The following is a 134,642-nucleotide window of genomic DNA, read 5'->3' as shown; positions in this document are numbered from 1 at the left end:
CGGCGCCAGCGCCAGCGGAGGGGAGAGGGACGGGGCTGGGGGGCAGGTGGGGGCCGCAGCGCTCACAGCCCTGTGTGCGTGGAGCAGATCTCTGCTTGTCCCTGCTGTGCCAGGGCTGTGGGGCTGCCCCATTGCACAGCCCCCTGGTGCCGGGGGCTCCTCTGCCCAGCCCCCTGCAGGGGGGCAGCGCTGGGGCTGGTGCGAGCCCCACGGAGCCGCGTCCCCGCTGCCCGCACGGTGCCCTTGGTGCCCCCACCACCACAGGGGGTGGTTTTGGCCATGGTGCTCTGTGGGGGCACTCGGGCACCGGGTGTGCTGAGATGCAGGAGCCCTGCTCCTTGCAGGGGCACGGCACGGGCTGGGGGAGGCTCTGTGCTGCCGTGGCCATGCTGTGCCATCCTCTCCCTGCCACCAGCTCCACCGTGACGGCCCCGTCACTGCTCGCCTTGGAGGGTCCCCAAGCTGTTCATCACTTCCATAGGCCATTGAGAAGCGCAGGAGCCAGCTGCCAATTCACTGCCTGATCAGAAGGTAACGCCATCATAGCCCTAATTAAGGCGATTCTTTATTCTACCTCTGCCGGCAGCTGGGTCCGATGCTCCTGCCCTTGTCCTCGGGTGTGCTGCCAGCCCCGTGCTGGGCGGTGGGAGGTCGGGCAGCGATGGCAGGGGGGAGATGGGGTCTGGTGGTGGCTGAGACGGGGCTGGGAGCCCACCAGGGCGCTGTGCAGCCCAGCACAGCACCTTCCTTAGCAAGCCCTGGCTGAGCGCAGCTGACCCAATGATGAGGCTCAAAAACCTCCAGAGCAGTGGATCCGAGGAGATGCCTGATCCCAAGCAGGGCTGCGACCTGCTGGCCTGAGCCCCCAGCGCTGCCTCTGCTCCCTGGGGTGTCCCTGGAGATGGGAGACCCCCGGGGGCTCTGCCTGCTTCATGGAGCTTTGCTGTGGCACTGCAGGGGGGCATGAGGGGCTGGGACGTGCGGGGAGGTGTCCTCGCCTCCCCTCGTGCTGTCAGACATTATTTGTGTCCTGCTTCTGCTCCCGCTGCTGTCGCTGGGTGCTTTGTGAGCTGTGTGCTGCGAGCCCCCAGCTGCTGCTCATGGGGTGCACGGGGTGGGGTAGGGGGAAGGCTTCATCCCCCAGCTGGTGCTCGTCCTGCTCGTGGACCAGGGACATCCCTGCAGGACCCAGGGGACCCCCGGCACTCGGTGAGGATGGGGCCATGCTCGTGGTCCCAAACCCACGCCAGTCTGTTCTGCTCTGTGGGTTTTTAGGGTTAGGGCAGAGACGCGGGGCTGGCCGAGGGGTGCAGCCAGCCTGCCCGCTGCATGGGGCCTTTGTGGCCTCGTGGGGCCACATCCTGAGCAGTGCTGAGGTTACTCCAAGCCTCTCTGCTGGAGCCCGGCTCTGCCCTGGCAAAGCAGGGCCCCGGCCCCTCCTGGTGGCAGCGGGAGGGGTCCTGGGGCAGGGGCTGGAGCAATGGGGAGGGGGCAAACACCTCGGGCAGGGGGCCCTGGCAGCGCCCGCCTGGGTGTGGATGCGCTTCGGGGAGGCCGAGCCCTGAAGTTAATTAATACGTAGCTTCCCAATTAAAATCTGAAAGAAAGAAGGTGCATGATTCCATCAAGCCTTTTCTCCGCTCGCTGCCAAATTCCCGTCCGTGGGAGCTGATTTTAATTGTGTTCCGAGTAATTCAGCCGTGGGCTGCAGACCTGGGGCCGCCCAGCACAAAGCCAGCCCCTCAGACTGCAATTAACGCCCTGCAGGCTGCCTCCATGAGCAGCCGGGGAGATGCAGCGGGGGGGAGGAGGGCGCACGGTGCCTGTTGGGGCTGCCGCGGGGGTCAGGGGGTGTCTGCGGGACCCCGGCGCTGGGGAGGGGGCTGGGGGTCAGGCGGATGCAGCACCTGTGGGGTCAGCTCCTTGCTGTGCCATGCAGTGTTTAAATAAAGCCATAGCTGGGGCTCAGGGAAAGCCTCTGCCACCGCCGTGCAGGGACGATGTGACCACGGGGTGACCACGGCACAACCATGGGGTGACCATGGGGTGACCATGGGGTGACCATGGGTGACCACGGCACAGCCACATCTGGCGGTGGGGCCTGGCCCAGGGGAGGGGTCCCATGAGGGGCTCTGGTCCCGGTGGGCTCTGGTCCGAGGCGGGTTCCTTGCCTCGTGCCGGCCGTGCCACGTGTCCCTCTGCAGCCAGCGCCGGGCCCTCGTGCTCTGTGTGCGGCCCCAGACCGCGGGGCCGTGTCCCCAGCCGCCGCTTCCTCCTGCAGGCTCTCCTGCACGGCGCCCGTGTGTCTCCTGGGACCAGGTCCTGTGCGAGCGGGGGCAGCGGGAGTGGTGCGGGGAATTCATCTGGGAGAGCGGGACGCTCGTTAAGCCCCTTACGCTGTGTATTTTCCTCCGTTCCCCCGCTAAGATGGATTAAAGGAAAGCGATAAGTGTAAGGGATTTCCATGCGTCCAGGGGGACAGAGAGATATTAAAGGTATTAACTTTTCTGTCTAGGCTGATAATAATTCGTTTTCAGGCGGGATCGGGACTCGGTGAGAAGCCCTGGGGAGCTGTGCGCCGCTCCCCGAGGGGTGGGTGCCCTCTGGGCGCACCCAAGGGACCCGTGCGGCAGCTGGGAGCTGGCAGCACCGGCAGCACGTGGCACGGGGAGGGACAGATCCTGCTCGGGGCTGGGCGGGTGGGGGCACGGTGCTGCCCCCTCCACGTGCACTTGCTCATGAGGATCCTGGGGATGTGGGCGCCTGCATCCTCCTTGCATCCAGCCCCACTCCGGAGCCGTTTCCAGCGGGACCGGGGCCACCCCAGGGCAGCGGGGGGGGGGGGGGATGCTGTCAGCCCCGGGTCCGGCTGTGCCAGCTCTGGGGGCTCAGCCCCCATCCCCACGCCGTGCCGGGGAGAAGACGCCGTGAGAGGCGCCGCAGATTGTGACAATAACATTTCCTAGTGACCTGCACGCTGGGGCCGCCTTTACAGAGGAACAATAATCTCTCCAGAGAAGATGAAAAGAATTCTAATTACATCTCCGAACAATATTTGTTTTGAGAGAGGAAAGCAAACCATATGGCATGTGGGAGACTGTTTGGGGGCCGCATTAAACAAGGATTTGTTTTTCATTTATGCTCTGATTTAAGCGGAGATGCGATCACGCTGTATTTATTTACTACCTCCTGGAGGCGCGTGGGGTCCCGCGCCCGCTCCAGGGCAGGAGGGCACCGCGGGCATGGGGTCACCCGGGGGGGCTCCCGCTGCCCTGGGCTGCCCTGGGCTGCTTCGTGCGGTGCAGTGGGGCTGGCTTGCTCGTGAGGGGGTAGACGGGGAAGGCAGCGGCCACCCCTGCATGGCAGGGACGGGTCCAGCGAGGAGCTTGGTGGGGCCGTCCCCTCGCCACTCGGTGGCACCGTGCCCACAGGCACCCACACCCCCGCTGTGCCCCCTGCAGCCCTGTTCACCGAGACCCCGCACGACATGACGGCCCAGGCCGGCGAGGACGTGGAGATGGCGTGCTCCTTCCGAGGCAGCGGCTCCCCGTCCTACTCCCTTGAGATCCAGTGGTGGTACGTCCGCAACCACAAGGACTGGACAGACAAACAGACGTGGGCTTCCAGCCAGGTAACCGTGCGTCCTGCCTCTCCCTCCCGCTGCGCACCACAGCCCTTCCCCACCCTGTCCGCAGGGGTTGCCCAGTGTCCTGTACTGGTGTCCCCAGTGCCTCCCCAGTCTGCAGAGCACCGGGGCACCTCCTGCAGCGGGTGCGCAGCCCCCGGCCGTGCCGAGGGTGCTCCGCAGTGGGAGCGGGGCAGGGCTGTCCTGGTGTCCTGCCCCAGCAGCCGTGGGGCCAGATGGCACGTCCCCGGGGATCTGACACGGGGTGGGGGGTAGAGGGGTGGTCTTTGTGCTTCTGCCTTCGCCCATCTCATCACAAACTTGTTCTGTCGGATCCATCCCTGCATCATCCCCCACCCTCCTTGTTTTCCCCCATTTCCGTGTATATCGGTCTTGGCAAACAGCTGTCTCTTTATTTCTCTTTCTGTTCACACAGAGATAAGGGCCAAATAATGGAAAGGCAGCTTTAGGTATTTTAATGAGCCTTTATTATTGTGTCTTTGGCAGAGCTGCTGCCGGCATTACCATAAATCGAGAGGCACGGGGCAGGGGCAGCAGGCGCAGGGCGGGGGGGGCAGCGTGGTGGGACCCCGACTCCTGCACCCTCCTCGCTGCTGCCAGCTTGGGGCTCCCCTGGGAGCGCTCATGGCGATCGGGGCATTTTGGGGAGAGGCCCCCCTGCAGTGGTGATGCTGCAGCAGGCAGGGCTCCGGCCCCGGCCTCGGGTGGGCTCGTGGCCACTGCTGGAGCTGGGCTGTGGTGGGGGCGAGCAGCCCGGCCTCCCCGTGCCCCCTGCACCCCTGCCCTCCCTGGTTGCCCCATGCTGCCCGGGTTCTGCCCAGTCACCCCTCGCCCTCCTCCTCCTCGCTCGGGGCTGTGCAGCCGCCGCTCGCCCACCTCGGCCCCTTCCTGGCCCAGCCTTTGAAGCTGGGCTCCTGGCGGAGGTGGGAATTGCTCTGATGGCTTTTCTCCCTCCTTCCAGCTCAACTAATGCTTTTTCTCCCCCTCTCCGGTCTCCCTCCCCCATCCCTCTCTTCCCAGCAGCTAAAAGCATCGCAGCAGGAGGAGGCTGGGAAGGACGCGACAAAAATAAGCGTGAGTTTTGATAATGATTCTTGCAAGGACTTTAATCGAGGGCACAGCTGTAACTTTTCCCCAGAATGCTGGTGCTCAGAATTGCACAGACCTGCTGGGGGTGGGGGGGCCAGGGGCTGGTTTCTTTGGGGGCTTTTGTCTCTCTCTTTGCAAGGGCCAAGCTGCCAGAACACGTGTGCTGGGGGCACTGGAACAGCCTGGGGCATCCTTCAGATGCGATTCCTGTAGGCATCCGAGGAGCAGGTTTACACTCAGGAGAAAATAATCTGATTTACTCCCCGGATTAGCATTCCAAAGCCATTTAGGCTCATGTGAACAGAATGAGAAGACACTAATTAGTTAAATAAAATAAATGCTCTCGGCCCCTTTGCTGTCGCACATGCGCCCTCGCCAGCCGCGGCTGCCCTGGCCGGGTGGCGCGGTGCCGTCCTCGCCACGGGGCAGGGGCAGGGACAGGGACAGAGTGCGTGGCCAGCGTCCTGCTGTTTCCCCTCTGTCCCTGCCCCATGGGTGAGGAGGGGTGGCTGTGGCAGGCACCCCACGGCCAGCATCAGCCCCTCTGCCCCGGTGCTCGTCCCAGGGCAAGGACAGAAAGTGCCAGGGCAAGTAGAATGCCAAAAAGCTTCGTGATTTAGGGCATTGCCTCTCATTTCTCATCTGTGGGGATTAGCACATGTAAATTCTATTGCCGGTAATGAATTCCCCAGGGAGACAATATCCCCTTTGATCTATTTTCTTCATTGCTTCCCGAGGTTTGAGCCCCCATTTGTCACTTTTCTCATGATGGGCAATGTAACGCTCCCAGAATTAATGTCTAAAGCCCAGCAGGTGCCTTCAAAATCCCTCCCTGGGATTCTCTGGCTTGCTCTCGTGCGCAGCTGAGTGCTGATTGCAACCAGGAGTTCTGCCCCTTTTTGAAATGGAGATCTTCCAGCCGGACCCGAGGTGGCCGCCCAGCTCCTGGGCCGGATCTGGCCCCACCATGGAGCTGCGCACACCGACCCCTTGTGCCGTGGGGAGCTGGGGTGCCAGGGCTGCCTTCTGCCCCGAGTGTCCACAGCAGCTCGGGTGCCTCCAGCAGGTGTTGGGAGCAGAAAGCTTTGCTAAAAACGTCTGCACCACATGGGAGAGCAGCTCTTGGTCCTCCTGCACGTGCTGCCCTGCTCCCATGTGGGTCCTTCTGCTCCTCCGGGTGGGGATTTCGGGCCGCCCCGTAGCTTGGCCACCCCACACGTCCTGGGCAGAGCAGCCGTGGGCAGAATGACCTGTCCGGGCACGGGAGGGGAACAGGGCCAGGGCTCCTGCTCAACTCTGCCGTCGCATTTTTTCAGCATAATTAGGCAGTTAATTACATGCGGGAATGTAATCAATGCATGTGCGTGTGCAGCTATGATTTATTTCGAAGCACAATGGGTGTGATGCTTCTGCTGTTTCCTTCCAGATCAAGCCACCAGGGAGAGGCTTGAGATTTAAACCATTCTTTTGGTTATTTTAAAAGTCCTTGATTATTAAATGTTTACAGAATAAGGAAGATAAATGAACAAAGGCAAGACAACACCACAACCGGTTCTGATAAAATGCGCACGACAGACAAAGAGGCAATTGACTGAAAACAAACAGCAGCTTAGTAAAACAATACAAAACAATGTAGATCCCATGCAGAAACCATCACACTAGGCACCCCTTGGCCATCTTTTACCCACCAAAACATAGCAAGGTATCAGACAGCCCGTTACCGGCTCACCTCGCAGTATCAGGGATGGGACAGCACGTACTGCCCTGCAGGACGGTGCCGTGGGACATCCCCGCAGGGTTTGAAGCAAGCCCACCCTGCCATGGAGCTGCATTTCCAGAGCCCGAGGTTCTGCTGCCCCAGTGGCATTTTGAGGGGCTGGAGCAGCCGTTTGCTGCGCGGTAGCAAACACGCAGTCCTGGCTTTATCATTTTTCTCCCTTTCAGTCCTTTACAGAACAGCCTGATGTTTTGCCAGTCGTTCACTGGTCCCCTGGGGGCTGCAGGGAGCGGCTGTGTGTCCGTCCTGGCCCTGCTGTGGAGCACGGGTCGTGTTGCTCTGCTCACAGCCGGTGGAGCTGGGAACATTACAAGCAGCCATAAAATTATCCAGCCCGTTATAATTCAGCCACAGGACGAGGCTCGCTGACCTGCCAGGGCAGTGGTTGCGCCGGCCGACTGCAGTGCCAGCAAATGGGGGGGGCTCTTTTATTAGTTCCAGGTTTCCCAGCCATTAACTTCTAAGTGACTCCTTGTTCTACTAACACAAAGGTTTTTCTTGAAGGTCCTCTCGCACTACGTCCTTGGTTCTCTCGCATGCTCTGTACCACGGCCTTGTCACCCTGGTGCCCTCGTGGGGCCGGTGCTGCTGCTCCTGCCCCGGTGCTCCCCCCTCTGCCTCCTCAGCCAGGAGTTTGTGACTCTTTGGTTGTGTCTCCCAGCCCAATTTCTAAACACCATAAAATCTTCAGCTAACAAATGCGGTGGCAAGTAGAAAAATGGCCTTTGCCATCCAGTGTGATTATAGGGAACAGAGCCAGGGGCCTCAGGGCGGGTTATAAATCTGATTTATTGACCTAACCCAATAGCAGCCGCAGCTCTGGCTAGTGAGTAAGTCTTAAATTTCATTGGGTGATAAATACTGAGAGCGAATCAATTTGGTAGAAAAGCTAATTAGCCGGCGTGGTTCCACATCGATCTTCGAGCCCCGCTCACCCGGGCGCACGCTGGGGATTTCATCCTATTGTGACCCAGGGCTGGGGCTGGGGTGGCCCCTTCGGCCGTCTGTGCTCACCCGGAGGGACCCAGCACACGGCGTCACGGCACGGGTGGGGGCTGGCACCGCGGGGCCGGGGGCACCCAGGGGCACAGGGGCTGCCTGACCCCCGTCTGCTCCGCCGCAGGTGGTGAAGGTGGTCGGCAGCAACATCTCCCACAAGCTGCGGCTGTCCCGGGTGAAGCCGGCGGACGAGGGGACGTACGAGTGCCGGGTGATCGACTCCAGCGATGGCAAGGCGCGGCACCACAAGGTGAAGGCGTACCTGCGGGTGGAGGAGGCAGGGGGCCTGGGGCACCCCCAGGACACCCAGCTGCGGGGCGCCCCGCTCCCGGACCCCGCCGTGCCAGGCTCGGCCCACGCGCACCACCACCACCACCACCACAAAGCCGGGAAGGAGCTGAAGAAACGCTCGGTGGACGCCTCCTGCGTGCTGTAGGCAGGCGGTGCCGGGGGGGACGCCGGAGCCCCCCAGCCCCTGGACTCAGCGGAGCCGTCGAGGGTCCTGTGCTGCTACCAGAGACTGGCCCCACTGCCCCGCATCGCCCGCCGCCCCCCGGGCCCCCTCCTCCCATCGCCACCGCGGTTTCTTCCCCCACCCCGTGGCGTGGCGGTGCCGGGGCTGGAGCACGGGAGCAGGACGGGCACACTGGGGCCCCCAGCTCACCACCGGGGCTGGGACCAGTGCCAGGGCCATGCACCCACGCGTGGTGGCCCCTGTCCCCGCCGGCCCCACGCGGGGCAGCCCCCCCGCTGCTTGCTGCCACCCGCTGCACTGCGCGCCCCGGCTTTCTGTCCCTGCCCGCAGGAATCCTCCACTCACCCCCTTGTGCTTTGCAGAGCGAACCCCATCCTTTCCCCCGTAGGAGGCCCAGTTTAGTTGCTCTTTTCCAGCCCCACAGCACATCTATAAGTTAGGCCATCCATTCTTAAGGACTGTATATAGCGCCTCTCCCTCCCCTGCCTGTCCCAAAGCTGCCCCAGCACGTCGAGGCCTGAGCTCAGCGGAGGAAGGACGGCACGGCACGCTCCCGGCACGCTCCCGGCATGCTCAGCCGTTGGCCGTGGGGCTCGGGGAGTCCCGGGGCTGGAGCTGGCCCACCCCCGTGCATTGCTGCCCCCTGCCCTCCGCATTTCCTGGGGGAAACGGGGGCTCACAGCCAGCCCTGGCTGCCGCTGCTCCATCCCCGGGGCTGCTGCTGCCTGTGCCCCCATTCCTGTCCATGCTCCCCTCCCGCCGCACTGCCCTGTGCCCCTCGCCCGGCTCTGGGGCAGGTGGCAGAGTCCGGCCCCCATGGGCAAGTTCTGCCACTGGGGAGGGGGCCGTGGAGGGGAGAGGGCTGGGGGCTCCCTGCTGCCCTCGCCCCCAGCCTGCACCCCCAGCTCCCTGCAGCTAATAAAGCTCCTTAACAAACCCTGCCTGGGTCTCTGTCCTTTGGGGTGGTGGTTCTGGCACTGTCTTGGGGAAAGAAAAGGGGCCCAGCTGGGGCTGCCCTCGCGCTGCGCCCAGGTGGAGACGAGCATCAGGCACGCAGCTGGGGCTTGGTGTTAAAGGGAGGCTGAGCTGCAGCAGGGCGGTGCTGGGCTGCGTGCGGGATGTGGCTCTGGTGAGTGGGGGCTGTGCTGCACCACGGGTGCTCGGGGTGGGTGCAGTGGGGCCAGGCTCTGCCCCATCAATTGGAGAGGAGCTCCCGGGGCTTCGGCAGCGCCCAGCTCAGCCCTGCTACCCACCGGGCGAGCACCTGCGCCGTGCCGAACCCCGGCTCCTCTGGTTTATGGAGCTGTGGAGCTCCATTGCGTTCGCTTCTCGGTGTGCTGATATTAAGCAATTTGTCATGCATTAGAGTAACAAAAGCAAAAGCTGCTGGCCTGGTGTCAGCCAGTGCCGGAGGCAGAGGAAGGGCACGGCCGGGAGCGGCCACGAGAGCTGCTCTTGCCTTCGCCGCCTGCTGCGGGTTTCATTTGCAGGAGCCATGATCACACGGGAGGAAACTGCACAGGAGCCTATAAATACACCGGATACTTTGTCAGGAGAGAAATATTAACCGGCTCCAGGGAAAGGGGGCTTTTGTTGGAAATTCTGCTTTGCCACAAGCAATAACAGTGGCGGCTCTGTAGATCTCTCCCTGACGGAGCTGCTCGTGCTTGTGTTGCACTCTGATGCTTCTTGTCAGGGAAATGTATCTCTGGGGTGGGAGGAGAAGGGATGGGAGGAATCAGCTACCACCGCAATAAAAACAGTCTACAGGGGAGGAAAAGGAAGAGCTGGAGCCGCTTTGAGGAGGGTGAAAGGCTGCAAATCACCTCAAATGGCGAGCAAACAAATTGCTGTTTGGTGTAGTAATTTGCAAAACCTAGAGGCAAGCTTTTAAAAATAACAGGTTTTATTGGAAGAGATTCATTTTGCTGAGTTTATGGGAGATGTTGGGAGCAGGAGCGGAACGGGCCCCCGGGGGGCTGCGTGCCTGCCCGGGGCTGTGCCCCCCCCCTCCACCAACCCTGGGGTGCGGAGCTGCTCCCAGTCAGCTGCTCCCAGTGGAGGTGGCTGGGACGGAGCTGGCCCTGTCCCCCCCCACCCATGGGTGCTGTGGTGCCCCCTCTGGCCCTGCTGGAGCCGGGCAGCCCTCGGTCCGACAGGGCCAGGCGAGCGGGCTGAGCTTAGTATGCAAGTCACTGCCGGGGAGGAGCCGAGCCTGGTGGAAATGCCATCTCCACACAGGCACTCTTCTGACCATTATCCTGCTTCAGACAAAAGCAATTTACTCTGCCTGTAATAAAGCAGGGGTGATAACGAAGCTGGGAAGAGCTGTGACAGGCGGCCGTGTGGCGGAGCGGGCCGGCCCCTCTCCCTGCCGGCCTGCAGGATGGCCGGGATGCCTGGGGATGGCAGCGCCGGGGGTCTCAGCACCGTCACTTGTGCCAGAGGCTGGCTGGCAGGATGGGACATGGCTGGGGCGTGGCCGGGCACCATGGCACACAGTGTGGTGACCCAGCACCCCGACCCGCTCAACAGCATGGAGCCCAGGCCCCACCGCGTGCCCCCTGCCTCTGGGGGTGACCCCCTGTGTCTGGCCATGGGGTTGGGGGGCAGCAGCGGTGAGCCCAGCCCGGCCCCCCCAGCTCGGTGGGCTCTCTGTGTGCGTACCCAGCCCAGGAACCGGGCGGCTGCTTTGCTGGACCAGCAGGAAGCCCAGGCTGAAATGACAGCCCGAGGGCCCCTTCCTGATTGATGCAGCCGCTTCCAGTTGTTCCCCTGCCACCAGCTCTGCCACATGGGGAAGTTTGTAATTAGAACTTCGCTCGTTCCTCTCCCGTTGCTGCAGCCCTCCTGCCGGTTGTGCCATCCTGCCGAGAAAAGGCAGCCGCTGCCTCCCTCACCCAGCCCACGGTCGGGGAGGGATGTCGGGGTGGTGGCACCCCGGGATCGGGGGCTGGTGGCCCGGTCCCTCTGGTAGCCTTGAGCAGTGGTTCCCCACCGGGCGAGGAGCTCGGGGATGGCTGCAGGGCCGGGGCCTGCCTTGGGGGGGGGCTCAGAGCACCACAGGAGGTGTGGTGGCTTCCCGAGGAGCAGGAACACCTCCTGGGACGCTGTGTGTAGAAGCTGTGGTGCCACTGCCCCTGTGCTCCTGCAGTCATCTGTGCTGGGTTCTGAGCAGCAGCGGTGCTGTGGGACTGTTCCCTGCATCAGCCCTCCCCTGGCGTCCCCTCCATGGGTGCTTGTCCCTTAGCCGGGTCCCTCCAGCACCTCGCGGTGGGCCTGGTGGGGAGCCTCGGCGATGCTCCAGGTCACTCATGTGAGGGAAACGGCAGGATCCGAAGGTGCAGATATCCAGGAATGGGAACTAGCATGCTTGTGGCCGCAGGGGAATGCGGAGCAGCTGGTGTGAGGCCCGGGCTTTTATGCTACAAAAAAGCTAGAAGAAAGGGTACTGGTTTTTCTTTTCAGCTTGCCTTGTGTCTCAGCTGAGGTGACTCCAGCAAGGCTGGGGTACTTCTGCTTCCCAGAGGTGACAAATCCAAATGTGGCCGAGCATGTGCTGATGGATCATTCATCTGCAGCCTGAGACGAGCTGGTGAAGGCCGGTAATGGGCAGGGTGCTCCTCACCGGGCTGGCTGGGGGCTGCTATCAGGCTGCAGAATGGCACGGGTTTCCCACAGCAATGTTTAACTTGTACCTCTCTGGCAAGAGGCACAGCCCGTGACAAGCCCGTGACAGCCCCATACTGCTGGCTACAGCGAGGGCAGGGAGAAGCAGTGGGTGGAGAGACCGAACAGATGGCTCGGGCAGGAGCAGCGAGTGCCATCGCTGTGCTGCTGATTCGTCTGATGCCGGTCTGATGCAACGCCTGCACCTGACAGAGGAATTTTATAAAGTGCTACAACGATCTAGAAATTTCTGCAGCAACCCCGGGAGTGCTTCGGAGACCAAAGGTAATATTTCACCTGCCTGCTTCTCCCATCTTCCCGTCAGATCAGCTCTGAGTGGCTCCTACAAAATGCAGCCCAATGTTAAGCGCTGAATATCCATTTTAAAAAGCATAAGGGGTGAAAGCTGAACCGCAGCCTTGTCCTACTTGGAACGAAGCCACCAGGCTGTCTTCCTGGGAAAAAAAACCAGGAATAAAGCCTAAGTAACAGGAAGATGAGGGGAAGCCATCTCCAATGAGGGGTGTGCACAGGCATCAGCAGCAGTCCCCTCGCTCCCAAGAGCTGAGATGCCTTCTGGATGCTCACCTGGGATGCCCAACAGAAACACACAAAGCCTGTTCCCTTTAACAATCAGTTTATTGCACTGTTTTTATTCAATTTAATTTCTTTTTATATTTCTCAGCTTGCTTCCAAATTCATTGTAAAGATCTGTCCTTTCACTTCACTAGCATAAAACTTCCACAAGCATCTGTCTGAAAGGAGCCAGTTGTCCCCGGGTGAGGCTGACGAATCCAGCGCACGGCGTGGTCTGAGAGCAAACAAAGCACTTGCAGACAGCCTCGTGGGAAGGAGCCCCAAGGACGTGGGGCTGGGGGGTGCCCCAGTGCAGCTTCCAGGTGAGCGAGCGGTGAGGCTGTGCTGTGGTTCTGAAGTCTTGGCAGGGGCAAAGCAGGACTTGCAGATTCATCTGCTCCCCCACTGGCTGCACAGCACCAAGGTGCTCACACCAAGTGTCGCCATCTGACCTGGTAGGCACCCGCCAGGGAAGCTGTCCTGGGGCAGGGGCAGACACTTCATCTAGTCCTTGGGGCGGGTGTTAAAAATCTGGCAGGTCTGAGAAACAGCCTGCACAGAATAGCTGCAATCTGGGCTTATTCCCAGATTCTTAAATCACTTAAATAACTAAACCAAGGCTGGCTGTTTTCTTAAAAACACTCTCACAGCTCAACAGTGAGAATGAAGTGGCACAATCCATTTGGCCAGTTTTTGCAAACTGTAAGGGAAGAGCCTTGGTATTTCTATGGGGATATGGGGATGCCATTCTTGCCAGCAATACTGGTGAGGAATTACTGGAAATGCATTTAACTCTTGTTTTTAGCATCAGTTAGTATCAGACAAAGATTTCTGATGTACCCAAAACTAATGCCTCTCCTGGAAGGTTAAGGCCAGAGAAGAACTTTCATTTCAGGCTGGGAGATGACTTTCCAGGTGTGAACTGGACAGAGCACTGCAGTTGTGTGGGGAGTCACAAGTGTGCGTGTCAGGTGCTGAAAGGGCATCACCCAACAAGCAAGTGCTGGGAAGGAATTTCTGGAAAAACGCTTTGTATGGAAGAAACAAATGTGCTGTGACCCTTGGATTTCCTCCAACACCATGTGCAGAGAAGTACAAGCCTGAAGGAACCAGGGTAAGGGTAAGGTACCCACCTCATTTTCATACACTTAAAAAACAAACAAACAAAAAAAAACAAAAAACAAAAAACTTTTGCCCATGGGCAAGGTGTCTCAGCCAGTACCCCAGCCCATGCGATGTTTTTCCCTGGAATTAATCAGGGCCTAGGTGTCAGGATTTCTGTAAGTGAGAACTATCCTGGTGGTTCTCTTTCCTCTGCCAGCTGCTGTGCGGGTCTGTCAAGCAGGAGATGCCTCTTGTGTGCCAGCCTGCAGCACTCTGCTCTCCTGTTGCTGCAGCTTCTCCAGCAGGAGCAGGACATTGTCAGTGAACTCATTCCGCGGCCTCCCCATCCCACGAAGCTTCACAGGCTGCAAGCTGGCGTGGGGAGGCTCGTACAGCTGAGGGCAGCAGACCTCGTTCAGGAGGAGCCAGGTGCTGTCAGGGTCCACGTGCATTAAGTGGAGGAAAACACTTCAGAAAACAAGGGGAAGAAAGGAAAGAGTAAGGAGAAGGCCTTTTGATTTGCGCCCAAGAGGGTCATTATAGGCAGCTACGGAAAGCTTTGGCATTGTCTGCAGCCTCTGACAATTGATAGATTTGGAGGCTCATTAGACAGAGTCATTAAGATGGTTCCTGTGCCCAAGAGACAGCTCAGTGGTTTCAATCCACCACTGAGTGACAGGAAATAGTTCTTATGCTGCACAGCACATTATTGGCCTCAGTACAAAGCTGGTGAATAACTGACCCGGGCTTTGGTCTCAGCATCACATGAGGGGGTGCTAAACTCAGAGGGTCACATCTTCTGTGGGTGAAACTTGTGCTTGCAGAGCCTGCCTGTCATTTCCAGAGGAATACAACCTGAACGTGCTCCAACGTGATCGCTGTGTTTGGCAACAGCACAAAATGCCTTCTTTGTGGTGCACAGCCAGGCCCAGGTGAGCTGAAGGGTCTCTCTATTCCCCTAGCTCTCTGATACTGCACCTACGCTGCCTGGGCAGGGGGAACAGGTCTGCCCCAAGTGCCAGCCTCCCAGGGCTGCCAGGCTGAGCAGGAGCATGGGCAGCCTTGCCAGGGCAGGCTCTGGAGCTGCCACCTTCTGAGAGCCCTGTGCTGCTCTCCAAGCCTCGGCAGCTGCCAGCACTCTCCTGGTGCTCATTTGGCCGTGGAAGTGGGAGCAGCAGGTCCCTGGTGGTGTCCCCTGGCTTGTGATGGGCACAGGGCTCAGCCTCGCTCCTTATGGCTGGGGATAGTCCTGGGCAAGACAGATGAATGGGAAGTGAATGGGGAATGGCATTCAGCTGGCGTTGGCTTTTCCAGCACATACACAGCTTTAACTCTTACGTTCACAGCGGAAACGCCCTGGTCTTCAGCCTCGTCTCAGTCTGGAGAGAGCAACCCTCGCGAGGTTAGCTGGTCCCTGGAGAACCCCACGGCCCCTCGTGCCCGTAACGGCCTGAGGTGTGTGATTATCTCCCGCTAACCCGGAGAGCTATGCAGCTTAAAGAGCAACTTGACTTTAACATTTCCAAACTAACTCTTGGACAGTTCCTAAGCAACCTGTTTCCATGGCAAAGAAACCTGGGGTTAATCCAGGTTTGTTTTCTGTTTTGGCTTTTTTTTTTTTTTTTTTTTACTTAAATATAATTTTATTGAGTTTTGCCTTGTGCAGGTGGCTGTTTTAGTGTACCTCAGCCCAGCTTGCAAATGACAGCTGTCAATAAGTATCCAATAAGCTACACAGTCAAACCAAAAGAGGTCTAATGCTGTGTAATCAAATTTGGTATCTAAAAAGATCCCAAAATAGCTCATATTTGTTCCAGTTGTGCTAAACAACTTGTTCTACTGGCACAAAGCAGAGTTAGGCTATTCTGGTGCCTTGTATTTTCCCAAGCTCTAAGTAAAGCCACGGCACAGTGTGAACAGGCTGGCAAAAGGACAACTCTTTCTGGCTTTTGCAGCTATGTTGGATATTTAACTAAATACAGCTCACCACAGACTTCAGTAAGAAGCGGAGAAATTATTTCTGCATCCTAGAAAAAAACATTCCTATCCAGAACGCTGACTGAAAGGTCAAATGGTAAACTTCACAGACTGTAAACATTTATTGAAAAGGAGTGTAAATTTCAAAACAGTCACTTCAAACTGGAAAAAACGTAGAGCTATTTGTAAAGTGTTGACATAGGCCAATGACAATTTCTTAATCTCTTTTCCTTCAAAGTTTTTTTTTCTTCCCCCAAAGTGAGAAGCTTGTCAGAGATGTTGCCACTTAATAAATTGATCAGAAGCTCAGTTTTACACAATGTGACTTCCAGTTAACACCATTTCTGTAACTTTGTTCCCAGGCTGTGTCCCTACAACACAGCCCCTTAGCTGCTCAAGTGTTTCTGGTCACTTTACCCAGGGGTATATTGGTTTATTTTCAATAAAAGCAAAGATGTATTTAGTGTTCCCTGGCATTCCCAAACTCCTCATTTTTATTTTTATTTTTTAAATTTAAACAATATTTTGGTAATATTTCTCTTCTGGAATACTACCAGCAGTCACAGTAAAGCCTACTGTCCCATCCCATTTTCTCTTTCTCAGAGATGCTGGGGTTCATTTTTTTTCCCAGCATCTATTTTTGCCTCTTGAGTATTGCACAAAGCTGCATTTACCAAATTCACTTATTCCCACTGCTTCATCTAATAAAACTACAGGATCCCATAAATGGGATTAAATAGCCTCCCTGGAGCACGAGAACATTCCTGGAAGACAGACAACCCCCCCACACCCTGTGCTTTTTTTTTTTTGTGACACAAGCACCTTGGCCCAAAATTCCTGCTCGGTCCTTTGCATACCTCCACTTTAAAATCAAAGTCAATGCAGGGAGTTACTGCAGCTATAACTGACTTTGTAAGAGCCAACCTTCCTCCTGGCAGGTCACAACTCGTGAGTTGTGTAAGAATCCAAAAAGGTGAGCAAAGGCCACTCAGTATAAATCAATATGGCAAGCTGATTCCAAGCATCCTTTTACTTTGTGTGATTTCTGTAGTGATAAAGCTGAGTTATGTGATGTACGTTGGCACTCAGGCTGTGGCTAAGATTAGTTCTGTTCTATCTGCTTTTAGAAGCATTTAAAATGCAGAAAATTTCATGTAGCAGGCTGATAATTTGCCCTTGTCTCAATGCAAAGGGCCCTACATGTGACAGTTGAAGTCAGTTTGCAGGATTACTTTCAGACACATGGAGAGCAAAGAAAAGGACTGGAGCTCACAGGAACCTGGAGGTTAAGCAGCCTAAGAAAGGAAGCCGAAGCATGGCTGAGAAGTGATTCTTATCCTGCTGCTAGTTGACTGTTACAGTGCAAACTAATTTTGACTTTTCCAAACTGAAACCTCCTATCAGTCATGCACACTGTAGGTAAAAGTGACTGCAACATGTTTAATGCTGATCCAGCCTGGCTCCAAGACCAGGGGTTAGATAGGACTAAAAAAATAACAAATAATAATAAAAAAGGGTGTCAAGGACTGCAGGGAAATTGTAAAAACTGCAATTGTTACCATATGCATGGTTAATATCAGGCCAGACATGATGCATGCATGTGTCTGGCCAACAAAGATAATTAATCACACAAGACCCTGTTCCATTCAGTAAAATATGTCATGTATGGTGCATCAAAGGCATGGGGGGGAGCAATGTAACATGGCATTTTTCTCTTAAAAACATATATATATATATCAGAAACCTGTCTTTGCTGACAGCTTTGCTCCCCTTTCTCCAACAGCAGTGAGCTTGCTTCATAACACTCCTTCTAACAACCCTACTGCATCGCAGGGCCAATTCCGTATTCACTCCCCACCCCTGTCGTGTGGGGGGTGGAAATTACACAGCTCTTCAGCCTGCTTTGTTAATGATTTAAAAGCTTAAGTTTCCAAATAGATAAATCCCGGTGTTCTGTTTCCCACGCCAGCATTGCTTACACAGATGCACGTTATATTCTATCAAGGGTATGCAAGCCTACAGCAAAGAACCCCTTTGCAGAACAAACGCTGCTGAAGCCTGCAGCGATGCAATAAAAGCCACTAAGGTAAAAATAAACCGACTCTCACCAACTCAGGAATACAAACAAAGGTACAGCTACAGCTTCTGAGAGCTCCCTCTGTCTAAGCTGCTGCCCAGCCACACAAAAGCTCCTCACACCTCGCACACCCCTGGGAGGCCTGCACTCAGGTGAAAAGGAGCTGACAGCTTTTCTCTTTTTAACATTCTGCCCTCTGAAATCCGCAGTGCCTGCTGAACCTGCTCACAGCTGGCTGCCTCTCCCATTAGAGAGGGACAGTGGGCCACAGAGAGAGAGTGGCTCTTCCTTGTCCTTCAGCAGAAACGGAGATGCGTGGCTTTCCTGTTCATTTTCTGCATTCTGTAACTGGACTCATTTTGTCTGGTGAAATGTCTGCCCTTGTTTCCAGGTGACAACGTATGGCAGCAGCGATCTCTTATCCTGACAGCAGGAACATGTTGAGCAGGATTTCGAACACCAACTAGTCAAGTATGTCTGTCAACACCTCACAGGGCAAACGCATGCTCACCTGAACTGTTTATGCTCTTTTAACCTCTCGCAGCCTTCTCAGAGCAAGGGCTAACCTCTATGAGAGACCCTGTTCTACAGGACACAGATGTGCTGGAGGAAGGAATGAGAAAGGGGCAAAAGGAAAGGGGTTATCTTTCTCCCCCTCTTCCCACAGTACTTGTACACCAGATAGACCTGCATTTAAAAGACATTACCTCTGGGCAGCTTCTTGCAGCTTCATGGGTTGCTTGGCGCTGAGGTAAATCAGGCAAGCATCTGCCACTTTATTCAGGTCGCTCTCACCTGCAGACGGAACAGAAAAGAAGGGTAGGAGGTAACCTACTCAGCTGCTGCCACCTAATTGAATCTGCTCTAAATTGGCAGCAAGTGGCTTCTGAGCCTTTGAACTGCCTGACCCAGAGCTCTACTGATCTCCCCTCTGGAAAACCTTGCAGTAGAGCTAGGAAAGCAATCAAGGGCCTTGAGACAGGAAAACAGCAACTAGCCAGCAAACCCTCTTCCTCATCAAAGTCAGCTCCAGAAATTTAACCTAGAAGAATTTCAGAGAGTTTCATTCCATAGAAGAGCAGGACGTGCTGCATGTAAAAGGTCATCCAGAGAGATGCTCCAGCATGGAACCAGGCAGCTTAGCCAGCAGTCTCATCTGGTTTCCAGTTCTTTCATTAATTACGAACAAAGCATGACCCAACGGGTCTGGCTGCAGCAACTCGAGCACTCGACTTTGTACCCACTTCTCATGCACAAATGAGATGAGCAGTCAGGTTCTGCACGGTACTGGGAAGCTCTCTCCCTCTTTGTGTCTTGGGGAGTAAGGAGTGAGTTGCCTCTCTTTACCGAGCTCTGAGAGAGGACAGATTAAGGCTGAGCAGGGCCTGAGTGGGATGAGGCTGGAGATCTGGAAACCAGTCCCATGGGGCAGCAGCAGGATGAGAAAGCAGGACAGGCCTGGTCAGCCAAGATGAAGAGAGAAGTCACGTTGGGCAGAGATCTCGTACAGCCTGCACTTCCCCTGGTACTCACCCATGTCCAGCTTCTCGCACAGAGACCCCAGTCCCTGCAACACAGCCAGCTGTAACTTGAAGGCAAGCGTGTGGCTGTACACAGGCCCGGCTCTGGCACTTGCTGGGGCCTGGCTGAGGAGGGAACTGGTCAGCTTAGGCAGGACGTCTTTGGAGAATCTCTGTCTCAAGAAGTCCCCACACTTTTGAGCCAGGGTACACAGCACCTGGGGGAGAAACATCAGTTACTGGAGGATGTGTGCCTACAGGTCTGTGAGCAGGCTCCTCGAGAATATTGTTCTCAGCAACACCGGGGGATAAAGCAGCTCCTTTGATAATTTCTTACAGTTGAAAGCAATGTGATCTCACTGCCTCCACTTCCCACAGGAAGCAGAAGGCAAATGCTTGATGGCGAGGCTGACCGAGCTGCTCCTTGCTCTTCTGTTTCACGTTGTTAACCCCCTGGGACTGCCTTTCTTTCCTCAGCATGGTAAAAGTCCGACTGACTCGTGAAGGCCTATTTAGAACTGCTGAAGGAGCCTGATGGAAGATGCTATTAACATATAAATCACCTGTGTGGTGGCAACAGCCCATCAGTACCATGCCGTGTAACAGGAAGGCCAATACACTGCAGCATGGGGCACCCAGCACTATTGGTGTGCACCCAGGATAAAATCCAAACAGGCCTAGAGAATGGCCTTAAACGGGTATGAAAATGAAGGGGGGAATCTACAGGGCTCACCCAAGTGGCCAGAACATGGCTCTCCCTTGGAATTTCACTGAAGTTCCACTACGTGGTCTTAGTGGGCTGGACTGAGCACTGGTTATGTTGTGTTTGGCTTACACTGACACTAAATTTACTGTCCTCAGATGTAGAAAGGTAACACTCACATGGGACTTCTCACAACAAAACCCAAATGCAATGTTAACTGTAATTATCCTTTGAACTTTCCAGTACTTAGTTTTTAATGCAGTGATCTCGTCCTTTTTAGAGCAGGCACACTGAAATTCTAGTGCCTGGCTTCTTGAATTTGGGGAATCAAAACTTTCCTTTTATTCACACTGAAGGATTTGAAAATGAATTTCATTCTGCACAGCACAGGAAGCCCTGTGAAACTCTGGGGCTGTCAACCTTGGGCATCACGTTTTATTGGTTAACTTGTGATTCAGGACGAGAATGCTGTCAGAAGACATGGCCAGGAACTCTTTTAAAGTGCTATTATGAGGCTAAGTCTTTGCTTAACCTCTCCCCTCTCCTGCCAATGCCTCAATTGCTAAATGTTCCCCTCTCTTCAGTCTAAGCCTTCCAAAGGGGGTTACTGAGACTGCAGCTCCAGCAAGGGCAAGCTGTACTACGCACTGCCGCTGACAGTCAGCTGCTTAGGTGGCAAAAGAACCACTTTGCTCTTCCCTGCAGTAACTACGAACACTGCTGTTTCCCCCAGGAACAGTGTCAAGGTTTTATCTGTGGACACGCTGTGGCTAAGAGCGGTACAAGCCCACCCAGTGCAGGGTGGCGACCCTGTGATCCGAACAACACACACACAAAAAAAAAAAAAAACACTCCCCAAACTCAGCGCTCCTCTCACTGGCCACCGCAGTGCCTGAGCTGCTTGCCTTCGAAGCAGCAGCTTGAAGGCTGCTGGCAAAGACTCACTGCTGTACCTTGAAGGCTCTCAGCACTGCCAGAGGGTCGTCGCTGATCAGCCGGGTGACGAGAGCTGGCCAGACACGATGAGCCATGGGAAGCAGATGGTTTCTGTGAGGATGCAGCACGGTTACACAGAGCTCCAGCACGTCCAGGACCTGCGTACGAGGGGCAGAGGACAGACTTTCAGAGTGCTGCAGTGCCAGCAGCAGGCGTTCATGTGGGGGCCCAGCATCACAGCAGGGAGCAAGGAAAAAGAAGGGATCTGATCCAAGAGGGTCCAGTTTCACCTCAGCATGAGCCGGGATAACTGAACAGAGCACGGAGCTCTGAAAGCACCGAGCAGCCCAGGGACATAACTCGGCTGTGCTATGGGGCCAGGCAGGAACCAGGACACAATTTCCAGGCAGGCTCTGCAGGCTGGGCTGTGCACTAGGACCCTACTGTTCCTGTTGCACAGCAGCAAGATCACCTTGTAGGACTGGGGCTGCTGCACTGAGAATCTGGGTTATGCCTCACTGCTGCATTTTCTGTCTTGCTTTGCAGTTTAAAAGGAGGACACCTTCAAAAGATTTTCATAATTTGAAAAAAAAAAAAAAAAAAAAAAAAAAAAAGAGACAGGCTTTTAGCCATGCTTATCATAACCCCAGCACTTCTCAAACGTTCGTTAGTCTGTGCACTACAGTCTGAGTGAGGAAGGAGGACGGGAGGAAGATGCCTCTCCTTCCTTCACCTCAGGCTGAGGCACGAGACCCGATGGTTGTGTGTGCCAAGGAAAGGTGCCCGCCGTGAAGCCACCCTCAGGATCAGCCTGGCTGCCGTTCCTGACGCTGCCTGCAGGAAGCTGCCTCCCTTCTTCCTGCCAACACTTGGCGGGGCTGTCCTGGTCAGGCATATGGCAGCACTGCCCTCGCTGCAGCAGGAGGCCCGACGCGCACCATGTACACGTTGAGGAGCCACCAGCCCCCCCCACGGGCACCACCTGTCCCCTCAAAGCCGGCGGTTACTCACCTTCAGCCGCACACGGAGGCTCCTGTCAGACAGCAAGTGGATGCACCTTCCCATCACGTCTTTGGCCAGCTGAGCGTGGCTGGGCAGAGGAGTTTCTCCTTCTGTGTCAGAGTTGCTTGGCTCAAGTTTAGCAACAGGGGGAACCTCATCTGGAAGACAAAACTGTTACTGAAGCCATGAAAAGGACTTGGAGATTCTGGGAGATCACAACACGCACACAAAACAGCCCTGCAAATTCCCAGTTGAGACCTTTGGCATTTTTGAGCATGCTTAGATATAAATAGATATGCCTGAGCTCTGTGAGTTCAGTGGCAGATTCAGATTGTGGGACTGAGGAAGTTTTGCTTTCTTTACTGGACAATGCAATTGGTGTGACATTTGCAGTCTCTCTTCACCCCAGAGTTCTTTATCTCCCATTGATTTTTACTGAAAATGAAAAGCCAGGATATTTAGAGATGAGGTATTTAAAGGTCAGGATTTCGGCACAGCCCAGTAAAGGCTAAAAAGTTCCCTGTATGAATGCCTGCAGGGCCTTTCAAGGCAAGGTGGGAAGGAAGCAGCAGTGTTATTAGCCAGGAGAAAATGGTACAGAGATTCCCAAGAGAGGCTGGGGAAGATGCAGTAGGAGTCTGGAAAGAGGCAAGTTTGGGTCCTGAACCCCACGTGCCTCTTGAGGGAGAAAATACCCAATGGTTTTGTGTCTTAGAGCTAGACCAAGCCTCAATCTGCAAACATTTTACTTTTTTTTTTTTTCCTTCTTTTTTTCTTTTTTTTTTTGCCCCCAAGCACAGAACAAAGCAAGACCACCAAGCAGCACCTCACATGAGCTACAGTCAGCTCAAAGCAGATCTGAGACTAGTGTGAGCATGTCAGTCTTTCAACCCGGTTCTCCCCCAGCATCCGCCACAAGGAAGCCTCCCAGGTCACCGTCCTCTAAGCTGCAGACAGTCAGTCAGTCACGCACAGTACTGACCTGCCTCCTCATCACCAGAGTCAGAAAGGTTGCCCTCTGCAACCTGCTTCTGTCTGACATAGTCGAGGAAGAATTGCTCCACTTCTTGCCCTGTTATCGCCGCCTGCACCTGGCCCAAAGTCCCGCTCTGCCTCTCAGCAGCCTGCCTCCGCTGGGGCTCCTCGCTGCGGGACGGCCCGAACCACTTGACTGCAAAAGAGGAACTGAGATGTCACCGAGCATTCGCGGGCCCTTCCTGCAGGTCAGCAAGCTACCACGGGTTCCTTGGGAGAAGAACAACTGTTGAGCCTCGTGGCATTGAGCTACAGAGCAGGCACCAGCCGGCACATCACCGTGCCCTCCCTGATGGTGCACGCCTCGGACAGCCCTGAAGGATGCAGCCACACGCCCCGAGTGCTTCTACGGGGTGTTTCTGGGAGGAGCACACCCGTCCTGTCTGAGCCTACAGGCCACGTCCCTGCAGCTCTGCAGGCCACACAGAGACTGGCTGCGGAGAGCTGATGCTACTGGCAAGCTTTGCTTAAGCACTGGCCACAAGCAAGGCCAAGCTGTCATCCTGCTGTACCCTCTGCCACACCGACACTGAACGGTGCAAAGCAAGCATCGCTCGGGTACCTAGAGCTGCCACGAGTGAGTGGAGGACCCCGAGGAAGGTGGAAGCCTGGTGATTGTATGACTGATCTAGCGTCGACAGGACGTCTTGGATGACGTCTTCTACCAGCGGCAGCAAGCTGGCATCCGAGTGCCTCAGCATGGTGTCCAGCACCTGGGACGCGTGCGGCCGATGTGCCACGTGGCGCAAATTCAGGGAAATCCCGTTCACCAGGTAGTCAGAGTTCTCGTTAATCAAACACTGCACGGAGTCGTAACTGCAGGCCTCGCAGATGTCCACCAGCGTTCCCATCGCCGTCTCACTGATGAGCAGAGTTTTGTCTCCGGCCTTTTCCAGCACTGGGTAGAGAGCTGACAGCAGAAGCAACCGGAATTCTTTCCTGAGGACTGTGGCGAAGCAGCCGACCCCTTCCAGCTGGATGCAGATCTGCCAGATGTTGCTGTTCATGGTGCGGGTCGTTACACACGGGTCTGGGGGTGGCAGAACGCTGCCACACGCAGCCCCCGGGAGGGCAGCAAGTCCTGAGTGATTCACGGAGAGCTCCTGGCTGGCTTCTTCCGCATCAATGCTGGTGACTAAGTACCAGTTTGCCTGGTCTGTGTACTCATCAAGAACGGACGTTATGGCCCCTTTGATATCATCCACATCCAGTGGAACTTCCCTTTGCTGAAGTACATCCACCCCTACGCCAGCAGCTCCTGCAATCAGCTCGTTGAGGACCATTGCAGCCTGCTTTCGGTACAGGGCAGACTCGCTGTACAGCCCCAGGAAATGATCCACCAGCAAGTAGAGGTTTCCATAGTAGCCAAGAACACGGCAAACTTGTTGAAGGAGCTGGAAAACTTTTTCCTCTGTGAAGAAGCGGAAATATTTCTTCTGGCACCCGCCCTTCTGCACACCATGCTGCAAGGAGCCCTCGTACCCGCTGCCAGAGCCCCAGCGCCTGTCTTCCACTATCTTCACATCCGTCACGTCCAGCTCCAGAACTTGCATCAGTGCTTTGGACAGCCGGTGGAGGTGGGATGCGGAGTTGAGGACGATGTTAACCTTGGGGCCCAGCAGCTTCAGGTAGCCAAGCAATAAGCTCAGAGTGGCAAACTTGCCCGTGTCGTCCTGAGAGTTCATCAGGCGAGGCAGAGCTGTGGCGAGGGAATGGAGGTTCTCCGAGAGAACATCAGCAAGAGCCCTGTTGTGTGCTACCAGCTGCTGCTCCGCAATGTGCTGCAGAACCTCGTTACATCTGCTCTGGACTTCGCTGTTTTCGTCGTTAACCAGCCCAACCACGGCCTTTAGAAGATGAGTGAACGAGTCCACCAGCGACTGCCTGCAGTTCCTCACTAAGTGGTGGACGAGTTCCACCAGCTCCAGTCTCACTTTCCAGTGCGAGTGAACTGAAGAACGTTCAACAATTTTATGCAAGAGGAGAGAGAGTTTTTCTGCGGTATTTTTACTCCAGTCAGGTCCTCTATGGACCACCAGTTTTGATACTCCACTTTGTTCCCCTGACGGCTTCTCTTTATTCTCTGGGATCCTGGCTAGCTGCTCATCAGCCATGACCAAACCAACAACATGGTAGAACACTCTGAGGGCAGCCACGGTGGTTGCGTGCCCTTGTTTGATGTCTGCAGTAATAACTCGGGACAGCGCCAGAGACACGCCAGGCAGAAACGAAGCGAACATATCCCCACATTGCTGCTCCTCATCCTCACGGAGCCGCCTGTGCTGCTGACACTCGCACCGCAGGACGAGGGCCTGCAGGCACTTCAGCGCAGAGATCTTCAGCTGCCTCGCTCTCTCCCGCTCCGCCAGGCCCAGCAGCAGCGACACGGCGAAGCCCAGGAGGTGCAGGGCCTGCGGCCGGTACAGCGACAGGATAACGTCCCCGTCGGCCGAATGGATCAGGGCGTGCAGCGCCTCCACCACGGCCAGCTTCAGCTCCTCCGAGGCGGGTCCCGGTGCCGGTGCCGGTCCCGGTGCGGGTCCCGGTGCCGGGGGGGTGCCGAGGCAGGCGCAGAGCTCGGCCAGCAGCTCCCGCAGCAGCTCGGGGCCCCGCAGCCGGGTGGCTCCCAGCACGGCGGCCAGGCCCCGCGCCGCGCTCTGCACCAGCCGCTCCCGGCGGGGCCCCGGCGAGGCGAGGGCGAGGCGCAGCGGGTACAGGACGTACTCCTGCAGCTCCTGCAGCGCCGCCGCGCCCACCGCCGCCAGCCGGGCCCGCAGCAGCGCCACGTTCTCGGCCGTCTGAGCCTGGGTCAGCCGCACGCAGGCGGGCCGCAGGGCGCCGAAGGCCTCGCGGGGGGTGTCGAACACGGCCATGGCGGGGCCGGGAGCGGGGCCAGGCCCCGGGTCCAGGCCCAGGCCCAGGCCCAGGCCCGCGGGTGCCGCCGCCGCAGCCGCCCCGGGCCCCGCCGGGCGCCTCCCCGCTGCCGGAAGTGACGCGGGGCGGCCCCGGGCCCGCAGCGCCACAAAGCGCCCGAAGGGGCCTTGCGGGGCCATGGCCGCCAGAAAAGTCGCGGCCGCTCGCACTGCGCATGCGCTGCCTGTCACAGCGGGACGGAGGGGCCAGCCAGAGAGGCCGCGCATGCGCTGTGCTTCTCCCCCCCTTCCCTCGCGGCGCGCCGTAGCCCCGCGCCCTCCGACCCGCCGGGGAGGGGCCGCGCCGCCATCTTGTGGCGGCGCTGAGGGGCTCGGTGAGGCCGCGTCGCGCCCCCCGGGCCCAGCAGCCCCGCGCGGGGCCGGCCGCCACCGCCACCACCACCATCACCATCATCATCATCATCATCATCATCATGTCGTCCTTCTCCGAGTCGGCGCTGGAGAAGAAGCTGTCGGAGCTGAGCAACTCGCAGCAGAGCGTGCAGACGCTGTCGCTGTGGCTCATCCACCACCGCAAGCACGCCGGGCCCATCGTCTCCGTCTGGCACCGGGAGCTCCGCAAAGGTGGGCGGGGAGCGGGGCCGGGCCCGGCCGGGCAGCGCGAGGGGAACCGGGGCTGGGGCCGGGGCCTGCCTCGACGGATGCGCGGTGCCTTCGGGTAAAACAGCCCCGTGTTTGGGTGGCTGGTTTGCCTTTGGATCCAGCATTTTCTTTAAATTTTCGTTATTTAGCTACTGGAGAGCTCTGCTAACCAGGTCAGGGTTAAGCCAAGTAAACGCGGTCGGTGGGGAGCGGTCAGGGCTGGGGTGGTGGCGCCCAGGAGCACTCTGAGGCTCGCCCCGTGCCCCCCTCAGGGCTGGGGGCTCCCCGGGGGGGCTGTGACACGACCTCGGGCACCGCTCACTGCAGCCGGCAGCGTTAACCCCGTGTCTACAGCTGCTCACGGTGCTGTGGGAGGCTCAGGTCGGGCTCACTTCCATGCGTTTGTTAATTGGGGCCACTTCCATCAAGTGACTTTTTGAAAGGTCTCGGTGGGGCCTGCTGTGGAGTTAAGGGCTCTTATTTGCTCTCAGGTGTGCGTGTTCCTGGCCGTTGTGCGCTGGAGAAGGGTGTGAGAAGGGGGTCTGCCGAGGCTTCTGCCTGTGGGGAAATAGGGTCTGGTGGTGGGAAGGTGAGGGAAGTTAGGGAATGAGGAGAGGCGGGATGGTGGAGCTGCACGGCGCTGTCTGGAAAAAACACTCGAGTCTCTGCAATAGCGTTCTCATGCAATTTCATTTTGTTCTGAATTAAGCAATTCTATACCTTTCCCCCCCCCGCCCCCCCCGGAGCAAAGTAATAAAAAATGTCTGTTGTGTTGATTTGTTGGTAGGTTAGAACAGCTCATTTTAATCTTTATGTGCTTAAAGTTTAATTCTTGCAGTTTTCTTTGGAGTTGAGGTGTTGCATCCAAAAAGCGTTAAGCTCATCTTTATTTTATAAATATTTTAGGGAAAAAAGGCAGCAGAAGTTAAGAGATCAAGAGCTACTTGAAAACCTCTGACCTGCCATAGTAAAATGGAAATATTTTGACCTTTGTTTTTTAGGCTAAAACCTATAAGCAGCTTTGAAAATCATGTTAATGACTTCAGGTAAAAGTGAGAAGTAAAAGGAATCTTTTTTTTTTTTTTTTTTTCCGCAGCAAAATCGAGTAGGAAACTTACTTTCCTATATCTAGCAAATGATGTCATCCAGAACAGTAAGAGGAAGGGTCCCGAATTTACGAGGGAATTTGAATCTGTTCTTGTGGATGCTTTTTCTCACGTTGCCAGGTATGTGGTTGTGTTACGTATTTCTTCAGCTTTTCTCTCCAGAGGTTTGCATTCTTGTTACTCAAAGTTTAATGCAACTGCGTTCTTAAATATCAGGGGTGTTCTTAAATATCAGGGATGTTTAAACCTTGTCTCTAGTAGAGACGAGGTTCAGGCTGCTTTGCACCTAGGGCTGTGTGGCGGTAATATTTCTCTTTGGGGAAACTTGTAAAGCTGTGAGGCACTGATTGACATGCAGACATTCTTTGCATGCAGCTTCTGTGTGCTTTATTTTAATTGTTGCCAAAAGATCTATCAGCTCTGTGCATGGGTAGTGAAGCTGAAGGGTTGCATCTGTTTTTTGAAGCCCCTCAATGAATGAATGCCCTGTTGTTGGAAGCCTTTAAAGCAGAGCTGGTATTTTAGGTCACAGCATCCTCCTCAGTATTCGGGCTCGAGCATAGTTTCGTTTTTGTATGACTTGTTTTAATGGTTATCTGATCACTGGCCTCCTTGTTAGGGGAAGGAAGAATTTTATCCCTAAAAGGGAAGCAGGGACACAGCTAACCTGTCAAACGTCAGTTAAGATGTTCTCTAAATAGCATGATAATTCTTATTATCCCAACTAAACAACTTCACTGTTCTGTGTATTTAGTGGTACCCTGCTCTGGATGGCTGTCTGATGTTCGGTGTGCATTTAGGTGCCTAATGATCCAAACAACCTGCCTTTTAATTGGGGTGTTACGGACTGAAACAACTGTTTAAAGTTTAATACTCTGAATCGTAAACGTGCCAACTTGGAGATGTTTTACAACTCTTGCAGGCCTGAAAGATAGCAAATTTCTTCCTTTAAAACTTCTGCCCACACGCTGGGGAGGGAAGGTGAGGCACGTTCAGGCTGCCTTTGGTTCCAGTAAGGGGGAAACTGGTCACAAGTGTGTTTTACACAGTTTGTCTCGGACAATGAGAGAATCTCTCTCATACTGCAAACACTGCAGTGGAGGCAGATGCTAGCTTGGAAGATGCTCTCTTAAAAATACTCTGTATGTTTTTCAGCTGAACTATAATTACTTTTTAAATTTTTGAACAGAGAAGCAGATGAGGGCTGCAAAAAGCCCTTGGAACGATTGCTTAACATTTGGCAAGAAAGGAGTGTGTATGGCAGCGAGTTCATACAACAACTGAAGCTTTCTATGGAAGACTCCAATAGCCCCCAAACTAAAGGTAAACATGTACTGTTTTTGTTGAGTATTTTACTGTTTATTTTATTTTTATTTTTTCTTTAATTGGTATATGCTTTACTGAAAGACTAGCAGTGAGGTATTAAGCTCTGGGCCACTGTAGTTGAGTTACTGGCAGAGCTGGTCATGGAGATCCTTCAGGATTGTCTGAGAGAAGCCTGGTTTTGTCAGGCTCGTTGTTCCAGCTTGCAGGTGTGTTGGCTGGTGACTGGCAGCAAGCTTAACAGCAGGTAACTTCTGCCTCTGCACGTGTACAAGCGTATGACAGACAGAATACGCCAGGGCTGTCTTTTGATGTGAAAAGAAGTAGGTAGGTTGTGCAGAACTGTTGTGTCTACCCTGAGAGTTAATGTTCTGTTCTAAGTGTCTGAGAGTAGTCAGCGGGGTTATTATACTGGCTTATTCAATATTGTTAGTGCTTTCATTCTTATATTAATTTTTAATTTCACATAGTTTTATTAAAAAGCCCTTGCTGAATTATAATAAAATACTGAAAGCTGGAATATATGCCCAGAAGCTTGTCAGGTCTCTTTTTTTCTTTTACGAGCTGAAGTCATTTGGAGGAAATGTAATATTTTTTCATCATTTAACATCGTTAGAACATTGTGGTTATACCCTTATTATTCAGGTTCTCATATCTGTCTCCTGCAATGCAAACTTCTTGTGGTTACTATACTTTCATACTTCTGTAGCACTGACGATATTTAATGGGTAGTACCCTAAGGACAAGCAGGGAGCAGCAGCGTGATGCCTAAACTGTGGAAGGTGAGGGTCATTAAAAGCTAAGTGTTCTGGTCAAGAGAGTATTTGTCTACTCTGCAGCTAAAGGTGGTGTCAGTGTCTTCACATTAGCCAGAATCAGGCTGTTGCTTTGACCAAATTCTGCTCAGCTCCATGTAGGGTACTGTACTTAGTGAGACAGTTATTGGTGAAGTACTCCTAGGCTGTTCTTGGTGAAAACGAGCAAGATAAGTGTGAGCCTTTTGCTGAGGTTGGTAATAATGCAGCCTTAGATGTATGTCTCCATATTCAGTCTGCAGTTGTGTTTTTTTTTTGTTTTTTTTTAGCATGTTTCTTGAGGCAAAATTACTGAATAGGTGCTTTAGCAGCTTACAACACAGATCTGCCAACTTAATGTAATTTAAGTGTTGCATTCAGAAAGCGTTGCCTCCTTCTCACGTGCTGGGAGGACTGGCTGACCCGACTGAAGGGGTTGTCCCTTTGGTGTCAGGGCAGCGGGGCTGTCCCGGTGGTGGGAGAGGGGCAGCGTGTTCTGGAGGGCTGGGACGTGCCTGGGCTGTGAGTGAGGTAGGTCAGGTTGTGTCTTTTGCTGTTGTCTGAGTGCAGTGCATAAGACAGCTGGTTGTTGTGGAAGGACAGAGCTCAGGTTCCAGAATTCTTTTTAAACTGATTGTGAGGGTTTGAAACCCTTGATTTATTAAGGTACCTAGGTAAATTGCACTTTTTTTATTTAAATAACATGATATGTGTCCAAGAAGCACAGCTGCGACCGCCAGGTGAGTTGGCAATGAGCTGCTGCTCAGTGTCATCGGCTGCTGGGCTGATGGCATCAGTCAGCCCTGCGCTGTTAGCTTCAGAACTTAAAGCTGTTTATGCAAAATCAGGCTCACACCGAGTGTAACGGAACTTTCGGGAAAACAATGAAAATGCATAACTGCTTTGTGCACACTTAGACTTGGCAAGGATCTTAGGTTTTTGTCTGGGTAATTGGAGACATTAATGTGCTGTGTTCTACTTGAGAGACCAGCTCAGGCTTCTCAGCAGTGTGAATATTGCAGTCTTCTTGTCAATTCATTGTTTAAAAAAAACAAACCTTCAAATTTTTTTCTTAATTTAAAATCTCGGGGTTCCCCTGACTTTTTCTTTGCTTTGACTGACATGTTTTCAAGTTAGCTTCATAATCGTAAGATCTATTTTCATAAGAGATTTTTATGGCTTTCTAAGATGAACTGGTTTTTGTTTGGTGGTCAGCTGCCTGTGTTGCAAAAGGCTTTGTGGTTACTCTATTCTGTTTTCAAACAGGCGAACGTGAGTGAGATGGACAATAATGTCTTGTTTTACAGACATAATGTGTGTCATAAAAGTGGAAAATGGTGGTGTACCACTCCTCCAAAACCCTTCTCACTTTGTCTTTTTATGTTTGTCCAAGGAGATGTCGCTTAGAAATATGGAGCATTAGTAATTTTAGATCGGTGCAAGGCTATGCTGTTAAAATTTTGAAGCATCTTAAGAGTATCTGGTGTTATGAGGGAGCATTCTCTTCTCCAGCCTAACACATGGCAGCAAGCATGTGCAGCTAGTTCTGTGGTTTTGTTTCATGCTGCAGTGTCTTACGTGACTGGGTCACCAGCTGCTGCTTTCGGACGAGGATGGCTCTGCTTTGCTTCCAGAGCACCAGTTACACTTGGGGTTATAACTTGCCAAACTAAAGCAGAGTCCTGAATCAGTGAGGAAAGACATCCTTAACGCTTGTTGGTGCATGTTTCCATGGTGCAACCCACTGCTTGCTTGAGGAGTAGCAGATAAATGTGTGTCTGGTGTCAGTTGGAGGCACTTGCTGGATACCTGCCGCAGAACAGAATTGTTTTAATGAATGATGAAGCTGGCCGTTAAGAGAGGTGGAGAGCTGAGAGTATTGGCTCTTTCTAATCGTTTTATTCCCCAGTTTTTAATTTTTCATTGGTACAGCTTACTGCCATTCTGCAGTCCTTCAGGTTACTTAAGGAAATGTGCATAGACATGGAGACGAACTTTCTGAATATTGATATCTTGTTTTCAATTGAGCGTGTTCATCAAGCTTGAATTTGCTTTCTCATCAATCTTATTTTTCTTGGAATGTTTCCTTTTTACAAGGAGTAGGGAAGAGAAGAACCCGTTTATCTTAAAGCATGGGAAAGCTAGGCCTCTAGAGGTTTGATGCAAAATCCTTTAGGTAATATCTATATAGCTGATGTTTTCTTGTCATTGTAATAGGCAATGAAGGAAGTCCTTGAATGTGCTCTGTTGTAGGAGTGCCACCGTGTAACACAGAACTGCACTGCTACCCATCGGGGATGTCTGCGCTTGTATCGCAAATTCAGGCATAGGAAGTAAGAGCCATGCTAAAATGTGGAGAGGAACATCAGAGGGGGGCCAGCAGTGATGTTTGCAAGGAAAAAAAAAAAGGGTTAAAATAGTTGGAAGGTCTTACAGGTTTGCCTGTTGTAGGAACAGCGTATCTGATGTAGTGGGGTCACTGCGTTTGCCTGTAGACGATTTTCTGCTCATGCAGCTTGCCACATAGCTCTATGCATCACTGTCAGAAAAGTCACACGGTGTAACTGAGGCGGATAAGTCATGTAAATTAAGGGCTGCTTGACTTTTTTTTAGATAAAAAATCTGAACCCCTTGTGTAGTTCCCTCCAGTGAAATGCACAGCTTGCATCAGGAGTTCCTTACAGGTGGTTTGGCTGCTTCTTGAATGAGGAAATGAGCTTAACCGAGTGCTCATGAGTAAAGACAATGTGTTCCTTTCATATTACCTTGAGATTAAAAAAAGTCCAAACAAACGTAATATTAATGTTTTTATTAGAACAAAGTTTCAACTTCCTAGTTCTCCTTTTGAATACGTGTACACAGATTGCACAGTCAGTTCCTCTTTACCGTGAATTTGATCCTGCAGTCAAATCAAAGCAGCTTCTTTACAACTAAAAGTAGTGGCAAGAAATGAAAGCGCGGTGAAGACCCTAGGTGGGAAGATCTCCCCCTTTGCAGCTTACAGGAAAACTCACTTTGTCACTAAAGTATTTGACACTATAAGCTTTCTCAAGCCACCAGATACAGTTTGAAGACTGAAAAATGAGTTGGTGGAGAAATTCCCGTACGATTCTCTCTGGATGCTCCTGACACCACAGCAGCAACAAGATCAACAAATACCTGGCATTGCACTGCAGAGCTGTTATGTCAGCACTTGTCAGTTACTGTGGAGAAAAAAAGGTGCTTCACTCTTTGAAGGCTTTTAGGGAGCAGTTCAGTTTCTCAGCTGTGAAGAAGACCCCAAAGGAAGCAGGAGAGCTGACTTCCACTCCGGTAGTGGCTTCTTTATCTTCTTTGTGTCAGGAGTGTTCTCTTGATTTTCCTGGAAGAAGCTGTCCGTCTTCTCCAAGGGTGTTTTGATTGTTTCAGAAGCTGTTATATACCACTGAATTCTGATCAGTTTTAGATGCTCTTAATGTTTCTTTCCTCTTCTCTTGCTGGATTTGACAGGCTCTTTCAGATGTGTAGCAGCAGTTAAATTACTTCTGGCTCGTAGACTTTTGACTGCCACCCAGGCAGGGTATGTTAGAGCAGGATGCCGGTGTAAATTATATTTCAGTGGTGCCTTTCTGTCATGTGCACTTGAGTTTGAAAGTAGAATTTTTTTTTTCCCCTATTTTTATGAGATAGAGATGGTGTTCGCAGGATTCTTCAGTGAGGTCTTCTGCTGCCCATGTTTACCAGTGCCAGGGATGACACAGTCCACGTCAGCCTCATTTGACTCGTGCCCCAGAGCTGCCTGCTCGCTCTGTGCTCCTTGTTCCTCTGGCTGCCGAGTCCCTTGGCTGCCCTTAGCATGCTTGGGGCCAGGCTGCTTTTTGGGCACTCTGGCTGCTGGCGCACAGGAGTGCAGGTGCTCGTGCACCTCCCTTCTGCTGCAAGGCCTTTCCAATCCCACTCATTGGATCTCATTGAGACGGGGAATTCAGCAGACTGCCTGATCCTCTGTTAGTCATAAGTGAGCATCAAGTTGTGTCTCGTGGTAGGACAGCTGGCAGCACAGCAGGAACAGTTCTTCAGCAATTTGAATCCCAATTCTCATTCATGTTTTCTCTTCTGTGCTCTCTGTGGTCATGCGTTCCTATATTGGTTATCGTGTGTTTATCTTCTGTTGGTTAATTACTCTGTGCTAAGTGCGTACAAGTGCACTTATCAGTGTGTGTAAGTACTGATGGCACATGGCACTGGCTTGTGGAACTTCATGCGCTCTGTTTGCCCATTTTGCTGTCTGCACATCTTCTGTCCAGCTCTGTACCTCTGTCCAATGGCTATTTCTCTTGTTAATCCGATGTCCTGCTTCTTGGCCACGTTACGAAGCACTCCTCATCAGCTGTGTGCATGCAGTAGGTAGACTGTTGGTTTTCCTAGCCTAGGCAGCTTTGCTCTAGTGTATGTAGTGTATGTTAAAATTATTTTGGTTGAAGATAACTGTTTTCTGTGGTTCTTTGCCTTCCAATGAGTTAATATGTTCTCTGATGGATGCATTTATATTTGTCTCATGAAGGTCATTCACCATTTTCACATGTGAGCAGGATTTCCTTTGACTTTCCCTCCGTTAAAATAATGTTTTTCAGATGTGTCCCAACTGACAAGGCACACAAAATTTGGCATTAAAGACACCTTTCTATGCTTCCTTATTATCTAGGCAGACTGATTTTGTGTCGAATTAAGCGATCTTGGATTTTCCTGTGGTTCAAAGTGTATACAGATTGTTCAGTTTGTTTCTCTTTAACTCCACGATTATCCTGGTGAGATCTGATTCCATTCGAGAGATGTTCTCAGGACTCTGTCCTCAGCTTTTTTTTTTTTTTTTTTTTTTTTTTCCAATTTATCCCAACTCTTACGAATTGTGGTGGCAAGTCTGGAGAATGGTTTGTCTTCTGCAGGCTCTGTAACTGGATCAAGGGCAGTGTTAAGACTTCTGACTCATTAAATGAACTGTCTTCTCTTTCAAGCTAAGATATGGTATACCAGGGTTCATTCATACTTTGTCTTGCTTTATGGAATTTATTTCTGAAGTGTTAGAGGTTGCCTTGGAGATTGGTTCATGCTCAGCCCATAATTGCTGTTGCTGTCACACCATGCTACAGAGCTTTAGTTTGACAAAGCTCTTCTGAAGTCTGTTTTGATGGAAGAGCAAAAGGGTGAATAACCAGCAGCTATTCAGTTGATTGTGGGACTACAGTGAGCATATGCTTGGTGCAAAAAACAACCTGAAATTCTTCTGTCCATATGTATCCTAGGTCCTTGCTTCATTTCTACTGGTAGAAAATCCTTTCCTTCATGGTTGGTATTAACCAGGGAATCCGAGCAGCGTTGAAGGCCTGCCATTTACTGACAAGCTAGGGCATTTCCTTGGCTTCCCTACTTCCACTGTAGAAGACAGAAAGCTGTGTACAGTGCATGCTGATACGAAGACTGTATCCTTGTAGTTAGAGTGCATGCATGCTAAGAGATACCTGTGTGGGCAAAATCAGCCTCTTCTTGCTGTTTTTTATTTGATTATTGGGAGTATGATGCCAATGTTAGAGTCCATCTGTGGTCATCTTTCACTTTAGAGAAGCCTTACCATCAGAGCACCTGGTACACTTTGTTGGAAGCAGAGATGGTTGTGGTGGGCAGATCTGGTATCCAAATGAGTTGCTTATGTGTGTCTTCAGTTGCAGAGGAGAAGAAGTCTTTAAAGCGGACTTTCCAGCAAATACAAGAGGAGGAAGATGACGATTACCCTGGGAGCTACTCACCCCAAGACCCTAGTGCTGGGCCACTGCTGGTATGTGGGATGGGTGGAGAGTGGGAGTTCTGAAAGCCACCTCCTGTGTGGTACCACCACAAGGTGGAGCTGCCAACAAGTAAAATGTTTAATGGAGAAGTTCAGTTGGGGGTTGAGGCACCAGTGTGACATGGAACAGTTTCTTTTTTCATGTTGAAACTGCCAATTCTGAGTGATTTCATGTAGTCCAAGCTAAGGTCTGAATATTGCTACCGGTAAAGAATCTCAAAGGACTGCTAGAAGAACAAACTATATTTTTAATTATTTCTAAGTTCCGAGTGTAATCTCCCAAAGCCGTAACACAGAATGTTATTTTTTGGGAGGGTGGGGTGGGTGGGTAGGACATATCTCTCCAGGTGTGTATTAGAAAGCTCAACCCTTGATAGATTTTTATGGAGGTTGGTTATGAAAATCAGTTTTGAAGACTTTTTTGAGGCTGAGTGGTGTGGAAATAATAGGAGTGAGAGGATCATTCTGACCATTTAAGGCTGCAAAATGAACATACGTTAAATCATTGTCTATTTGAGAAGGATGCAAAAAATTACACAATGCATCTGGTAGACTGTAAACTTTGAAAAATAAAAATAAATCATGGTTGTCAAAGAAATGAGTGAGTTTTTTGTTGTTTTTTACCTCCAGATGCATTACAGCTTATGGTTTCTTTCGATGATAAACATTGTATTTGTTACCGTTGGAAAGCATTAGTAGTTTGCAAATTAGTAGCAACTATGAGGCAATGGGCCCTAATGTTCAGATAAAACTAAGACTCCTGTAAATATTTATTTGATTTTTTTTCAGTGTTTTTATTAGTTTTTCAAACTAACTACTGAAATGCTGTTTAAACGACAGTGTTGCTTACAGGGCAAGCATTCCAAATACAAAAACCTTGTGTTAAACGAAGAAATGGAGTGCTTTTTATTTCTGCTTATGGAGTCTCCCCTCACAAATCCAGAGCGTAGAGGAAATGTGTTGGGTCAGGGGAGGTGCTCTTAATGCTGTCCTCATCCATGTTCTTCTAAACTAGGATCTTTTTTGAGTGTATTCATTTAAGCTGATAATGCATTAAAACGTTTGAGAACTGAAATTGAGGGGATACAGTGGAGTGTAGTTTAATTGTAGCGTGCTTCCAATGACCCAGCTCTGCTAAAAGAGGATAGTGATGTCTCTGCAAAAGCAGGGCAGTATGAAGTGTGCTTTAACAGCAATGTGTTTCATCGTAGCTGTAGTTCTGGTTGGTAACCAGTTACGAAATTCTAAAACTTGTAGCAGTAGACATTTGACACAGTTTTACTTGGACTGTTACAGAGCTGTTTTTTTCCAAGTTGTAATGCACCTGTGGGAATTAACAACAGGGTGCATTTCTGCAAAAAGATGACTGGCTAACAGAAAAAGTCCCCATTTTATGCTACACGAAAATCAGGTGGTTGTGCCTCAGACTGGCCTGATGGTGTAGTGTACTTCTAGGCTTTGTCTCGAATGGTCTCTTCAATAGAATGAGAGGTTTTTCACTGCAGGTTCTTGAAAAAGGTGGTCCTACTCCAATTATGCATAAGTCACCAAACACTAGAATATTGTAAACTAAGTGAATATCCTCTGTGTAAGGAAGCACCTGTTGAAAAGACACTTGCAAAAAAATATTCTGAAAATGGTTGGTTTTAAAAGTAGGTGACTTCACGTGGAGTGGCTGCATCCACAGGAAATGGCAGAGCAGTTAACCTGGTTTTAATGTTAGCTAACTTGCCTTGTAGACTGAGGATTTGATCAAAGCCCTACAAGACTTGGAAAATGCAGCATCAGGAGACGCAACAGTGCGGCAAAAAATTGCTTCCCTGCCTCAGGAAGTTCAAGACGTTTCGTTACTGGAGAAAATTACAGGTATGAAACTGGAAGAGAAATGGGTCCAAAGAATAACCATAAGACAATCCTTGATTTCTAAAGAACTACAGTATACAGGGAGAAAACTTCTGCTTTTATGTCCTTGCTTTGTAGTTCTTGGCTAATTAAAGGATATTGATTTTACTTCATAGGATTTTAAATTAAGCTTATCTACGTTTTTTTTCCTGCATGTACCAAGATTTTTGTGCTCAGATAATGTCAACAGCATTTTGCAAGAATGTAAGGGAAATATGGCCAGAGTTCTCAAATGGATGTGTTTGATTTTGAACACCTTGACTGTTAAATATTCTTGAGAGTTATCAGGCTATCCTAGTGCACACATACTCGTTGATTGGTACAGAAAAGGAAACTCACTACTCCCATAAGTCTTTATTTAGTCAGTCTTTATTTAAACTGAGTTTTGCAATTTTGTTTGAAAAGTAATCTTGAACTGATTTGACTTTTATTCCTAGAAGTAGTTTAATTCAGAACGCATTATAATGTGTCACTTTTTTAAAGTCCTTTATATTATAATCTTACTGTGTCCAACTGTGAAGAGTGGTGTGCAATTCATATGTTTGCTTGTATTGATTCATTCTGAGTTATTCAGAGAAAAGGGGAATTAGGATGTGCATACCATCTGATTTAATTTCCAGAAGTACAGTCTGAAGTGTTTAATTAACCTGGTTATAGAGAATAACTTCATAGCTTTTCCCCACCCCATATCATTGACATCTCTGTAAGAAAAAGACACACCTGATTGCGTCAGTGTCTGAAACCCCCCATTCTTGAGTTTCTGGTCCTGCCCATTTCCTTTATATCCCCTGTGATTAGAACTCTTATTTTCCTATCAAGCCAGAAGTGTATTTGAATGCAATGTTAATGCACGCGTTGTTGGTGAATTGTGGCCTTTCTTCCAAAGATAGAAGGTTTTAAACTTTGTCCTCTAAATTACCAAACACTTTTTCATGTAGACAAAGAGGCAGCCGAACGTCTTTCGAAGACTGTGGATGAAGCATGCCTGTTGCTAGCGGAGTACAATGGCCGGCTGGCGGCAGAGCTGGAGGACCGGCGCCAGCTGGCACGCATGCTGATCGAGTACACGCAGAATCAGAAGGATGTGTTGACAGAGAAGGAGAAGAAACTAGAAGTGAGTACTGATGAAACCAGCGCCGGCAAGCCGATTGTCTCACCAAATACTCCCAGTTGACTCCAAATGCATGTGTGTATCTAAAAGACGATAACTGTAGGTGTTATGTTTCCATTTGGAGTAAAACTGGGAGGAAAGTGGTGTAAAAGCTTTGAAGAAAACGTTGGTTCTGATGTTCACACTATTAATGTTTTACTACACATCGACTTTGGAAGGCCCAGAACTTTAAAAACCTATCAAGAAAAATAGGCTCATTTAACGATGCTTTTCTTTCAGATCTACTAATTTTTTAATGAAATCCCCATTTCCAAATGAAACCCCCATTCCCAAGAAGCCAAGATCTTTGCCGTAATCAGCTGTTTCTTTGGTTGGTGTGTTGTTTTTTTTTTCCTTATGACTGCATGCTCTTCATCTGCCTTCCTAGCCTCTACTTGATAAAAGCAATGCAGTTTAAGCAAGCTCTCCCAGCCTTTAACAGACACTTTTACCTACAGCTTCGATGGTAGAATATAAATTGGGCTGATACCAAAGGATGATGACTTGCATTTCCTGCCATAGCTCCCTTGAGTAAAGAGGGCATGAAACTAAAAATGGGACTAAAAATGGCTGGAGCTGACCATCAGCTACAAGCCCTAGAGTGAGCGTGCACAGGCTGCAGCTGACAGACATTTATCTGAACGCTCTTTCTCAGAGGAAGTTCTTTCAGCACTGCGCCCTGGGACTAGTATGGAAGTTTAATTAATGATTTTGGTTGTATGTCACTCTGCCATCTGTTAAACTGCCCCTTGGCGACACATTAAGGGCTTCCTCTACACTGTCGGCTGCTGATTATTATGAACAGCTGTTGCTGGGTGGGACATGAGTTGCTGTAGAGGACAAAGTCTTCTGGAAGGAGACTCTGTGTAGCAATTGCAAGTTCTGTTTACTGTCATGACAAACCTAATTCTCCAACAGCTAGGCAACATTGTTCCGAGGTAAACTTCATTTTGAATGTATTCTTTGTCATGTGTGGTTATACTGGAGTTTCTGAATGTCTTCTGACTGTGAACATTGCTTTTCCAGAGCAACATTTTTTCCAAATCAGCCAAACAAGTGCTGATGCTGTATTCAGAATTAGAGTTGATGGTTAATAATTCTGTTAGCTTGGTTAGCTTGAATTTCTCTGACTGTAGCATCTGTCTTATGATTGAGACATTAAAAGGCACTTTCAGACACGGATGAGAAAGGTGCTGTAAAAACATACTTTTTGGCACAGATTCACTGAATACTAATGGAAATCTTGGGTCAGTTTCCTTTCCTTGCTGAAAGGAGGACACCTGGCTAATAGAAACTTTTTTAATTTTTATATACATAAATGAAAATGTGATACGTAGTGCTGTTTATTTTTTAAAGGCTAATGGCAACCTAATGCACAGCAATGTTTTCAAAAGTCCTAAACAATCCATCTATACATTTGAGTCGGCTTGGTACAACATTAAACTCCCTAGTGCACAACCTGAAACTGTTGGTTTTTGTTTGTTTTTGAAAACGTGCTGTTGGTAAGTTGGTACTGTTGTTACTTGAAAACTGTAACTCTGGCAGAGGCAGAAATGGAATCCTGAAAATTTAGCAGTTCCCTGAGCAAGCTGCTTTGTTGATAGGAATAACCCTGTGTGTGCTAACGGGACGGGTTGCTTGTACCCTTCTGAGTAAAAACATTAAAAAATGTTGGAAACTAAAGAATGATTTTATTGAATCGTTAAGATAGTCTGTCATTCTGCTGAAACAAGGTGGTCTTAGTACTGTAGAAGTCTAAAATCATTTGCAGGAAATGCAACTCCGGTATTTATTCAGCATGAAGGCACAACTCATATTCATGTCAAATCTCACACCTTAGCTGAGGGATATTGCCTGAGTAAAGCACTCCGTTGTTCTTGAGTGGAGGAGGGTTAATAAATAATGGGAAGTGTTGGTTACCGATGGGGCAGGCCGTATCTACTTATCAGTTTTGTTTGATGTTCTCATGGAAATGCAATTGATAAGGGCCTGGATTTTTCTTCGTAGCGCTAATAAGAATTTTAATAGAGGTATCAAAATTCTTGCAGCAATTAGGGAGTGTATTAAAACCCCAAACATTTTTTTAATGAAATAATTTTAAACATTCTAATTTTAAATATCTTCCTACTGAGTGGCTTGCTCTCTCAAGATATCTCCCTGAATCTTTGGTGCTATCGACTTCAAGTTTTGCCTCTTGTGAAGTGAGTTTCCTAACTCTCAAACAAGACAGCACTTCCAGATAGAAGGCTATCCAAATCTAGTCAGGGCTGCTAGTCGGGGAATGGGGGGTTCTGGTGTTAATGTGACTCAGGGTTTTATTTTAAGATATGTAAATGCCTGATTCAAAAATCACTGCGGATATTGCTGCATTTTATTTGCATGCACAGGGAAGTCTTTCACTGTGATAGTAAAGAAAGTAGGTAATCGTTATCTGTTGAAAAGCAGCTTTTGCTGTATAAAGAGCTACAGTTGTTCACTAATCCTGTTAATGCTATCCCTCACGAAACACAGCGAATTCTCAAAGCATATGCATAAACTCAGTGTGTTTATGCCTACTGAGCTAGTGCTGAAAATACTGTGTGATGCCAAAACCCTGGGAGGCAGCGCTCTTGTCATCGGTTGTAGCAAAGCTGACTATCAGAGGACAGTATGCTGAGAAAAGTGGTCTTGGACAATGAATTACTCTGCAGCATAGATGAAGACTGCCGTGAGTAAGGGTTGAAACAGCATAGCACTGAAACGCTGGTTGTTTGAAGGGAGAAATCTAACACAGAGCCTGGAGGTCATAACTTATGTACGAACTCTGCGTCTGCGATAGCAATTTCCAGGGTGTGGTTGAAAACTTGAAAGTGTAATAATTAGGGTTGCTTTATTGAAAAAAAGATTGTGGTGATTTGATTGGAGAATAAGGGGAAAATGAAGCTGGTCTGTTCTTTGTAAATGCATGGCAGACAAATAGAAAAAATCCAGGGAATCAGTTTGTGTAAGAGCTGAAATGTGGGGGAGATCTGAGAGCACTCCCATGATGCTGTACCAAATGACTGGAATTAAGTCAGCTAAATAGGTGGGACTAGAAGAATCAAGTGAAAGTAGTGCTAGAACATGGCAAATCCTGGAAGCCTGGTGGTTGGTTGAAATAACTGCTGACAACAGAAAGTTCAGAGTAGGTGAAGGTGGGCATTTCAGTCTTATGGGGAGAAGAAGAAAAGGGGAGAGGAGCATGTGCTTTCAGGACAGGTCAGGTCATTTTGCTTTGGCCTGCAGCCAGTGGTGCTGAGGTTTTTTTTCTGCAGGCCTTCCATATGTCTTCTGTTTGTAAAAAGATGACGTGAGGAACATGCTGTGGTGTATATGGGGGCGTATGCATGTATACATACAAATATAAATACAAAAGAACAGTGTAACATCATGTATGTAAAATCCAGGCTAGAGGAATATTTTTGATAGTTCACTGCACCAGAAAAATTGTGACTTAAAATCTTGCTTAGAGCTGTGGGTGTTCTTATTTTTGGGCTTTCCTTAACGTTCATGGTTCTGAGGCATCTTTGAGGTGTTTGAGCCGTGCCCACATGAATTTCCAAATCCTCTTTGCTAATGCATCTCGAAGGGTGAAGTACCTCAGCGGTCTCCGGGTTCTCTGGACTACCCTGCACAACATGCTTTCTTGAACTATATTTTAGTTCTGCAGGTTAACATGCAATTTGTTGTTGTATTGCTTCCAGTGCTTAGGTTTTTGTTGCATGTCACTGTTGCCATGTCTTTGTTTCCTTGCAGACAAGAATTCTGGCCCGTGGCGGATTAATTCCAGTGGTCTATGCAGGGAACAAATGTCAAAGTTTTCGTTTTTTGCCCAGGAAACAAGTGGCAGCGTCTGGCACCCGTGCGAGGAGCAGGAGGTGGCTGTGGGAGCCAGGCGGCAGCGAGGTCTCCTGCTCTGCACCCTGCTGGGGCAAGAGGGCTGTGCAGAGGAACACCCAGACAGTGGTGTGCTGCAGTTCGTGGGACTGCACTGCCTGATTAAGGTGGTGAGGAGTGAGTCAGGGTATAGCTGTACTCCCAGCTGTGAGCCTCAGTCATGCCTGTGGGCGTGGGGTGAGGAGGAAGGCGGTTTCCTAGCATCCAAACTCTGCCTGAGGACCTTGGGCTCTGGATCAGACCTCAGAAGTGTCTCATCTTTCACTTCTGTGCAGTTGGGTTTGGATAGAAATAAGCAAGTTTGTGGGTAATTCATGTTTTGTTTCCTGTTCTCTTCTCTTGATTTTTGTGTAAATGCTTGTCAGCTGCCTTCTTTTGACTGAGACTGCTCCTGCCCCTAGGATTGTAGGGTTTCCTTACAAGGCAAAATGGTGTCTCCTCTCTTTGCAGACAAGCCCTTTAAAACTTGCATTCTGTGAGGTTTGGTTGGTTATAACTGACGTGGAGAATGCTGTTTTTTTTTTCCTGTCATGTTGACATCAGCCAGTTTTATAGTGTTCTAGTGAGGTGGCTTTTCAATGAAACGCTTCCATCAGGTTCATTCAGGGGTGTTTAATTCTGATTTTGTTTGTTTCAAGGACTGAGCATCTAATTCACTTGGACAGTGGGTATGTAGAATCCAGCAGACTGAGAGGGAACGTTGATTAGTGAAGGCATTCATGTGGCACAGTGCCAGTTTTTCTGTATCAAAGTCCTGCTTACAGCAAAGATCTCATTATTTTGCCTAAAAAAGGCAAATAGCATCCAAATACCATTAATCTTAATAAAAGCCTACTATGCAGCAAGGCAATTAGCTAGACTCACGGAGGACAAACCAAGACCTCAGAAAGCAGTGATTTCTTCTAAGTGCACTTCATTTTTGGGTGGTGTTTCTAGGCTAGGTGGACTTCATGCAGAAATCTGCAAAATCTGCAGTGTGCAGTTTCAAAGCCTGTCACGTAAGGCAGTTAATGACAAACTTGCTTCCAGAGTCTGTGTTGCAGAATTGGCCACAGCTTGGGTTGTGGAAAAAGAAAAGCCCCTGAGCCTGAAAGGAGGTTGCGTGTCCCTGATCCTTACGTGTGCTCCTGAAGATGACAAATGGCAAATCCAGATGAGCGTGCCTTGCTGTGCCTGCGCAGGTAACAGGATCCAGGGTGACACCTTGCTGGTAGCATTGCTTCCATGTCACAGAGGGACCTCAGTGGGCAGCAGCCCGGCAGCTGTGGCTGTGTCTGGGCTCTGTCTCTCACACCCTGCCTTCAGCTCGCTGTCTTGTGCCCGTTCTGTGCCCCCCGGGGGCTTCAGCTCCGCCAGCAGCCCCTGGCCCAGTGGTGCTGCCCAGCCTCTCCTTTGCCGCCCCGTGGTTGTCAGCACGTTTCAGCACCAGAGCAGGTGGAAAGTGTTAAGCACAAAGGAGACAGCTCCCCACCACAGTCTGCGTTGTGTATCAGATCTGTCCAGCAACCGTTCATCTCTTCTAGGAAATCTTGGTTCCTGGATTACTCCCTTAGAACATTGTTTCCATTCCTGAATATAGTGACCTTTTTCTGAGCCAGTGTTTAATGTATTGGAGGCTGGTGCTACTTTGTTGTGAGTTTGTTTTTTTTTTCTTGAAAGGATTTAGGCCTTCCTGCTTTAACCAAAACTTTTGTGTAGGCTAGTTAACGCCTTCATTAACCAACTAGTAAGGCAGAATTGCTTAGAATTGCACAGATGTGGTTTTCACGGTGACTTGAATTTTTTGTCATCATATGTACAAAAGACTGTTCAAAGTAAGAAGGTATTTCTGGTAGGACATAAGTTTGAAATAGGCCGTTGAAGGATATTCTTATTTGGGGCTGGCTGGGAATTTACAGCATGCATTTACATAGCTGTTCCAGGTGCGTTCTGAGTTGTTGCAATCAGTTTTGCTTCTCACTATTCTAGTTCAAAGTAATGAAACAAAGAGAATGTAAACTCATTGCTTGTAACCCTGCAGGATCTGCTCGCTTTGATATTTGGGAGAAGGTGAAGAGAATTTCCATCACTGAGAAGGTTAGAAAGATTGGATTAAAGTTGTAAACCCTTCAGAAAGACATTTTGATTAAATGTGCACCCAGTTTTATTTGATCTTCAAAGATGAAATTCTGTTCTCTGGTAAACTGTCTTCTCTTTGCCAGATAACTAAGAAATAAAGTATGTTAATGCTACAACTGGCTTTATGGAAACATTTTATGTACTTTTTTTCTTAGTTTCATTGTTTATTGCATTCTGGGGATGCCCCCTGCCAAATGACATGCCTAATTAAGTAAAAGGTGGTGCATTTGAGAAGAAATGATGTAATACTGTTTTTATAATGATTTAAACAGCTGGTTTTGTGATTCCAAACACATAACTCAAAATAGTTCAGAACGTTGAAAATGATACAAATATCAATCTTTAATTGAGATTCTATATTAGATAACTTGAGTACATGTTTGCCTGTTCTTAAACTGCCTTTAAACATAATTTAACAAGGTAACATACTTTCTTTCATTTTCAGGGTCCAAACTCTTCCTCTGTCTTCTCATTATGAAGCACAGATCCCTGTTACCTGGCTTCTTTTAGATTGTAGAGGCTTCTGAGAATGGGTAGAAATGTCATAGAACCATAGAATTATCTGGAGTTGGAACAGGCCCCCCAGGATCACCAGGTCCCACTCCTGGCTCTGCACAGGACCACCCAAACCCAGACCCCGTGTCTGAGCGCTGTCCCAACACTCCCTGAACTCCAGCAGCTCGGTGCTGTGACCTGGGGAGCTTGTTCAGTGCCCGACCACCTCCGGGTGCAGAACCTTCCCCTAACACCCTCCTGACCCTCCCCTGCCGCAGTTCCATGCTGTTCCCTCGGGTCCTGTCGCTCTCTGACAGCTTTGTCTTTGTCCCGGGGTGCCACTCCTGCAGCTCGCTGCCCGATGGAGCCCCAAATCCCTTTCCATGGGGCTGCTCTCCAGCCTCTTGTTCCCCAGTGTGAGCATAGACCCAGGGCTGTCCCGTCCCAGGTGCAGAATCCACCACCTGCTCTGGTTGAACTTCTGCAGCCGGTGATTGCCGGCATTCTGATCTGTCAAGATCTCTCTGCAAGGCCTCTCTACTCTCAAGGGAGTCAACAGCTCCTCATTTAGCATCATCTGCAAACTTGCTTAGTGTGCATTTGGGTCCTGTGTCCAGATTGTTTATAAAAACTGTGAGGAGAACTGGATGTAAAACGGGAGTTTGAGTGTTCAATCCAAATGTCATTTGTGGGGAAAAAAATACTTGCAAGTTTCGTTAGGGGTCTTTAACTTACTGCTTTTCTCTCTTTGTAGTAGAATTCTGAAAACTTTGGCGAGTGAATTTTGCTTGGTTTTAACCTAGTGTGCATGTACCTTTCTCTGATCTACGTTTAGTGATCACACACTTCTTTATTTCTGTGTTTGCTAACGTGCCAGCCTAATGCTAGAGCCGTTGTGGGTGCTAACGTGAGTCTTCTGTCTGATGGCAAGAAGAGGAGACCGTATTTCACAACAAACATTTGTTTTAGATTTAATGACTGAAAAGGGAATATCTGGTTATCTGAATATTCAGAATTCCTCAAGTTGGAGGGGGGAGCATTTCAGCAAAATAGTAATACCTCTGGTATTCCTCATCCTGCTGCCTTCGTCAGTGGGATGTATCTGAACAGCGGTGTGTCAGTGTTCCTCCGTTGGCTGTGGGCAAAAGTCAGTTGTCAGGGAAGAACATAAGAATAGAGCAGCTATATAGTGACAGTTTTAACAAATATTGTACCAGGCTCCAGTGGGTGCAAATTTTTGAGCCTTTGCATGCTTTCTGTTGAAGTAACACATCGAGAATAAGGGTTGTGGGATGCCAAAGCTTGTGGACCTCCCACTGATACCAGGTTATGAATTTGGGTGCAGATGCCAGGTGTGCCATGCCAGCAGTGGCTCAGAGGAAGCCAGTACCTTGCTACTTTTTCTCAGAATTCTCACCTAGAAAATAATCTTAGCTTAGCTAAAAGCACTGTAAATTAACTTGTTTTTAATTTTTGGTCTCTTCTCTCTTCTTTTCCTTAGGAATATAAACAGAAGCTTGCTCGGGTAACCCAGGTCCGCAAGGAGCTGAAGTCCCACATCCAGAGCCTTCCAGATCTGTCACTGCTGCCCAATGTCACAGGAGGTCTGGCACCTCTGCCATCTGCTGGTGACCTGTTTTCAACAGACTAGAACAAATGATGTCCCCCAGTTTCCATTATTACCAGCAAAAGTAAGAAGACTGGTGTTGGCTTGAAATCCAGTCTTCCAAGATCTACCGTAGGAAGGAACTTGCAGACCCTGCTTTGAACCTCTTGGCTGCTCATGCTCACACTCTCTCTGTGTACACTGGCTCACACTGAGGGGAGGATGAAGAGTGAGCTGTTGTGAGCTCTGAAGGGAGTGGGGATAGTCCATATAATAGGCAAACTTTTTTTTCATATTTTTTCCATACTCTTTAGTTTGTTTGCTCTTAGCACTTGTTACCCCCACAAAAGTCATGGGAATCATGTACGTATATATCTGGAAAGTTTTCAAAGAAATGTTGACCATATAACATTTTCCTCTGTAAAAGTATTGTATTATTTCTGAATGTCTTGTCTGTTTTAGTTGGGTTTCTGAACCTCATATCTGAAAGCAGTAGAGTGGCTAGTGGGCTTCATAGGGGTGCGTGTGTGTGTGTATGCAGGTACTGTACCATGTCAGTGAAAGATGAAGGCGTCTACTGAACAATAGCACAAATATTTTTCCTTAAATCTACAGTTCCTCATACTGTTTTAGGCCTGACATAAAAGATAGTTCCTATTTGGCATGAACATAAATTGAAACTCACCACAGGCAATAAAAATAAACAGCTTTTCTTTGTGAATTAGAGAGCTCCGTAATTTATACTCTGCTGAGCAATGCAGAACTGGATATTACCTAAACAAGAGTGGAAGTAAATTTTGTTCTCGCTACCTTAGATTTATACCACATTTTTCTTCTTCATTATACAAACGTAAATGGTCACAGAAGCTCTGGTTTACCTGAGAGCTTGGAATGGTGGACTGCAACTGGTGCTATCCCAGTGCCAAGCACTGTCTGCTCTCTGTAGCTTTAGTGATTTTATTTGATGAGCAGAAGTTAAATGTGTTATAAATATTTATATAGAAGACAGACCCACATGTATGCACATACCCTGCATGCACATGTGCCATGTCCATGCATGTAGATATTAGGATGTACTTAATTTTGTGTCACAGATTATTGTGAGTTGATTTTAATATTAGGGGGAAAAGAAAATTAAAAATACTCTTAATTCCATTAATTTGCTAGCTAATGTTTTAGCTGCCGTGGGTGTAGTTAAATTTCGGTTTGTGTGTTAGGTCTATCAAGCTGGATTCTGATCACTGAAAAGCATTCCAATTTGGATAACAATTCTGCTTAAATTTATCTGTCACTCTAAAACACCTTAAGTTTCTGGAAACACTTGATCTGACAACACAGGCTCCGTAACACAGAGGCTGAAATTAGTCAAAGTGATGTGCTGTGCTTGTGCCTCCCTATAGTCTTAAGCTGCTGTTCTCAAAGACATGAGAGGAAACCTACAGAAATGCAAATCTTGTTCTGTGTTCGCATTAATTTATTTTACAGGGTATTCAGTAGGCTATTCAGCATTCAGTTAAAGCAAATAATACATTTTTGATCATTTAATTGTTAAAAAGCTCGTGTGCTTTTTCTTACTGACACTTCACTGTCTTTTTTTTTTTTTTTTTTTTTTTTTTTTAAAGAAACTTCTTGCATCCTTACTGCCCAGCCAAGAAATGTGCTTTTCTTTTTAGTTTACAGGAAATTTTCTAGTGGTAAAACTATTTTTTTCCATGAATTGGTTTGATCGTACAACCATTTATGGTCCAAACGATATTTAGATAAAGCACTGTACATTCTTTTTGCTTTTGCAAAAAACCACCCTTCCCCCCCCCCAATCAAACCCAAACAAAAAGATTAATTTCTGTCCTGTATCAATTCATGGAGTTACCCTGAGGTGGTTTTAACCAGTTATTGTTTTGACTATGGATTGAATATGTATCCATAAGACAGAAAAAAAAAAGCTGTTATAAAAAATGTGGACGTGTTGACATCTCATGCTGTTGTTCTGGGCAGATCTCGTGTGAGAAAGTTGTATGTCTTTTTTCTTTTTTAATTGAAATGTTTTGATTTTTTTTTTCCAAATATATGTGTGTGTTTTATTTTGCTTAATTTAAAAGAAGTCTCATGGTTTTTAATTTTATTTGTTTTACTTTTGGGGCAAAGGGCCTCTGGTGAAGTGGGTTAACATTCTCTCAAGGTTAAAACAGATTTCCCTGAGGTGCGTCCTTTTTTAACAAAAGATTAAATCTGTATATTAATTGATTTAGGAATTTAGACATATAGGCTGCTATTTGTGACAGCAGTATATTCTGAAATGTCTCATAGATATATATTTTTGAATAAAGAGGGTGTCGTTGAATAGTAGTGGTTTTACTTTTTTATTCACGATACAGGTGTTGCTCTGGCACACTGGGTTTTGCTCTTTTTTTTTGTTTTTTTAACAATAAAGAGGGTAGTGACTGCTGAACAGACCTTATTAATATTTGTAGCTGTAGATTATTGTTTAAGTTTGTCAAATGAGTAGTTGCATTTTCTAACAGCGTATAAACCAAATCAATGTACAACTTCCTCAGGTCATTTCTGCAACAAAAATAAAATGTTCCCCTGGACTAACCTCAGATGTGAGGGGCACAAGATATAGAAGACTAGTTTCTTGTGTTTGCTTTTTTTTTTTTTTTTTTTGTAAATTAATTTAGGTTGTATGGAGGACAAGTAAATAATTAGTCTTGAAATGGTCAAACGGATGCCAAACCTAGAAGCCAGGAAGCTGGCTTTCCTGTGCAAGCATCAAGGGCTGCTTTTACAGCAGCATTTCTGATAATGTATAATCAAAGTGTTTCTGCTTTGGTGTACAAGGATCTTTGCATCTTATGTATTAATTCTACTAGAGGTTTTTTGTGGGGGGGGTGGGGAGGGAGGGCAGGGCTTATGAGTTCTTTGCTGCAATTAACTGCTACACAATAGTCTCTGGGCGAACTTGGTAATTGTTTCTTATGCCCTGGAGAGTGTCAGTAAAGCTGTGTACATTTTCATAGCAATTTACAAATCCTCCATTACAGAGGCTATATTTAGTGCTACTTTTGCAAGAAGCTTGCGGGAAGTTTGACCTACAGCGTTCTGTGAGTAGGAGGGAGCCTGATGCAATACCTTCCAGTGAGAAACTTTTGTATGGGGTTTGTAGGTTTTCTGATGACCTAGAATGTGCCAAGTTACTGGATGTCCTTTCCTGCCTTTGAGATTTTTTTTTCCCAGAACCGAAACAAATTCCTCCAAAATGATCTGCCTATTTTCCAGCTTTCTATGCAGTTACCTACTTCAGTGCATTGGGGTATTCCCTTCACTCTGCGTACTCACGAGGCATTTCTGTACAATGAATTAATGGCAGCTTACACATCTGTAGAAGGTGAAAACTTGACCCTAGTTAACTAATGCTCAAGTCTGTGGGATGACAGGTTATAATGAGGACAAAGCAAGGCTGGCATAGCCCGTGCCAGTCTGCAAACCAGCCTTCTGTGAAAACTGACTGCAGAGAGTGTGAGGGAAGATCCTTGGATTTGGGCTTGTCTGCAATACAGCTGGAGCAACATCTTAGTTTTCAGGGGATGAAGGAAAGACTAACATGAAATAGAGGTGAAAAAATAAAGCAATCATCAGAGGGAATGGAAGTTGTAATTTTAGATTGCATTAAAAAACAACCAGAACAACTCCTGGGGATAACTGCAAGCTTTGACCCTTGTGTATTAAAGGGTTGAAATTAATCTCGTTATGAACAGCAGCGTGGGGTAAATCAACAATCTGTGCTGAGAGAAATGAATGCTGTGGCACCAAAAGGAAGGTGAGTACTGCTGCCAGGTGTCTGCAAGGGGAGAATCACGGAGACAGGCAGTTCTCTGGAAGCTGGAGGCCAAGAAAATGCCCTAAATACTTCACAAGGTTGGTACGTATCAACAGGTCTCATACCTCGGGCAATGTTTTATAGGTCAGAGCCTGTCCAGAGCTGTAGAAATAGCTTCAGAAGACAGCCGGTGAGAGGTGGCGAGGCACGCCGTGCCTGTGCCTGTCACCGTGTGCTCCCCGTCCCCTCGTGGGGCTGAGCTGTGCGCTGCCTGCCCCGGGCACCAGGGCTACAGCCTCCTCCCAGCCCCTCGCTTGGGCCGGCTGCTGACAGTCACTGGTCAGTTCTGCAGCCTGTGGATGTTAGTCTTTAAGACTGGATGCAAAAAGTATAAAATGTACCTCATGCCATCCAAAAAACAAAACAAAAAAAAGCCTCATGAACCACTTGAGTGAAACATCACGTGAGTGTTTTGGCGGCCTCTTTAGAGGAGTGGGGCCAGGATAAGCATTTTCCAGTAACTCCGCCTGCCTTCAGGGAAGTGCCAGAGCCATCAGCTGCTTTTTTCCTACCTGAACTTTGCTATCACCTGCAAGTTTGGGACCCACCAAATTTCTTGGGGCTTGTTACCTGGCAATTTTTGGATAAACAAGGAAGGAGAGTGAGCTGTATCCAGCAGAACAGGGGAGCTGGAAGAACGAATTCATGTTAGCACTGAATGTGTTATCTTTGTATCATCTTAGAAAGCAAGTTATTGTCTGAATAGCCAAATAAAATGGAATCAGATCTTCACAGAGAAGGATTAGAATGTTCCTCCTCAAATATGGCAAGTAAAGAGTTCCAGATTGCCAGCTTTGCCATGCAGGAAATACCAGAGGTGGTTTCACAATGCAGAAGGCAGTTTGATGGATGGCAGGAGGGCTGGGAGTGAAGGAATCTGGCTCTGATGAGTGGCACCTGATTTGGGATGGAACAATCATGGTCTGAGCTTCTGCATACCTGCAGGCCTGCCTTTGGGGGATTTACTGTGCTGCTGAGTGCTCGGCCCTGCAGGGAGAGCCGCTGTGCCTGCCCGCGGGCTGAGCCACGGCGAGTCCTGGTGAGGTGGCCAAGTCAGGGCCCCTCGAGGGTGTCCGAGAAGCAAGAAAGCTTCTTGCAGGGATTATTCTGTGAAGAGCAAGCGCCTGTGGAAAGAGGATTGAAAGGAAAGGGGTGCAGATTATAACATACACGCTTTTGTGTCTCGTCGAGAGCTGCTGCAGTTCCCAGTTCCCTGCTCCTTTCCTCTCTTTCCACTTCATGTGAAACGGCTGCTGCAGGCAGCAAATTGTTTCTTTATTTGCATTTTCAGCCGGAGCTTCACACAGCACCGCTAAGTGACAGGCTTAATGAAGGCTGACACCATACCCAGCCTCTCCTCGGCGTGTGCTGGAGCACACAAAACATCGAGGCCGTGCTGCAGCAGAACGCGGGGCACTGCCAGCGGTGTCCATGCGGAGGGGATGGGGCTTGAGGCTGCAGGAGCCTGGTGCAGCCACGGGAGGTGGTGCAGAGCCCAGCCTCGTGTGGCACCGGGAGAATGCCCAAGCCCTGCTCCTCCTGCCCCTGCTCCTCCTGCCCCTGCTCCTGAGCAGGCTTCTTGCTGTGTGAATCAGTGGCGTGGCCGTTCCAGCGAGGCGGTGGGACATCTGCCACTCTAATTGCTACAGCAGCTGACAGTCATCTACTCTACTGCAGTAGTCAAATAGGGTTTTACAGACAGTTTGCGTGCTGTCCAGGGAGCTGGGGGGAAAGCACGTGTCGGTACAGGACACCCACATTGCACTGCCCCGCATCTGCCTTGTGTATAATTTGGCACAGGCTGTGAAATGGTTTTCTTCACCTGATGTTGTTTAAGTGTTTTAGTTTCTGTGATGCTCTGGGGCTAGGGAAGATTAACGTTTGTTCTGGGACTTGGATGGCTTCAGATAAGTCTCCTGTTTTCTTTTGGATTAGCTCTACTGCCAGCAGCTGGGGGGGGAGACAAAACCCACACCTGGCTCCCACCTGGTTGCAGAGGAGGTGCTGGGGAGGAACCTGGCCAGACAGAGCCCCGCAGGCACTGCAGCCACTGCTCGGCACTGCTGTGGCAGCAGCACAGGTGGCTCGAGATGGCCAGCATGTCCAGCAGCACAGTGCTCCGGGGCCTACGGGCCTCTCGGAGCCTTGCGCGGTCACTGGTGAGCAGAGGCCTCCTTCAGCCTCCTGGGCTGTGTGGCCTCCCCATGCCCACCCTGCTTCTGGCAGCAATGCCAGAAAAAAAACCTCTGCCCGCAGAGGTTCGTGTGGGGGAGCAAGAGCTTTGTGCATCTAAATGGTGCCCAGCACATGCTGGTCTGACCGCAGGTGTTTCACAGCCTCAGCTGGAGCCCAAAGCCTTGAAAATGATTGTAATTACACGAGCAGAGGAAAACTCAGAGGTGCATTTAATGTGGTGCTGCAGCCTGGCCAGCTCGTTATAGTCAAGCTGCAGTGGGTCGGTGTGGGAGCTGACGATCAATCATAAGCCAATTTGGGGCCGTCTCTCACTGGGGACAAACGAGTGGCCGATGGGAGACACCTGCCTCGTCTGTGGGTGCTGGGTGGCTCCCACAGGGCCCTCACTGGTTTGGGGCTGAATCCAGCTCTGTGAGAGCAGCGCTGCCTGCAGCACTGAGCAAGCCCCGGCAATGCCGTGTTGGCTTCTGCCTCCTGGGGCCACACAGAGCGGGCACAGTGGGCACCAGGCCGCGTGTCTCCATTGTCACCCAGCTGCTCAGCGCTGTCCCCTACGGCTCCTGTGAACACAGGCCAGATTTCCAAGGAGCTCTCACCAGCTGCGGCTTCTTGTTTGCTGCTGTCTCGCCCCTGCCAGGCCCCAGGTACCGGCTTGTTCGGGGAGTGTAGGAATGCACCCGTGTTTGCCGAGGGGGGGAGAGCTTTGGGGAGACTTGAAAATCCCACAGAAGTGCATGCATGTGTGCTCTAATTTATGGTAGGCTTTTCCTAGTCTCGGTCCATCAGCAAAGGTAAATTGGAGGTCCTCAAGTCTAAAATGAGTTTACAGTTGTTTCTTGGTAAGTCAGCATCTCCAGCCAGCTGAGATGTATTAATAACCTCTCCTTCCCATGTAAACAGTCTCGCCTTGCTTTGGAACTTGGGCTAATGCTGAATTATATTTTTTCCTGTGCAATGAGTGCTTTAAATGTTCATTTCATAATTTATTGCTTGCATGGCAGGAGTGCCTGGCAAGGAGTCTCAGGGCTGCAGCCCCGTCCCCGGGAGGTGCTGAGGGGAGCTCGGGCAGGCGCCTGCGGCTCCCCCAGCAGCACTGCAGGGCCAGTTGTGGTGTTCTCAGTCCGTGGAAAACATCTTAGGAAACGTGGGGCAAACACCCACAGGCTCGGAGGTGCCTTAAGTGATTCAGCGGGCTCGGCAAATAGCGTGGAAGGAGGGGTGGGTGGGGGTTAATGTGGGAGAAACTAGCCTTGGAGAGAGCCAAACCCCAGAGCCAGACCATAAATGCAGCATTTGGTGTCTGTCATACGAGCTTTGCTCCTTGTCAAAGCAGCCTTGCTCCGCCATGCTTCAGATGGATAGGAGTGACCTTCAGAAATAGCTGTGCTAATGTTTGTTTTATCAGGACCCAGCTTCGAACCAGAGGAGCTGGTTATTTTTAAACCAGGCATTGAGCAGCTTGAAGCCTGGCTCAGCAGAGCTCTGTGTAACAAATGCTCTTTAAAGTAAGGCCGTGCATCATCCCTGACTCTGAGCAATATTCCTGACAAGGGAAAGCAGCGTGGGGCTGCTGCCTGTTAACCCCTGTGTGGCACTGCTGCTCCTTGGGCTGTGCTCTGCAGCTCCTGGCCCAGAGGCTCCGTGGTGCTGGGCTCCAGCAGGGCACAGAGCTTGGCTGCTGCCCCTGCAGCCCAGTGCAAGGCCTGGCCTGGCCGAGAGCTGTACCGTGCAGAAGGTGTTGCTGTAATTTCCTGTGTGGGATTTTCTCTGCTGCAATTTACCCCTGCGGCGGGTGCTGCTGGGAGCCACGCGATGGCTGCAGGTGAGCTGCAGGGCCCTGGCTGTGGTGCAGCCCCCCTGGCCCTGGGACCAGGGGAAGGCCCTGTGCAGCAAAGCTCCAAACTGCACCCCCTGCGTCAGCACCGGGCTGGACACGGATGTGGAAAAGCCTGGCAGAGGTCAGGGCTTCACCCCCACCTGCCCCAGCACTGGGTGAGGAGCTGCTGGGTGCCCCCCTGGGGAAGGATGCTCGAGAGCCAAATCTGGTTTTAGAAGTGAAAAATAGAGTTTTTATTCAGTGCTTGCATAGTTAGTTCATGTAAATGTAACGTCCCATTCCTCGCCACACAGGCTCTACAGTGACAGGAATGGTCGTTAAAGCAAATAACCTGCTTTACCTATGCAGTAGGGCTCTATGCAGTAGGTATTCATGTAGCCATAAATAGGTTTATGCTATATGTCTATATAGCATACAAGCAGCCTCGTGCTCACAGTATACAATCTTTTCTCTACCAAATTGCATTCAGAGAGTTTTAACCGGCAGGAGTGAACGCTGCTGCTGCGCGACCAGTGCTGGAGAGGATTGTCTTCCTATTGTTTGCTTTATAAAATGTGCTCTGCGTCCCAGGGGTATGTTTAGAGCTGCAGAAAAAGGAGCGAGCCTCGCTGCCGCCTGCCCGCTGCGGGAGGGGGCCCCGGGGCTCCCCTGAACCCTGAGCAGGGCCAGGCAGATGGGGCCATGCTTCCACCTCTGTGTGGTGAGGGGGGGCTCAGCCCCTGCTCCCCAGGGAACGCAGCCAGGGGGTTATCGCTGCCACCCTGCCTGTGCCGTGTGGATGCCTGCCTGCCCCTTCCCCATGGTGCAGGGTTGGCAGCACTGGCCAAGGCCAGGGGCTGGAGAGGGGCTCGGTGGGCACCAGGGCGGTAGGCAGCGGGTGGGCGGCTGCTGCAGGAGCCCCTGGCCCCCTCTCACCTGTCCCCCTCCTGCTGCCTCCCCCCAGCACTGAGTGCTCAGCACCGCAGCCTCGGGGTGGCTCAGGCAGGGTTTTGCAGTCGTTCTGTGGGTCCGCAGCATCGTCCTGGGCTGAAGGGAGGGGGGCCGGCCAGCCCTCGCTGCAGCAGGGAGGCAGGGGCTCGGTGCGAGGGGCGGCGGCGGCCTGGAAGGGGGACAGGGCCCCTCACTTGGGCAGGGGTGCGATGATGACGTTGCGGTAGCCCTTCACCCCCGTCAGCTTGTCGCTCTCGAAGTCCACCATCAGCTTGCGCAGGCCCGACTGGCGCGGCACGAAATCCAGCCTGAACTTGGCCTCGGCCTGGGGCTCGACAGGGTCCTCCCTGCAGGACAGGCGGGGGTCAGCGGGGCACGAACCCCCCCCGTGCCACCACCTGCCCCGTGCTGGTGCTGACAGGGGGCAGTGGCAGTGCTATGGGACCCACGGGACCCCCTGTGGCACGGCTGAGCCCCCCCGACCAGCTCAGCACTCCCCTCCCATGATGTCCGTGTGGAGCTGGGCCCCAGGCAGCCTCTCCCCCGGCCCCTTCCCCGCTGCCCGGTTGGGGAATGTGAAGGAAAGGCTCTTACAGCTCCTTGATCCTCTGCCCTTCGGTGAGGCCAGCTCCCTCCACCACGAACACGCAGTTGTTCAGCGGGACCGCAAGGGGGTTCACCAGGGTGATCTCTGCCACCAGCTTCCGATTCTGCATCGGCTCCCCTAAAACCTGCGAGCAAAGGGCACTGAGACACCCTGCGGCACTGCCCCAGCTTACTGGGACTGCCCCAGCCCCGCTCCCTAGAGCCGACTCTCCTGGGGCTGAGCCCTCACCCTGATCTTGATCTCCGGATTCTGGATGTAGACGTCCCTGATGGCCAGCACAACGTCACCCGTCTCGTACTCGGTCAGGAGGGCCACCACCTTGATGATGTTGTCCTGGGTCAGGCACGGCCCGTACTTCTCGTAGAGGATGCGCAAGGGCACGCTCTGCACTGGGAGGCGAAGCAGAGCAGGGTCAGCGCCTCCCCCCTGAGCCCAGCACACACCGGGGAAGGTTGGATCAAGGCTTTCGAGCGCTGCTCCCACCCAGCCCAGGCAGCAGGCTCAGAAACAGCTTTGCAGGCACCCAGAGGAGCAGTGAAGTGCCCAGCGCTGGCGCTGGGAGAGGTTTTGCAAGTGTGAAGTGTCTGCAGGGCAAAGGCAGCGCCCCGCTTCTCTTGGCCACGGAGAGCAGCCCCGTCCCTTGTTCACTTAACAAACAGCGCACAGCCGACTGCTGCATTTGTTATGGGCCCCATTAGCAGAGCTTGGCTCAGGCTAAAAATAAGCCTGTTCCAGCACATCAGCTGTACTACATCTCCAGGCCCTGAAGGTTTGTAGAAAAATGATCTAAATCTAAACTGTTTAATTACCAGGCAGCGATGTTAATTTGCAACAACCGCAAACCAAGGTTCAGGGTTTTGTGTGCTGGGCTGGGGCCAGGACAGCTCAGTGGCCAAAATAACGCGAGGATGGGAGCGGCCGTGCCGTCCCCAGGAGGAGGGCTGGGGATGTCAGCGCTGTGGGTAACTGTGGCACTGGGCCACACATTACTGCCCGGGGATGGCAGTAATGGAGCCGGCTGGGGCCAGGCACTGCCCTCCCTGGGGGAATCCTGCACAGCCCTAGGGGAGAAGCCGTGGCCTCCACCCTGCAATCTCACACCGAGCAGTGCGAGGGGGACGTGATGAGCATGGTGCAGCCCTGGGAGGAGAGCCCTGCCTATAGCACAGCTTGCTTCCTCCGCATAAAGCATGCAAGAGCAGTAACTTTTGTCCTGCTCTAAATGCATTTCCAGCCCCCTGCCTGAGTAATGTTCTTCATCCTTTCATCAAAGATTAAAAATCCACGGTGGTAAATAAATAAGGACAAAACCCCCGAAGGAGGCATCGATCACCGCGCAGCCGTGTGACAGCGCTGCAGCTCACACAGGCTCCCGTGTACGGCACGCTTTGCACTGGGAGGTGCTGCGGGTGAGCGCACCACGGGCTGCCCGTGGGATATCCGCCCCCCAGTCTGCCAGCCCATCCCTAGCAGGGCCTTAATGCTGCCCTGATAACATGGGGTCAAACAAAGCCCAACATGCTGCGCTGTGCCAGCCGGGCTGTGTGGAGCTGGTGACCCTCTGGGCAGTTGTATAACGTGGGTGGGTACAACGTCTGCAGGGTCAGGCAGCTCTCTGCAGGCTGGAAAAGCTGGGAGGGGGAGAGCTGAAAGCAAAACCCTGCCTGTGGCTCACGCTCCGTGTGTCAGGGGCTAGCGCAGGCGCCCAGGGCCCCATAGCGGCTCGGTGCCTCGCACGTGCCTGTAGCGGTTTCTGTTTGTCCCGCTGTGCCCTGGCCTGGGTCCAGGGACGAGGTTTGCACAGGCATTATTTCTGCTCAAGCCATTGTGTGCACAAAGCGTGCGGTTGGCAGCTGGGATGAAGAATTTCCTCTTTGGGAAGCCGCCAGCGTGGACTCGGAGCTGGCAGCTCCCTCCGGCAGGGTGTGAGCACTGCGGGCACAGCGAGGCTCTGCTGGGTGGCACAGCCACCCCTGCCCCGCACTGCTGCCTCACCGCAGCCCTGCGGCCCTATCTGAGCCCAGGAACACCGCCGAGCTTGGTGCCATCATTGCTCTTACCCGTGCGGGGCCCGAGGGTGAGGTTGAGCAGGTCCTTCATGCCGCACTCCGGGCCCACCGTGCCGTTGTAGCTGGCGGTGCGAGCGCACAGCATGAGCCTGCACACGCGCTCCGTGTCCGTGTCGTTGCTGATGACGGCAAAGACATCGAAGTCGGAGCCGTTGTTCGCACCCTCCGACAGCTTGATCTTGACGTGCAGCCCCTCCTCGCCCTCGCTGAGGGACCTCTTTTCGTGCTCTGCCTTGGCAAACACCTCTCTCTCCTTTTCAGACCCTGGGGGTGCAAGAAAAACATCCTGTTAGCGGGGAGGCAGCGGGGCTGGCTCTGGCTGGTGCTCACCCTCCTTGCTGGAGCCATTTTGGTGCTGCTGCTGTGCTAATGAAATGCGCCCCTGACCCCCAAAGGCTGCCCCCTCCCTCCTGGCTGCCCTCAGGTGCCCGTACCCTCCGGGTACTTGTAGTTGTGGGTGATGTCCTCGCGGCTGTCCCTGCCCACGCTCTTGGTGCTGATGTTCTTCCCCACCACCGAGGAGTGCGTGCTCTTCCTCTGCGAGCCGTCGCGCTGCACGATCCAGTACACCACGTCGGCGTTCACCTCCGCGAAGATGAAGGGGATGTCGTACTTCAGCTGCAGGTCGCCCTCCTTGATGGCCTTGACGGGGGCCGGCCCGCAGCAGTAAACCCCTGCGGGGAGCGGGGTCGCTGCTATTGCCCAGGACCCGGAGGGGCGACCCCGCTGGTCCCCGCTGAGCGCAGGGCATGGGGAGGGCAGGGAGGGCGCGTGGCCGCGTCGCACCTTCGCTCTTTTCCTGGGGGGTCGGGTCCAGCGCCTGCCACCCGTCGTAGCCAGGTGCCAGGTCCGGCCGGGACATCCAGGATTCGACCCAGCAGTGGAAGTTCCTGCAAGGGAAGCGCAGGCACAGGGCTGAGCAGCTCCGGCCCTGCAGAGCTGGTGGCCGGGGACGCTGCGGGGTCAGGGCGTGCTGGGGGGCTGCGGTCCCCGCTGCCGCTCACCATATCATGTCCTTGGAGCGCCTCTCCTCCACCCCCGTCTCGTTCATGTAGCGGTCGATGACCAGGTTGCCGTTGGTGTCGTGGGCTGAGTTGTAGTTGGTCACCACCCGGCTGGGGACGCCCAGGCAGCGCATGACTGCGGGGAAGCGGGGCAGGGTCGGCTGCGGGTCCCCGGGGCGCTGCCCCTGCCCCTGCCCCTGCCCAGCCCTTCGGCAGCACCAGCCCTGGGACCCTGCAAGACGCTGCCAGTCTCGGCGAGCCACGGGCGAGATGGGTGGTGCACTGACAGTCAGTTTGATGTTGCAGTAGCAAAAGGCACAAAAGAGGCTGGAAGTGCTTTTAAGGGAGTGCACAGCCAGGCAGCGCGCAGCAGCCTCGTATTTAATCTCATAGCTGCCTTTTACTGCGAGCGGGGCACCCTGGGGAGCAGGGAGGCAGTTATAATGTTTCAAAGGAAGGCTATAAACTTCTGTGATTCGCGGAAAATCCACTTAAGTTCTCTGCTATTTCTCTCCTCTAAAAAGAACCTCATACACATGAAATATATAAATGGAGGCGCTCACTCTCCTGCAACCCAGAGAGCAAGGCCAAGCGTTGTGCTCAGGGCAAAACAGCGCAAGCACGCACGTGTGTCTGTGCACTCCTTAACAGAGGATAGCCTTGAATTTTTCTTCGCTTTTGCCCCAGATTGACTGCCTTGGTGGCACTGAAATTATTTTGATCTGAGTGGATTCATTACTTCATTGCAAACTTGACCTTAAAGCCACTTCCCTTCTCCCGAGCCGTGAATTCAGCCCCTCCCTCCTGGCCGGGCTGTCCCTGCCAGGGCACGGAGAGCTAATTGAAAAGCCAGAGAGGTTCTTTATCATTTTTTCCCTCCATTTCCTGACAAATTGGAATAACAGAGCCTAATTGCTAAGCATTCATTGCAGGCTGGCCACAGCCAGCCCGGGCGGCTCCCCCGCTGCAGCACGAGGCCGAGGTCAGGGGGCTGCCCCCTCCCACGGGTGGGAGATGGGATCCAGGGGCCGGGGGGGCCGGGGGGAATCCTGCTCTCACCAGTACACGCCACAGCAGCGAAGACCCAGCACTGGCCGTACTTGACTGGCTGGCACCCAAAATTCTTCCACCGCTTCAGGATGTCCACGCTGCCGATCCAGGCCATCGGGCTCATCCCGTCCTCGTAACGATCGTCCCAGCGTCCCAGCAGCACCCCGCGGTCCTCGTCGTTACAATTAACCTGCGGTGAGACAAGGGGGGCTGCGACAGGAGGAAATGCCACCAGACAGCCCTGGGTGGCCTGGCACAAAGGGACAAAACCCCAGGGGCAGGAGCAGGCTGTAGGGGCCGTGCTGGCCAGAGCCCCGCGGGACTCACCATGGCGCTCACCACCCTGCCGATGTAGACAGGGTCATTGCGGCGGGAGCAGTCCCGGTTCTGGTCCCTCAGGAACTTGGGGTTTGTGTCCAGCAGGTTGAGGCAGATGGCCAAGATGTCATCTTCAAACTGGTGCAGAGGGAGGGGAGAAAACACGCGTGAGGTGGTGCAGCCGTGGCGGGGGCAGCGCGGCAGCGGCCAGATGACTTTGTCCCTTTTGGGACACCACGATAAGGGGCTGGGGCTGATGCCAGCAGGAGGCTCGGCTCAGGAGCAAGCTCCCGCCCTTGTGCTGGGGCTGGATCCTGCTTCCTGCAGCTGCTGCTGCACAGAGGTCAGGCACGGGCAGAAAATAAATCTCTGGGGGAAAACCACCTATTTCCCCACCATCCGATGAGTCAGGGCTTCCCTGAATTGAGACGTGGATCTCCTGAGAGCCACCAGCCCCCTGCCCCCACAGCCCATGGGGGGCGTTGCATAGAGCCCCGGCTGGAGTTTGGGGGGCAGCTGGGCCCCCCCCCCAGCACCCAGGGCCCCCAGCTTGGCTCTGGGTGCTGCAGCTCAGGGCACAGGCGCTGCCTTATCGGCACGGCCGGCACGGCTCTGGGGAGCACATTATCGAGCAGCAGCTCCCCGGTGACACCGATTAGAAGCGTGAGGCCCCAAGCCAGACAGCAACGCTCCCCCTGTTCTTCCAGGCTTTGAAGTTGGCACATTCCCGCTCAGAAATGAGATTTTCATGTTTGCTCTGTGGGCACACAGTGGCACCTCTTCCTCCCCACGTGCTGGCTGCGTTTGGGGTGCAGGGTGCGTGCCGTCTAGGGGGCACGTGTGGCTCCCATGCCCTGTGAAGCCGAGGGCTGCGGCACCTGGGGTCCTGGGGGGCCGTGCCCCACGCACCTGGCCGAAGTTCCAGGGGGTGGAGGTGATGTAGTCCCGGGCACCCTGGTAGATGAGTCCCTGCTGAGACAGCACGTACTCGCGGCGCTCGTCCTCGTCTCGGAGGTAGACCGTGTCCTCTGCGGGGCGAAAAACAGATGGCACGGGGATGGGGACTCTGCCACACACCTCCCAGTGCCCCCCACTCAGCTCCCCCCAGGACAGGCCACGGGCAGCCACTGAGACAGAGCTGGTGGGGAAGGAAGCTACAGGGGCTGGGGCTGGAGCTGCTCCTGCCTGAAGAGCTTTTGACCCGGTTAGATCTGAGCAGATGGGAAAATTTCAGTGGGCTGGTTTTCCTTTTTCATTCTTATAACTCTTTTATTTCCATCCCCTTTGTTTTATGTAGTGGATTTTCTTTTTCCCAGGAGTGGAAATCTCCCTGGCCTGAGAAATGAGCAGTGGGAACTGGGAGTGCTGGCTGAGGTCACGGCTCACATAGAAACTACCGCTGGAAAAAATGCTCTTTACTGGAAATGTTTTCAGGGAGCAAAACTATACATCTCCAGCATCAGTATTCAGCACAGCCCCGGGTATGTGAAGCTTCCTAAAAGCCCTTATCTCTGGAGCCAGCACAAAGCGTTTGGGATTCAGGAAATCACTTGTTTTAGCCAAGGTCTTGGGAGCAGGACAGCAATGGGGCTGCTCCTCAGGGCAGAGGAAGGACGTGAACAGATGAGAATCTCAACTGTTGTTTGCCCAGCTGTAATTAAACACGGCAGCACACGTTCTCCCCTCTGTGTCCTGCCCCCCGAACTTCACCTGGACAATAGCATCTCTGAGCCCCAGCGTGCTCAGCAGGCACCAGCCCAGGAGGTGCAGGGTGGGGGGATCTGGTGGCTTCTCCCCAGCTGGGAGCTGCTCTCGGGGGCTGCCCTGAGGGGGCACTGGGTGTTCGGGGTGCTGGTCAGAGGAGCTGTGTGTCCTGGGGCAGGGGATGGGGCTCACAGCCTGCTGCAGGGTCCCACAGAGCAGGGAATCTCATCTCTGGAAGCCCCGGTGTCAGAAAGGCGAAAGCCTCACCTGGGTGCCAGGCGTTGAAGAGCAGAACGAAGTCCCCGATGTGGAAGGTGGAGCCCTGGTAGTCGGTGGAGGTCTCCAGCGTCAGGCTGTAGCGGCCGACGCAGGCACTGGCGGGGGAGCAGAGCGAGACGCAGAGCGCGGCCCCGTCCTGCTGCTGCACCACCGCGCTCCACGTCCCCTCCTCGGGGAAGTCGGTCAGGGCAAAGTGGGACCTGGTTCCCGATGTCTCGACGGGGCAGGGCCCTGCCAAGCAAGGAGACATCAGCTCAACACAGGCTCTGGCTTCCCACGCAGAGGGGTGAGCGGTGCCCCACTCTGTAAAGCCCAGGGGTGGCTCTGTCCCTGTTTGGGAGGGGACAGGATGGCAGCAGAGATGCTCACCCAAGGGTGATGCCCTGCCGAGCTGGGCAAATGTTAAAATCACACAGCAGCCACCTGAGCTGGGATGCTTTGGGGTGGAGGGGGCCCTGCTCCATCCTGGCACAGACAGGTTTTGTTTCGGGGGGCACACGTGCAGCCCGGGAGGAGAGGAGGGCGAGGCTTTGCTGGGCTTCTGCTCCCCAGCCGAGCAGCCAGCTCCCGGTGCGAGCACGGGTCCTGCCACAGCCCCCAGGAGCTCCGCCAAGCGCGTGCAGCCCCAGGCGCGGCTCCAAACGCCGCAGTGAGCCGTTACATCAGCGGCTGCAGCGCTCGAGCCGAGGACAGAGCGATCTGCACCGGCCCCACGAGCCCTCGGCTGCGTGGGGCCACAAGCCCTCGCGCTTGCGTCCAAGCCACCTGTGCCGAGGCCGGCTCCAAACGCTGCTCCCCTGGGAACGGGGACGCCCGGCCCCGCCGGTGATGCCGGTGGCTGCGTGGGGTGGGCTGGCAGCCAGGCAGCGCCGCCGGTGCCGCCTGCTCCTCCCTGGGGAGCGGCTGCGTGCTGGGCCCCCGCCAGCCCGCGCCCACAGCGAGGGCGGGACAGCAGGCGAGCCACCAAAAATACTCATGAACTCATGAGAGTGACACAGCTTCTCCTCCGTGTCCTTTAGGGAAGGTCGGGCTGAGCGAGCCGCGTCCTTTTGGCAAGGCCCCTGCTGGGAGCCGCCTCCACCTCCTCCCCGCTCTGAAACCTGCTGTTCTGCAGCAGCATCCCTGCGCCCCAGGGGCCGGGGCAGGGCTCTTCAAGTGCAGCTACTCTAAAAATACAGGCTCTATTTTTGCACCGAGCCATTCCCCTCTCTCCTGCAGGAGGTGGCACAGCAGGTGGCACGTGTCCTCGGGTGGTTTCGCTGTCCCATGGGGACGGGTCAGGCCTGGCAGCTCCTGCTCCCCGCTCCTCTCCAACCCCACGGGGCTGAGGGTCCAGCTCCTGGTGAGGGTCCTGGCTGGGGCCACTGCCAGCAGGGCCGTGCGGCCGTGCCTTGGCTGGAGCTGAAGCTCCTTTGCCCTTTTTTTGGGAGCGCTGCAGCTGCGCTCCGTCCCGCCTGCAGCCAGCTCCGCCAGCCTGCACCAGTGCGCCAGGAGCGGTGGAGGAGCCGGGGGTCCTGGCCTCACAGCCTCCCTCACCCCAAGGGAGGAGCTCAGCCTCCTGGAAGAATAATGCTGAACCCCGTGGGGAACCCCTGGTGCAGTTTCGCTTTGAATTCTGGCCTGGTTGACTCAGCAGGATACGGACTCCCTAAAATAGCTCTCGTCCAAGAAAGAGTTTCCTCTTTGTTTGCCCGTGGCTGGCCTAACCCCTGGGCAGGGTGCTTGTACCCGGCTGGGGGCCATGGGAGCGGTGTCCCTGTCCCTGTCCCCTGCTGCTCTGAGCAGGAGCTAAAAGCGGTGGTGGGAAACTCCCCTGACCCCAGGGTGATGGAGGGGGGCGGTGTAAGAAGATCATCACCCTGAGGGAGGGGGTCCCACCCTGACCCTCTTCTTGCTTTGTTTCTCTGCCACCTCTTTTCAGCTCCCTTTATGGAGCCTCTACCTTCTCTCCCAGTCCCACCGTAGGGACTGGCTAAGACAGCAGCCAACCCGGGAGGCAGCGGGGGCACGCAGTGGGGGGAGGCTCAGGCAGAAGCCCCCCTTTGGGCTGCGTGCAGCTGGGGGATCTCCCGCGGGGCGCAGCGGCACTCACCCGTCTCGACGTTGAAGGCCAGTTTGTCCACCCCCTCCTCGTAGCCCCTGCCGGAGAAGTGCAGGGTGATGGTGAAGGGCTGCCCCCGCCGCACCACCAGCTGCTGGCCGCCCATCTCCGCCGTCCGGTGCTCGCGGCCATTGCTCTCGCACTGCAGGTCCCACGTCTCCAGCACCAGCTCTGCAGAGGCAGCAGTGGGTGAAACTCTCCCCTGCGCTCAGTCTGGGAGTGATTTCTCATTAACCTCACCCTGAGCCTTGATGTGGGGCTTCAGCAGCCTCCTCCACCCAGCCCTGTGCCCCCCAGCGTGCCCAGCACATCCATGCCCAGGCTACAAGCACCCCTCTGGAGGGGTGCACTGGACAGAGTGGGATCGCCACTGGGAGCGAGCTGGGATGGGGACAGAAGCCCTGCAGCCAGCCGAGCTCCCAGTGGAGCACTGCTCTGCTGGCCCAGGTCTGTGCCCCATTTCTCACACCTTGGTGCTGCCATGAGTGCTGTCAGCATGGAGGAGGGGCAGCACCCAACGCCAGAGCAAAGCCCAGTGCCCATTTTCACATTCTGGGAGGCTTCGGGCCTGTGTGCTGGGGTTTGCCGTCTGTCCCCTCCAAACCCCTCAGAAGAGGAACATTGCTGAGCTTGGGGAATGCCAGCGATGTCTGTGTGCCTCAGCAAGGCGCCGGGCAGCTTTCCTGCTCTGTGATCGCTGAGAAATTGGAGAGACCAAGCATAAATTCAGCGACGGAGGCAGCGTTCGATTCCCTGGCCTCGGGCGCTCAGCTCGGCTCTGCCTCCCAGCCCAGACGCTGATGCAGGCAGGGCTCCGTGCCGGAGGGCCGGCGGCCGCAGCCCCAGGCAGCACGCTGCAGCAGTGCAATATCGTTCATCATCGCTCAAGACCAGTGACCCCTGAATGCTCTGGCGGCAGACTGATTAGTTGCCAGAATAAATGAAAGCATTTCACGTTGGAGAGCGCAGTGCAAGCTCAGCACCAGCCAGGAACCGCGGGGCGGGCGGCTGGGGCGATGCTGGGCTTGCTGCGGCTCTGCCTGGCTGTGCCCTTCCCACCGCCCGTGTGCTGGGAGCGGTGCTCTCGAGCCCTCCTTGGGCTGGTGCTGGATGCAAAGAGCTGACCCTGAGCCCTGCATTCCCGGAGAGAAATGCAATCCCCACGCCTGCTCCTCCAGGCACAGGCAGCCTGCAGGACGCACTCATGTGCAGATGCGGAGCTGGGGCTGCCTGCCTGTAAATGCGGGCAAGGCTCACCCAGCTGCTCCCCTGGGACCCTGCAGTGGGGACAGGGCACAGAAAGGACCTCGTCCTTGTCACCTCCAGCCTGGTGAGCAGAAGCACTGCTCGGTGCGACGCCACGCCAGCTGTGAGTGCGAGCCTCGCTGACACCGAGCTACATGAAAAGTTGTGTTTGGGACTTTGGAGATGAGCTGGGTGCAGGAGCAGCACCTCAGGTCCCCCCGGGTCTCCGTGAGGATTACCATCCTCGGCAGTCCTAGCAAAAAGCGGGGACTCTTCCAAAGCGCAGGCATCTCCTCCCCTGGTCAGGAGGGTGGTGGGATGCCTGCGGTGCCCGGCTCGGCTCGGCTCTCTGCGGGGCCTCCGCTCGCGGGTGCACAGCCGGGGGCTCCCCGTAGGACAGCGCCCTACCCCTGCCCCCCGCCCGCCCCGAGCAGCCCCCCGAGGGGCATCTCCGAGGCAGGGGATGCTCACCGCCTCGGCTTCCAGGAGCCCTCGCAGCGGGGCGAGGAGGGGGCACACGCTGCCCCCAACCCCCCGGGCTGCCCCCAGCCCCCCGGGCTGCCCCCACCACCCACTCCAGCCTTCGTCTCGCTCCCAGCTTCGGGGCCCTTACCTTCGGCCATGGTGCCGGTGCCGGTGCCGGTGCCGACGAAGCGCCCACCCCCGCCCGGCCCCGCCGCTCGCTCTCTTTATAGAGCGGGCGCAGCGTCCCCCCCCCCGCGGCCGGGGCCGGCTGGGGGGAAAGAAAGGAAAAACAAAGTTTCCAGGAAACGGAGCAGTTCTGGTCCCACCTAGTTTAAACAACAACCGAAAAATAAATAATTAAAAAAAAAAAAAAATTCCGCGGGGGCAGGAGTGGGGCTGGTCCCGGCACCTGCGGCCGCAGCCCCCCCCCGCCCCGTGCCCTCCCCCCGAGCAGCCTCCGGGGAGCCGCGGCGCTGGGTTGGGAGCGAAGAAGCGGGGGGGAGGAGGGGAGGGGAGGGGAGGGGGCCGTGCAGTTCCCACCGAGATGCCAGGAGTTTGAGGATGTTTTCTCCTTATAAAGTTTTCTTCCCCCTTCCCTTATCTCCGGCCGCGGCCGTTTCTGGCAAGGGCCGTGGCTGGCTCGGGGCCGCAGCTGCCAGCCCCCTTCCCGTAAGCGCATCCCCTCGGCGCTGCCCCGGCCAGAGGCAAACGCGTTGGCAGCCTGCTGCCTGTCCCCCCCACTCCCCCGGACCGCTGCCCGTGCCCCGCAGCCCTTGTCCCGCTCTGCCAGCGGGGCCGGGGGGGCTGCCCGCCCCCGGAGCCTTCCCTCCTGCCCCTTCCAAAGTGCCCGGGGCTGGGAGCTCGCCGCGTCTCGGCAGCTGCTGGGGGTACGAGGACTTCCCGGGGGTGGCAGTGTCCCGAGAGCTGCTGGGCTCTGTCGCCTGGGGAGCCCCGGGGCTCCCGCTGGGTCCCGCGGTGCTGAGCCCCCCCCCGGGGCAGCCGGATCGGCCCCGGCACTGGGGTGCTGCTGGAGAGGGGCCCCTGGCAGCGGGCGGTGTTTGTGCTGGGAAGGGTTGCAATGAACCGTGCAGCCTCGGCCAGCTCCACGAAGAGCTTTTTTTTTTTTTTTTTTGTGGCAGAGCAGATTGGGAAAACCCCCAGGAGCCAGAGCCTGACGGTGTGGCTGGACCTGGCCCCGCTGCGGGGCTCCAGGGGCTCGGGGACGGTTCTGCAGCAGCTGCCCCACATGCAGGAGCTGGCCCCGTGCTGGTGGCCCAGGGACCCCCATGCAGCAGGTGGTTTCTGCTGGCCCTGCTCCCAGCTCTGCCTCCGGGGCACCGGAGCCTTTGCCACCGGCAGCGACACGTGCAAACCTGTCTGGGCTCACGCTGGGGGTGCCGGGCTCAGCTCTGCCCGCACAAGCCTTCTCTTCCTGCCTTACCGCAGGTGAACTTTAGATAAACTCGGCAGCCTCAGGTCCCCAGGTCCCGCTCTCTGGAAGTGCTCAGTTTGCTCTGGTTAATGTGTGACAAGTAGCCACGTAACGGCACTGCCTCCTCAGAGCAATCTGAGACGCTTTTCTCACTCGGGGCCAGGAGCTGCCCACTGCCTGTGGTGGGTCTGTGCCCCTCGGGGCAAGAAGCCGGGCAAGTGAGGCCCGAGGCTGGCGTGGCTTCAGGGACCGACATGTTTTTTGTCTGGTTTTCAGGTTTTACCAGCTCCTCTGCAGCTCTTTGCTGTGGGATAAGAGCAATGGGCATGGGGAGCCCAGGTCCGATCCCAGCATCCCAGCAGAAGGAATCCCCCCTTGTTTCCGGTGCCTGCTCCATTTACACCGCGTACAGGGGAGGCTTCTGTCTGCCCAGGCACTGGAAAATGCTGCACATGGGAGGCCAGCCCCACCAATCGTTATTTTTACTCTCCTTAGTAAGACAAGGTTGTATTAAGATAGTGTTTGCACTGCTGGATGCCCAAAATAACTCATTTGCTCAAGGTGTTCGGTGGAGGGCTGTGATTTCCTTGCTCCCACCCTGGTCCTGGAGCAGCTTCAAAGGCTGGTTCCTGGCCCCCGAGGTCACGGCACAGGCAGAGCCGGGCTGTTTGCTTTCCTGGGTGTGTGCACTGGTCACCAGCTAGCAGGCGTTCAGCTGCACACGCACACCAGCACACCCTGACTCAGGCTCTTGTGCAGGCAAATAAACAAGCCCATGAAAAGGGACAGTGTCTTCCCCTGAGCTGATGCTAAATCGGCAACTGACTCCTAACCAATCTGCATGTTTGCCTGGATCCCCTCCCGCACCGAGGAGGATGCCTTTGGATGCATCAGACGTGGGATCAGGCTCTCGGCATAAAATGAGCCCGGAGAAGATATTTCTGAGAATTGCCAAGAGCAAAAATGTGGAATCAGCCTCAGAGGTGATGAGGCAGGCGGATGATAAGCAGCTTGTCTGGAAAACCTGGGGGCAAAGCGCTCTGCCATGTTTGTAGAGGGAGGTTTGAAGAGGAATTCATGATTTCACAGCCTTTGTTCTCAAGCCGAGCCTGTGTTTACCATTTCAGAAAAGCAGAAGCCAAACTTTCACCTCGCCGTTTATCCAGAGCCGAGCTCTGGGCTGGGGCCGGGGTGTGGGGCCGGGTGGGCAGCGGGGGCCGGGTGTCGGCGGTGCGGAGCGGGGGCTCCCCGGGCAGCGGGGCTGCGCAGGCAGGAGGAAACATGAGCAGGGCACAGCATTCCTTTTGCAAAATGAACTGCTTCACCCTGATCTGAGTTGAATTCCAGTCTTCAAATGTAATTTCCAATCATCTTGCTGGAAAAAACTCAACCCTGCTTCCCCAACAGGGCCTTTGTGTCGCTGAGGCGCATTTCCCCAGTAATCCTACACCTACGCGAATTTTGACAGGCGTCTTCCAGGGGAAATCAAGATGGTATCTCAACCTCGTGCATGGCTTTGGTTTGTAACAATGCTCATGCACCTCTCAGAGTGTGATTTTCCAGAATTAAACACCCGAAGCTGCAGGATCCCTGCAGGACGAGTGACGTGCTCACGTCTCTGGTGGCGAACGGTGACCGGGGCAGGCTCTGTGCCTTCTGCCCCATCCGTGCCTCTCTGGGGCAGCTCCCGGCCACGGGTCCCGGGCGAGGGCCATCTCATGGCATCAGCAACTTCTGAAGCCATCACAAAGCAGTGCGGTGTCTGCAGGTCAGCTCCCTCTGGCACCAAAGGCTCCGGCTGTGTTTACCTGCTGAAACCAAATCCCTGTGGCTTGGCTGCCACAGGAAGGACAAATCCAGGCACAATCGTGTCTCTGCCCTGACATGGGCCAAATCCACGCCCCGTGCTTCGAAATGCCTTTGGCCATTAGCAGCTTACGTGGTGCCAAGGGGTTGTTGTGATAGGAATGGAGCCCACAGCAGCTCCACTGGCACCAGGGAGCTGCGCCCCGGTCCAGAAGGGGCTCGGGCTTGTGCTGTGCCTGTAGCTGTTGTTCCCAAGCCTTTGCCTTGCCACAGCTGGTGCTTTTCTCCTTGCCTTGGACAAGGGCACAGCTGCAGCGCTGCCTGGAGAGATTCCCAGCCCCGGTGCCTCTTGCTCAGCCTCTTTCTTGCTTCCTCTCCCCTCTGTCTCTCTGCGGTTGATAACTCAGCATCCCTCCTGCCCCCGCAGTCTGCAAGGCCGGGATCATGGGAACTGGGTGGAGAGAAGGAGGAGGATGAGGAGGAAAAGGAGGAGGAGGATGACTGCGATGATGACGGTGATTAAGGAAGACGAGGAGGAGGAGGACCACACCTGCAGACTGAGCCCCCAGCTCAATCAGCTCTGGCACTGGTGCTGCCTGCTCTGTTGGGGCAGGGAGCTCGTGGCTCTGCTCTGGCCACCACCATATGCAGACCTGCCCCTCGTGGAGCACACCAACACGGACACGAGCTGTTCAGGGCATGCGCACAGATCCTGCTGTGTGCACACCTGTGCTCCTCCTGTGGCTGCTCCTGCCCTGGGGAGCCCGCTGGGTCTCTGGGGGGAGCAGGGGGTCCTTGAGCGCTGGGTGAGGCTGGCGTGGGACGGGAGGATTGAGCTGGGCCACCCCGTGGCTCTCCCAGCCCTGTGCACAGCCTCTCCTGTCCCACGTGCGGTGCTTTCTATTAAAAGCCACTCGCTGCAGCCGATGCCAGGCTCGGGGAGTTCTCGCCCCGCTGCTTTGTCTGACCCAAGTGACCCATTTCTGTCTCCAGGCTGTTCTCGTCTCCTTCTGCATGTGAAATTTATTAGCTTTTTGGATTTGGAAAAGAAGCATTTTCAGAAGGCCTCCCGGGAGCAGTGCTCATGGGCTGACAGAGCCGCTGCAGCCCCAGGAGCCCCGCGTGGGAGCGCGGCCCCACAGGGACCCCGCGTTCCCTGACAAATGGCTTTGCCATTTTATGGGTGGGAAAGAGACATTGATTAACTCCTGCACTTGCCTTTCTGGAAAGGTTATAGCTTAATTGGTCAGACTCAGAGTCATAAATCAGGCGCTGAAGGATCAGCATAGCTAAGAAAATTTTTGCAGAATGTTGCGAAAACACTTTTTGGTAGGATGCATCCAGCTGCGCCCATGAAGGGCTGGGGTGCCAAGGGCAGCCAGAGCATCTGGAGAAAACCTTTTCCCTCTACCGAGGAGCAGGAAATTCTCAGCTCTGCTATCAGTTAATCTCAGGATTTGCAAAATATTTTTTTTTTCTTTTGAAAAAAAAACCAACATGAAAGCCATTGTTTGTTTTATTCAGCAGAAGAGATTTTAACCCCGTTTTGGAAGATTATTCTCTTTCTCCCTGGGAAATGCTGCTCCCCTCTGACTTAAAAAAAAAAAAAACAAAACTAAAAAACCCACATCATATTCCTAGCAGAGGAAGGAGTGGAGAAGGAAGAAAAAGGCCTTTCCCACCAGGGCAGAGCACAGCTTGTATTCCTGAGCAGTGGAAAAGGCCACCCAGCCCGGCCGCTCCTCCCTGCTGTAGGCCGGTCGGAAAGGTGCCGTGCGTCCCACGGGGCGTTGCAGGGTGTTCGGGGCAGATCGCCCAGCATCGGGTGAGGCTGAAATCCTCCTCCTCTTCCTCACCGCTCTGCGATGGGCACTGCTGGCTGTGACACGGGGCCAGGAACCTGGGTAGCCTCTTGCCATCCCTGGGAAGCAAAGCCCCAGGGGGGCGCGGGGTGCCCGCAGGAGCTGTGCCGGTGCAGCGGGCGAGGCGTGCGGCTGCTCCGCTGGCCAAACACGGGGAATGGGGAGGGGAAGCGGGCACAGCTGTGAGGCATCTATTATTCATGTCGGTAATTATTCCTTCTCTGATTCTCCCCAGCACTTTATTGAGGAATTAGGATGTTAATATGAGGAATCGCGAAGAGGCACTGCAGACATCCCCACTGCTGCTGCCGCACTGCTGCTCCTCACCGTGGCAAAGCAGAAACTGCTCCTGGCTGCCGGGTTCCCGGGGTGCTGGGCTGGCTGCAGTCAGCCCCCACCTCCCGCTGTGCCCCCTGCAGCCCCCTCAGCGCCTGCTCTGTTTCTCCCCCCATCACCAATTCCAGCCTTCCTTTGCTTGCTTTCTCTGCACCCATTTCTTGCACCTCAGACTGGGGGCTCCCTGGACCTGCCTCTGGTTCCTCGGGCAGCCTGCTCTCTCCCTCCCTTCCCCAGAGGCTCATTTTAGAGGTGAGGCCCGGCTGTTGCCTGCATGATGGGTGTAACGCGTGTGCTCTGGCTGCCAAACCAGGGCCCGGGCACCAGCATCTCTCTAGGCAAGGTTAAGGGATGCTCAGAAGCAGAAAATGGCTTTGCTCCTCGTGTGATGATAATAAAGAACAACAGAATGGATTTTAGTGCCTTTTCAAAGGGCTCCCAGGAAACTATTTATTTAAACACAAGGAAAATAAATGAAAAATGGTGAGCATCTTTTTCTTGTCAACGTGGAAGCTAAAACAGACATTGCTTGCTACAGATAAGCGAAAAGGCGACTTTCCAGGAGAGGCTCTGTCCCTCACCATTTCTGCCCTTCAGGTGTCTGGGTCGTTTGTGTGCTCTAACCTCATATAACCACTGGAAATGGTGTAGGGAAACAGCAAAGCATAAAGCATCTTCTGCAGCACTGTAGGTGTTATTCTTATAAACAAGCAAAGCACTTCAGAATCAATAAGGAGTTTTACTCATGGCCGCTAGAGAGATTTCATCTCCTGAATTATATGATGGGATAAACGAGATCCCAATCCGGCTGCCACCTCGTGTATCCACAGCTATCTGTTCACAGCCGGGCTGAAAGGCTCCCCGAATTAATTAGAATAATCAATCCTAAAAATGACAAAAGTATTGATTAGCATTTTTGTCTCCTCACAGCCTGGCAGGGCTGTGACTCCAGCAGTATTGCAAAAGTGATAAAAAGCAGCTCCTGCTCCGGAGGGAGGACGCTTACCCAGCGCCACAGCGTGACAGCGCAGCATCGAGGGGGCTACGTGCAAGGACAGCATCGCCCAAACACTTCCACGTGGTATTAGTTCAGTAATAATATTCTAATTCCTCTTCTCTGCTCCTGTTTCATGTACTCAGTGGTTCATTTTTGACAACAGACCGTGTTGGGCCAAGCTGCTCCCTCCTGGTTGGGATGAGTCTTCAGAAGGGAGTCCTGGTGCTCGGGCAGTGCCCGTACAGGGGATGAGCTGTGTGTGCCCGGGCAGGGTGCAGCAGCAGCAGCCCCGGGCATCCCGCAGGCTGTGTGCAGCTGCCAGCTCCCTGCCTCGCTCTGCTCCCATGGGGTCCTGCACCCCAGGGTGCGGGGCTGCCCCTGCGGGAGCTGAGCAAGGCGCCGGGGCCACTCTGCCCTCGGGCACCCACACGTCCACAAAGTCTTGGCGAGCTGCTTGTAGGAAACACGTGGGGGAAATGCAGTGTTTGTGCAAGGTGGGTAAAGCAGGGCATGGAGTAGGAATTCACAGCACGGGTAGGGGGGCAGAGTTCACAGAGCCCACGGTGAGAGCCGCCGCGCTCCGTGCCCTCATCTATGCACTGCGTCAGCTCTGAAGTGAAGGGCTCTCCGAAGCCCTCAGACCTCTTCCGGGGCCAGATGAGTGGGAAAGGGTAAATATCACAATACGAAGAAGTAGAAAAGTGGCCTGGCTGGTGTGACCTCAGAGAAATTCAGGACGTGGAGATAATTGGAAAATGGAGCAAAATTGCCTGAGTTTAACCCAAGATAGGTCAGGCAGACATCACCCGGTATCTCTGCATGATAATTACTTTTAAGCCAGAAGGAATGGGACAGACCTCAGCTATCTGGGTTGCAGAAAGGCAGCGATAGAAGTGCTACTAGGGAAATTAGTACTGAAGCCAGAGAAGATGGGGTTTAAAAGGACTGTGAGTAGGAGCAGGGACCCAGCAGGACCGCGGGAGGAGCGCAGGCAGCGCGCAGCAGGCGCCAGCACCGGAGGGTGGGAGCACTGCCCGCGGGCGGGGGGCTGCCGGGCCTGCCCCCAGGGACGAGGCCAGAGAAGCAAGTCTTGGTGAATTTGGCAAAAACAAGGCCGGAGGGGGTATGACGGATGCTCACAGACTCTGGGATGGGCAAGCGCCCTTTAAGCTGCGGCGCAGCACCGCGTGGGACCGCGAGCCGTGCCCGCCTGGCGGCTGGGAGCAGGGCAGTGCCTGCGGCGTGCAACAGTGCAGTTCGTCAGATGGCTCCCGATGAGCTCATGGCGTGGCTGCTGGGGGTGGGCAGCGGGTCGCTGTCCCGGACAGCCCGTCCCTGCTGCCCTCAGGGTGTCTCAGCAGGGTCCCGAGGGCCGGCTCGGATGGTGATGGAATGGGTCGCACCCGGCCCCGCCAGGTCCCCGGGGCTTTGGGCAGCACGCTCCCGGCAAGGGGCCACCGGGCAGGATGACACCAACCTCTCCCACGTACCAGGGGAGCGGGTGGGACAGGGCTGAGGCTGCAGGCAGAGGCATTCCTCTTAACCCTTAAAAAAAGGGAGAGGGCTCTTCTGCAAGCTGCTGCGGGGCACCAGCACCCGGGGTTCGTGGTGGGGAGCCTGGGTGAGGGGCCTGGCTGGCAGCGGGCTGCAGCTTCCCAACGTGCTCCGCAACGACCACTCTGGGCACTGCTCCGCAGGTTTATTACCATTAATGAATTAGTCGCGTGTTAACGAATGCCTGTGAACAAAGTGCCCGTCGTCATCACTGGGATGGGGCTGCAGCAGTGCCACGAGGGGGGCACGACAGCTCTGTGGGCACGGCCCCCCCGCAGCACCCTGGCACAGCTGCTGGGAACCTGGGCTGCTGGCGTGGTGCAAACCCAGCCCTTGCACGGATAAATGCACTTTACATGATGATTGCTACACACCTAGAGGATTATTGATTAACCTTGTGAGATCTGGTAAATCAGGTTACTGCTGCTTCACAGAGGGGTGAGTGTTAAATGCTGAAAAACTGGAAAAAAATGAAGGATCTGAGACCAAGCATTGGGCAGTGGGTCCTGGTGTCCCAGCTCCAAGCAGGGGACGCCCCAGTCAGGGATCGAGATATCCACAGCCGGGCAGAGACAGCCCGGGTGGGAAGGGGCCACCTTTACTTGGGGTTTGCTTTGCCCAGCCCCTCACTGCGGTGGTTTTCCAGGTAAACAATCTGGGGGGGCTTTTCAGAGGCGCTGGGCAGCCGGGGGCTCGGCAGGTCCCAGGGCACAGCCAGGCTCGCTGCTGGGGCTTCCTCGGTGGAGGTCTGTGAGTCTGAGTCTTCGGAGGAGAAACTGCTGTGGCTGGAAACCTGGAAGTACTGCGTGGTGTCCGCCCTCTGGGCCGCCGCCTGGCCTCGTGGGCTGGGGGCTGCCACCGTCCCGCGCCCCAGGGGCTTGCTTGGAAGGGGGGGACACAAGCGGGCAGCACCCAGAAAACCCGGCTGGGGAGGAGGCGTGGAGGGATGCGTCTGACGGGGTGGGCTGCGCTCCTGGGATGGGTTTCCTCCAGCCCCCTGTCGGGCTCCGCTGTCGCATTTCGGGAGGGAGCCGCCGGCTGCCCTGTGGCACCACGATGTGTGCTCGCCCTCCTGCACCCCCTCGGAGCGTGGCTGCGGGGATTTCGGCGTCAAGGAGGTGGCTTCACCTGGCTCTGTGCCCACGGCAGGGCCAGGAGTGCTGCTGGCTGTGGGCTGCCCCGAGTCCTGCACCGCTCCCTCGGCCACGGCTCGCTCTGGGCTGGGAGCTGCTGGGTGGGCTGAGGCTGCAGACCCCGAGGAGCCGGGGGCGCCCCCCTGCCCGTCTGCCTGCGCTCCCCAGGCCTCCCGCAGCTCTGCCAGCATCTCCTCGAGGATCTGCCGGGTCTCCTGGTACTTGTGCCACGCCTCGGTCCAGGCTCCCAGCCCGCTGCTGCTCTGCATCCTGCGCACCTGCGCCTGCATCTCCTGCAGCTTCTCCATGGAGAACTCCACCGACAGCTTCTGGAAGGAGCTCTCCAGGCACTGCAGAGCCTCCGGGCACCCTGCTGGGCTCCCCCCGTGCTTCACCCGTGCTGAGCACTGCCTGCAGCCCACGTTCAGCCAGGTGATCTAGGAAACAAGACGAGAGCCGCTGGTGATCTCCTGCCCACCCATGCCTGGTGCCCGAGAGGAGCCAAGCACCCACCGTGCTGGAGAACCTGCAGAGCTCGCGCAGCATCTCCAGCTCCGCCTGCCGCCGCTCCATGTGCCTGTAGAAGCTCACCAGCTTCGTCTGGAAAAGGGCTGCGGCCACCTGGAAGGAGTCTGCCTCGGGGAACACCGAATCCTGCACCTCAGCTGCTTCCTGACACAGGGCCAAGCCGTGCCGGTACTGAGCCTGTGGGGCAGTAGGAAGGAAGGAAGGAAAGGAAAGGAAAGGAAGGAAGGAAGGAAGGAAGGAAGGAAGGAAGGAAGGAAGGAAGGAAAGGAAAGGAAAGGAAAGGAAAGGAAGGAAGAAGGATGCACATTGCCTGCTCGCAGCACAGCACTGACCTGCTGCCCAGGACCTGGCTGCTCAGGGTGAGATTCTCTGCAGGTCACAGCACTGCCATCAAAGCTGTGTGCTCAAGTGCTTGTGGCAAAACATTTCTGGCCATGTGAGAAATGGGGATGTGAGAAAATGGGGATTCCCAAAATCTCTGCTCTGCCCTGGCTCAGCTCCTCACACAACCTGGATCATGCTGGCCCCTGCAGATTCACCTTGCTTCTTCCCCCATGCAGTGTGTGTATCTAAAGGGCCTTCACACCGCGGGGGATGTGAGGAACAAATCTGTCATCCCCCCCTGTTGGATGCACTTGTGGGCTCTGCAGTGTGGCCCTGCAGGGGAGGGGGCTGCAAAGGGATTTTGGGGTTTGGGAACAGCAGCCTCAGCCCAACCTGCAGCAGGGAGCAGCGGGCAGCACCCCCAGGGCAGCGAGGCTGCAAAAGGGCTGGCAAAAGTGGGAGGATTGGGGCTCAGTGTATAAACTTTGCAGTGATGGTTGCACACTTCTAATCCTGCACGTTCTGATTTCAGCCAAGTGCCAGGCAGAGCGCCTGGGCCAGGCAGCAGCGCTGCTGGTAGCGATGCTCACGGTAAGTGCCATGGAAATTCCCCTCCAAACGTACTGTGGCCTGACGGAGGAACTCATTAAAGCGCTCGAAGGACTTCTCAAAGCTGTCGGGGCTCCACTCCTCAGCACCCATCTCCTGCAGCCGCGCCGCTCCCTCCCCGTCCAGCCAGCGCCCGAGCTGCAGGGGAGACGGGCGGGGGTCAGGCGGGACCGGCCCCCCCGGCACCTCCCTTTCCTTCCCTGCGCCACCCGGCTCACAGACTGGTTATGCACGGCGGCCCCGCAATTAAAATCAAAGCTCAGGCAATCCTGTTATTATCTGCACTTCCTCCATCATCAAAACTGAGGAAATATGTGAAAATGTCTCTGCGGCGTTCCCCCTGGACAGCTCTAAGGTGCCGTGCCCGGGGGGCTCTGGCTCTGGCCAGCTTCCTGGGGCTGCTCTGCTCACCTTGCTGAACTCGGCCTCCAGCTCCCGAACCTTTCGGAGGAACTCCAGGCGCTCCAGGCAGCTGTTGGACTGCGACACCAGGTCGTGAACCTCCTCCTCCAGCTGGTTGTACAGCCCCTCGGCTGCCTCCATGCTGGCCCTGATGGGGGGGAGATGGGGAGATGTGGAGATTGGGGGTGTGGGGGGCAGCGGGGCTGCCTCTGCCCCGTGGCAGGGTGCAGGGCTGGGTGCCCGAGGGCTGGCTCCTCGGCTGCTCCGTGCCTCCCAAAGCCTCTGGCTGAGGCAGCTCTCGCTGGGCAGGAGCCTCTGCACGCACTGCAGGCAGCCGGCAGCCACAGAGCAGCAGGAGCCAGCCAAGCCGCCTCCTCACCCCCACCCTGAGCCCCCTCACAGCCCACCCGTGACGTGTGGGACCTGCATGAGGGCATCCCCAGGCTGGGGGTGCACTGGGCAGCGGGCAGCACGCGCCAGCCCCGTCACCACGCATGCTGCAGGGGAGCACAGGGACACTGATGTGTCCAACACGGGGACTGCTGTGTCTTGATCTCCCCATCCCATGAGGCGAGCGGGGCTGAAGGCATCAGGCAACATTGGGATGGGGTTTGGTGTAGGACAGCACAGGGAAGGGAGCAGGGGGCAGCAGTGGGACCAGTGCTGCAGGAGTGCGTGCGCCGCCGAGCGTGAGCGGCGTTGCTGGACACGAGCAGCAGTGCTGCATGCGTGCGGCACCACGGACACGTGCGGCATCGCCGGGGCCTGGCCCCATCTAGCGGCTCTGCCTGAGACCAGCCCGTGGGGCTCGCTGCAGGCGGCCTCGAGCAGCCCAGAGCCCGGTCCAAGGCTGTGGGATGACGGCAGAAATCCTGCACCAGGCCATCCAGCTGCAGGCTGCAGGGAGGTTGCAGGGCAGGAGCGGGCACGGAGCCAGCGCTGGGATGCGCTGGGAAGATGCTGGTGCTGGCGGGACCCGGGCTGTCCCCAGGGAGGTGGCTCTGTCGGGTCCCAGTCCCCCCCTCGCCATCGCAGCCACCCTGTTCCTACCTGACGTGCGGCGAGGTGCTGAGCCGGGCGGCCTCCCTCCGCAGCCGTGCCAGCACGGCCCCCCCCTCGCGCTGCAGGCGGACCAGCTGCGGGTCGCTCAGCACCCTGCGCATCAGCTCCTGGTGCCGCCCGATGCACGCGGCCGCATCCTGCCAAGGGACGGACACGGGCCTCAGCTGGGGGCTCGGGATGAGCAGATCAGGGCTGTGCCGTGAGGGAAGAGGGGTGGGGACAGCCCCCCGGTACCTGTGTCCCCGCCAGGCCGTCGGCGCTCCGCAGCTCCTGGATGCAGCTCTGCAGCAGCTCCGATGCCCGCCTGAGGCTGGCCGTGAAGGGATGCAGCTTCTGCAGGGGGAAGCACCGGGGTGAGCGGGGCTGGGCGGCTGTGAGGGCAGCGGGATGGGAGCAGAGGCTGCAGGGAGGAGGCAGAGGTGCAGAAGGAGGAGGAGAGGCACTACTAAGCCAGTGGGGAATATTTTGGGGACACTGCGTGAAGGCCGGTGAGGAAGGGAGCGGAGGTGGATGTGGGTGCGAAGCCAAAAGCAAGCGTTCCTATTGCTTTCCTGGGGATGCCCGTGAGACACAAAAGCTGCTCCATGCTTAGAGCCTCGGGGACAGAGGGGCACCGCGGGAAGGTGAGGAGACAGCTGACGGCGTGATCACAGACACCTGGAAGAACTGAACCCACTCGCCGTGGCAGTAGGGGAAGGTGCCGTCCAGCTCCGCTGTCACCTGGGAGCTGTCGACGTAGCGGCCCAGGGCCTTCAGCGACGTCAGGGTCTCCACCTGCGGGGCAGGAGGCTCGTGAGTACCGCCAGGTCCTAACCCCAAGAATTCCCCAGGGACAGCGTGGAGCTGGTGGCCGAATCCCTCCTCCCCACGCCCCCATGGGGAGCCCCATGAGCTCCCCCGGGGCTGAGCATGCCAAGCTGCATCCCCCTGCAGCTCCACCGTGTTTGGATGCACGGGAGATCACCTGGACTGCAATAATCTGCCACGACAGCCATGCCAGGTAACCAAGCCCATTAATATTTCACATTATATTAATTAAACAGAGCAGCACTAGAAGAAGAATAAGCCCTGTCAAGTGTAGATTTGTTATCCCAACACCTGTGTCCAAACAGTGGCAGTGACTGGGGAGGCACCCGCCAGCAGACCCTTAGGGGCAGCAGCCCCGGTGCGGTGGGGACCTTGCCTGGGATCCCCAAGCAGGGGGACCCTGAGGAGGGGTCAGGGGCGGGATGGGGACGGTTGCCCTCACCTGCACGCCGGGCAGCCTCTCGCGGTGGGCGCCCAGCTCCTTGTCGGCCAGCAGCAGCACGCCGTGGATGCAGCCTGGAGAGACGCTCTGCGGAGGCAGGGGGGAGTCACCTGGGGCAAACCCCAGCGCGCTGCCCGCAGGCTGCCTGTGGTGATGCCACAGCCAGGGGGAAACAAAGGAAAAGGCTCCCAGGGCTCGCTGGCATGTGGAATGGAAACCAATTGCTCAGGGCACAGCCCTGTCCCCAGCCAGCAGAGCGGCTTCCCTGGCAGAAAGGGCCCATGGAGAGGAACCAGCCAGCACGTCCCTCCCCAGCACCAGCGGTGCAGAGGATGGATCCTGCCAGGGCTGAGACCTTTGGTCCTGAACGGCAGGGGCAGTGGGGCTGGTATTTATGGGGCCAGAGAGTGCAAGAGCCTGGCGTGGGCTCTCTTTGGAGCAGGGGACTCTGTCCTGGTCGGGGACTGTCTGTGCTGCTGTGGACGTGCCCAGAAATTAGAGACTTAACGGCAACTTTGGGAACAAAGGGGCGGTTGTTTAAGTGCTGCCAGTCCCGTCAGGAGATGAGAATGTCTGCTGGGGAGAAAGCAGCAAGAGAGACGTGTTTTTTCTAGATAAATATATTGTGATGATGCAGCAGGCAGCTGAGATCTGTCCCAGTAAACCCTCCCCATGGCGCTTACAGGTAAAAATCCGTGAGTGAGATAAAAGCACGGCCTCAGGCATCCCAGGGGGGCTGCCAGCAAGGCTGCTCTGAGCTGCAGGGTCTGGATGTGGCTCTCAGGATCCCACCAAAGAAGGGCTGACACTGTGTCCCCCATGGGACAGGACCTCCCAGCATGTACCTGCCAGAGTGCTCAGCCCCACGTACCTGGACGGAGCGGAGAGCAGAGAACAGGGCTGGGGAGGGAGGCTGGCGCCTGGCGTCCACCACGGCCGTCAGCCCGCTGTCCTTCGCGTCCTTCCTAGCCCAGGGAAATAAAGCACAGTGACAAGGGGGCAAATTCTGCTGGTCGGCAGTGGGTGCCCCCTCAGACTAGACCCACTGGAAGACCGGGCAGCACTGCCCCTCGAAGGAACAGCAGCATGGGGGCCACGGCTGAGCCCCAGCTGGGGGCAGTGCAGGATGGCACCACCAGCACCACCAGCCCTCAGCAGGGGCACGGGGTCCTCACCCCTGCCCCAGGGTGACTGCGGTGGGGACTGAGGACACGAGGAGTGTGCAGGATGTGCCCAACCAGTGTGTGCCCAACGCGGAACATGCAGGACACAGGGCACCCGTCCTGGAAGCCCCCGAGCCAGGAAGCAGCCAGGGGGGTCCTGTCAGGTCCACCCGGCCCTTACCTGGGGAGGGAGCAGAGGCAGAGGAGGAGCTTTGCCAGCTCAGCAGCAGAGCACCAGGCGGCCCCCCAGGCGCTGCCACTGGTGGTCACCTGCAGGAGGGCCCTGCCCAGCTTGTCCGTGCCACCTGCGGGGGAAAGTGGGTGAGTGACCGGGTGAGTGACCCCCTCCCATGGGTGCACAGCCCACACTGAGACGGCTCTACCCAGGCGGTACCGGGGGGCTCCTGTGGTCAGCACCGTGGCTGCCCAGCCCCAGCTCCCTCCCAGCCCTTCAGCAGGGGCAGCGAGAGCTGTGCCAGCCCACGAGGGATCTCACACCAGCACCAGCCCTGGCATTTCCAGGGCCAAACTGCAGGGGATGGCTTTCCTTAAAAAAAAAAAAAAAAAAAAAAAGACGGTTTTACCAGAGTATTCCAGCTCTTGGGAAAAGGAAGTATCCAAACATTTAGCATTTGGCAGCTAAAAGCTGAAAAGCTTCATTTCTGAGGAATGGTGTGGGAGGGCTCCGTGCAGCTGAGCACAGTGTCAGCTGCCTTTTTAACGTCTTTTTAAATTATTATTATTTTTTCCCAGCTGAAAGGAAATTTTCCACCTGGGGGCTTTCCAGACTCTAGCAAAGCCCTGGAACCCCCCCTCGAGACCCCCCCCCTCCAGCAGAAAGGCCCCTCCAGCCCCCGTAGCCGGCGGTACCTGGCAGGCAGACGATGCCGGAGCGCAGGAGCCCGGCGTGCAGCTCCTGCCAGGCTGGTGGCTGCCGGCTGCAGGGTGCCACGGGGCCGTTCTGGACGCTGGTGCTCTGCAGGGACCGGTCCTCCGTGGGGGCTGCAGCCGCTGCATCCGCCCCTGCCCGTGGGAAGAGAGGAGAGGAGCTGGCAAAGGGCGGTGGGGCAGCGAGATGCAACCCCCCCGCGGTCCCGCTCGGTCGTCACCTTTCCCGGCTGCCTTGGCTCTGCCCATCCTGGGCGAGTAAATGGCTGACACCTTCTTCCAGCCCCCCTCGTGCTGGCTGGCGGAGCCGTCCCCGGGTGCTGTCCCCAGCCGTGGGCCCTTCAGGAAGGAGAACTTGTGGCCAGAGCCTGCAGCCTCTGAGCGAGCAGGGGCTGGGGGGAGCCGGGGGCTGCCCGGCCCTGCCGCCTCCCCCCCTGTCACCCCTGGCCTGGCCCTGTGGGGACGGTGGGTGAGCAGCGGGGGGCTGCTGGGGTGGAGGTGGCCAGCCCTGCTGCCGCTTGCTGCGGGGGTCTTACAGGGGGCAGCGGGGGGCACGGGGCCGTCCGGCTCCTCCAGGATGGCTGCCATCAGCCCGGGGCCGAAGCTCACCGGGTTCTGCAGGGCGGCCAGGTAGGAGTCGCGGTGGCGGCACCGTGGGCCGTGCAGCCCCGGCTCCCCGCTCAGCCTCCTCTTCTGGCACGGGCTGCAGGGACCCTCCTGCGAGCTCGGCCCCCCGCCACGGGGCCAGGAGCCCACCCCTGGGCCCCCGCTCGCCCAGGGCAGCACCGCCGCAGCCCCCTGCCCCAGCGGGTGGGCGGGCGGCAGGGACCTGGCCAGGAGGTCCAGCTTCTCCTGGGAGAGGTCCAGCAGGTCCACGTACTCCCCCTCCAGGTTCTGGCTGATGATCTCCTGCAGGCTGGGCACAGCCAGCACGGCCGGCGTCTGCCGCGAGGCAGCCTGGTCCACCTTGATCAGCCCCGGATATCTCCCCTGCTTTGACTTCCAGGAGGCGTCCTTGCAGCCTGGGATGGTGCCCGTGATGTTGCTGTAGGGCTCGGGGGTGCTTGCCGTGCTGCGGGGTGCAGGCGTGATCGCTGCTGCCGGCTCAGGAGCGGGGCCACCCGGGGCACCCGTGGGCACGGTGTCGGGTCCAGCCTTGGGCTTGTCAACGAACTCTGGCGTGGCGATCTTGCTCCACGGCAGCGGGGCGATGCCGTTCTCCGTGGCCACCAGGCAGGTGTGCAGGGGGGGCCCGGCATGGTCGCAGTTAATTTCCTCCAGCCACTCGTTGGTGAAGAGCAGCGCGTAGGTGGCCTCGGGGATGGGCGTCTCCTCCACGCTGCGCAGGTCGTGGGAGAGGTGCTTGACGGTGATGCGCGCCGAGTGCTCCTCGCACGGCTCCGCTTGCAGGTAGAAGTCCCCGGAGCGCAGCAGGAGCGGGTTGAGCGGCGCCAGGTGGACGACCACTTTCTCGTGCAGACACAAGGGCCAGCCTTCATGGAGAAAGATGCAGTTAAAGTAGGGAGCCTGGGAGGGAGGAAGAACACAGGGCATCAGCACGAGCCTCCGCCTGCTCCCGTACCCTCCCAGCTCAGCCCCGTGTGCTCTCCCCGGGATGGGGACTGAAGAGCCCACAGACCCTCCAGGATGTCCCTGAGCGGAGCCCACCCATCAATGCTCAGCCTGTGGCAGTTCCCGGGGGTGCTGTGTGCTCCCCCCATGCTAATGGGGCGAGGTGGTGCAGGAGGTTCACCTCCCAGTGTGCTGGGGTCCGTGCCAGGCACAGCACAGCACCCGCTCTGCGGGGAGGGCACAGGGACAGGGGTGGGGATGTGCAGATGGGGAGCCCACAGCTCAGGACAGGGCCCGGCCCCGCAGGGCATCACACATGAGGGCAAAACTGGGCACGGGAAGCGAGGCGTGGGTATGTGTGAGCTTACACAGGCCGCCTGCCGCACGTGCTCGAAGAGGCGCTTGGCTGGGATGAGGAACTCGAGCAGGCAGCAGAGCCCGTCCCCGCGGTAGCTGGTCTCCAGCAGGCGGAAGACCTGGCCCAGCACCGTCGGGGCCGTGGCTTCGAAGGGTGGGTAGAGGGCACGGAGGGCGCCCTGCACCGCCGCGTCCAGGGACTGCGCGTCCTGCGGGAGGAAAACGTCGCCGGTGGGGAGAGCGGCCCCGGGGTGGGGTGCCCGCACCCCTCGGAGCCTGCGCCACCATCCCGAGCCACATCCACCTGCAGCACGGCTGAGCTCGGGGCTCAAACCCATCCTGTGCTGGGAGCTGGGGAGAAAGAGGGCACAGAGCGCACAGAGCGCCGCACAACAGGGGCACGAGCACGGCGGGTCCAGCTCCCGGAGCTCGCTGGGTTTGGCTGTGGTTTAATGAGCCTTAATGAGCCTGAGAGGCACCGAGCGCAGCCCGTGGCCCTGCTCAGACAGCCGCCGAGCAGCAGCCGAGGGGTTAAGCTGAGCCCCGGAGATGTGCCGCGCTCAGCAACTTGTAGGAATGCAGCGGCCGGAGGGAGATGGAGAAAGGACAAACATCTGAAGATGGATGGAGTGTTTCGGTTCAGACCCACTGCTGGATCCGATGAACTCAAAATTAATCACTGGAGTGTTTTCTGGGAAGTGCTCTGCTGGGTCAGAGCCCCGTCCCGCCAAGGAACGGACTTCCAGACTGGGTCAAGAACGCCGGGTTTTGTGCCGTGCTAATATTGCCTCTCTGAGTTTGCTCTCCAGCTTTGCAGAAGACGTTAATTACACAGAGCTCATGGACACAACGGTACATGGAAGGAAGCATTCAGACCATTTGTATTAAATCTCAGCTGCATCACAGAGAGCGCAAGGGTGAATATAAACATGGATGCAGAAAAGAACGCCATGCCAGTGAGCAAGGATGACAGAGATGTCGATGTCTCCAGCTCGTTGGGGGTATTTCTGCCGGAGAGGCTCCAAGAAGCACCAAGACTGCAGCTCGCTCTTGGCCCCGCAGCACACAGAGCAAGAGGTGCTCCATGGCACTGGGGGGCTGGGCATGAGCTGGAGGTGGGAACGGGCTTCGGGCAGCCATCGGTGGGTCTGGGAGCCCACCCAGAGACAATGTGGGCTTGGTTAATGCAGCTTAATTAGCTTTAATGTGCTTTAGCTAAAGCACTTTGCAGTCACACTTTGGTTAATTCTTCTTGACACTTTCTGTGTCTGTACCCAGAAATGTGGCACCGTCGTGCCTGGAAGGAGGAGCTGCGGGGCCTGGGCAGAGAGGGAGAAAGCGAGGCCCTGCTCACTGCCTGGTCTGCACGTGCGTTCCCTGCGGAGCGTGCCAATGACCGCTGCTTTTCTCACGCTTGGTCTGCCTGCATGACATCCCTTCCTGGGGGGCCTCCTGTCCCGACACCCCGAGCTTGGCTCCTTCCCATCCTGTGCGGTGGTGCAGAGCAGGGCCAGGGAAGGGCCACCCCTGCACAGCTCTGGCACATCCCAAAACCAGCTCTTCTGAAACCAAACCAAACTCTCCCCGGCCAAGCTCATTTGGCACTGATGAAAAAGCAAAAGAAATCAGAAAGAGAAGCCTGGACACAGGGAGCCACGGGGCTGCTCCATGCCACGGGCAGACTGCGGTCTGGAGGGGCAAGAGCGTGCACGGTGCCAACAGCCCCATCCCAAACCCAATCAGTGCCAACAGCCCCATCCCAAACCCAATGACACCCCAATGCCATCCCCCCAGGACCCCACGCTGCCCTCCTCGTCCCGCCTGGCTGCCACTCGCTGCGGGGAAGGTGCTGAGCCAGCAGAGCCTGGGGGTCACTGGTGGACCCACAGCCAGGGTAAAGTGGGGCGTCAGAGCGGGGACAGCCACGCTGCAAGGTTTGGCAACCTCATGGCCCTCAACAAATCCCAGCCACAAGGTGGATTGCTACAGGATGGATCCACTGAATAACCAGAGGCACTTTCCTGCAGATGGAATAAAACCACACAGAACTTCCTAAGGCAGCAGGGACGGCGTCAGCCAAAGTCAGGAGAAAAGTATTGACTGATGGAGGCCCAAATACAGCCTGGGTTGTGCTGAGGAATATTTTGGCCTAGAACGACCAGAAATGTTTTTGTTAAGTGTCACAAAGCACTTCATCACTGCGAGAGGTTTTTGGGGTAAACACAGCGCAGCAGCTTTGTGTTCGTGCGAGAGGCTGAGGAGAGCCTGGCCAGGGAGTGATTAGGAATCAAAAAGGAACCAATTAGCCCACTTCCCTCCACCAGCTGCAAGGGAGTGCAGAAATGAAACAAAAGGCATTAGGGAGCATAAGGAGATTTACATTTGCAAAGCTATTTCCATTTTAATAAGCCAAAGTGCTGTTAAATAGAGATTGATATTTCTCCCCAAATACCCATATTTTTCAGAAGTGGTTTATACCAACACGGCGAGCTGGGCTTTGGTGTTTTGGTGCGGGGAAGTTGTTTAACTCATACCCAAAGCCACAGGGTGACTCCGCTCCCTCTCCTCTCCCCAGCTGAGGAGGGAGCGAGGTTTGAGCAGTAGGGCCAGCAGCGAATAACAGCTCCTCTCCCTCTTCCACAGTTCCCCATCAGTGAGTTTGGCAGGGCAGGATGCAAACGCTCACCCGCAGCCCCGGCACGGAGTCAGAGGCCAGCGCTCAACGCAGCATCGCCCGGGAGCCCAAGGCACCAGCGTGTGCAGCTGCAGGGACGGACGGACAGACAGCCTGGGGGGGACGTGCTGCACGTCCCTGTGCCCGCGAGGCTGGCATGGCTCGGGCAGCAGCACCCAATTGTTGCACCCCAAGTTTTGCAGGGAACTTGAAGCCCTCGGGCCCCGCACACGCCTCGCCTCGAGCCCGCTGCCACCCGACTCCTCCGCGCTCAGTGCCAGCCTCGTGCTCGGGCACACGGGGCGCGGGCAGCAGGTGCTGGGGGCAGCGGCAGCGTAAAGGATACGAAAGCAGAAGGCATTACCATGCTCAATGGGAAGTGGCAGAGGGCCCGGGGGAGACCGCGGCAATAACTGTCCCTTCCCTCTTCCTTCCGCGGGGCCCGAGCGCTGCTTTATTGCCCGCGGCTGTCCCGCCGCGCTCCGCCGCTCCGCTGCGGCTTCTCCCCGGCTGTTGGCTCCGTGATGAGGTCCCGGTGCCCCAAGACGTGGTCCGGGTGCCCCACGATGAGGTCCCGGTGCCCCGTGGGTGCTGCGGGGCTGCCGCCACCCCCGGCCCCATTGGCGCGCCCGGGCCGTCCGACGGGCAGGCTCCCTCCCACCGGCCGCGTCAATGTGGGAAAAAAAATAGAAAGAAAGAAAGAAAAGAAGAAGAAAAAGAGCGAGCCCCGCTGGCGGGGGAGGGGAGGGGAGGGCGGAGGGGAGGAGAGGAGAGGGAGGGGAGCGGAGGAGAGGGGAGGGGAGGGAAAGGAAGGGGGGCGCAGCAGGGGCTGCCCGTGGGACGCGGCGCTCGGGCTCGGTGGCTCCGGCTGCCAGCACTGCCCGGCCACGGGGCGCTGAGTGGGGTGTCCTTTGGGTGTCCTTTGGGTGTCCTTTGGGTGTCCTTTGGGTGTCATTTGGGTGGCTGTACTGTGGCCATGGGGACGCCCACAGCCCCGGCACGGAACTGTCCCGATGCCAGCCCCGTGCCCACGGGGGCCACGCTCCCACCCGCTCCGCTCCCCCCACGCTGAGCCCCCACCACGGGGCTGCGCTGCCCGGGGCTGCTCCGTGCCGCAGCTCGGGGGGCAGTGGGGTTGCAAAGCCCCCGGCCAGCCCCGTGCCCGGCCACGTCCCGCTGTGCATCGCCGTCCTCCCCAGCGCCAGGGACCTGCAAAACTCTGCGTGTGCACGTGCATGTGTACAGAGTGTGTGTGTGAGTGGCCATACGTGCAGGTGTACGCTGATTGGGGTGGATTTCCCCTTTTTAATTAAACGCAGGCTGGTGTATGCCAAAGAGAAAGCTTCGCAGAACTCTTGAGTCTTTATTTCTGGGTTGGCCCAAAGGTAGAGCAGAAGAAAAGTGCCTTTGACGGCTCTTTGGGATGATTCAGCAATGGAAAGTACCTATCTGGGGGCAGAGCGGGAGATTGGGCAACCAGAAGTTGTACAAAAGCAATCAGTGCAAGAGCCAAAGCCTCAGGTCCGCTGTATCAGTGTGCAAAGCACGGACATTTAGCACAGCTCTCCGGTCCCCCAGGCACAGCACCGGGTGCCCACCTGCCCGCTGCCGTGCCCCCCCTCGTGTTTGCAGGCAAAAGCTCAGGGCTGGGCCAGGGCTGGGATGGAGACGAGAGTGGAGATGACTGGAACGGCTGCAGCGTGGGCCGTGGGCTGCCGGGGCAGTCACGGTAACAAAGATTTCTCCAGGGATTAGCGAGCAGCCGAAGGACACGCTGTGAAAACAAGCCGAGGCGGGAGGAGGTACAGCTGGAGAGCTTGGAGGGAGGAACGGCGCGAGGGAGGGCTTTCTGCTTTGCCTCCCATTTCCGTGGGAGCAAGCGAGAGCCCTTTTGTCGCCAGTGCAGATCACGAGTGCTGCAGGGCTCAGGCGCCAGCAGCTGTGTGCGGGCAGAGGCTCAGCCGTGGGGAGCGGGGACGGGACACCCGCTGCAGCCCCCTGCAGCCCCCTGCAGCCCCCTGCACATCCCCAGACCCCCAGACCCCGCCGGTGCTGGCACACAGCTGGCCCACGGCCCCAGCCGTCTCCCCAGGAACCCTCACGCCAACTGGGGCCCATTGGGCCAGCTCCTCCCTTCCCCACCAGCCGCCAACTGCTCCTTTAATTGTGTTAGTTCACATAGTCTGCTTCAGCCTTTTTATAGATTCTCTGAGCGTGGGGTAGGAGGGAGCATGAGATCATGCTCTGGCCTGCTGGAATTGCCTGGTTACCTCTGAAGCCAGCCCAAGAACTCGCTTTGGCTTCTGCGCCTTCTGAGAGCTGCTGCAGGCAGGCGGGGGATGGCTGAGGGGTCCTGCACCAGCAATTGGGGTGAGCAGGAGAGGATGGTGTGATGTGAAGCCTGGTGGGACCCCCACGCTGGTGGAACCCCCACACTGGGCCCCGCAGTGTCCCCGAGGCCAGCAGCTCCCTGCCTGGCCGTGGGTTCCTCTTTTTGGGGGCTGTCACCCTGCGAATGCCCCCAGCATGGCAGGGTCCAGCCCCACACCCCCCAGAGCAGCTCCCTGCACCCTCCTGCTGCCCTGGGACAGCCAGGTGGGGGCCAGGCCTGCCCAGCAAAGGGCAGAGCTTCTGGGGGCCCCCCAGGACCCCTGGCCCCATGAGCTCACCCTCCTCTTTTGCTCCCTTTCTCCACCTCCTGTTTTGCCCGAGCAGCTGCCGGGGCAGGCTGCATGTGGCCTCTCGCCCTGCCCCTCCGGCGGCACAGAGCCACCATTCAGACCCCCCCCCCTCCCCAGCCCTGGCTCTGCCTGAGGTCATCATTCCTGCATTTTTATTTTTACTTTTCTGCAAAATCACCCCCTCTGCGTCCCCTTTTGTCTCCCCGAGGCTCCCAGACATCGTGCTGGGAGGCAATGTGCCCTGGGGGCAGGGGGGCAGTGTGTCGGGGTGCTGGCTGCCCCCCATGGATGGGGGATGCCCTGGCTGTGGAGCTGCTCTGGGGGGGCCCTAGGACAGCACTGGGGTAGAGGCAGAGCATGGGTGGTGAGCCTGGCGTTGGGGAAGGTCCCGGGGGCCAAGCTCCCGCTGGGAGCCTCGTTGCTTGTGGCCAAACCCCTGCACCCAGGGTCCTCATCTGCAAATTGACACTTCTCACTGTGACCCCCCCCCCTTTCTTAGCTCTCGTGTCCCCCAGCGTGTCCGGTCACTCGTCTTTGATGCAGCCGTCAGGGCTGGCGTCAGCTGCTGACCCCGCGCTGACTGAGAGCCGTCCCTGCCTCCCAGAACAGCCGGAGCTGGGTCACGCCGATCCCACAGCTGGCAAAACAGCATTGGGAGAGCCCCCCCGCTGCCTGACCGTATTTTTGGGTGCTGCCGGGGGCTCACAGCAGCAGGTGGGGGTGAGCCACAGCCCTCAGCACCCCCCGATGATGGCATTTTGTGGGTGATATCCCTGCAGCTCCAGGGACATCCGTGATGGCACCGTGGGTCCTGGGCAGAGCCCTCTGGCCCTGTTGGTGGCAAAGGGGGGTTGTGGATGGAGGGAGGGTTTTATTCCCGGCCATGGACCTCCCTTCTTGCAGGTTCCCTCTGAAACCGGCTGGCTTGCTCTCACTTTTTTGTGGAGTGCCCCCGGGGTTTCCCCACGGTTTCCCCTTTAGAGCATTTGCCAGACCACAGCTGGGCTTTGTGGCCACAAATGAAGGCCAGATAAGCCAGGAGCTGCTCATCTTTGATGCGGCCGTCCGGGCTGGCATCAGCTGGTGACCGGGTACTGGCAGAGAGCCACCCCGTGGGGAAGTCCCGTGGTGTTTGTGGCACCGCACACAACGGGTGTGGATGGATTTCCTCGCCAAAGTCCCGTGCCTGGGTGTCCTGCTCGCTGCCCGAGGAGCAGTGGCCTGGCCACACGCACTGCCTCAGCCAGCAGCGGTGGGGCACAGGCCACACACCCACCATGGCCGTGGGGATGGAGCAGGGCCGCAGCCAAAGCCCCAGGTCCCCTCTGAGAGCCCAGGCACACAACTGCAGGATGGGTTTGGCCATTGCGTCATGTAGGAGATGTGGAAAGAGCTGCGAGCAGGACCAGGAACTGCCTGCACGTGGCAAGGAGCATGTGGGGCCGGAGGACAACGTGATGGGGGGGAAGGATGGCAGGGGGACGGCAGCACGAGGGTCCTGAGCCGTGCCCCAGGGCAGCCGGCGGAGAGGAACCTCCCGGCTCTGCCAGGTGATGCTGGACACAGCCCAGCAAGCGCCGTGCCCCCGTGGGGCGGCCAGGCCCAGCTCTGGCAGCCCTGGGGAGCAGAGCAGCCCCCCAAGCCTTTCCCCCACAAGCGGCCGGGCTGGGCTTTGTGGTTAATTCACCGCTGTCACCCCCAGCAGGAAGCACTGCTGGGACTAGCCCTCGGTGTTGGGTGTTAGAAGTGGTTCCAACTGTTCCTTGACAAACACGGGATTGTTTGGTCAGGCTTCACACGGTGTTTTTTCAGTTCAGCTTTAAAATTTGCTCAAAGCCAGAAGGAAAACGTTGTGTTTGTGCTTCCTCAGCACGCTGTCCCCCAAGAAATTTCATTTCTCCTCACGGGAGAGGTTCTGGTTCCTTAATGCTCATCCTGAGTGTCTTAAACATCATTTTGAAACTGCCCCGCAGAGATGCCGTGCCACAAACGTGCGGCTCTGGGGAGTTCCTCCTTCACTGCGAGCAAGACTCAGCAAAAAGCTGAAACGGGGCTTTGGCTTTTGAACCTTCTCCTCTGCTCCAGGCTTCCTCTTCCTGTGTACATCGAGTTCTGCCCTGGGGCTCCTGGGCACCAGGGATGTGTTGGGGTCAGTGCTGATGGCTCCGGGCAGCCCATGGAGCATCCTGTGGGACGTGGCTCTCCCCCAGGCCATGTTCCTTGCGCTGGCAGGCACCGTCACCACCCGGCCTGCTGGGCCTCTGGGTCCCTGCCTTGTGGCACAGCCCCAGCAGCTGTACACAAAGGGGCAGGGCTGACCCATCACGCTCATCAAACGGGCAGCTCGGGGACATAGGGACTGCAGTCCTGCTCCCCAGAGCCTCATCTGCAACTCTGGTGTGCGCTTGTCGCGTGCTAGTGAGGCAGCCTGCAACTGTGGGGAAGAAAGACAAAAGGAGCTGAGGTCTCAGGTCCCACCAGCACTGAGCCTCCGTGTGCTGAAGCCCCCAGCAAAGCCAGCCCAGGCTCCGCGGCCCTGCCTGGGCTTCACTGGGCAGGCAGCTGCTCTCCAGGCCCCGTGGCGCGGTCATGCCAGGCTGCTGTGCTTGAGCAACAGCCGGGTTTCAGGATTTCACAAGCGCTTAGCGCAAGGATGTTGCCTCTGGCAACTAGGACTTCCCTGGATACGGGGAGAGATCTGCCCGCATCAGCTGCTGAGGACTTCCTTTGCTGCTTCCAGAAAGGAAAATAAAAGCACATCACTTCTGAATCACTTCATCTTCCATCAGCTCTCGTAGTGATGGCCGGGGAGCTGGTGGCTGCTGGGCCCTGCAGGAAGCCTGAGGCAGCGGGGAGGCCCAGCCCTACCCCACAGACTGCTGCCTCCCCGCCTCGCTGCACCCCCTCGTGCACCCATGAGCTCTGGCACTTGGGACCCCAGAAGTTTTGCATCTGGTGCTCATCTGCAGTACAACAGATGTCTCCTGGGCAGAGCTCTGGGGCTGGCACGGGGAGGTGCGCAGGCATCCCTCGATCCTCAATTCTGGCCTCCCTCGGCCCCATTGTAGCCACCCAGCCTAAGGTGGGGGCCTCTTGGTCAGCCCCTGGGTGTGAGGTGGCTTGGGATTTACTTGCAGGAGGCAAAAAGACGTTAACTTTAGCCCTTGTTCTGCCCCAAGGCTGTTCCACTGGTAACACTACAACCAGCGCCTTGGACAGGTCTGGATTGTGGTGGTGGCAGCTGTCAGGGCACAGCAGGGGCCCCGCGGGGCAGGACGGGGACAGCCTTTGCTGGGCAGAGGACAAAGCAACCGGGCAGGGCAAAAGGTAAACAAGTGCCCCATAAACTCAGCCAGCAGCAGGGAGCCGAGGCCAGCGGCTCGTCTGTGCCCGGGCGGCTGCTGCTGTGGGGAGGGGCTGTGAGCCCCTGGCATGGGGCTGGGGCCGTTAGCTCCCGGTCCTCACCTGCCTTCCCCACCGCTTTGGGAGTGGGGCAGCGGCCAAGCAGGAAGCACCAGGCTGAGGGGATGCCCCGTGTGGGCTGCAGAAGCGGATCTGCATCCTGCTTCGTCCGCAGTTCCCCTTTTGGAGTGGATATAAAGGCGCTGCGGGCAGAGAGAGCCAGGCAGCAGCACGGCACCGTTGGGCAGCCGGGATGGGAGTGCGGAGCCTTTTGGCGGCCAGCACCGTGCTGGCTTTGGGACTGGCGCTCAGTGGGGCCACCAACCCTGGCTTTGTGGTCAGGATCACCCATGCTGGCTTGGACTATGGTGGGTTCGGCTCCTGATCTCCCTCCTCTCTTGCAGGTGCTGGCGGCTGAGGCGCAGAGCCAGGTGTTCGTGCAGTTCTGGGACAAGACAAAGACAGCCTCAGCCATGTGTGCCAAAGGCAGCATCGCCCTGATGTCCCCATCTTCCCCAGCCGCTGTCTCCACCGAGTCCGTGCAGAGCACCCAGGCCCTCCAGGGGGCTGGGGGCTGCACCCAGGTGGCAATGGGGGAGACCCCGGCTCGAGGAGGCACAGGGCTGGCGGGGCAGGAGGGCCTCCCGCTCATGGCACGCATCCAGGCAGCCGAGCCCGAGCCCCAGAGGAGCGAGCTGCGGTGGAGGGAGGCGGTGGGGAGGTGCCAGGAAGGCGGTGACGGAGATGGATGGGCTCTGTGCTGGGTTTATTGAGGCAGGCAGGGCCCCGGCTCCAGCGGAGCGCTGTTATGGATTGAAATACACTGTGTGAGAAACAGCTCATTTACCCAGCGGCTTTGCTAGCTGTCGGGGGAGGACGTGGCTCCCCTTCCCAGATGGGTGCAGGGCTGCAGCACTTGCCCATACCCCAGGATGGGGGCTTTGCCTGCTGGCACGGGGCATGGAGCAGCACGGAGCTGGGCACCTCCTGCCAGGGACCGGCTCCTCCTTTCTCCTGCCGCCTGGCTGCCACCTTCCCAGGGCTTGCAAGCAAGCAGACACCAGGCAGTGCCTGCAAACTTGCAGGGCTCTGTGCTGCACAAAGATTAGCTCCAGCAACAGCTTGCACAGTGGAGAGCAGCCAGGCCACTGGTGTCTCCTTTAACCCTTTTACCATGCACCTGGTGCATGCTCCTGGCTCCCTTGGGTGTGCATGACCATGACGTTGTCCCTTTTTTCCTGCAGCCAAGCAGCACGGGGTTGCTATCTTGGAGAAGGAGCTGGCCCAGCTGAAGCTGCAAGACATCTCGGGTGAATCCCGAATCCGGATCTTGGGGAAGGTGCGCTACGAGATCTCCAGGTGAGCCCTGCCAGTGGCTTGGAGCGACTTGCTGCCCTCCCAGCCCCCACGGGGAGCCTGGAGGACCTCTGAGGAGCACAGGGGCCTGGAGCAGTGAGGGCTGTCCTCTCCCCTGCAGCTCCCAAAATTATAACCCTGTACTCAGGGAAGGGATGCCTCACCTCAGGAACCCACCTAGCATGAGCCCAGACTGCGGGGTCCTGGGGTCCCAGCTCCTTGCCACCCCCTTGTAGCTCTCCTCCCACTGCTGCCTTGGGTTTCCAGCACTGAGGAGCTGCTCTCACGGTGCTGCAGGGACTGTGCTCCCGAAGGCACTGCTCTGCTCACGCAGTGCTGTTCCTTGGCAGGATGGGAGCTGGGGATGCTGCCGGCATGGTGCCTTCGCTTCTGCCCTCCCCAGTTGGGCACCCAGTGTGAGGCACCCCCTCTCACATGCTTTTATTTTATTTTATTTTAGATTGAAACTTCGCAATTTCCAGTTGCCACACTCGCAGATTTCCCTGGTCCCCAATGAGGGCCTGCAAGTCTCCATCTCCAACGCCTTTGCTGAGCTGGACGGGAACTGGCGTGTGAAGCTGCGCATCTTGTGGGTACTCGGCTGTCCCTGCGCACAGCCCCTTCCCTGGCACAGGCACCTCACTCTGCATTTCCCTCTCTGAATCCGGACAGGCTTTTTTCCCTCCTCTGCCTCCTTTGTGGTTTGTGTAGCCCTTGCTTTGTTATCTGCGGATGTCCTGATTCCCCCGGCTGGGCTGCAGCTGCTTTTGTCCTGCCACCTGTGATCCCCCAGCCCCGGGGAATCACCGCAAAGTCCCTCTCCCCACGTCAGGGCACCCACGGCTGGCCAGGCAGTGATCAGGGAGATAATGTGAGTGCCATCTCCTCTCTTGTCCCCTTTCTTGTCCTCCCTCTCCCTGCAGCCGGCACCATGGGTCATTCAACCTGAAGTTGTCGCATGCCTACATCAAGACCATCCTGAAGCTGGGCAGAGATGCCTCTGGGAAGCCGACGGTTGATATCTCTGCCTGCAGCACCAGTATCTCCAATGTCCGCATACGCTTTTCAGGCAAATTGAGGTAACGTCACCGTGAAGGCCTAGAAATCCTGCGTGTTAGCCCAGCTGGGATAGGAAGGTGGTTGCCAGGCACAGTATGTGCCTGAATCTGCTGTGAGTTTGTCCTGCTGTGGGTTGCACATTTAAGGGAGAAGTTTCGGGGCAGTCACGAGACTTGTATGCACGTTGATTACAAGCAGGTTTGTTTGCAAATGTAAACCCTGAGGCAAAGCTTGACTCCAGGCTGGCATGGGAATGGCACTCCCCAGTGTCACACAGCTCCGGTGTCTCCCTTTCCTGCACCAATACTTCTGCAGCATCCTCTGAGCTAGAGCAAAAATGACTCCCTCTCTCCTTTTCTCTGCAGTTGGCTTTACAACCTCTTCCGTAAAACCATTGCGTCCAAATTCAAGAAAAACTTGGAGGGCAAGGTACGTGGAAGAAGCTCGGTAGAGCTCCAGGCTTTCTGGTGATCTGTAGCCCTCCCTTGTAACAGACGTTTCAAGGGCTCAGGTCACACCTACAGATTTAAGCAGGGCCAAAGCGTGCGGGCACAGTGCTGATCTGGTGGAAACCGTGAGGAATGGGCACATGCTAAGTGCAGTCCCCACAGCATCACGTGGCTCGGGCTGGATTCTAAACCTGCAGTGTTTGCCAAAGCCCAGTATAATTGGTTCCCAATTAACAAATACTTCTCTTTCCATGTGGTCAGTTAATTAGATCTTAGACCTTGGCCAAACTCATTGTAACAGAGGAAACCCGCTCAGAGCTGCCCTTTAAATGGCCCACACTCACACATGCTTTTGGGAGCAATAGGTTAGAAATCCTCATCTCTGGATTTCAGCTGCTTGCCATCTTGTAACGGGGTGCACCAGGGAAGCCCTGGTACCTTCAGCCCCGTACAAAAGCCTACATGCAGGAGACTCGCATCAAGACATGGAAACAAGCTGTTAGCAATAATTACTACAAGGCTCGCTGGCAGGAGCTACAACCTCCCTGGCCGTGAACCTTGCTCAGGAAGGAGGCAGTTGGAGAGCAGGCAAATCCCACCCTGCTGCAGGTCGGGTCCGGGCCGGGGCGCATTTGGCTCTGGCCGATGCCATCTCCTGCTGCCTGGGGGCCACCTGGAGCCCTGGCAGCAGATGGGCTGGCAGCAGGAGCAAGGCTGGGGCCAGGCAGAAAGGCTTTCAGGCTGTGGTATCTCCTGGAAGGAGGCAGCTGGGGAATCTGCCCCAGCAGCCCAGCCCCTTCGCCAGACACGCGTTTCTCCAGGGGCTTTCTCCCTGCTTGAGATGGAGCAGAGGAGAGGGCAGGGCTGGGAGTGCTGCAGGACCCTGCTCAGCCCCGTCCCTGTCCCAGTCTTGCTCCAGCAACCTGTGGGCACCTGCAGCTCTTGCTGCGGGGCTGGGCAGTGCCCAGGGGCCAGGAGGGACCTGGGGGTCCAGCACCTGCAGACAAATTCGGACTTGATGATCTCTGCAGGTCCCTTCCAAGTGAACTGTTCTGTTCTATGATTCTATTCTACTAGGCAGGGGGACAGGCAGCTTACCAGCAAGCCTCTGCTGATAAAATCATGCCCACGGCCCCATCCCTCCTCTTCCTCCCAGCAGTGCAGCCAGCCACCAGGAATTGCCAGCGCGGCCGCTGCTCCCCCCGAGCTCCGCGTCTCGCTGTCAGCGCTGCCAGCTGGCTGCCTGGTCGGGCAGATGATGGCCTCATCCTACACGGGGGTTCTTGTGCCAGGATGGCATTGGAAGAGAGATTGTGCAGATTATCTCGGCCATCTACAGGACTGCTTCCTGCAGTAAATTCCTGAGCCAGCTTTTAGGCTGCATTTAAATCCTCCACTAATGCTGAGGCTTTGCCTGTGGATGACAGCGGCAGAGGGATTTGGTCCTCTCCCCTGGCAGCACAAAGCTGCCCCAGCTCCACAGCTGTGCTTTGTGGGTGCACAGGTAGGAGTGCTCCTGCCCCTTCAGGGGCAGATTAACTCTTTCAGTTGCTCTGCTTCTGCTGAGTCGTAACCTGCTCAGCACAAAGCATTCCCGCAGAGACTGTAGGAAGTCTGAGGGCACAGCTGAGAATCCTTCAAAGGGCCCCAATGCAGCTAAACTGTGTGGGGAACCTGCCGTAAGCAGATATTTGCAGGTATAAACTCTGCCTGTCTCTCAGATACTTAATTAAGTACTGTCTGATAAATAGAGAAGAATGTCACTGTGTGCTCTTTTATCTAAGCAGGCTTTTGCAAAGAATACAAACAGCACCGGGCAGCAGAGCACATGCCCGAGGCTCCCACCCAGGGCTGTGTGTCCCAGCAGAGCCAGGCTGCTGAGCTCCGTTGCCTTTGTTTCCCCAGCTCTGTGAAACCCTGCGTAGCTCTGCCAGAAGATACCTCCAGCCATACCTCCAGACTGTACCAGGTACTGCGTGAGCACTGCACGGGGCTTGGGGAGCATTTCTTCCTAGCATTTCCTGGCCACGGGGATGGTGTTTTACCTTGTGCCCACTCTCCATTTCTTTGTATTTCCGCACACGTGCTGGGAGCTGTGGAGCACCACACAGCAGAGCTGTCACCACGCACTCAGTCCTCCCACAGGGAGAGACTGTGCTGAGACTGGGCACAGGGGACCCGGATGGTGTCTCAGGTCCAGGAGTTAGTTTGCATGGCTGAGAAACAGAGTGAAGAGGAAAATGCAATTTTTATTTCTAAACAGAAGCGAACACGTGTGAAACTGCTATTGTGCCGTTGCACCAGGAAGCAGGGGCAAGGCTCTGCCCAGGTGTCAGCGGAGGGAAGCTGCTCCTGGCTCTCGCTCATCCTCTGCCCCATGTTTTGCAGTCACAGCCAAAATAGATGCCGTGGCTGGGATCGATTACTCCTTGACAGCAGCCCCGGTTGCCACTGCCCAGTTCCTCAATGTGGACCTGAAGGTGAGAGGCTGCCCTCGGGAAGCTCGGTGTGGCTGATGCCGTTGCAGGGGGCAGGAGGGAGGCAGGGGTCTGTCACCGCCTGCAAATGCCATTCCCCAGCCTGGCTGAGCCCCACCAGCACTGCTTCACCCACTCCTGTCCTTCCAGGGCGAATGCTTCTCCCTGGCACAGCACACCCCCGTCCCCTTCACTCCGCCAGCGCTGGCCATTCCTCCTGAACACAACCGCATGGTTTACTTCGGGGTCTCCAGCTACTTCTTCAACACCGCCAGCTTCGCCTACCACAAGGCTGGGGCACTCATCTTCGAAATCACGGACGCCATGGTAAGGAGGGGAGGTGGCGTGGGGTCAGCGGCTGGCAGACTCACAGGGCTCCTCTGCACCACGGTCTCCTCCACGCTTCCCCGTGGAACTGCTCTGGGCACAGGGCAGGGGCTGAGATGTCCTTGCTGCACCCACGAGGTGCCCAAGGGGCTGATCCTGCCCCAGCGCCACGCTGCAGTGCCGGGCAGTAACCGTCCTCCTCCCGCAGATCCCGAAGGACATCGAATTCCGTTTGAACACCTCCACCTTCGCGGCCTTCCTTCCCCAGGTGAGCCCCGGCCCTGCCCAGCACAGGCTCTGTGCGAGGTGGCCCTCCAGAGAGCCCAGCCCCAGGTTCCCAGTGAGGGGCATTCGCAGCGGGGCCGTGCTCTGGGTGCTGCATCCCTGCACACCATGAGCTGCTGGCACGGGAAGGAGCTCGGCAGCAGCAGGCTGTAGAGCCACAGGAGGTTTTGTGCTGCAGTTCCTCCCCTCTCCCTGCTCCTTTGCAGCTGGACGAGATGTACCCCAACATGCCGATGAAGTTCAGGCTGTCTGCTCCCTCCGCCCCGTTCCTGAACATCGGAACAAACGGGGTCTCACTCCAGCCTGTTGTGGACATCCAGGCTTATGCCATCTATCCCAACGGCAACCTGGCCCCCCTCTTCGTCCTCAGATTGGTGAGTTGGGGTTCAGGGCTGCGGTGGGGTCACTGGGCCCGGCTGGGGAGCCTTTTGCACAGCCCCAGTCTGCTGTGGTGCCCCGTGAGCACTGCCTGCACCTCAGTGAGCAAAGGTGGGAGCTCCCGAGCTGTGCAGCACCTTCCCATCGTGTTTGGCGATCCTGTGCCATCCGTGCTGTGCTCCTGCTGAGAGCTGCCTCCTGCAACCAGCCCAGTCGGGCACATGGGGTGACCCCAGCAGAAATACCCGAGCCCACAAATGCTGGTTTTCACACTGGGTGTGAACAGGGCCCTGATGGGAGGGCGGTCTGGCTGCCTTTGGGCTGCTCTGAGCCCCTTTTGCCTGTTTTGGGGGTTGCTGCGGGAGCACTGCCAGAGCTCTGCCTCTTTCCCCAGACAGGCAACGTGTCTGCCACCGCGGACGTGCAGTCTGGCCGCATGGTTGGGAGCCTGGCCCTGGGCAGGTGAGCTGCAGGTCCCAATGAACCGCTGCTGAGGGGGGTGCTGGGGATGGGGCAGAGGGGATGAGCTGGGGCTGGAGAGAGTGGGACGGCCATGGGCACTGCAAAGCTCTGCTTCCCTCCACACAGGATGAACCTCACGCTGAAGCATTCAAATGTCGGCACCGGCACTTTCAAGGTAAGCTGTCCCTGACATGGAGGTGGGAGCCTGCCAGGTGCTGAGGAAGGGACTCACCCCCTCACCCCCACCACTGAGGGATGCTGACCCCACGGGCACCTCCCTGTGAGCCTGGGCGAGGGAGCAGAGCTCGCTACTATCCCCTTTTTCACCCCTATGCTTCCTACTCCGCCAGCATGGCCGAGACAAAACTGTAGGTCTCTGGTGAAGCATGCACCCATCCCAGCTTCTGCTTTATTTTACTCTTCCTAATTATCCTCCGGGATCTGGTCACCTGCTCTCCCACAGACTAAAGCTCTTTTCCTTCTCCCTCTCTCCATATCTCCAGGTGAAAACGGTGCAGTCAATAACAAACATAGTTGCCTCCAGTATCCTGCTGCCACGTCTTAATGGTAATAACCTGCTGGGGGGAATGGGGCTGCCGGAACAGACACCACTCAGGTCACTCTACCCGGGCAGGTCCAGTTTGTTAACTAAGCCCCTGTTGCCAGGCCTGCTCAGGAGGTAAAACCTGCAGAGAGGAGGCAGCAGCAGCGCCCAGCGTGTTTGGGGTTGGCAGAGGAGGGCTGTGGGTAACTGAGTGCGGGAGCCTCTCTGCACTGTGACACACATCCAGAAGTGAACGCAATGGAAAAAATGAGCCTGACACACATCCTAATGCTTTCCAGACCCTCTCCCCCGCTCGCTGCTTCTCATTACAGCTGAACAAATCAGGCCAGAGCGGGGCTGGAGGCTGCCAGGGGCCCCGGGGGCACAGCACAACGTGAAGCCCCCAGGCCTTAGCGTAGCCTGGAGGAGCTCCCTCTGCCTTCCCAGGGCAGGGGGGACAAAGGAAGGGCCGGGGGTAGGAAGCGGCCGCCTGCTTTGCATGGCCCCTTGCTCCCTCTCGCTTCTCGTTCCAACACAGCTGTGTGTGTTTTCTTTTCCAGAGAGATTAGGTAAGGGCTTCCCTCTGCCGCTGCCAGCCCAAGTACAGCTCTCCGACCCCATCGTGCAGTTTCATGAGGTGAGTGGAGGGGCTGGAGCTGGTCCTGCCATTCGTCCCCGAGAGGCGGGGGCCAGGCAAGGTGCCTGGAGAAGGGGGAATGAAGCAAATTTCACACGCAGCAGTGACTCAGGCAGGGCCGTGTTCTGCAGATTTTAAAACCAGGGCCCGAATTTCCCATGACACTTTTTATAGTAAGTGGAGCTCCGCGGCAGCTCAGCCCCGAGCCTGGCGGGGCTCTGTGCGTGGCGGCCGAGCAGCTGCAGCCCCGGACCCAGGCAGGAGGGAGGAATCCTGCGCTTGGGGAGGCCCGGGGAGGCCCCGGAGGAGTGCCACAGGCTGGGTGCTGGTTGTTTACAGCAGGGTGTGGCTGTGGAACATCTTCAGAGCCCTTCCGTAGCTAAAATTAGCCAAGGATGGCAGAACCACAGTGCCCACGCTCCCTCCCCAGAGCGTCGGGTGATGAGCAGGGCTGGCTCTAACAGCAAAGCAGCTGCAAGGACGCATCACAGACTTCCTCTCCCCTTCTCCTAGAATTTCCTGCTGTTTGGAGCCAACGTTCGCTACCAGCCCAGGCAAGGCAGATAAGACGACCGCAGCGACCTTCAGCGCCGACAACGCCCCCATCTCGCCTGCCCCGTGCTGCCCCTCCGAGGGTTCCCGGTTCCCATCCCGCACCCCTGGCTCCCAACCCCAGCTCCCCGCCGCCGTCCCCGCCGCCGAGACAGCAAACAAGCGGCTCTGCCAGACCCTGACTCATCGGCCGCCCCAGCCCGAGCAGCCAGAGGACAAACCGCAGACGCGCGGGCGGGGGCCAGAACCACCCCAGGGGCCGAGCCCCACGGCCCGGGCTGGGCTGAGGGGACCCCGGGAGGTCCCTGCCCACCCCAAATCACTGCTGCTGCGGGTCCTGGGCCCTCTCCTGCCCTGGCCCCGAGGAGCCACCGACCACCACCAGGCTGGGGCTGACAGAGCCGAGGCTCGGGACGAGGCCTGGCGGCGTTTTCCCCTCCTGCATGTGCTTCACCTCCAGCGAGCGCTTCCCCGCGGTGCTGTACGAAGCCCTGCTCAGCCAGGGGGGCTTCCAGCGCCCTGTGGGGGGGCTGCGCCCCACTCTGAGCCTTTTATATAAAAACACCACATGGAAATCACTCCTGTTACTGCCTCGTTACATCCCCCTTCGTGCACATTCACTGGGGCGGACAGGGAGCCGGGAGGGCCTTTTAGGACACCTTTATGTCAAAAAACACCGGGCACGATCGCGCTTTTCCCTTTATTTATTTATTTTTTTGGGGGGGGTGGGACGCTGCACGGACCGGGCGAGCCCCGGCGGAACGGTGCCGGAGCGGAACGCGGGGACGCGGGGCGGGGACGCGGCGGGGCCGCTGCTGGCGGCGCACACCGGGGCCGCGCCGCCTCCGTCCCCGTCCCCGTCCCCGTCCCCGTCCCCGGTCCCGGTCCCGGTCCCGGTCCTGTCCCCCGGTCCCGGCCATGCAGGGCTGCGGCCGCGTGCTGCGGGCGGCCGGGCGCCTCGGCTCGGTGGCTGCCAGCCCCGGGGCCTCCCGCGGAGCGAGCTGCGGGCCCGGCGAGCGGCCGGGGGGCCGCGGGGCCGCGCTGCCCCCGGGGCCGGACCTGAGGCATTTCCTGAGGGCCCCCCCCGGGCCGCCACCGCCCCCCGGGCCGGAGCGGGGCGCTGCCGCCGGGCCTGGCACAGGTCGGTGCCGCCGGGCCCTGCCCTGCCCTGCCCTGCCCTGTCTGCCGGGCCGAGGCCAGGCTGAAGCCCCGGTGGGGGTCGTGGTGGGAGAGCTGCGGGGCTGTGGGCGCCCCGGGGTGCCGGCAGCAGCTGTGGCAGGGCTCGCAGGATGCAGTGCCCAGGGGAGAGGGGCATTAATTGCAATGAGTTCCGTGTCTCAGTAGGGCAGGAGCTTCAGCCCCTCCGCTAGCCACCGTCCAGGCCTCTGGTGTTGGAGTGATGTGCTCGGAGGCACTCGGGTTTCCCGGTGCCACCAGCAGAGCCTGCCTTTAATTTTGGCTTGCCTTGTCTGTATCGGCTGGAAGGGAAAGTACCTTTAGTGCAGCTCGCCTCTTGTGGGACTGCTGCTTGCTTCCTGTGGAGGGGATCATAGAAAGAGCTTGTAAATGAGAGATCGATTCACGGCGGATATCTGTGTCACCCCCGTCTCTGCCTTTGTTGCAGCAGCCCCGTCACCACGCGTGCTGCAGGGGAGCACAGGGACACTGATGTGTCCAACACGGGGACTGCTGTGTCTTGATCTCCCCATCCCATGAGGCGAGCGGGGCTGAAGGCATCAGGCAATGGGATGGGGTTTGGTGTAGGACAGCCCAGGGAAGGGAGCAGGGGGCAGCAGTGGGACCAGTGCTGCAGTGTGTGTGTGTGCGCCGCCGAGCGTGAGCGGCGTTGCTGGACACGAGCAGCAGTGCTGCATGCGTGCGGCACCACGGACACGTGCGGCATCGCCGGGGCCTGGCCCCATCTAGCGGCTCTGCCTGAGACCAGCCCGCGGGGCTCGCTGCAGGTGGCCTCGAGCAGCCCAGAGCCAGGTCCAAGGCCGTGGGATGACGGCAGAAATCCTGCACCGGGCCATCCAGCTGCAGGGAGGTTGCGGGGCAGGAGCGGGCACGGAGTCAGCGCTGGGATGCGCTGGGAAGATGCTGGTGCTGGTGGGACCCGGGCTGTCCCCAGGGAGGTGGCTCTGCCAGGTTCCAGTCCCCCCCTCGCCATCGCAGCCGCCCTGTTCCTACCTGACGTGTGGCGAGGTGCTGAGCCGGGCGGCCTCCCTCCGCAGCCGTGCCAGCACGGCCCCCCCCCTCGCGCTGCAGGCGGACCAGCTGCGGGTCGCTCAGCACCCTGCGCATCAGCTCCTGGTGCCGCCCGATGCACGCGGCCGCATCCTGCCAAGGGACGGACACGGGCCTCAGCTGGGGGCTCAGGGCTATGCCATGAGGGAAAAGGGATGGGGACAGCCCCCCGGTACCTGTGTCCCTGCCAGGCCGTCAGCGCTCCGCAGCTCCTGGATGCAGCTCTGCAGCAGCTCCGATGCCCGCCTGAGGCTGGCCGTGAAGGGATGCAGCTTCTGCGGGGGGAAGCACCGGGGTGAGCGGGGCTGGGCGGCTGCACGGGCAGCGGGATGGGAGCAGAGGCTGCAGGGAGGAGGCAGAGGTGCAGAAGGAGGAGGAGAGGCACTACTAAGCCAGTGGGGAATATTTTGGGGACACTGCGTGAAGGCCGGTGAGGAAGGGAGCGGAGGTGGATGTGGGTGCGAAGCCAAAAGCAAGCGTTCCTATTGCTTTCCTGGGGATGCCCGTGAGACACAAAAGCTGCTCCATGCTTAGAGCCTCGGGGACAGAGGGGCACCGCGGGAAGGTGAGGAGACAGCTGACGGCGTGATCACAGACACCTGGAAGAACTGAACCCACTCGCCGTGGCAGTAGGGGAAGGTGCCGTCCAGCTCCGCTGTCACCTGGGAGCTGTCGACGTAGCGGCCCAGGGCCTTCAGCGACGTCAGGGTCTCCACCTGCGGGGCAGGAGGCTCGTGAGTGCCGCCAGGTCCTAACCCCAAGAATTCCCCAGGGACAGCGTGGAGCTGGTGGCCGAATCCCTCCTCCCCACACCCCCATGGGGAGCCCCATGAGCTCCCCCGGGGCTGAGCATGCCAAGCTGCATCCCCCTGCAGCTCCACCGTGTTTGGATGCACGGGAGATCACCTGGACTGCAATAATCTGCCACGACAGCCATGCCAGGTAACCAAGCCATTAATATTTCACATTATATTAATTAAACAGAGCAGCACTAGAAGAAGAATAAGCCCTGTCAAGCTTAGATTTGTTATCCCAACACCTGTGTCCAAACAGTGGCAGTGACTGGGGAGGCACCCGCCAGCAGACCCTTAGGGGCAGCAGCCCCGGTGCGGTGGGGACCCGCCTGGTGTCCCCAAGCAGGGGGACCCTGAGGAGGGGTCAGGGGCTGGATGGGGACGGTTGCCCTCACCTGCACGCCGGGCAGCCTCTCGCGGTGGGCGCCCAGCTCCTTGTCAGCCAGCAGCAGCACGCCGTGGATGCAGCCTGGCGAGACGCTCTGCGGAGGCAGGGGGGAGTCACCCGGGGCAAACCCCAGCGCGCTGCCCGCAGGCTGCCTGTGGCGATGCCACAGCCAGGGGGAAACAAAGGAAAAGGCTCCCAGGGCTCGCTGGCACGTGGAATGGAAACCAATTGCTCAGGGCACAGCCCTGTCCCCAGCCAGCACAGCGGCTTCCCTGGCAGAAAGGGCCCATGGAGAGGAACCAGCCAGCACGTCCCTCCCCGGCACCAGCGGTGCAGAGGATGGATCCTGCCAGGGCTGAGACCTTTGGTCCTGAACGGCAGGGGCAGCGGGGCTGGTATTTATGGGGCCAGGGAGTGCAAGAGCCTGGCTTGGGCTCTCTTTGGAGCAGGGGACTCTGTCCTGGTCGGGGACTGTCTGTGCTGCTGTGGACGTGCCCAGAAATTAGAGACTTAACGGCAACTTTGGGAACAAAGGGGCGGTTGTTTAAGTGCTGCCAGTCCCGTCAGGAGATGAGAATGTCTGCTGGGGAGAAAGCAGCAAGAGAGACGTGATTTTTCTAGATAAATATATTGTGATGATGCAGCAGGCAGCTGAGATCTGTCCCCGTAAACCCTCCCCATGGCGCTTACAGGTAAAAATCTGTGAGTGAGATAAAAGCACGGCCTCGGGCATCCCAGGGGGGCTGCCAGCAAGGCTGCTCTGAGCTGCAGGGTCTGGATGTGGCTCTCAGGATCCCACCAGAGGAGGGCTGGCACCGTGTCCCCTGTGGGACAGGACCTCCCAGCACATACCTGCCACAGAGTGCTCAGCCCCACGTACCTGGACAGAGCGGAGAGCAGAGAACAGGGCTGGGGAGGGAGGCTGGCGCCTGGCGTCCACCACGGCCGTCAGCCCGCTGTCCTTCGCGTCCTTCCTAGCCCAGGGAAATAAAGCACAGTGACAAGGGGGCAAATTCTGCTGGTCGGCAGTGGTGCCCCCTCGGACACGACCCACTGGAAGACCGGGCAGCACTGCCCCTCGAAGGAACAGCAGCACGGGGGCCACGGCTGAGCCCCAGCTGGGGGCAGTGCAGGATGGCACCACCAGCACCACCAGCCCTCAGCAGGGGCACGGGGTCCTCACCCCTGCCCCAGGGTGACTGCGGTGGGGACTGAGGACACGAGGACTGTGCAGGATGTGCCCAACCAGTGTGTGCCCAACCAGTGTGTGCCCAACGCGGAGCATGCAGGACACAGGGCACCCGTCCTGGAAGCCCCCGAGCCAGGAAGCAGCCAGGGGGGTCCTGTCAGGTCCACCCAGCCCTTACCTGGGGAGGGAGCAGAGGCAGAGGAGGAGCTTTGCCAGCTCAGCAGCAGAGCACCAGGCGGCCCCCCAGGCGCTGCCGCTGGTGGTCACCTGCAGGAGGGCCCTGCCCAGCTTGTCCGTGCCACCTGCGGGGGAAAGTGGGTGAGTGACCGGGTGAGTGACCCCCTCCCATGGGTGCACAGCCCTCACCGAGACAGCGCTGCCCCACCAGCACCAAGAGGCGGTGGCTGCCCGGCCCCAGCTCCCTCCCAGCCCTTCAGCAGGGGCAGCGAGAGCCGTGCCAGCCCGCGAGGGCTCTCACACCAGCACCAGCCCTGGCATTTCCAGGGCCAAACTGCTGGGGACGGTTTTCCTTAAAAAAAAAAAAAGACGGTTTTGCCAGAGTATTCCAGCTCTTGGGAAAAGGAAGTATCCAAACATTTAGCATTTGGCAGCTAAAAGCTGAAAAGCTTCATTTCTGAGGAATGGTGTGGGAGGGCTCCGTGCAGCTGAGCACAGTGTCAGCTGCCTTTTTAACGTCTTTTTAAATTATTATTATTTTTTCCCAGCTGAAAGGAAATTTTCCACCTGGGGGCTTTCCGGACATTAATTCTTCTTGACACTTTCTGTGTCTGTACCCAGAAATGTGGCACCGTCGTGCCTGGAAGGAGGAGCTGCGGGGCCTGGGCAGAGAGGGAGAAAGCGAGGCCCTGCTCACTGCCTGGTCTGCACGTGCGTTCCCTGCGGAGCGTGCCAATGACCGCTGCTTTTCTCACGCTTGGTCTGCCTGCATGACATCCCTTCCTGGGGGGCCTCCTGTCCCGACACCCCGAGCTCGGCTCCTTCCCATCCTGTGCGGTGGCGCAGAGCAGGGCCAGGGAAGGGCCACCCCTGCACAGCTCTGGCACATCCCAAAACCAGCTCTTCTGAAACCAAACCAAACTCTCCCCGGCCAAGCTCATTTGGCACTGATGAAAAAGCAAAAGAAATCAGAAAGAGGAGCCTGGACACAGGGAGCCACGGGGCTGCTCCATGCCACAGGCAGACTGCGGTCTGGAGGGGCAAGAGCGTGCACGGTGCCAACAGCCCCATCCCAAACCCAATCGGTGCCAACAGCCCCATCCCAAACCCAATCGGTGCCAACAGCCCCATCCCAAACCCAATCAGTGCCAACAGCCCCATCCCAAGCCCAATGACACCCTGATGCCATCCCCCCAGGACCCCACGCTGCCCTCCTCGTCCCGCCTGGCTGCCACTCGCTGCGGGGAAGGTGCTGAGCCAGCAGAGCCTGGGGGTCACTGGTGGACCCACAGCCAGGGTAAAGTGGGGCGTCAGAGCGGGGACGGCCCCGCTGCAAGGTTTGGCAACCTCATGGCCCTCAACAAAACCCAGCCACAAGGTGGATTGCCACGGGACGGATCCACTGAGTAACCAGAGGCACTTTTCTGCAGATGGAATAAAACCACACAGAACTTCCTAAGGCAGCAGGGACGGCGTCAGCCAAAGTCAGGAGAAAAGTATTGACTGATGGAGGCACCAGATACAGCCTGGGTTGTGCTGAGGAATATTTTGGCCTAGAACGACCAGAAATGTTTTTGTTAAGTGTCACAAAGCACTTCATCACTGCGAGAGGTTTTTGGGGTAAACACAGCGCAGCAGCTTTGTGTTCGTGCGAGAGGTTGAGGAGAGCCTGGCCAGGGAGTGATTAGGAATCAAAAAGGAACCAATTAGCCCACTTCCCTCCACCAGCTGCAAGGGAGTGCAGAAATGAAACAAAAGGCATTAGGGAGCATAAGGAGATTTACATTTGCAAAGCTATTTCCATTTTAATAAGCCAAAGTGCTGTTAAATAGAGATTGATATTTCTCCCCAAATACCCATATTTTTCAGAAGTGGTTTATACCAACACGGCGAGCTGGGCTTTGGTGTTTTGGTGCGGGGAAGTTGTTTAACTCATACCCAAAGCCACAGGGTGACTCCGCTCCCTCTCCTTTACCCAGCTGAGGAGGGAGCGAGGTTTGAGCAGTAGGGCCAGCAGCGAATAACAGCTCCTCTCCCTCTTCCACAGTTCCCCATCAGCGAGTTTGGCAGGGCAGGATGCAAACGCTCACCCACAGCCCCGGCACGGAGTCAGAGGCCAGCGCTCAACGCAGCATCGCCCGGGAGCCCAAGGCACCAGCGTGTGCAGCTGCAGGGACGGACGGACAGACAGCCTGGGGGGGACGTGCTGCACGTCCCTGTGCCCGCGAGGCTGGCATGGCTCGGGCAGCAGCACCCAATTGTTGCACCCCAAGTTTTGCAGGGAACTTGAAGCCCTCGGGCCCCGCACACGCCTCGCCTTGAGCCCGCTGCCACCCGACGCCTCCGCGCTCAGTGCCAGCCTCGTGCTCGGGCACACGGGGCGCGGGCAGCAGGTGCTGGGGGCAGCGGCAGCGTAAAGGATACGAAAGCAGAAGGCATTACCATGCTCAATGGGAAGTGGCAGAGGGCCCGGGGGAGACCGCGGCAATAACTGTCCCTTCCCTCTTCCTTCCGCGGGGCCCGAGCGCTGCTTTATTGCCCGCGGCTGTCCCGTCCCGCTCCGCCGCTCCGCTGCGGCTTCTCCCCGGCTGTTGGCTCTGTGATGAGGTCCCAGTGCCCCAAGACGTGGTCCGGGTGCCCCACGATGAGGTCCCGGTGCCCCGTGGGTGCTGCGGGGCTGCCGCCACCCCCGGCCCCATCGGCGCGCCCGGGCCGTCCGACGGGCAGGCTCCCTCCCACCGGCCGCGTCAATGTGGGAAAAAAAATAGAAAGAAAGAAAGAAAAGAAGAAGAAAAAGAGCGAGCCCCGCTGGCGGGGGAGGGGAGGGGAGGGCGGAGGGGAGGAGAGGAGAGGGAGGGGAGCGGAGGAGAGGGGAGGGGAGGGAAAGGAAGGGGGGCGCAGCAGGGGCTGCCCGTGGGACGCGGCGCTCGGGCTCGGTGGCTCCGGCTGCCAGCACTGCCCGGCCACGGGGCGCCGAGTGGGGTGTCCTTTGGGTGTCCTTTGGGTGTCATTTGGGTGGCTGTACTGTGGCCATGGGGACGCCCACAGCCCCGGCACGGAACTGTCCCGATGCCAGCCCCGTGCCCACGGGGGCCACGCTCCCACCCGCTCCCCTCCCCCCACGCTGAGCCCCCACCACGCGGCTGCGCTGCCCAGGGCTGCTCCGTGCTGCAGCTCGGGGGGCAGCGGGGTTGCAAAGCCCCCGGCCAGCCCCGTGCCCGGCCGCGTCCCGCTGTGCATCGCCGTCCTCCCCAGCACCAGGGACCTGCAAAACTCTGCGTGTGCACGTGCATGCATACAGAGTGTGTGTGTGAGCGGCCATACGTGCAGGCGTACGCTGATTGGGGTGGATTTCCCCTTTTTAATTAAACGCAGGCTGGTGTATGCCAAAGAGAAAGCTTCGCAGAACTCTTGAGTCTTTATTTCTGGGCTGGCCCAAAGGTAGAGCAGAAGAAAAGTGCCTTTGACGGCTCTTTGGGATGATTCAGCAATGGAAAGTACCTATCTGGGGGCAGAGCGGGAGATTGGGCAACCAGAAGTTGTACAAAAGCAATCAGTGCAAGAGCCAAAGCCTCAGGTCCGCTGTATCAGTGTGCAAAGCACGGACATTTAGCACAGCTCTCCGGTCCCCCAGGCACAGCACCGGGTGCCCACCTGCCCGCTGCCGTGCCCCCCCTCGTGTTTGCAGGCAAAGGCTCAGGGCTGGGCCAGGGCTGGGATGGAGACGAGAGTGGAGATGGCTGGAACGGCTGCAGCATGGGCCGTGGGCTGCCGGGGCAGTCTCGGTAACAAAGATTTCTCCAGGGATTAGCGAGCAGCCGAAGGACACGCTGTGAAAACAAGCCGAGGCGGGAGGAGGTACAGCTGGAGAGCTTGGAGGCAGGAACGGCGCGAGGGAGGGCTTTCTGCTTTGCCTCCCATTTCCGTGGGAGCAAGCGAGAGCCCTTTTGTCGCCAGTGCGGATCACGAGTGCTGCAGGGCTCAGGCGCCAGCAGCTGTGTGCGGGCAGAGGCTCAGCCGTGGGGAGCGGGACCGGGACACCCGCTGCAGCCCCCTGCAGCCCCCTGCACATCCCCAGACCCCCAGACCCCGCCGGTGCTGGCACACAGTTGGCCCACGGCCCCAGCCGTCTCCCCAGGAACCCTCACGCCAACTGGGGCCCATTGGGCCAGCTCCTCCCTTCCCCACCAGCCGCCAATTGCTCCTTTAATTGTGTTAGTTCACATAGTCTGCTTCAGCCTTTTTATAGATTCTCTGAGCGTGGGGTAGGAGGGAGCATGAGATCATGCTCTGGCCTGCTGGAATTGCCTGGTTACCTCTGAAGCCAGCCCAAGAACTCGCTTTGGCTTCTGCGCCTTCTGAGAGCTGCTGCAGGCAGGCGGGGGATGGCTGAGGGGTCCTGCACCAGCAATTGAGTTGAGCAGGAGAGGATGGTGTGATGTGAAGCCTGGTGGGACCCCCACGCTGGTGGAACCCCCACACTGGGCCCCGCAGTGTCCCCGAGGCCAGCAGCTCCCTGCCTGGCCGTGGGTTCCTCTTTTTGGGGGCTGTCACCCTGCGAATGCCCCCAGCATGGCAGGGTCCAGCCCCACACCCCCCAGAGCAGCTCCCTGCACCCTCCTGCTGCCCTGGGACAGCCAGGTGGGGGCCAGGCCTGCCCAGCAAAGGGCAGAGCTTCTGGGGGCCCCCCAGGACCCCTGGCCCCATGAGCTCACCCTCCTCTTTTGCTCCCTTTCTCCACCTCCTGTTTTGCCCGAGCAGCTGCCGGGGCAGGCTGCATGTGGCCTCTCGCCCTGCCCCTCCGGCGGCACAGAGCCACCATTCAGACCCCCCCCCCTCCCCAGCCCTGGCTCTGCCTGAGGTCATCATTCTTGCATTTTTATTTTTACTTTTCTGCAAAATCACCCCCTCTGCGTCCCCTTTTGTCTCCCCGAGGCTCCCAGACATCGTGCTGGGAGGCAATGTGCCCTGGGGGCAGGGGGGCAGTGTGTCAGGGTGCTGGCAGCCCCCCATGGGTGGGGGACGCCCTGGCTGTGGAGCTGCTCTGGGGGGGCCCTGGGACAGCACTGGGGCAGAGGCAGAGTGTGGTGAGCCTGGCGTTGGGGAAGGTCCCGGGGGCCAAGCTCCTGCTGGGAGCCTCATTGCTTGTGGCCAAACCCCTGCACCCAGGGTCCTCATCTGCAAATTGACACTTCTCACTGTGACCCCCCCCCTTTCTTAGCTCTTGTGTCCCCCAGCGTGTCTGGTCACTCATCTTTGATGCAGCCGTCAGGGCTGGCGTCAGCTGCTGACCCCGCGCTGACTGAGAGCCGTCCCTGCCTCCCAGAACAGCCGGAGCTGGGTCACGCCGATCCCACAGCTGGCAAAACAGCATTGGGAGAGCCCCCCCGCTGCCTGACCGTATTTTTGGGTGCTGCCGGGGGCTCACAGCAGCAGGTGGGGGTGAGCCACAGCCCTCAGCACCCCCCGATGATGGCATTTTGTGGGTGATATCCCTGCAGCTCCAGGGACATCCGTGATGGCACCGTGGGTCCTGGGCAGAGCCCTCTGGCCCTGTTGGTGGCAAAGGGGGGTTGTGGATGGAGGGAGGGTTTTATTCCCGGCCATGGACCTCCTTTCTTGCAGGTTCCCTCTGAAACCGGCTGGCTTGCTCTCACTTTTTTGTGGAGTGCCCCCGGGGTTTCCCCATGGTTTCCCCTTTAGAGCATTTGCCAGACCACAGCTGGGCTTTGTGGCCACAAATGAAGGCCAGATAAGCCAGGAGCTGCTCATCTTTGATGCGGCCGTCCGGGCTGGCATCAGCTGGTGACCGGGTACTGGCAGAGAGCCACCCCGTGGGGAAGTCCCGTGGTGTTTGTGGCACCGCACACAACGGGTGTGGATGGGTTTCCTCGCCAAAGTCCCGTGCCTGGGTGTCCTGCTCGCTGCCCGAGGAGCAGTGGCCTGGCCACACGCACTGCCTCAGCCAGCAGCGGTGGGGCACAGGCCACACACCCACCACGGCCGTGGGGATGGAGCAGGGCCGCAGCCAAAGCCCTGGGTCCCCTCTGAGAGCCCAGGCACACAACTGCAGGATGGGTTTGGCCATTGCGTCATGTAGGAGATGTGGAAAGAGCTGCGAGCAGGACCAGGAACTGCCTGCACGTGGCAAGGAGCATGTGGGGCCGGAGGACAACGTGATGGGGGGGAAGGATGGCAGGGGGATGGCAGCACGAGGGTCCTGAGCCGTGCCCCAGGGCAGCCGGCAGAGAGGAACCTCCCGGCTCTGCCAGGTGATGCTGGACACAGCCCAGCAAGCCCCGTGCCCCCGTGGGGCGGCCAGGCCCAGCTCTGGCAGCCCTGGGGAGCAGAGCAGCCCCCCAAGCCTTTCCCCCACAAGCGGCCAGGCTTTGTGGTTAATTCACCGCTGTCACCCCCAGCAGGAAGCACTGCTGGGACTAGCCCTCGGTGTTGGGTGTTAGAAGTGGTTCCAACTGTTCCTTGACAAACACGGGATTGTTTGGTCAGGCTTCACGCGGTGTTTTTTCAGTTCAGCTTTAAAATTTGCTCAAAGCCAGAAGGAAAACGTTGTGTTTGTGCTTCCTCAGCATGCTGTCCCCCAAGAAATTTCATTTCTCCTCACGGGAGAGGTTCTGGTTCCTTAATGCTCATCCTGAGTGTCTTAAACATCATTTTGAAACTGCCCCGCAGAGATGCCGTGCCACAAACGTGCGGCTCTGGGGAGTTCCTCCTTCACTGCGAGCAAGACTCAGCAAAAAGCTGAAACGGAGCTTTGGCTTTTGAACCTTCTCCTCTGCTCCAGGCTTCCTCTTCCTGTGTACATCGAGTTCTGCCCTGGGGCTCCTGGGCACCAGAGATGTGTTGGGGTCAGTGCTGATGGCTCTGGGCAGCCCATGGAGCATCCTGTGGGACGTGGCTCTCCCCCAGGCCATGTTCCTTGCACTGGCAGGCACCGTCACCACCTGGCCTGCTGGGCCTCTGGGTCCTGCATGGGCTTCTGCTGCTGCCTTGTGGCACAGCCCCAGCAGCTGTACACAAAGGGGTAGGGCTGACCCATCACGCTCATCAAACGGGCAGCTCAGGGACATAGGGACTGCGGTCCTGCTCCCCAGAGCCTCATCTGCAACTCTGGTGTGCGCTTGTCGCGTGCTAGTGAGGCAGCCTGCAACTGTGGGGAAGAAAGACAAAAGGAGCTGAGGTCTCAGGTCCCACCAGTACTGAGCCTCCGTGTGCTGAAGCCCCCAGCAAAGCCAGCCCAGGCTCCGCGGCCCTGCCTGGGCTGCACTGGGCAGGCAGCTGCTCTCCAGGCCCCGTGGCGCGGTCATGCCAGGCTGCTGTGCTTGAGCAACAAGCTCAATCCGGGTTTCAGGATTTCACAAGCGCTTAGCGCAAGGATGTTGCCTCTGGCAACTAGGACTTCCCTGGATAGGGGGAGAGATCTGCCCGCATCAGCTGCTGAGGACTTCCTTTGCTGCTTCCAGAAAGGAAAATAAAAGCACATCACTTCTGAATCACTTCATCTTCCATCAGCTCTCGTAGTGATGGCCGGGGAGCTGGTGGCTGCTGGGCCCTGCAGGAAGCCTGAGGCAGCGGGGAGGCCCAGCCCTACCCCACAGACTGCTGCCTCCCCGCCTCGCTGCACCCCCTCGTGCACCCATGAGCTGCGGCACTTGGGACCCCAGAAGTTTTGCATCTGGTGCTCATCTGCAGTACAACAGATGTCTCCTGGGCAGAGCTCTGGGGCTGGCACGGGGAGGTGTGCAGGCACCCCTCGATCCTCAATTCTGGCCTCCCTCGGCCCCATTGTAGCCACCCAGCCTAAGGTGGGGGCCTCTTGGTCAGCCCCTGGGTGTGAGGTGGCTTGGGATTTACTTGCAGGAGGCAAAAAGACGTTAACTTTAGCCCTTGTTCTGCCCCAAGGCTGTTCCACTGGTAACACTACAACCAGCGCCTTGGACAGGTCTGGATTGTGGTGGTGGCAGCTGTCAGGGCACAGCAGTGGCCCCGCGGGGCAGGACGGGGACGGCCTTTGCTGGGCGGAGGGCAAAGCAACCGGGCAGGGCAAAAAGCAAACAAGTGCCCCATAAACGCAGCCAGCAGCAGGGAGCTGAGGCCAGCGGCTCCTCTGTGCCTGGGCAGTTGCTGCTGTGGGGAGGGGCCGTTAGCTCCTGGTCCTCACCGGCCTTCCCCACCGCTTTGGGAGCAGGGCAGCAGCCAAGCAGGAAGCACCAGGCTGAGGGGATGCCCCGCGTGGGCTGCAGAAGTGGATCTGCATCCTGCTTCGTCCGCAGTTCCCCTTTTGGAGTGGATATAAAGGCGCTGCGGGCAGAGAGAGCCAGGCAGCAGCACGGCACCGTCAGACAGCTGGGATGGGAGTGTGGAGCCTTTTGGCGGCCAGCACCATGCTGGCTTTGGGACTGGCGCTCAGTGGAGCCACCAACCCTGGTTTTGTGGTCAGGATCACCCAGGCTGGCTTGGACTATGGTGGGTTCGGCTCCTGATCTCCCTCCTCTCTTGCAGGTGCTGACGGCTGAGGCGCAGAGCTGGATGCTCATGCAGTTCTGGGGCAGGACAGGGGCAGCCTCGGCCATGTGTGCCAAAGGCAGCATCGCCCTGATGTCCCCATCTGCTCCTGCTGCTGTCTCCACTGAGTCTGTGCAGAGCAGCCAGGTCCTGCAGGGGGCTGGGGGCTGCACCCAGGTGGCAACAGGGGAGACCCCGGCTTGAGGAGGCACAGGGCTGGCGGGGCAGGAGGGCCTCCCGCTCATGGCACGCATCCAGGCAGCCGAGCCCGAGCCCCAGAGGAGCGAGCTGCGGTGGAGGGAGGCGGTGGGGAGGTGCCAGGAAGGCGGTGACGGAGATGGATGGGCTCTGTGCTGGGTTTATTGAGGCAGGCAGGGCCCCGGCTCCAGCGGAGCGCTGTTATGGATTGAAATACACTGTGTGAGAAACAGCTCATTTACCCAGCGGCTTTGCTAGCTGTCGGGGGAGGACGTGGCTCCCCTTCCCAGATGGGTGCAGGGCTGCAGCACTTGCTCACACCCCAGGACGGGGGCTCTGCCTGGCTTTGCCTGCTGGCACGGGGCATGGAGCAGCACGGAGCTGGGCACCTCCTGCCAGGGACCAGCTCCTCCTTTCTCCTGCCGCCTGGCTGCCACCTTCCCAGGGCTTGCAAGCAAGCAGACATTAGGCAATGCCTGCAAACTTGCAGGGCTCTGTGCTGCACAAAGATTAGCTCCAGCAAGAGCTTGCACAGTGGAGAGCAGCCAGGCCACTGGTGTCTCCTTTAACCCTTTTGCCATGTACCTGGTGCACGCTCCTGGCTCCCTTGGCAGTGCATGACAATGATGCTGTTTCTTTGCCCCCACAGCCAAGCAGCACGGGGTTGCTATCTTGGAGAAGGAGCTGGCCCAGCTGAAGCTGCAAGACATCTCGGGTGAATCCCGAATCCCGGTCTTGGGGAAGGTGCGCTACGAGATCTCCGGGTGAGCCCTGCCAGTGGGAGCAGGATGGGAGCTGGGGATGCTGCTGGCACGGTGCCTTTGCTCCTGCCCTCCCCAGTTGGGCATCTAGTGTGAGGCACTCCCTCTCACATGCCTTTATTTTATTTTATTTTATTTTATTTTATTTTATTTTATTTTATTTTATTTTATTTTATTTTATTTTATTTTATTTTATTTTATTTTATTTTATTTTATTTTATTTTATTTTATTTTATTTTATTTTATTTTATTATTTTAGATTGAACCTTCGCGATTTCCAGTTGCCACACTCACAGATTTCCCTGGTCCCCAACGAGGGCCTGCAAGTCTCCATCTCCAACGCCTTTGCTGAGCTGGACGGGAACTGGCGTGTGAAGCTGCGCATCCTGTGGGTACTCGGCTGTCCCTGCGCACAGCCCCTTCCCTGGCACAGGCACCTCACTCTGCATTTCCCTCTCTGAATCTGGATGAGCTTTTTTCCCTCCTCTGCCTTCTTCATGGTTCGGGCAGCCCTTGCTTTGTTACCTGTGGATATCCTGACTCCCCCAGCTGGGCTGCAGCTGCTTTAGTCCTGCCCCGGGGGAGCACCGCAAGGTCCCTCTCCCCATGCCAGGGCACCCGCGGCTGGCCAGGCAGCCAAATGGTCGGGGAGGTAACATGAGTGCCATCTCCCCTCACCTGGGCACATGGGGTTGGTCCCTCCTGCTTGTTCAAGCTGGGCTGGGGCCGGGAAGCAGCCCCCTGAGCACCCACGTGCAGAGGGTGCTGCTGCTCAGAAAGCTGCTGATGAAACGGGCTGGGAAGGAAGAGCTGGGCGGATGCTGAGAGCTGTGTGTGAACTCGCCCGCTTCTCTGCCATCTCCCTGGCTTACTTTCGGTTCTTTCTGTTTAAAGGCTACCTTGCCTAGTTTATATTCCAATGAAATCCAGTTTCCCTGAGTTTAAAAGCCTTCTCGGTCTCCTCCAGACACTCACTGCAAGCAGAGCCTGAGGCAGACAGACCCCTCTGGAAGCTCTGGGTCCCTGCACCAGGACCCACTGGTGACAATTGTCCCCTTTCTTGTCCTTCCTCTCCCTGCAGCCGGCACCATGGGTCGTTCAACCTGAACGTGGAGCACATATACATCAAGACCACCCTGAAGCTGGGCAGAGATGACTCTGGGAAGCCGACGGTTGATATCTCTGCCTGCAGCACCAGTATCTCCAATGTCCGCGTACACTTTTCAGGCAAATTGAGGTAACGTCACCGTGAAGGCCTAGAAATCCTGCGTGTTAGCCCAGCTGGGATAGGAAAGGTGGCTGCCAGGCACAGTATGTGCCTGAATCTGCTCTGAGTTTGTCCTGCTGTGGCTGCACATTTAAGGGAGAAGTTTCGGGGCAGTCACGAGACTTGTATGCATGTTGTTTACAAGCAGGTTTGTTTGCAAATGTAAACCCCGAGGCAAAGCTTGACTCCAGGCTGGCATGGGAATGGCACTCCCCAGTGTCCCACAGCTCCGGTGTCTCCCTTTCCTGCACCAATACTTCTGCAGCATCCTCTGAGCTAGAGCAAAAATGACTCCCTCTCTCCTTTTCTCTGCAGTTGGCTTTACAACCTCTTCCATAAAACCATTGCGTCCAAATTCAAGGAAAACTTGGAGGGCAAGGTACGTGAAAGAAGCTCGGTAGAGCTCTAGGCTTTCTGGTGCTCTGTAGCCCTCCCTTGTAACAGACGTTTCAAGGGCTCAGGTCACACCTACAGATTTAAGCAGGGCCAGAGCGTGCGGGCACAGTGCTGATCTGGTGGAAACCGTGAGGAATGGGCACATGCTAAGTGCAGTCCCCACAGCATCACATGGCTCGGGCTGGATTCTAAACATGCAGCATTTGCCAAAGCCCAGTATAATTGGTTCCCAATTAACAAATACTTCTCTTTCCATGTGGTCAGTTAATTAGATCTTAGGCCTCGGCCAAACTCATTGTAACAGAGGAAACCCGCTCAGAGCTGCCCTTTAAATGGCCCACACTCACACATGCTTTTGGGAGCAATAGGTTAGAAATCCTCATCTCTGGATTTCAGCTGCTTGCCATCTTGTAACGGGGTGCACCAGGGAAGCCCTGGTACCTTCAGCCCCGTACAAAAACCTCCATGCAGGAGACTGGCATCAAGACATGGAAACAAGCTGTTAGCAATAATTACTACGAGGCTCGCTGGCAGGAGCTACAACCTCCCTGGCCGTGAACCTTGCTCAGGAAGGAGGCAGTTGGAGAGCAGGCAAATCCCACCCTGCTGCAGGTCGGGTCCAGGCCGGGGCGCATTTGGCTCTGGCCGATGCCATCTCCTGCTGCCTGGGGGCCACCTGGAGCCCTGGCAGCAGATGGGCTGGCAGCAGGAGCAAGGCTGGGGCCAGGCAGAAAGGCTTTCAGGCTGTGGTATCTCCTGGAAGGAGGCAGCTGGGGAATCTGCCCCAGCAGCCCAGCCCCTTCGCCAGACACGCGTTTCTCCAGGGGCTTTCTCCCTGCTTGAGATGGAGCAGAGGAGAGGGCAGGGCTGGGAGTGCTGCAGGACCCTGCTCAGCCCCGTCCCTGTCCCAGTCTTGCTCCAGCAACCTGTGGGCACCTGCAGCTCTTGCTGCGGGGCTGGGCAGTGCCCAGGGGCCAGGAGGGACCTGGGGGTCCAGCACCTGCAGACAAATTCGGACTTGATGATCTCTGCAGGTCCCTTCCAAGTGAACTGTTCTGTTCTGTTCCATGATTCTATTCTACTAGGCAGGGGGACAGGCAGCTTACCAGCAAGCCTCTGCTGATAAAATCATGCCCACGGCCCCATCCCTCCTCTTCCTCCCAGCAGTGCAGCCAGCCACCAGGAATTGCCAGCGCGGCCGCTGCTCCCCCCGAGCTCCGCGTCTCGCTGTCAGCGCTGCCAGCTGGCTGCCTGGTCGGGCAGATGATGGCCTCATCCTGCACGGGGGTTCTTGTGCCAGGATGGCATTGGAAGAGAGATTGTGCAGATTATCTCGGCCGTCTACAGGACTGCTTCCTGCAGTAAATTCCTGAGCCAGCTTTTAGGCTGCATTTAAATCCTCCACTAATGCTGAGGCTTTGCCTGTGGATGACAGCGGCAGAGGGATTTGGTCCTCTCCCCTGGCAGCACAAAGCTGCCCCAGCTCCACAGCTGTGCTTTGTGGGTGCACAGGTAGGAGTGCTCCTGCCCCTTCAGGGGCAGATTAACTCTTTCAGTTGCTCTGCTTCTGCTAAGTCGTAGCCACTCAGCACAAAGCATTCCCGCAGAGACTGTAGGAAGTCTGAGGGCACAGCTGAGAATCCTTCAAAGGGCCCCAATGCAGCTAAACTGTGTGGGGAACCTGCCGTAAGCAGATATTTGCAGGTATAAACTCTGCCTGTCTCTCAGATACTTAATTAAGTACTGTCTGATGAATAGAGAAGAACGTCACTGTGTAATCTTTTATCTAAGCAGGTTTTTGCAAAGAATACAAACAGCACCAGGCAGCAGAGCACATGCCCGAGGCTCCCACCCAGGGCTGTGTGTCCCAGCAGAGCCAGGCTGCTGAGCTCCGTTGCCTTTGTTTCCCCAGGTCTGTGAAACCCTGCGTAGCTCTGCCAGAAGATACCTCCAGCCGTACCTCCAGACCGTACCAGGTACTGCGTGAGCACTGCACGGGGCTTGGGAAGCATTTCTTCCTAGCATTTCCTGGCCACGGGGATGGTGTTTTACCTTGTGCCCACTCTCCATTTCTTTGTATTTCCGCACACGTGCTGGGAGCTGTGGAGCACCACACAGCAGAGCTGTCACCATGCACTCAGTCCTCCCACAGGGAGAGACTGTGCTGAGACTGGGCACAGGGGACCCGGATGGTGTCTCAGGTCCAGGAGTTAGTTTGCATGGCTGAGAAACAAAGTGAAGAGGAAAATTTAATTTTTATTTCTAAACAGAAGCGAACACGTGTGAAACTGCTATTGTGCCGTTGCACCAGGAAGCAGGGGCAAGGCTCTGTGTCAGCAGAGGCAAGCTGCTCCCAGCTCTCGCTCATCCTCTGCCCCATGTTTTGCAGTCACAGCCAACATAGATGCCGTGGCTGGGATCGATTACTCCTTGACAGCAGCCCCGGTTGCCACTGCCCAGTTCCTCAATGTGGACCTGAAGGTGAGAGGCTGCCCTCGGGAAGCTCGGTGTGGCTGATGCCGTTGCAGGGGGCAGGAGGGAGGCAGGGGTCTGTCACCGCCTGCAAATGCCATTCCCCAGCCTGGCTGAGCCCCACCAGCACTGCTTCACCCACTCCTGTCCTTCCAGGGCGAATGCTTCTCCCTGGCACAGCACACCCCCGTCCCCTTCACTCCGCCAGCGCTGGCCATTCCTCCTGAACACAACCGCATGGTTTACTTCGGGGTCTCCAGCTACTTCTTCAACACCGCCAGCTTCGCCTACCACACGGCTGGGGCACTCATCTTCGAAATCACGGACGCCATGGTAAGGAGGGGAGGTGGCGTGGGGTCAGCGGCTGGCAGACTCACAGGGCTCCTCTGCACCACGGTCTCCTCCACGCTTCCCCGTGGAACTGCTCTGGGCACAGGGCAGGGGCTGAGATGTCCTTGCTGCACCCACGAGGTGCCCAAGGGGCTGATCCTGCCCCAGCGCCACGCTGCAGTGCTGGGCAGTAACCGTCTTCCTCCCGCAGATCCCGAAGGACATCGAATTCCGTTTGAACACCTCCACCTTCGCGGCCTTCCTTCCCCAGGTGAGCCCCGGCCCTGCCCAGCACAGGCTCTGTGCGAGGTGGCCCTCCAGAGAGCCCAGCCCCAGGTTCCCAGTGAGGGGCATTCGCAGCGGGGCCGTGCTCTGGGTGCTGCATCCCTGCACACCATGAGCTGCTGGCACGGGAAGGAGCTCAGCAGCAGCAGGCTGTAGAGCTACAGGAGGTTTTGTGCTGCAGTTCCTCCCCTCTCCCTGCTCCTTTGCAGCTGGACGAGATGTACCCCAACATGCCGATGAAGTTCAGGCTGTCTGCTCCCTCCGCCCCATTCCTGAACATCGGAACAAACGGGGTCTCGCTCCAGCCTGTTGTGGACATCCAGGCTTATGCCATCTATCCCAATGGCAACCTGGCCCCCCTCTTCCTCCTTGGATTGGTGAGTTGGGGTCCAGGGCTGCGGTGGGGTTACTGGGCCCGGCTGGGGAGCCCCTCGCACAGCCCCAGTCTGCTGTGGTGCCCCGTGAGCAAAGGTGGGAGCTCCCGAGCTGTGCAGCACCTTCCCGTCATGTTTGGGGATCCTGTGCCATCCGTGCTGTGCTCCTGCTGAGAGCTGCCTCCTGCAACCAGCCCAGTCGGGCACATGGGGTGACCCCAGCAGAAATACCCGAGCCCACAAATGCTGGTTTTCACACTGGGTGTGAACAGGGCCCTGACGGGAGGTCGGTCTGGCTGCCTTTGGGCTGCTCTGAGCCCCCTGCGCCTGTTTTGGGAGGAGCTGGGGGGGCACTGCCAGAGCTCTGCCTCTTTCCTCAGACAGGCAACGTGTCTGCCACCGCGGACGTGCAGTCTGGCCGCATGGTTGGGAGCCTGGCCGTGGGCAGGTGAGCTGCAGGTCCCAATGAACCGCTGCTGAGGGGGGTGCTGGGGATGGGGACCTCGGGCAGAGGGGATGAGCTGGGGCTGGAGGGAGTGGGACGGCCATGGGCACTGCAAAGCTCTGCTTCCCTCTGCACAGGATGAAGCTCACGCTGAAGCATTCAGATGTCGGCACCGGCACTTTCAAGGTAAGCTGTCCCTGACATGGAGGTGGGAGCCTGCCAGGTGCTGAGGAAGGGACTCACCCCCTCACCCCCACCACTGAGGGATGCTGACCCCACGGGCACCTCCCTGTGAGACTGGGCAAGGGAGCAGAGCTCGCTACTATCCCCTTTTTTTACCACTATGCTTCCTACTCCACCTGCGTGGCCCAGACAAAACCACAGGTCTCTGGTGAAGTGTGCACCCATCCCAGCTTCTCCTTTATTTTAACTCTTCCTAATTATCCTCTGGGATCTGGTCACCTGCTCTCCCACAGACTAAAGCTCTTTTCCTCCTCCCTCTCTCTGTATCTCCAGGTGAAAATGATGCAGTCAATAATGAACGTAGTTGCCTCCAGTATCCTGCTCCCACGTCTTAATGGTAATAACCCACTGGGGGGAATGGGGCTGCCGGAACAGACACCACTCAGGTCACTCTACCCGGGCAGGTCCAGGTTGTTAACTAAGCCCCTGTTGTCAGGCCTGCTCAGGAGGTAAAACCTGCAGAGAAGAGGCAGCAGCAGTGCCCGGCGTGTTTGGGGTTGGCAGAGGAGGGCTGTGGGTAACTGAGTGCGGGAGCCTCTCTGCACTGTGACACACATCCAGAAGTGAACGCAATGGAAAAAATGAGCCTGACACACATCCTAATGCTTTCCAGACCCTCTCCCCCGCTCGCTGCTTCTCATTACAGCTGAACAAATCAGGCCAGAGTGGGGCTGGAGGCTGCCAGGGGCCCCGGGGGCACAGCACAACGTGAAGCCCCCAGGCCTTAGCGTAGCCTGGAGGAGCTCCCTCTGCCTTCCCAGGGCAGGGGGGACAAAGGAAGGGCCGGGGGTAGGAAGCAGCCGCCTGCTTTGCACGGCCCCTTGCTCCCTCTCGCTTCTCGTTCCAACACAGCTGTGTGTGTTTTCTTTTCCAGAGAGATTAGGTAAGGGCTTCCCTCTGCCGCTGCCAGCCCAAGTACAGCTCTCCGACCCCATCGTGCAGTTTCATGAGGTGAGTGGAGGGGCTGGAGCTGGTCCTGCCACTCGTCCCCGAGAGGCGGGGGCCAGGCAAGGTGCCTGGAGAAGGGGGAATGAAGCAAATTTCACACACAGCAGTGACTCAGGCAGGGCCGTGTTCTGCAGATTTTAAAACCAGGGCCCGAATTTCCCATGACACTTTTTATAGTAAGTGGAGCTCCGCGGCAGCTCAGCCCCGAGCCTGGCGGGGCTCTGTGCGTGGCGGCCGAGCAGCTGCAGCCCCGGACCCAGGCAGGAGGGAGGAATCCTGCGCTTGGGGAGGCCCGGGGAGGCCCCGGAGGAGTGCCACAGGCTGGGTGCTGGATGTTTACAGCGGGGTGTGGCTGTGGAACATCTTCAGAGCCCTTCCGGAGCTAAAATTAGCCAAGGATGGCAGAACCACAGTGCCCACGCTCCCTCCCCAGAGCGTCGGGTGATGAGCAGGGCTGGCTCTAACAGCAAAGCAGCTGCAAGGACGCATCACAGACTTCCTCTCCCCTTCTCCTAGAATTTCCTGCTGTTTGGAGCCAACGTTCGCTACCAGCCCAGGCAAGGCAGATAAGACGACCACAGCGACCTTCAGCGCCGACAACGCCCCCATCTCGCCTGCCCCGTGCTGCCCCTCCGAGCGTTCCCGGTTCCCATCCCGCACCCCTGGCTCCCAACCCCAGCTCCCCGCCGCCGTCCCCGCCGCCGAGACAGCAAACAAGCGGCTCTGCCAGACCCTGACTCATCGGCCGCCCCAGCCCGAGCAGCCAGAGGACAAACCGCAGACGCGCGGGCGGGGGCCAGAACCACCCCAGGGGCCGAGCCCCACGGCCCGGGCTGGGCTGAGGGGACCCCGGGAGGTCCCTGCCCACCCCAAATCGCTGCTGCTGCGGGTCCTGGGCCCTCTCCTGCCCTGGCCCCGAGGAGCCACCGACCACCACCAGGCTGGGGCTGACAGAGCCGAGGCTTGGGACGAGGCCTGGCGGCGTTTTCCCCTCCTGCATGCGCTTCACCTCCAGCGAGCGCTTCCCTGCGGTGCTGTACGAAGCCCTGCTCAGCCAGGGGGGCTTCCAGCACCCTGTGGGGGGGCTGCGCCCCACTCTGAGCCTTTTATATAAAAACACCACATGGAAATCACTCCTGTTACTGCCTCGTTACATCCCCCTTCGTGCACATTCACCGGGGCGGAGAGGGGGCCGGGAGGGCCTTTTAGGACACCTTTATGTCAAAAAACACCGGGCACGATCGCGCTTTTCCCTTTATTTATTTATTTTTTGGGGGGGGTGGGACGCTGCAGGGACCGGGCGAGCCCCGGCGGAACGGTGCCGGAGCGGAACGCGGGGATGCGGGGCGGGGACGCGGCGGGGCCGCTGCTGGCGGCGCACACCGGGGCCGCGCCGCCTCCGTCCCCGTCCCCGGTCCCGGTCCTGTCCCCCGGTCCCGGCCATGCAGGGCTGCGGCCGCGTGCTGCGGGCGGCCGGGCGCCTCGGCTCGGTGGCTGCCAGCCCCGGGGCCTCCCGCGGAGCGAGCTGCGGGCCCGGCGAGCGGCCGGGGGGCCGCGGGGCCGCGCTGCCCCCGGGGCCGGACCTGAGGCATTTCCTGAGGGCTCCCCCCGGGCCGCCACCGCCCCCCGGGCCGGAGCGGGGCGCTGCCGCCGGGCCTGGCACAGGTCGGTGCCGCCGGGCCCTGCCCTGCCCTGCCCTGCCTTGCCCGCCGGGCCGAGGCCAGGCTGAAGCCCCGGTGGGGGTCGTGGTGGGAGAGCTGCGGGGCTGTGGGCGCCCCGGGGTGCCGGCAGCAGCTGTGGCAGGGCTCGCAGGATGCAGTGCCCAGGGGAGAGGGGCATTAATTGCAATGAGTTCCGTGTCTCAGCAGGGCAGGAGCTTCAGCCCCTCCGCTAGCCACTGTCCAGGCCTCTAGTGTTGGAGTGATGTGCTCGGAGGCACTCGGGTTTCCCGGTGCCACCAGCAGAGCCTGCCTTTAATTTTGGCTTGCCTTGTCTGTATCGGCTGGAAGGGAAAGTACCTTTAGTGCAGCTCACCTCTTGTGGGACTGCTGCTTGCTTCCTGTGGAGGGGATCATAGAAAGAGCTTGTAAATGAGAGTTCGATTCAAGGCGGATATCTGTGTCACCCCCGTCTCTGCCTTTGTTGCAGTGTACCTGGAGACCTATGGCTGCCAGATGAACGTCAATGATACAGAGATCGCTTGGGCGATCCTGCAGAAGAACGGCTACACGAGGACAAAGGAGGTGGATGAGGTGAGGCAGCTCCTCTGGAAAGCAGGCCTGGGAGAGCTGCACACCACCAAGTCGTAGGACTTGTCTTGAGTAGTGCCATCCCACAGGGTGGTGGGATTTGTGCAGCATGAGTAGGTGCAGTAAAGGAAACTACCTAACAAGCATGCTAGAAAGCAGTCTTTTTTTTTTGCCTCATTTAAACTGCTGGGTTCCCTCTCAGCTGGGGCAGGGGATTGGACACGGTGGGATGCTCCTGATTTATCTTTATCTGAGTTTACTTCTGCTGTTTTGTGGAAGGCTCTGCGTGTTTTCTGCTAAGTTTTCTTGCAAATCTGGTCATTGAAACCCAAAGTGGTTTTAGGCAGATCCTTTTTGCTAAGTTAAGTGAGTTTTATAGTCTACCTGTTCAGGTTATGTGTGCTGTTTTTACAATTTCTCCTTCCTTCTCAATCTAGGCAGATGTGATTCTGCTTGTTACCTGTTCTGTGAGGTAAGGAACCTTTTGTCACTGCTGCTTTTTGGGTGGTTTTAAAGGAATTGCAATTTGAAAACTGAGGCGATAAATACACTGTGTATTGAAAACAGCAGGCAGATGTGAAACTGCCCATTTAGCTTCGGCTAGAGCTAGTTGATGTTATGATACATAACACTAATTGTGTAATTAGTTACTGTATGGTGAGAAAAAGCTCCTTGGTAGTGTACGCTGTGTATATATCTCATGGGCAGTGAGAGACTCACAGGCATTTGTGCTTGTATGATTTTTATTTTTTTTTTACTTTTTGACTCTGGTTGAAGTGCCTGTCTGTTTAGTACAAGGTCTGTACTACAAAAAATTGGGAAATCCATTTAGGGTATATTTGGGATATAAATATATAGGGAACTTTGCTTGTTTTTTACCTGCATGCAGATGTTGAACGTGCACTGTCTCTTGCAAGGTTGCTGATATTTGCTGGCTAAGGCAGACTTTTTCTCTGCAAGAGCTTAGTCTGGGAGTTGTTTCTGAAGTGGTGATGTTCCTAAGCAAGCAAAATGGTAGCAGATGAGTCAAGACATAACCTACACAGCACAGAAAGCACTTCCATGTACCATCAGATCCATCAGGAGGATTCTTGGTTCTCTGTCTTTAGCTCTGTTCTCTGAAAGCACTTGAGCTGCTTTGAGCTGGAGGACTGTTAAAGTGCAGCGATGGGAATAACCCCTCTTTTCCTGGTTTCCCAGGGAGAAGGCTGAGCAGGCTATCTGGAATCGCCTGCAGCACCTCAAGGCACTGAAAGCCCGGCGGCAGCAGGATCGCCTGCCCCTCCGCATCGGGATTCTAGGTACCTGCCGGGCTGTGCGGCAGTGGGGAGCACGCGCTGATGTGCCACATCCCATTATGTTCCTTTTTTTTCCCCTCTGGTGGCATCAAGCCTTTTCTGCAGGGTGAACACAGCTAGGGAAGGGGTACAGCAGGCTGACTGGGGGTGGGCACTTCCTCACAAGGACCCTTCTCCTTTGGTGGCAGGATGCATGGCTGAGAGGCTTAAGGAGGAGATTCTGCACAGGGAGAAGCTAGTCGATATTGTGGCAGGCCCCGATGCGTACCGTGACCTTCCTCGGCTGCTGGCCGTGGCTGAGTCTGGCCAGCAAGCTGCTAATGTCCTGCTGTCACTAGATGAGACTTACGCAGATATTCTGCCTGTCCAGACTAGCGCAGGTGGCACAACAGCATTTGTGTAAGTACCTTATTTTCTGTGCACGTTTCTGTGGTTTTTGTTTGGAAGTATTGCTGCCCAGAACAGACATGCCAGTGACAGCAGCTACCCGAAACAGGCAATGCCTGGCCGCACTCACTCCCGGCAGCCCAGAGGCACCAGTTTCCTAGACTCTGTTTGCTGTCTCTTTGCTGTCTGACTGAGCCCTGGAGAGACTGCCCTGTGCTCTGGCTGGCTGCAGGCTTCTCTTAGTGTCCTTGGAGAACGTTGGTTGTCTAAGCCTGTTGCTGCACCGAGTGATTTCTGTTCCACTGACATTTGTCCCTTTCTAAGCTCGTGCCTCTCTCATCCCCTGTCTTCTGCTATGTGCTGTCCCAGGTTATATATAACTCTTCTAATGCTCCATGTGTTGTCATTTTTGTGGGGTTTATTTGCATTTGTCTGGATTTGATAAGATTCCCAAACAATGAAGTCAGATTCTGCTCAGTGTGTCTGTAGTGTACAGAGGGACAGCTGTCACCCTCTGTAGGAGCAGAGTGCAGAAGGATCTTTCATCACTGCCAGATTGCAGTGCAAGTCTGCATCCCATAAGTTGCTTTCTGAGTTTCTTGGAAATGTGCGTGGAAAATTAGGAGGTGTTAGCTAGGGGGCAAGTAGAAGTCAGCTCTGATTGGAGTGGTGTGTCAGGGAAAGCTGCAAAGCTGCGTTCAGAGTTGGTGCTGTGTGTGCTGCAGACAAGGAAGTTGGCTGAGGGCAGCAGTGCTGGGCCAGGTCAAAGCAGGGCAGGCTGCAACGTGGATGATTCTTCCAGAGAGATCGTGTTGTGACCTGTGCTTCACCTCCCGGCAGATCTATCATGCGGGGCTGTGACAACATGTGCAGCTATTGCATTGTGCCCTTCACCCGTGGCCGTGAGAGGAGCCGCCCCATTGCTTCCATTCTGCAGGAAGTGAAGATGCTCTCGGATCAGGTGAGGCAGAGCTCGCTTCCCACCTGTCCCAAATCACAGGCAGGTTCTCCATGAAAATATTTTCAGAGATACCTCTGGCTGATGACACAGCCTTCACCTCTGGAGGTAACGTTGCAGTAGGGCTCCTCCAGTTGTGTTTGATTTCCACTGCAATGCTCTGAGACAGACAGGGCAGGGGAGGGTTCCCCCTGGGGATTCTTCCCCAAGTAAGAGTAGAACCATGGCTGCCATTGCAGCTTGGACGTCCTGTATGGTTGTATTTTTTCCTCTCTGTTTATCTTTGTAGGGGGTGAAAGAAGTGACTCTTTTGGGTCAGAATGTCAACAGCTTTCGAGATGTGTCTGAGGTGCAGTTCCAGTCAGCAGCTGCCCCTGTCCTCAGTCGTGGCTTTAGCACTGTCTACAAAGCTAAGCCAGGAGGATTGCGTTTTGCACATCTTCTGGACCAGGTTTCCAGAATTGATCCAGAAATGAGGATCCGTTTCACTTCTCCACACCCCAAGGATTTTCCTGACGAGGCAAGTGTGAAATAAATACCTGGACCTCTGCTGGCAGGCAGGCATCTGTGATCTGTTGGATGTGGGCTGTGCCTCTTTCCCAAAGGGAACCAGGGAGTCACAGAATGGGAACGGCAGCTCCTGGCAAGGGGGATGTGTGAGCTAAACCTGGCAGGTTTTCAATTTGCTGAATTTTACCTGGGGGAGACTCTTTGCTTTGGCGTTCTGGTAGAGTTGAGCTGTCTATGACGTCTCCTGAATGCCCATCGCAGGTCCTGCAGCTTATCCAGGAGCGACACAACATCTGCAAACAGCTTCATCTCCCAGCCCAGAGTGGAAGCACACGAGTCCTGGAGGCCATGCGACGAGGGTGAGTGATGGCCACCGGGAGCCCTGTGAGCTGATCCCTCATTTAGGGTGCTGGTTTCTCCTCACCAACATCTGGGTTTCTGATCAGCAAATCCATGTGTTGTTCATTGTAGATACACAAGGGAAGCATATTTAGAGCTTGTGCACCATGTGCGTGACTCCATTCCAGGTAGGGACTCCCTTTGGGTTGATCTGAGCTCAGCAGGGCTGTATCTTACTGTCCTTTCTGGAGTGAAATGTTCTTCTCTTCCTCGAGTGAGTTGTAAGTCTGTGTCTTTGGGACAGGAGTGAGTTTGAGCAGTGATTTCATTGCGGGTTTCTGCGGGGAGACAGAAGAAGATCACCAGCAGACCGTGTCCTTGCTGCGGAAAGTCCGCTACAACATAGGCTTCCTGTTCGCTTACAGCATGAGACAGGTGAGTGCAAGACCTGATGAAGAAGAGTCTTTTCTCTGTCCATCTACTGGTTAGACATGGCTCTGATCTCAGATTTTCTGCTTGTTGAGAAGCTGCACTCGCTTTGTCTGTTTGCAGAAAACCCGGGCGTATCACCGGCTGCAGGACGACGTCCCTGCGGATGTAAAGCAGAGGCGTCTGCAGGAGCTCATTGCTGTCTTCCGAGAGGAGGCTGCAAGAGCAAACGAGGCGATGGTGGGCCAGTCTCAGCTGGTGCTGGTGGAAGGGGTGAGCATGCCTGAAACAGTTGTCTTTCTCCCCTCTTGTTGTACAAGAGCCAAGGCTACAGGCCACAGTCATCACTTCTGCCTTCACTTCTCATCTTTCCCCCACACGATCCTGAGACTCCAAGACCACGTGCGCACACTGCACACACTCAAGTGGTCAGCCTGGTTTTCCAGAGCACTGACCTGAGCAAAAAGTGGTGCTAAGTAAATTCGTAATCCCTTTGGTTTAGGACTTTAGCCACTTTGCTTCTAAAATCCTTGGTCCAAATACAGAGGCAGGCATTGGGGAACTCACCAGAGTTGGAATGTTGTATAGCACAGGCTCTAAAGAGGTAACTGGATGAGACTGACTAATAGCTGCTTGATAGCTACGCACAACATTGTGGGTCTTTCAGGCGTTTGTGAAGGTGAGGCTTCTTTCTGAAGGACTGGCAGTCCTGGGAAGGGATGGGATAGGTTAGGGACACGTCTCTGGCCAAACATGGAATTAGTGTAGGCTTTCAAACCTTGTCTTTGCGTGGCTCTTAGCAACAGCTCAGGCCATAGGACCTTTTACATGTCATGGTTAAGTGTGGAACGTGGCTTTTAATACTGACAATTGTTCTCAATTAATTTCTGATACAATAAAACCCAGCAGTGAATCAGAGCTATTGCCATGCAGGTAATGTTCCCTGTCTTCCTTCCAGCCCAGCAAGCGCTCTGCCTCAGAGTTGTGTGGGAGGAACGATGGCAACATCAAAGTGATCTTCCCTGATGCTGAGATAAAGGATGCTGCAGGCTGCAAGGCTCTGGTCAGAGCCCAGCCAGGGGACTATGTTTTGGTGAAGGTGACGTGCCTATAATTCTTGTTTCCTTGGGCTCTTTTTTTTCTGCGCAGTGCTGTTTCCTACAAGAGCTGCTGCCCAGGGAGCCTAAAATTAGAATGGATCCTCCTCAGCCTTTTTGTTCCTGAGGAATGTTGTGCTGTTTCTTTCAGGTAACCTCTGCCAGTTCTCAGACCTTGAAGGGAGTTCCGCTTTGTCGTACCACCCTTGCCTGCTCTACAGCTTGACATCGTCCACTGGCAGCAGGGATAACTCAAAAGTAGCACGTTCTCCCCGGGAAGAAACAACGAAGTTTGGACAGGTGGAGAAGGGGCAGAAACAGCGATGTGTTGTATTTTATCTATACATTAGGTATATCTACATTTTGGCTACAGCCTGCCCCATACAGATCTGTGCAAGTTTGTAGACAAAAGGGAGGGAAGCTGTGCATGGATGTGCCAAACCCAAGCACCGTGTGCTCTGGTGTCTTCACTTGCTGTCAAGCTCAGCCCACCCTTGTGCTGCAGGCCTGTCCTCTAACGCAGCCCAGCCTGAGAAATTTATGTCTGCAGGGCAGATCATTCCTAATAGCTCCACTGAATTTAGGAGCTGCAAAAAACTGGGAGAACCTAGAAAACACAGCTCTAGTAACTGCTGGAGAGTCGCAGGAGAACTGCCAAAGGGATGAACAACTTGAAGAACAAGATTGTTGAGAAGATTGTGATGAATTCTTTCCAAATAATAACTTCCTCAGCTGCAAGATGTTTGGAAGGGGGAAGTAAGAACTTGCACTGTGCCTTTATGATGGAATGTAACACCAAACTGTGGAATATAAAATGATGTTTAATGAGTGTGAGTGCTGGTTAATCTGTTGTATCTGAGGCTGAAGGAATGCAGCCTTGCCCTTGCTCTGGTGTTATTTGATTCTAAGTTTTCCCTGTCTCCAGGCCTTAGAGAATGCACTGGAAGAACTAGCTTCCACCTTAGCATTCTCTCTCTAGCCTGTTAAGTCTTTAGCTACAGCATTGTACTTCTTTCCTGTGGTACGTCCTTCCCTTTGGTTCACAAGAGGGAAGAAATTGTGCCATTTTAAAAGGACAATAGCTTCATAAGTGCATCTTACAGTTCCTTATTTTTATCAGAGCCTGCAGTTAACTGTGGCTGCATTGTGTCATATTCCAGCTTGGACTGCTAAATTAAAGTGTGTGTGTGCAACCTACGCTTGTAAGCCAACTCTCTCTTCTGAGATGTGAGACAGAATCACAACTTTTAATGTTGATTATCATGCAACTAAAAGAAGTTATTGTAAAAGACTGTCCAGAGAGATTTTGAAGGAGCAGCTGATCAACTCAGTAGAGCAGTCACTGCATGAATTTGCAGAATTTTTAAATAAGCATCTAGGCATTTTTGTAGAAAGTCTCTCCTGTTCAGCTCTATCTAGATATAATCTATGAAAACAGTGTGGTTCACTGAACGTCTGTTAGACCTTAGTTTAAGAAACAAATACATTTTGCTGATTATCTCAGAGTTGATCCTCTTCTCATGGAAGTGAATCTGCACGGTCAGCACGGATCAGTGTGGGTTTTGAGGTGGTGATAAATGTCCTTCTGCTATCCTGCCTCCACATGGGAAAGTGTCTGAGGCCCAAATTCACAAACCAAGTCTTAGACCTCTGCTGTCTGGTGAGTGTAAGCCTTCGGCCAGCAGGCTCTTAAGAAAGAGGCAGCAAGAAGCTGTTGGGTTTGAAATACCAAAGGAAGGGGCAGGATGTATAAGCATCATCTCTCAGCAGTGACGGGTACTGAAGCCAACCTGTGTTTGCTTCAGTAAGTGGCCCAGTTTTCACAGCCCTGTAGCATCTCCTTCAGCTCACGCTTTCCCATGCATCTTGAAACCATGGCCCAAGCCAGGACCCCGTGAAAAGGGCTGAGTGCCTTTCCCTGCTTGTTTTGACCTGTTCCCCACAAGCACCTATTGCCAAGCGAGAAATGCAGACCTCGGTGTGCCCTCCCTGCTCCAGCCAGCTTTGAAGCCAGCTGTGGTCTTTTTACAGTCATTATTTTAAGAGCGAGAGACTAACGAGGAGGAAAGCTGGGTTTTACATTTTGATGAGAAGGTGATAATGCTCACTGCACAGACTCCCCAAGGAGCCATAGTGCTTACCATTTACCTTGCCTCCTTAGTTTTTATAGGCCTCAGGAATGAAGGCTGAGGCTTTAAGGCACCAAAGCATCCATTAGGAAGCGCTTACAATGACCTTGGAGGCTGTTAATCATTTGACACTGCTTGGAAGCAGGACTTTTGTTTTTGTTTTCCCCTCAGGGACTAGAGGTGTTCTGCAGTTTCTGTATTGCATGTCAGAAGACGTCCTTGCGTTTGGCTGTTGGGAGAGCTGAATTGTCTCATGTCATTCTGCCTCATGCTCCTTGTTGTATGTTCCTTTTCCTAGCCTGCACAGGGACAAGAGTCCTGAAATCCACAGGAATTTAAATCTCCCGTGCTGATTTAGGCTTGTGCCTTCTTGAATTGGAAGTTGGACTGTTTTGGTATTTCCATATATCTCAGTGATCAAAAAGATTTATTTTGCTGGGATCACACAGCTGTAGTTCCAAACCAAAGCAGTGGCCTGCCCAGTCGGGGTTTCCAACAGCTCATCCTTTTGTGGGACCTCAGCAACTGTCCTAGGGTCTCTCTGAACCTTTTCGTGCTTCCAAGGGGCCGGTTGTGCCCCAGGTACACCTGCAATCCTTTCTTTGGTTCTGATGAGGCCCTGCAGTCATCAGCTGGCAAACACCTCACGAGGCATCTGACAGACGAGTTTTCCAAGCCCAGACCTGAGGTGCTGGGACAATGTTTGCTTTCAAGCTTTAGCCGTGCCCTGAGGCATCTCCTGGCACAGAACTTCATGCCACATGCAGACTGCCCTCTTTCTGCTTGCAGTGTGCCTTGCAGTTGAGTGAGGCTGGGTGTGAACACAAACGCGATGTTACGGAGTGGTAGGAAGGTCACTGTCACAGTGAACAAAGGACCCTTGTTCTCCGAACTCACATCTCCACAGCCCTAAGGCACAAACCTGTTTGTTCTCGGGTCTGCCTGTGCTTACAGGGAGGAGGGACAGACTGCAGTGAGTGTGTTGAGGCTGTGCTCGTCTGCTCACCGCTGCAGTTTATTAGCCTGAAGACAATCTCACTACATTCCCATCACCATCTATACCCTCCCTACCCAGCCTTGCCCCCTTCTCCAAGAATTCCCCAGCAGCTGAAGCTGCCAGTTGGGTTTCTTCCCCTGCCAGAGCTGGCTGTGGTGCCGCAGCTTGCCCCGGGATGCCGGCAGGCTGCAATCCGCTCTCACCCTGGATAAAAATGAAGCTGAAGGGAAAAATCGACGCTTTCCCCAGCGGCAGCTTGTAGGCACAGTTTGCTTCAGGTTAGCTGAAGAGTCCATGCAGCTAAAAGTGGCAGGTGACGAGAGGCATTGCCTCCCGGTGACAATCTGCCAGGCCATGCTGAGGGTGAGGCTTTTCCTTCCCTTTTCAGGGGTCTCACACCTCTGCTGGCTGCTCGAGTGATGGCCTTGGGGCAGCTCTGCCGTGTCCCTGGGCCTGCTCCTCTGCTGGGGGCTAGAGGCCCGTGGGCTTGCCTTTGCTGGCTTTTCACCACCGCCTCTGGAGCCTGCTTTGTGGGTAGGCCCTAGGGATTTAGCACAACATCAACAATACTTCTGAAGTGTATTCCATCTCTGAAACCAGCCGTACATGTCGTTCACTTGTTTCTTAAACTGGCTGCTGTGGATGCCAGCAGCAGGAGTCCCGTGTGGTCCCAAGCATGGGGGACGGCTGGCTGCTCCGGGACTCCCAGCGCCGTCTGTCCCTCACGTCACAGCGCGGCCGTCAATCTGTCCATCCACCCCTCCGACTGCTCAGCCCACCCACACCAGGAGCCCCCCGCCTGCTTTCTGCCTGCTGCCAGTCCCTCCCTGCTGCAGGAGCCTTCCTGGAGCTGTGGGCTGCATTTCAATGACAGAGGGGCTGCTGCGGAGTGGCATATCTGATTTTGCAGGGGTCTGTGGATTCAGCGTATCTCACAAGCCTGTCAGAGCGTCTGCCGTCCTCTGGGGCCTGGGCGTCCTGTGGCTTCTCCTTCTCCCTTGTGAGCAATTTATTTCCTTTACTGACAGCTCACTATTGACTTCTCATTCTCGTGAAGATGAGGTGTCCTGTCTCATCAGGCTTAAATTAGTTTTATCTTTAGACTTTCCTATTAATAAGCTCTTGTCATGGTGTCATTACTTGATATCTGTTTTCTGATGTTTTTCATTAATGGCTCTGTATCTTCCACATATATTTTCAGTTGTTTTTCCCCCACTGGCTGCATTATTTAGCCATCAGGCATGGTTAGGGGATGGGCATGGAACAGCCCCAGGCCAGCCAGCCCGATGTGTGCGGAGGGGAGGGCTGGAGGTGAAGCGGGATGGCCACGGGCTGCCTCACTCCTGCTCTCGCTGCATCCCTTTGATCCCGGGCTGAGCTGTGCCGTGGTGGTTGCTCTCAAGAACATGAATCAATAGGGTAATTAAAATGCCTCCTGTGAGGCATGATGGTGCAATTCATTTGGATAACCGCATTGCACTCTCCCTACCCACTTTGGTCCCTGCAACCAAGCCCTGCATGGAGCCAGGAGGATGCCCAGCAGCTCTCACAGACGCAGCTGCAGAAGAACCAGGCTCCCCTGCAGTAAATACGCTGCTGGCATGGGCTGTGGCAAGCAGGTCTGGAACACTCACAAGCTTTTGGAAAGCTGGTTTGGAAAGAAAACGTGTGTATGTGTGATTCGAGGTCTTGTTTTGCAGTTGAGGGGTCAGGACCTGGAGCATGGACTCACAGCTCAGGGGTCTGGGGAAAGCTGGAGCAGCCGATAAGAGCAGGAGCACAGACTGAGCCACAAAGCTGCTGGAGGGAAAAACACTGCCTCGTGCCCCTTGATTCCAGCACACAGACCAACAGCAATTTGATGTTTTACCTGGAAAACTTGCGAGAGCAAACAATTAAGTGGGATTCAAACCAGCATTTTGCCTAAAATGTCAGCACAGCAGAGCAGAGGGGCATTTTGAAACACAAAGAGCATTGACAAACATTTCCTGTGCTGGAGACACTGCAGCTTCTTCCCCACACTGCGAACGTCACTGGGAAATGGGGAAATCTGGGAACTTGTTTTCACTGGGGGAAAGACAAAAGTGCAGTGAAAGGACAACATTGCAGATGATCGTTTAACTGAAACAACGTCAGCTGCTTGCCTGCAGAGGGGAAATCACAGCATGGCCAAAGCCATCGCCATCTTCCTCTGGCAGCAGCCGCTCTTGGTCTGAGAACTGCACAAGGAATGACTGCACGTGGTGCTGTGTTACAGCGACGTGCCAGCTGCAGGGAGGCTCCACGGTGCCTCACGTGCCTGACACGTTCCCTTCCCTGCTAGAAAGGCTTCCCCTAGAAAACTGGAAGTGAAGGGGAATTCTTTCACATTATTCCAAGGCCGTGTGTGAGCAGGGACCCAAACCACCCCACCGCAGCCAGGCTGACAGGAGTTGCCCCTGCAGACACTGCCCAGGGCTGTGACACCTTCCAGCACCTCAGCCTACTGGGATGTCCTCACTGTGCCTTCGGTGGAGCCAAAGATAAATCCTGTCCTTGTGTGGGAGCACACCCATAAAGCAGCTGTGGCACTCTGGTGTCAGAAAGCATCTCCTTTGTGTTTGCTGGTGCAGCCAGGTGCCCGTTCACAGCTTTCACACCCGG

At 56.0% G+C, this 134,642-nt stretch overlaps 9 protein-coding genes across 10 annotated transcripts in view; 5 read left to right on the top strand and 4 right to left on the bottom strand.

The window, feature by feature from the left end:
* The window catches only part of VSTM2L (V-set and transmembrane domain containing 2 like), a 15,369-nt gene extending 6,716 nt beyond the window's left edge, over positions 1–8,653 (top strand). The window contains exons 2-4 of the mRNA XM_084296918.1: positions 3,462–3,631; positions 4,667–4,720; positions 7,636–8,653. Of these exons, the coding sequence (XP_084153044.1) occupies positions 3,462–3,631; positions 4,667–4,720; positions 7,636–7,947 (536 nt within the window). The 3' untranslated portion in view covers positions 7,948–8,653. The remainder of the gene's footprint in view (positions 1–3,461; positions 3,632–4,666; positions 4,721–7,635) is intronic.
* Positions 8,654–12,286: 3,633 nt separating this feature from the next.
* On the bottom strand, positions 12,287–25,559 carry TTI1 (TELO2 interacting protein 1). The gene is made up of 7 exons (XM_084296933.1): positions 23,148–25,559; positions 22,533–22,721; positions 21,560–21,708; positions 20,566–20,706; positions 18,923–19,127; positions 18,097–18,184; positions 12,287–13,803 (listed from the first exon to the last, which is right to left on the bottom strand). The coding sequence occupies exons 1-7, from the start codon at positions 25,456–25,458 to the stop codon at positions 13,569–13,571; spliced, it is 3,318 nt and encodes a 1,105-aa protein (XP_084153059.1). The 5' UTR covers positions 25,459–25,559; the 3' UTR covers positions 12,287–13,568.
* Positions 25,560–25,807: 248 nt separating this feature from the next.
* Positions 25,808–48,671, top strand: RPRD1B (regulation of nuclear pre-mRNA domain containing 1B). Of its 2 annotated transcripts, none has more exons than XM_084296910.1 (7): positions 25,808–26,082; positions 27,197–27,326; positions 28,396–28,529; positions 35,029–35,135; positions 36,884–37,010; positions 37,985–38,160; positions 46,226–48,671. In XM_084296910.1, exons 1-7 carry the CDS (start codon positions 25,932–25,934, stop codon positions 46,373–46,375), a joined length of 975 nt encoding a protein of 324 aa, XP_084153036.1. In that variant the 5' UTR covers positions 25,808–25,931; the 3' UTR covers positions 46,376–48,671. The 2 variants fall into 2 exon arrangements, with proteins under 2 accessions (XP_084153036.1, XP_084153035.1); XM_084296909.1 differs by having other exon boundaries at positions 35,023–35,135.
* Positions 48,672–54,452: 5,781 nt separating this feature from the next.
* On the bottom strand, positions 54,453–66,477 carry TGM2 (transglutaminase 2). Its single transcript, XM_084296468.1, has 13 exons — positions 66,161–66,477; positions 64,294–64,473; positions 62,190–62,432; positions 61,128–61,246; positions 60,228–60,356; positions 59,910–60,090; positions 58,851–58,986; positions 58,633–58,736; positions 58,281–58,520; positions 57,838–58,110; positions 56,006–56,166; positions 55,765–55,901; positions 54,453–55,517 (listed from the first exon to the last, which is right to left on the bottom strand). Exons 1-13 carry the CDS (start codon positions 66,168–66,170, stop codon positions 55,361–55,363), a joined length of 2,070 nt encoding a protein of 689 aa, XP_084152594.1. The 5' UTR covers positions 66,171–66,477; the 3' UTR covers positions 54,453–55,360.
* A 7,732-nt stretch (positions 66,478–74,209) lies between these two features.
* On the bottom strand, positions 74,210–86,448 carry KIAA1755. The gene is made up of 14 exons (XM_084296447.1): positions 86,325–86,448; positions 83,298–83,495; positions 81,579–82,884; positions 81,340–81,492; positions 80,651–80,774; positions 80,178–80,271; positions 79,307–79,393; positions 78,715–78,831; positions 78,292–78,390; positions 78,046–78,194; positions 77,005–77,143; positions 76,609–76,731; positions 75,646–75,837; positions 74,210–75,569 (listed from the first exon to the last, which is right to left on the bottom strand). The coding sequence occupies exons 1-14, from the start codon at positions 86,325–86,327 to the stop codon at positions 74,598–74,600; spliced, it is 3,756 nt and encodes a 1,251-aa protein (XP_084152573.1). The 5' UTR covers positions 86,328–86,448; the 3' UTR covers positions 74,210–74,597.
* A 5,830-nt stretch (positions 86,449–92,278) lies between these two features.
* Positions 92,279–101,147, top strand: LOC311215402 (bactericidal permeability-increasing protein-like). The gene is made up of 15 exons (XM_084296530.1): positions 92,279–92,411; positions 93,288–93,402; positions 93,860–93,988; positions 94,323–94,478; positions 94,824–94,887; positions 96,813–96,876; positions 97,296–97,387; positions 97,535–97,711; positions 97,920–97,979; positions 98,203–98,370; positions 98,769–98,836; positions 98,963–99,011; positions 99,340–99,403; positions 99,941–100,017; positions 100,531–101,147. Exons 1-15 carry the CDS (start codon positions 92,297–92,299, stop codon positions 100,582–100,584), a joined length of 1,452 nt encoding a protein of 483 aa, XP_084152656.1. The 5' UTR covers positions 92,279–92,296; the 3' UTR covers positions 100,585–101,147.
* Positions 101,148–101,382: 235 nt separating this feature from the next.
* LOC311215314 (uncharacterized protein KIAA1755-like) lies at positions 101,383–108,604 on the bottom strand (the record flags this gene model as incomplete). The annotated part of the gene is made up of 9 exons (XM_084296412.1): positions 101,383–102,104; positions 102,760–102,909; positions 102,993–103,091; positions 103,416–103,532; positions 104,006–104,092; positions 104,879–104,972; positions 105,366–105,489; positions 107,807–108,041; positions 108,470–108,604. 9 exons carry the CDS (start codon positions 108,602–108,604, stop codon positions 102,066–102,068), a joined length of 1,080 nt encoding a protein of 359 aa, XP_084152538.1. The 3' UTR covers positions 101,383–102,065.
* Positions 108,605–113,713: 5,109 nt separating this feature from the next.
* Positions 113,714–122,720, top strand: LOC311215329 (bactericidal permeability-increasing protein-like). The gene is made up of 15 exons (XM_084296433.1): positions 113,714–113,848; positions 114,735–114,849; positions 115,106–115,234; positions 115,928–116,083; positions 116,429–116,492; positions 118,422–118,485; positions 118,899–118,990; positions 119,138–119,314; positions 119,523–119,582; positions 119,806–119,973; positions 120,351–120,418; positions 120,553–120,601; positions 120,932–120,995; positions 121,533–121,609; positions 122,123–122,720. The coding sequence occupies exons 1-15, from the start codon at positions 113,734–113,736 to the stop codon at positions 122,174–122,176; spliced, it is 1,452 nt and encodes a 483-aa protein (XP_084152559.1). The 5' UTR covers positions 113,714–113,733; the 3' UTR covers positions 122,177–122,720.
* A 284-nt stretch (positions 122,721–123,004) lies between these two features.
* Positions 123,005–130,103, top strand: CDK5RAP1 (CDK5RAP1 mitochondrial tRNA methylthiotransferase). The gene is made up of 13 exons (XM_084296559.1): positions 123,005–123,271; positions 123,755–123,858; positions 124,293–124,327; positions 125,056–125,156; positions 125,342–125,552; positions 126,381–126,501; positions 126,788–127,018; positions 127,270–127,367; positions 127,480–127,535; positions 127,652–127,782; positions 127,900–128,049; positions 128,735–128,875; positions 129,025–130,103. Exons 1-13 carry the CDS (start codon positions 123,049–123,051, stop codon positions 129,097–129,099), a joined length of 1,677 nt encoding a protein of 558 aa, XP_084152685.1. The 5' UTR covers positions 123,005–123,048; the 3' UTR covers positions 129,100–130,103.
* The last annotated feature ends 4,539 nt before the right edge of the window (positions 130,104–134,642 follow it).

Source organism: Netta rufina, assembly GCF_964035555.1.
Source record: "Netta rufina genome assembly, chromosome: 16".
Lineage (NCBI taxonomy): Eukaryota > Metazoa > Chordata > Aves > Anseriformes > Anatidae > Netta > Netta rufina.
The sequence above is the reverse complement of the archived record's forward strand: the minus strand, read 5'-3'. Positions and strand labels throughout refer to the sequence as shown.

What these genes read in the sequence shown, in the direction of transcription:
- KIAA1755 (XM_084296447.1), bottom strand. An exon ending in TGCCTCTGCTCCCTCCCCAG is followed by an intron (nt 80,272 to 80,650) that starts GTAAGGGCCGGG and finishes TCCCTGGGCTAG; the next exon opens with GAAGGACGCGAAGGACAGCG. An exon ending in AGCACCTCGCCGCACGTCAG is followed by an intron (nt 77,144 to 78,045) that starts GTAGGAACAGGG and finishes CCCCCCCATCAG; the next exon opens with GGCCAGCATGGAGGCAGCCG.
- TTI1 (XM_084296933.1), bottom strand. Translation starts at nt 25,458, where the DNA reads ATGGCCGTGTTCGACACCCCCCGCGAGGCCTTCGGCGCCCTGCGGCCC. An exon ending in CTCACTCGTGGCAGCTCTAG is followed by an intron (nt 22,722 to 23,147) that starts GTACCCGAGCGA and finishes CCTCTTTTGCAG; the next exon opens with TCAAGTGGTTCGGGCCGTCC. An exon ending in CAGTGCTGAGAGCCTTCAAG is followed by an intron (nt 19,128 to 20,565) that starts GTACAGCAGTGA and finishes TTTCTCCCCCAG; the next exon opens with GTGCTGTGTACCCTGGCTCA.
- LOC311215402 (XM_084296530.1), top strand. Translation starts at nt 92,297, where the DNA reads ATGGGAGTGCGGAGCCTTTTGGCGGCCAGCACCGTGCTGGCTTTGGGA. An exon ending in GTGCGCTACGAGATCTCCAG is followed by an intron (nt 93,403 to 93,859) that starts GTGAGCCCTGCC and finishes ATTTTATTTTAG; the next exon opens with ATTGAAACTTCGCAATTTCC. An exon ending in CGTGTGAAGCTGCGCATCTT is followed by an intron (nt 93,989 to 94,322) that starts GTGGGTACTCGG and finishes CTCTCCCTGCAG; the next exon opens with CCGGCACCATGGGTCATTCA.
- TGM2 (XM_084296468.1), bottom strand. An exon ending in CGCTCCAAGGACATGATATG is followed by an intron (nt 58,737 to 58,850) that starts GTGAGCGGCAGC and finishes CTTCCCTTGCAG; the next exon opens with GAACTTCCACTGCTGGGTCG. An exon ending in ATCCGGAGATCAAGATCAGG is followed by an intron (nt 55,902 to 56,005) that starts GTGAGGGCTCAG and finishes CTTTGCTCGCAG; the next exon opens with GTTTTAGGGGAGCCGATGCA.
- CDK5RAP1 (XM_084296559.1), top strand. Translation starts at nt 123,049, where the DNA reads ATGCAGGGCTGCGGCCGCGTGCTGCGGGCGGCCGGGCGCCTCGGCTCG. An exon ending in TGCCGCCGGGCCTGGCACAG is followed by an intron (nt 123,272 to 123,754) that starts GTCGGTGCCGCC and finishes CCTTTGTTGCAG; the next exon opens with TGTACCTGGAGACCTATGGC. An exon ending in AGCTGGTGCTGGTGGAAGGG is followed by an intron (nt 128,050 to 128,734) that starts GTGAGCATGCCT and finishes TCTTCCTTCCAG; the next exon opens with CCCAGCAAGCGCTCTGCCTC.
- RPRD1B (XM_084296909.1), top strand. Translation starts at nt 25,932, where the DNA reads ATGTCGTCCTTCTCCGAGTCGGCGCTGGAGAAGAAGCTGTCGGAGCTG. An exon ending in GCACCGGGAGCTCCGCAAAG is followed by an intron (nt 26,083 to 27,196) that starts GTGGGCGGGGAG and finishes TTTTTTCCGCAG; the next exon opens with CAAAATCGAGTAGGAAACTT. An exon ending in GTTACTGGAGAAAATTACAG is followed by an intron (nt 37,011 to 37,984) that starts GTATGAAACTGG and finishes TTTTTCATGTAG; the next exon opens with ACAAAGAGGCAGCCGAACGT.
- LOC311215329 (XM_084296433.1), top strand. Translation starts at nt 113,734, where the DNA reads ATGGGAGTGTGGAGCCTTTTGGCGGCCAGCACCATGCTGGCTTTGGGA. An exon ending in GTGCGCTACGAGATCTCCGG is followed by an intron (nt 114,850 to 115,105) that starts GTGAGCCCTGCC and finishes TTATTATTTTAG; the next exon opens with ATTGAACCTTCGCGATTTCC. An exon ending in TCGAAATCACGGACGCCATG is followed by an intron (nt 119,315 to 119,522) that starts GTAAGGAGGGGA and finishes TTCCTCCCGCAG; the next exon opens with ATCCCGAAGGACATCGAATT.